At 40.7% G+C, this 140,123-nt stretch overlaps 1 long non-coding RNA gene and 3 pseudogenes across 1 annotated transcript; all 4 read right to left on the bottom strand.

Annotated features, from left to right (window-relative positions):
• Positions 1-21,021: 21,021 nt before the first annotated feature.
• On the bottom strand, positions 21,022-80,150 carry LOC102723769 (uncharacterized). The gene is made up of 3 exons (NR_110761.1): positions 80,089-80,150; positions 67,337-67,390; positions 21,022-22,285 (listed from the first exon to the last, which is right to left on the bottom strand). It is a non-coding gene; the product is annotated as an uncharacterized LOC102723769 (long non-coding RNA).
• Positions 80,151-86,731: 6,581 nt separating this feature from the next.
• On the bottom strand, positions 86,732-111,259 carry LOC101928041 (putative ankyrin repeat domain-containing protein 20A2; annotated as a pseudogene).
• Positions 121,134-122,190, bottom strand: MTCO1P33 (MT-CO1 pseudogene 33; annotated as a pseudogene).
• Positions 122,504-123,094, bottom strand: MTCO3P33 (MT-CO3 pseudogene 33; annotated as a pseudogene).

Raw genomic sequence — 140,123 nt, 5'->3', positions numbered from 1 at the left:
GATCACCTGCCTTGGCTTCCCAAAGTGTTGGGATTACAGGCATGAGCCACGGTGCCCAGCCATTTCTTCCAGGTTTTTCAATTTATTGGAATATAGTCGGTCATAATAGTTTCTAATGATTCTTTGAATTTCCACAGTATCAGTTATAGTGTCTCCTTTTTAATCTCTGGTTTTATGTATTTGAATCTTCTCTCTTTTTTCTTAGTCTGGTTAAGTGTTTGTTGATTTTGTTGGTCTTTTAAAAATATTAACTTTTCATTTCATTGATATTTTATATTTTTAAATTTCAATTTCATTTATTTCTGCTCCGATCTTTGCTATGTTTCCTTCTACTAATTTTGGTTTTGGTTTGCTCTTGCTTTTCTAATTATTTAAGATGCATTATTAGGTTGTTTATTTGAAGCTTTTCTACTTTTTTTGATGTAGGTGCTTTTTTCTATAAACTTACCTCTTAGTACTGTAGTACTGTTTTTATTGTATCCCATAGGTTTTTTTTTTTTTTTTTTTGAGACGGAGTCTCACTCTGTTGCCCAGGCTGGAGTGCAGTGACGCGATCTCGGCTCACTGCAAACTCCGCCTCCCAGGTTCACGCCATTCTCCTGCCTCAGCCTCCCGAGTAGCTGGGACTACAGGCGCCCGCCTTCACGCCCGGCCAATTTTTGTTTTTTGTATTTTTAGTAGAGACGGGGTTTCACCGTGTTAGCCAGGATGGACTCAATCTCCTGACCCTATGATCCGCCAGCCTCGGCCTCCCAAAGTGCTGGGATTACAGGCATGAGCCACTGCCCCCGGCCTGTACCCTAGGTTTTGGTTTGACTTTAAACTTTTTCTTTTCTCGAAAACTCAGTGTCATCGTACTGGCTTCTTGTGCTTTGGGCAGTGAGACCCTTTTACTTGATAACAGTGGTAGCTGGGACAAGTTGGCAATGTAAATAAATAAACAGCATCTAGATTGGAAAGGAAGAAGTACAGTTATCTTTATGTACAGATGACATGATCTTGCATTTAGAAAATCGTAAGAAATTTACTAAAAAGTGTTAGGACTCATGAACAAATTAAAGAATGTAACACTATATAAGATTGGTATACAAAAATAAATGTATTTCTTTACCAAGAAATCAAGAATCCAAAAATGGAATTACAAAAATAAATCTTGTTACAATAGAATTAAAGCTGGGGAAGCTTAAACTTGAACACTAAAAACTACAATACATGGTTAGCGTTGGAAACACCCAGATACCATCCCTGAGCCTTCTCTCCTTGACTCTGAGGGCTTTACCTTCACGGGGTGAGGAAAGGGGTTGCATTCTTGGCTTTTACATTATATTAGGTGGGTTCGGGTTGAGGTATCTGCAATTCAAATGAGTATTACAATCTCTACTTTTATGGATAAGAGACTAAGGCCCACCAAGAGAGGGAATGACAGTCCATATCCTGGAAGGCGAATTGTCAAGCACTGATTTCCGCTATTTAACCCCTGCCAATCATCAAGTATTTAAAGGATCCCCAGATACCATACCAATAGGTGTTCAAGAGAGAGGCCTGTAATCTAGGCGTCTGAGAAAACAAGGCTAGAGATTCCAATATTAGAGACAACAGGGCTCTGGGAAGATTAAGGTTGAGTTTTCTGGATCTGCAGAATAGAGTCACTGAGAACCAATTGCAAGATCAGAGGAGATGAAAGAACAAGTCAGGGCATGCTTAGGAAAAGAGAATACCAGGGATAGGTTTTAGGCAAGAGTCACACTGAGGAAGGGCAGGTTCTTGGCATCGCTCAGGAAGAAATCCAAAAGCAAGCCTGTGGTGGAAGAAAGCAGCTCTACGGAGGCATTGACGGTGTTACAGCCCTGCGTCCACTCCGGCAGGACAGGGAGCCCTCCGTGGGTTGTGCTCCCAGAGCAGCAGCCTAGGGGTGGCTTGTAGTCATTTTTATAATTCACTTTTAATGGCATGCTAATTAAGGGGCGGGTTATTCAGAAATAGCTAGAAATGGGCAGTAACTTCCATCTGTTTCCATGGCAAGGGGTGGGGACTTCTCGTGATTCCATGGCATTGGCAAACTGTCATGGCACTGGTGGGAGCGTCTTCCGGTGATCTGAGGCGTGAGGTGCTTTCGCTGCCCCTCCCAGGTTCCTGCGTGCCTCTTACCTGAAAGCCCATCACACCCCCATCTGCCCACCTACAAACGTCACTGCCCTTTCACCCCACCCCCGTTTCACACGCACTCCCACATCAACCCTGAGCATTCAAGCCTGCGTTTCCCTGTTAGGAACCTCGGTGGTAGCCGGAGCTCTGAGAAACCCCTAGGCAGAACTCCTTGCCTAGTTTGTGGCAGAAATCAGGGAAGGAAAGGCAAATTTCAGGTCTTTCTCACAATAAATAAATAAAGATAGCTAGATATGATTGATGGATGGATGGATGAAACGTGGGAGTCTACGGGCAAATATTTATCAGACACTGGAAGTGTAAGTTGTCACAAAGATTATGGAGTGCACCTGTCTTATGACCCTGTTATTTTATCCCAGTATATGCACTAGAGCATATTTTCTAACAGTGTAAATTGAAGGCTCACAAATTAGTTTAGTGAGAGAAAAGATAACGGATTGGAAGAGAATTACCATATTCATTAGTTGTGTTTTTAAATTTTTAAAGTAAAAAAGAGACATGATTTTTTTCATGCTTTCGAATGCATCTATAAAAAATAGACTTGAGGGCTGGCTCACGCTTGTAATCCCAGCACCTTGGGAGAACTAGGAGGGTGGATAACGAGGTCAGGAGTTGGAGACCAGCCTGACCAACATGGTGAAAACCCATCTCTACTAAAAATACAAAAATTAGGCGAGTGTGGTGGCGCGCGCCTGTAATCCCAGGTACTTAGGAGGCTGAGGGAGGAGAATCGCTTAAACCCAGGAAGCGGAGGTTGCAGTGAGCCGAGATCGCACCATTGCACTCCAGCCTGGGCGACAGAGTGAGACTCCGTCTCAAAAAGAAAAAAAAAAAAAAAAAAAAAAAAAACTTATTCATAGCATAGACCAATTGGCCTCTATTGAAATTTCTCCATTATTTTCACAATGTCCCAGGCTGTGAAACCAGGATTTAATAAAGAACCAGAATGCCACATCTGTGTCACCTGGGTAGGGACCAGTCCTGATACATTAAGTCCGGGTCTCTGGGTAACTGGACTCAACTGCTGGGCAAAACAGAATGTCCGGCGTGGGTTCCTAACGGGGGACCGCAAAGCCTCATGGGAATTGTAGTGTCACCTTCCAATGATGTTACCATCAAGGACCTTGGGAACCAGCTTTTCTCTCTGCGCGTGCGCCGCCCGGCCCACTCCGCCATTTTCCTCCGGAAGTGCGGCACCCAGAGGCGGTCCTGTAGCTGGGCCGGCTTGTGGCTTGGTTCTATGTCCCTGCGGGTCGGTGCAAGGGCGAAGAGGAACCCGTGGGCCTCAGGGGATCCCGGGGGGCCGGACCAGTGTCCCCTCGTTGTGGGAGCAGACGCGTGGGCGCATTGCGGGCGGGCAGGGCCTGAAGTGCAGGTGCCGGCCGTGGACCCTGGCGGGGGCTGGGAGAACAGGCGTGGGGTCCCGGCAGTGAAGCGGATTCTAGAGGCGCAGGAGCAGGTAGGAGAGGCCGGTGGCCCTGGGCCGGGAGTCTGCAGGCCGCGCTCCTGTCCTGCCGCTGAGGGACCCGGTTACCAACCCGCATGACGCTCAGTTTGCCCATCTGTCCCAGTGCTAACACACAGTTCTCGGGAGACGTTCCCCATTCCCAGAGGAGTAGTGTGAAATGCGTGCGCCTCTAGTCTTAAACTTGGCGTTTGTATTAGTTGGGTTTCCTAGTGTCTCTTTAGCAAGTGAAGTTTCTGGTTCCCTCCTTCACTGTGTGACCTGCCTAGTCCTCCTGGGTCGCATTTACAGAAGTTTATACGAGACCTAGTTTCCAGGGAAGAACTCACTGATTCCGCGAGGGAGATGGCGTAATGGATGATGGTCGTCAGCCTTAAGGGTACTTCAGTCTTAACTGTGTGTTACAAAGTTTGAAAGGGAGGGTTCCCTATGAATAAGAAGCACACTTGAAAGAACAGCCATCTGGTCTAACCTCTCTCTGGTGCTTCAGAGGAGGAAAAAAGGTCACAGGTGAAGATCCCAGTTTTCCTTGCTCAGGAAATATTAATTCTACTCCCTAGAATGCACAAGATTTGCAAAGACTAGGTGATAGTAGAAGGTTTGGACGAACTTTCAGAAGGTTGAGGTGAATTCAGCTGAGAAGAACAGGCAAGGACTTAGGAAATATTCCTTATTTGAAGGGGCCTGAAAGTGTGGTCTGGGGTACAGCAGTGACCTGTCATACTTGAGAGGATTAAAATACTCTCCAAACACAGTCCCATTCCTTCAACCTTAGCTCGTTTTTTCCAGCGTCTGAGATATATTAAACCTAGTCCATCCCCAAATTTAGCATTAGATTGCGAAGTTCTATTGATTGTATTTGATTTGTAATTTAAGATTTTCTCCCCCTACGTAATTTTGTTAAAAACACAGAAGTGAATTCTGTTCACTTAGGTGTAACAGTTAATACTTGCTATTTAAGGAACTAATTAAACCTTACTGGCTTATAAAAAACAACCACCATTTTATTTGTTTGAAGTTCTGTGGATCTGCATTTTGGTGTGGTGCGTTCAGCTGGGTAGTTGATATATGTGTGTTGCCTGGATCACAAAAAGGCCTTAGTCACCTGGTGCCTTGACTGAGCCTGGTTGGTTTAAGATAGTTTCCTTCACAATCTGGTGGTTTGTGGTGACTCTTGGCTAGGCCCTGTGTCTCCAACAGGGTAGCTCCAGACCTCTTCACAATTTCCCCCAAAAAGGGAAGAACCAATGGATATTTGCATCACATTTTCCATTGTCCATTCACTGGACAAGTCAGATGGAAAAGCCCAATTTATTGTCAGAGCATAATATGAGGGCTTGGATAGAAGGAAAGGTGTTATTGGGAAACATGAGTAGAATGGTGTACTGCAGGAAATACATATTATGTACATTTTTAAAAACGTAATTGTAGGCCAAAATTGCTGGTTTGCAAGATGCACTTTCCATGATGTTCAGGTATAGAAAAGCAAGATGTACTGTCATGGGAACACTCTTATGAAGTTGTTTGTGGAATCTACATATTAATAGGAAAATAGCTAATATAGCCCAGTATATTTCTATAACATTTATTTTAGTGAACTTATAATGTTTCTTTGTATTAAATTATTAGATTATATCTTTAGATAATATTGTTACTAAATTAGTAGGTAATATATATTTTTATTCAAAAATAAATTGTGCATCTAATGTCTACCAATTAATGTACTTGTAGATGTATCTTATCTTAACTTGAGTCTTTGCTGCCCCTAATGAGGCGTGAAGGACTCTTCTCCCCTGGGGAAGTTTGTCTTTTTCAGGAGGGAGGAGGGCTTTCCCAGGTAATGTGTCTAGAGTGTTGGGCAGAAGAATCTGGGACCACACCACACCAGTTCTCTCCTTAATCCACGTCATTTGCCTTCTATCCCAGCTATGTTTCCAGTGTCCCCTGGGTGTTTCCAAGAGCAACAAGAAACGAATAAATCTCTGGTGAGTTGTTTATTTGTTCTTCACTTTGTTTTACACTGTATTTTCTGAGTTTATGGGTGTCTGTGAATTAAAAAGGAAAAGTAGAAATAAGTAAAACTCAGGTTGAAGGAAATATACATAAATAAGATAAAGCTGACCTGTAGATATAGGCAGGTTGTAAGAGCTTAGAGTTGTCTAAGTTGAGTGCAAATTTTCCTCTGATCTTTCTGATGCTGAGACAAAAAAGGCAGTCATGTTTGTTACGTGATTAGAATGGAACCCGAGAAGAGAGCATGCTGTGTTCTTGTGAGACAGGAAAGCTTGCGTGCACCAAGTCTGAACCACCACCTTCATTGGTGACATAGATTATGTGCTGGAACATATTTCACACCGGCCTGGCAGTAAACACTTGTAGTGTTGTGCAGTGGAAACGGTCATCTTCCGCTAAAGCACGGCGTGTTGTGCAGTGGAAATGGTCATCTGCCGCTAAAGCACAGCTTCCATCGTAATGTATGCTCCTTGCTCAAAGATTGTGGTCCCAAACAGCCTTTGGGAGGTCCTCCTTGATTCATGGATGAAACCCGGAACATCTTGAGGACTGAGTTAACCATAGGTCCTTAAATAACTCTCCACACTTTTTCTTAGTTTGTCTCATGCAGGATGTGCAGCAGCCTGTTCAAAGTCATATTTTCTGGGAAATCTTTCCAGTGTTTATTTGCACTTTAGCCCACTCTGTGTAGCCTTATTTCTTCTAAACTCACCATTAACCTGAATAATAGTCAAATTTAGGGGGACTGTATTTGCCTTACTCGAGTCTTCTACCATAGTTGAAACTGTCGTACCCGAGTGAGTTAGAGAGAAATGCCACGCATTGAGACGAATTCAGGAGTCCTTTACTAGCCAGCGACTGAGACATGGCTAACGCACGAAATTATCTAGGCCCCAAAGAAGGGACAAGATTTTCTTTTATACTTTGGTTTAGAGAGGGGAGGGGGGATTCTAGCTGCAGCAACTTTACAGAAGAAAAAAACAGACAAAAAACTTAGAAAGACAGATGGTTACAGGAAAACAAACTGTTCCTGGTGTAGGGGCTTTAAATTCACCACAAAGTGATAGGTGAGGGGGCTCTGGGCATTATCTGCCTGACAAATGTGGGGGCTTTATGTACTATCTCTAAGTAAATTGCTGGGAACGGGGGACATCTCTTGTCTCAGCACTTTATCAGTTAATTGCACGCTTTGATATGTTGAAAATCAGCTTGCACAAATTAAAGTCCTTGAGGAAAGGGGGTGGGTAAGGAGCCCTTGATGTCTTGTTAATGAAGGAGCCAAATGGAGTTTGTCTGGTTTTCTCAGCTAAGGGAGAGTCTATTAATATTAAAAACAAGGTTAGCTGTCTAAGGAAGAGTCTATTCATGTTAATACAAGGTTGGGTATTACAAAACGTCTGTTCATGATCTGGAAATTCTTCTGTGTTAGTTCTGTTAAAAGAAAAACTTTAAAGGAGTTTAATTTAGCAATAAACGGTTCATGAGTCGGACAGTCCCCAGAATCACAGCAGATTCACAGAGACTCCAGTGCAGTCATGTGGTGGAAGAAGATTTATAGACAAAAGGGAAGTGGCATACCGAAATCGGAAGTGAGGTACAGAAACAACTCAGCGTTTGCCTTGTTTGAACACATTTTGAACATTTGGCAGTGCTTGAGTGGTTGAAGTTTGGCCATTGGGATTGGTCAAGATGTAGCTGTTGTTCCAGGTGCGTACTCTTAAGTTAGTTCTTCATTCTTGTATACCTATTAAGGTAGGTTGCAGTTCATCCACAAGGACTCATATATAGAATTATGGAGTCCTTCTCAGGCCATACTTAGTTCACTTTAACAATGCCTTCCCTTTGGTTATTTTCTCAATTTTGAGAGATTGGCCAAAACTTCAGTCACTGGTGTCACTATTACCGTTGCAAATGTACTTACTTGGTTTAGAAACCCACTGGGAAATAGACCAGTGAGATTTGAAAAGGTGGAACAAGGACTTGAGTAGAAGGTATCTTCTTATGCTGGAACATCCTGTTTACAGGAGAAAAACAAAACCTGGTTTGTTCTAGGATTTATGTGTTTCCCTAAAGTCTTAGTTTGATTATGTTACATTTAGCATGAGTGACTCCATTTTGGTTTGGTTTGGTTTGGTCTGTTGGGACCTATTGCATGAGCTTAGTTCAAAACAATGGCCTCCCATAATTTTGCTTAAAAAATTCCTCCTTTTTGCTGGGTGTGGTGGCTCACACCTGTAATCCCAGCACTTTGGGAGGCTGAGGTGGGCAGATCATGAGGTCAGGAGATTGAGACCATCCTTGCTAATACGGTGAAACCCCATCTCTACTAAAAATACAAAAAATTAGCCAAGTGTGGTGGCAGGTGCCTGTATTCCCAGCTACTCAGGAGGCTGAGGCAGGAGAATGGCCTGAACCCGGGAGGCAGAGCTTGCAGTGAGCCGAGATCATGCCACTGCACTCCACTCTGGGGGACAGACCAAAACTCTGTCTTAGAAAAAAAAAGTCCTCCTTTTCAGTCAAGTTCTCACTTAGTTGAGAGTGTGACCAAAATGTAGGGCCTTAGCATCACTCTTAGTTACCATTGTTTTGGGTTCCAGTTTTAGCATGTCATTCCCATTGTTTTGGGTTTCTGGTTTAGCACATCACTCCCATTGTTTTGGGTTCCGGTTTTAGCACGTCATTCCCATTGTTTTGGGTTTCTGGTTTAGCACTTCACTCCCATTGTTTTGGGTTCTGGTTTTAGCACGTCACTCCCATTGTTTTGGGTTCCGGTTTAGCACGTCACTCCCATTGTTTTGGGTTCCTGTTTAGCACGTCATTCCCATTGTTTTGGGTTCCGGTTGCAGCACATCACTCCCATTGTTTTGGGTATCTGGTTTTAGCATGTCACTCCCATTGTTTTGTGTATCTGGTTTTAGCACCTCACTCCCATTGTTTTGGGTTTCCAGGTTTTAGCACGTCACTCCTATTGTTTTGGGTTTCTGGTTTATCATGTCACTCTCATTGTTTTGGGTTTCTGGTTTTAGTACATCACTCTCATTGTTTTGGGTTTCTGGTTTAGCAGGACGCTCCCATTGTTTTGGGTTTCTGGTTTTACAAGTCACTCCCATTGTTTTGGGTTTCTGGTTTAGCAGGACGCTCCCATTGTTTTGGGTTTCTGGTTTTACACGTCACTCCCATTGTTTTGGGTTTCTGGTTTAGCACGTCACTCCCATTGTTTTCGGTTTCTGGTTTAGCAGGACTCTCCCATTGTTTTGGGTTTCTGGTTTAGCAGGTCACTACCATTGTTTTGGGTTCCAGTTTAAGCACATCACTCCCATTGTTTTGGATTCCGGTTTTAGCATGTCACTCCCATTATTTTGGGTTCCGGTTTTAGCACATCACTCCCATTGTTTTGGATTTCTGGTTTAGCAGATCACTCCCACTGTTTTGGGTTCCGGTTTAAGCACATCACTACCATTGTTTTCGTTTCCAGTTTTAGCATGTCACTCCCATTGTTTTGGGTTCCAGTTTTAGCAAGTCACTCCCATTGTTTTAGGTTTCTGGTTTAGCAGGTCACTCCCATTGTTTTCGGTTCCGGTTTAAGCACATCACTCCCGTTGTTTTGGGTTCTGGTTTTAGCACCTCACTCCCATTGTTTGGGTTTCTGGTTTTGCAGGTCACTCCCATTGTTTTGGGTTCCAGTTTAAGCACATCACTCCCATTGTTTTCGTTTCCGGTTTTAGCACGTCACTTCCATTGTTTTGGGTTCCAGTTTTAGCAAGTCACTCCCATTGTTTTGGGTTTCTGGTTTAGCATGTCACTCCCATTGTTTTGGGTTTCTGGTTTAGCATGTCACTCATAGGTTACGGTGTCCTTATGGTTGCACATTTTTTTTTAATCTCTTGTCATTCCAGTTGAAGAGATACCATTTGACATTTTAGAGATGGCTGCATGTAAACTCTTAAAACATTTGAGTAAGTACAGTGCACCAGGGAGACTCTTATGACTATTGGGATAACACCAAGAATTTGGTATATGCTCCTTACTCAGGGTCCCCATAAATCAAACCACCTAAAATCAAATAGATTAAAGAATGAATTAGATAAAGAGTTTCCTTGCTTAACTAAGTGGTTTTTTTGTTAATTCCCTACAACCAAATCTTTATAATACCCCATGTTTTCTCCACATGCTGTAAGTGTTAGCAGCTGCACAGATACTTAAGATAAGAGTCTCATGATAGTAGAGAAGTCTTGATCTGTGATCTTGGGAAAAGCTGTTCACATTAAGGATGTCATCTTCTTCTGGGGGGAACGGTCCTTGTTAGCTTTACCTTAAGGGTTCCAATGGGCATATGGTTCTGAGTGTGGAGGGACCCTTCTGAGTTGTGAGACTATCAACCCAAAGTTTAAGTTTTTAAAGTTTTGCTGTCATGTGGATGGCGAGGGCAGTCCTTCTCTGATGTTCTCAGAAGATCCAGTCATCAGATTCTAGATTTTGAAGGGTTTGACTGTCCTCAGTGAACCATAAAAGGCTTTCTTTACCTGGTGAAAATACACTTCAGGGTAATAATCTACTGTTTTAACTTCAACTCTCTCGCATGGAAGAGCTTTTATACAATCAGAAAACATGCACTGAAAATGAAAACTGAATGAAATCCCTTTATAAAATGTTTAAATGGCCCATCAGATAACCAAATGTACCTGAAGTTTTGATTGTTTTCCTAGGAATATAGGTTTCACAAACCAAACATTGGTTATAAACTATTTTAGCAGTTTAGAAATCACCACACCAATATATTTAATTGGATCGTTTTCTCTTTCCGTGATGAGTTATGGAATGCAGAACTTTTAATAACAAAAGTTTTTAGGACTTAAGAAGGATAAGGTGGCCATCCTGGTTCTTCATAGGTCTGTGCTTAATTAACATCAGACTTACATCCTCTTGAATACCAGCTGTTTCTCCAAATTAGGTGCAAGGCACTGGTAACTGATGAGTAGTTATAGGTAATTTGATTTAGAACATGGAATTTATTTAAATTATATATCTAAACAATTTCAATATTGGTGATTTAGCATGCAAATGTGACAAAATATTTCCTTGGTATACAATTTTTGTTTTACTTGGGTTAGCAGTTTTACAAACCAGTTGGTCTTTTTATTAAATTTTTGATATATTTTTTTTTGAGACAGAGTCTCACTCTGTTACCTAGGTTGGAGTGCAGTGGCACAATCTTGGCTCACTGCAACCTCCGCCTCCTGGGCTCAAGCAATTCTCTTGCCTCAGCCTCCCGAGTAGCTGGGATTACAGGCACATACCACCACACCCAGCTAATTTTTGTATTTTTAGTAGAGGTGGGGTTTCACCTTTGGCCAGGCTGGTCTCAAACTCCTGACCTCAAGTGATCCACCGGCCTTGGACTCCTAAAGTGCTGGGATTGCCGACATGAGCCGCTGCACCCAGCCTAACTGTTGAGAATTCTTAGCCAGTCCAATTCTTGGGGTATCGGGGAACTTATGGGGAATTTTTACCCATGATATTAAAGTTATTAGAAATCTGTGTTCACGAGTGTTTTTCAGGGTCCTTTTCATTCTTTCATGAATCTTCTAAGAGACACCATATTCTAGAATTTTGCATGCTTGTGAAGTTTTTAGAAACTGCATCACCATTAAGCAATTAACTGTGAAATGACTTTAGTTATAGTTAAAGACAATTGACAAGGAAATATGGTTATTTCTGTGGTCTACAATAACTTAATAACCATAATTAGGGTGGATGTGGTGGCTCATGCCTGTAATCCCAGCACTTTGGGAGGTCGAGGTGGAAGGATCATGAGGTCAGGAGATCGTGACCATCCTGGCTAACACGGTGAAATCCATCTTTACTAAAAATACAAAAATTAGCCTGGCATGGTGGTGGGTGCCTGTAGTCCCAGCTACTCGGGAGGCTGAGGCAGGAGAATGGCATGAACCCGGGAGGCGGAAGTTTCAGTGAGCCGAGATTGTGCCACTGTACTCCAGCCTGGGTGACAGAGCAAGACTCCATCTCAGAAAAAAAAAATACAAGAATTTTAGAAATCCTATACAATTTTAGAATGGATTGATGACATACACTAAATATAACCTGAGGAAGGTTCCACATTATTTTTTATTTTGACAGTGCTACCCATGTGACTTAACATGTTAAATAGTCCTGTTTACCTCTCTTTTGGGTTCTTCGGGGGTATCTGTAGTATCCCAAAGTTAGAGGTCAGAAAAGACAATTTTGAAGTTGAAATTTGATTTTGGGAAGCCTATTAAATATATTAAAGGTTTAAACACTTGATGTTATGAAATAGAATTCCACGTCACCGTAAGTCATTCATTTACCTAAAATCATGACTTAAAAAATTTTTATTTTTTTTATTCTTATTTTTTAGTATACTTTTAGTTTTAGGGTACATGTGCACATTGTGCAGGTTAGTTACATATGTATACATGTGCCATGCTGGTGCGCTGCACCCACTAACTCGTCATCTAGCATTAGGTATATCTCCCAATGCTATCCCTCCCCCCTCCCCCCACACCACAACAGTCCCGAGAGTGTGATATTCCCCTTCCTGTGTCCATGTGATCTCATTGTTCAATTCCCACCTATGAGTGAGAATATGCGGTGTTTGGTTTTACGTTCTTGTGATAGTTTACTGAGAATGATGATTTCCAATTTCATCCATGTCCCTACAAAGGACATGAACTCATCATTTTTTATGGCTGCATAGTATTCCATGGTGTATATGTGCCACATTTTCTTAATCCAGTCTATCATTGTTGGACATTTGGGTTGGTTCCAAGTCTTTGCTATTGTGAATAATGCTGCAATAAACATACGTGTGCATGTGTCTTTATAGCAGCATGATTTATAGTCCATTGGGTATATACCCAGTAATGGGATGGCTGGGTCAAATGGCATTTCCAGTTCCAGATCCCTGAGGAATCGCCACACTGACTTCCACAATGATTGAACTAGTTTACAGTCCCACCAACAGTGTAAAACTGTTCCTATTTCTCCACTTCCTCTCCAGCACCTGTTGTTTTCTGACTTTTTAATGATTGCCATTCTAACTGGTGTGAGATGGTATCACATTGCGGTTTTGATTTGCATTTCTCTGATGGCCAGTGATGATGAGCAATTTTTCATGTGTTTTTTGGCTGCATAAATGTCTTCTTTTGAGAAGTGTCTGTTCATGTCCTTCACCCACTTTTTGATGGGGTTTTTTTTTCTTGTAAATTTGTTTGAGTTCATTGTAGATTCTGGATATTAGCCCTTTGTCAGATGAGTAGGTTGCGAAAATTTTCTGCCGTTTTTTAGGTTGCCTGTTCACTCTGATGGTAGTTTCTTTTGCTGTGAAGAAGCTCTTGAGTTTAATTAGATCCCATTTGTCAATTTTGGCATTTGTTGCCATTGCTTTTGGTGTTTTAGACATGAAGTCCTTGCCCATGCCTATGTCCTGAATGGTAATGCCTAGGTTTTCTTCTAGGGTTTTTATGGTTTTAGGTCTAACGTTTAAGTCTTTAATCCATCTTGAATTGATTTTTGTATAAGGTGTAAGGAAGGGATCCAGTTTCAGCTTTTTACATATGGCTAGCCAGTTTTCCCAGCACCATTTATTAAATAGGGAATTCTTGTCCCATTTCTTGTTTTTCTCAGGTTTGTCAAAGATCAGATAGTTGTAGATATGTGGCATTATCTCTGAGGGCTCTCTTCTGTTCCATTGATCTATATCTCTGTTTAGGTACCAGTACCATGCTGTTTTGGTTACTGTAGCCTTGTAGTATAGTTTGAAGTCAGGTAGTGTGATGCCTCCAGCTTTGTTCTTTTGGCTTACGATTGACTTGGCAATGCAGGCTCTTTTTTGGTTCCATATGAACTTTAAAGTAGTTTTTTCCAATTGTGTGAAGAAAGTCATTGGTAGCTTGATGGGGATGGCATTGAATCTGTAAATTACTTTGGGCAGTATGGCCATTTTCAAGATATTGATTCTTCCTACCCATGAGCATGGAATGTTCTTCCATTTGTTTTTATCCTTTTTTATTTCATTGAGCAGTGGTTTGTAGTTCTCCTTGAAGAGGTCCTTCTCATCCCTTGTAAGTTGGATTCCTAGGTATTTTATTCTCTTTGAAGCAATTGTGAATGGGAGTTAACTCATGATTGGCTCTCTGTTTGTCTGTTGTTGGTGTATAAGAATGCTTGTGATTTTTGTACATTGATTTTGTATCCTGAGACATTGCTGAAGTTGCTTATCAGCTTAAGGAGATTTTGGGCTGAGACAATGGGGTTTTCTAGATATACAATCATGTCATCTGCAAACAGGGACAATTTGACTTCCTTTTTTCCTAATTGAATGCCATTTATTTCCTTCTCCTGCCTAACTGCCCTGGCCAGAACTTCCAACACTATGTTGAATAGGAGTGGTGAGAGAGGCCATCCCTGTCTTGTGCCAGTTTTCAAAGGGAATGCTTCCAGTTTTTGCCCATTCAGTATGATATTGGTTGTGGGTTTGTCATAGATAGCTCTTATTATTTTGAAATACGTCCCATCAATACCTAATTTATTGAGAGTTTTTAGCATGAAGCATTGTTGAATTTTGTCAAAGGCCTTTTCTGCATCTATTGAGATAATCATGTGGTTTTTGTCTTTGGCTCTGTTTATATGCTGGATTACATTTATTGATTTGTGTATATTGAACCAGCCTTACATCCCAGGGATGAAGCCCACTTGATCATGGTGCATAAGCTTTTTGATGTGTTGCTGGATTCGTTTTGCCAGTATTTTACTGAGGATTTTTGCATCAATGTTCATGAAGGATATTGGTCTAAAATTCCTTTTTTGGTTGTGTCTCTGCCTGGCTTTGGTGTCAGAATGATGCTGGCCTCATAAAATGAGTTAGGGAGGATTCCCTCTTTTTCTGTTGATTGGAATAGTTTCAGAAGGAATGGTACCAGTTCTTCCTTGTACCTCTGGTAGAATTCGGCTGTGAATCCATCTGGTCCTGGACTCTTTTTGGTTGGTAAGCTATTGATTATTGCCACAATTTCGGCTCCTGTTATTGGTCTATTCAGAGATTCAACTTCTTCCTGGTTTAGTCTTGGGAGAGTGTATGTGTCGAGGAATTTATCCATTTCTTCTAGATTTTCTAGTTTATTTGCGTAGAGGTGTTTGTAGTATTCTCTGATGGTAGTTAGTATTTCTCTGGGATTGGTGGTGATATCCCCTTTATCATTTTTATTGCGTCTATTTGATTCTTCTCTCTTTTTTTCTTTATTAGTCTTGCTAGAGGTCTATCAATTTTGCTGATCCTTTCAAAAAACCAGCTCCTGGATTCATTAATTTTTTGAAGGGATTTTGTATCTCTATTTCCTTCAGTTCTGCTCTGATTTTAGTTATTTCTTGCCTTCTGCTAGCTTTTGAATGTGTTTGCTCTTGCTTTTCTAGTTCTTTCAATTGTGATGTTAGGGTGTCAATTTTGGATCTTTCCTGTTTTCCCTTGTGGGCATTTAGTGCTATAAATTTCCCTCTACACAGTGCTTTGAATGCATCCCAGAGATTCTGGTATGTTGTGTCTTTGTTCTCGTTGGTTTCAAAGAACATCTTTATTTCTGCCTTCATTTCCTTATGTACCCAGTAGTCATTCAGGAGCAGGTTGTTCAGTTTCCATGTAGTTGAGCAGTTTTGAGTGAGATTCTTAATCCTGAGCTCTAGTTTGATTGCACTGTGGTCTGAGAGATAGTTTCTTATAATTTCTGTTCTTTTACATTTGCTGAGGAGAACTTTACTTCCAAGTATGTGGTCAATTTTGGAATAGGTGTGGTGTGGTGCTGAAAACATGTATATTCTGTTGATTTGGGGTAGAGAGTTCTGTAGATGTCTGTTAGGTCCGCTTGGTGCAGAGCTGAGTTCAATTCCTGGGTATGCTTGTTGACTTCCTGTCTTGTTGATCTGTCTAATGTTGACAGTGGAGTGTTAAAGTCTCCCATTATTAATGCGTGGGAGTCTAAGTCTCTTTGTAGGTCACTCAGGACTTGCTTTATGAATCTGGGTGCTCCTGTATTGGTTGCATATATATTTAGGATAGTTAGCTCTTCTTGTTGAATTGATCCCTTTACCATTATGTAATGGCCTTTGTCTCTTTTGATCTTTGTTGGTTTAAAGTCTGTTTTATCAGAGACTAGGATTACAACCCCTGCCTTTTTTTGTTTTCCATTTGCTTGGTAGATCTTCCTCCATCCTTTTATTTTGAACCTATGTGTGTCTCTGCACGTGAGATGAGTTTCCTGAATACAGCACACTGATGGTTCTTGACTCTTTATCCAATTTGCCAGTCTGTGTCTTTTAATTGGAGCATTTAGTCCATTTACATTTAAAGTTAATAATGTTATGTGTGAATTTGATCCTGTCATTATGATGTTAGCTGGTTATTTTGCTCGTTAGTTAATGCAGTTTCTTCCTAGTCTCGACGGTGTTTACATTTTGACATGATTTTGCAGCGGCTGGTACCGGTTGTTCCTTTCCATGTTTAGTGCTTCCTTCAGGAGCTCTTGTAAGGCAGGCCTGGTGGTGACAAAATCTCTCAGCATTTGCTTGTCTGTAAAGTATTTTATTTCTCCTTCACTTATGAAGCTTAGTTTGGCTGGATATGAAATTCTGGGTTGAAAATTCTTTCCTTTAAGATTGTTGAATATTGGCCCCCACTCTCTTCTGGCTTGTAGGGTTTCTGCCGAGAGATCCGCTGTTAGTCTGATGGGCTTCCCTTTGAGGGTAACCCGACCTTTCTCTCTGAATGCCCTGAACAATTTTTCCTTCATTTCAACTTTGGTGAATCTGACAATTATGTGTCTTGGAGTTGCTCTTCTCGAGGAGTATCTTTGTGTCATTCTCTGTATTTTCTGAATCTGAATGTTGGCCTGCCTTGCTAGATTGAGGAAGTTCTCCTGGATAATATCCAGCAGTGTTTTCCAACTTGGTTCCATTCTCCCTATCACTTTCAGGTACACCAATCAGATGTAGATTTGGTCTTTTCACATAGTCCCATATTTCTTGGAGGCTTTGCTCATTTATTTTTATTCTTTTTTATCTAAACTTCCCTTCTCACTTCATTTCATTCATTTCATCTTCCATTGCTGATACCCTTTCTTCCAGTTGATCACATCAGCTCCTGAGGCTTCTGCATTCTTCACGTAGTTCTTGAGCCTTCGTTTTCAGCTCCATCAGCTCCTTTAAGAACTTCTCTCTATTGGTTATTCTAGTTAAACATTCTTCTAAATTTTTTTCAAAGTTTTCAACTTTGCCTTTCGTTTGAATGTCCTCCCGTAGCTCAGAGTAATTTGATCGTCTGAAGCCTTCTTCTCTCAGCTCGTCAAAGTCATTCTCCATCCAGCTTTGTTCCGTTGCTGGTGAGGAACTGCATTCCTTTGGAGGAGGAGAGGCGCTCTGCTTTTTAGAGTTTCCAGTTTTTCTGTTCTGTTTTTTCCCCATCTTTGTGGTTTTATCTACTTTTTGTCTTTGATGATGGTGATGTACACATGGGTTTTTGGTGTGGATGTCCTTTCTGTTTGTTAGTTTTCCTTCTAACAGACAGTACCCTCAGCTTCAGGTCTGTTGGAGTTTTCTAGAGGCCCATTCCCGACCCTGTTTGCCTGGGTATCAGCAGTGGTGTCTGCAAAACCGCGGATTTTCGTGATCCGCGAATGCTGCTGTCTGATCGTTCCTCTGGAAATTTTGTCTCAGAGGAGTACCTGGTCGTGTGAGGTGTCAGTCTGCCCCTGCTAGGGGGCACCTCCCAGTTAGGCTGCTCGGGGGTCAGGGGTCAGGGACCAACTTGAGGAGGCAGTCTGCCCATTCTCAGATCTCCAGCTGCATGCTGGGAGAACCACTGCTCTCCTCAAAGCTGTCAGACAGGGACATTTAAGTCTGCAGAGGTTACTGCTGTCTTTTTGTTTGTCTGTGTCCTGCCCCCAGAGGTGGAGCCTACAGAGGCAGGCAGGCCTCCTTGAGCTGTGGTGGGCTCCACCCAGTTCGAGCTTCCAGGCTGCTTTGTTTACCTAAGAGAGCCTGGGCAATGGCCGGTTCCCCTCCCCCAGCCTCGCTGCTGCCTTGCAGTTTGATCTCAGACTGCTGTGTTAACAATCAGCGAGACTCCGTGGGCGTAGGACCCTCCGAGCCAGGTACAGGATATAATCTCATGGTGTGCCGTTTCCTAAGCCCGTCAGAAAAGCTCAGTATTAGGGTGGCAGTGGCCCGATTTTCCAGGTGCCATCTGTCACCCCTTTCCTTGACCAGGAAAGGGAACTAACTCCCTGACCCCTTGCACTTCCCGAGTGAGGCAGTGCCTCGCCCTGCTTCGGCTAGTGCACAGTGCACTTCACCCACTGTCCTGCACCCACTGTCTGGCACTCCCTAGTGAGATGAACCCAGTACCTCAAATGGAAATGCAGAAATCACCCATCTTCTGCATCGCTCATGCTGGGAGCTGTAGACCGGAGCTGTTCCTATTCGGCCATCTTGGCTCCTCCTCCCATTATTTTTTAATATTTTCTGAAAGTCTTCTTTAAAGAGAGAAAGCCAAATGTCACCCACTTTTTCATAAAACCTTACAGGCAAATCTATTATTCTTTTCTTTTTTGAGATGGATTTTCCCTCTTGTTGCCCAGGCTGGAGTGCAATGGTGCGATCTCGGTTTACTGCAACCCCCTGCCTCCCAGGTTCAAGCGATTCTCCCGCCCCAGCCTCCTGAGTAGCTGGGATTAGAGGCATGCCCCACCATGCCCAGCTAATTTTGTGTTTTTAGTAGAGACGGGTTTTTCCTTGTTGGTCAGGCTGGCCTTGAACTCCTGACCTCATGTGATCCACCTGCCTCGGCCTCCCCAAGTGTTGGGATTACAGCCATGAGCCACTGCCCCAGGCCATTTTTTTTTAAATATAGCGTCTTGCTCTGTCACCCTCCTCACCACATTATAGCTCTGGGGGCCAAGCTGCATCACAATGGAAATCATGGAGCCACAGGAAGAATCCACTCAGCTTTGCAAGATGCTGCCCAAGGGGTTGCTTGGAGTAACCAAATTAACATTTTTCATTCTGCTCAGAGCAAAATATATGTGACAAAACATAGACACGAGCCACTTTGCTTAACACCCAGTGTCAAACTGGTAAGACTCAAACTTGCTCCCAGATAGGCCGTGCCATCTCTAAATCTTTTTAGAAGCTTCTGCATGTTAATAGGCATCCCTAGATGAGACTAATTTGGGAGCCCTCATTTTTAAATGCACTTCAGGGCATTATTCATTTGGAATGTTCCACTATAAGTTATCTTTAGTAAGATTTTGCCATTTCTGTAAGACTTTGCTGCTTCCCAGGCCTAATGAATTAGCCAGAAAGAACTTAGTTTTCCAGAAATTAAGGATCCTATTTTTACCTAATATATTGGCTTTACTCCCAGGTTCCCTTGATTGACTTAGCCAATTATTTTTTTTCCTACCTAAGCGTGTGAGGAAAATGAAACAAAGGGGCAGAACACAAAAATCCCCGTGAATTTCCAAAAGCCAAATTTTACAATCCTCCAATATTATCATTTACTACCACTTTCTTTCTGACCCATTCAGATGTAGGAGGCCTCTAACTGGAACTGGATTCAAGCCAGTTAATTACTAGATCACATCTGATCCTGGACCCAGTCCCATTTCTGTCATAACTTCTAAAACATCCAGCCAGTCATGGCTGGATAGCAGTTTGGAACAGAAATTTGCTCAGAGAAACTCAGCTCAAAACACAAATCCATGGAGCTCTGAAATCCGAGAGAGAATTTACCACGATCCCCAGATGCTCTGAGAGGTCAAAGGGCACAAGTGTTACAGAATCCTGAGGCATCACTTTTCTGCCTGAAACCTCTGGCTGGTGGCACCTTTACCTGTGTTTTGCTCGGGCCCACTGTGTTCGTTCTGTCCACTCGGCTCATGCTAGTGGTCTGGATCCCACACCTGCCAAGGGTGAGCTGGGTACAGAGCAGTGAAGGGTGTGTGAGCAAGTGAGCATGGGATCTGGCCACTGCACACAGCCAAGCATGCCAGCTGCAGTGGGGTGGGCAGCTCCAGGCACCGGCACAGGTGCCAGCTCCCTGTGAGGCTGCAGCTGGACCAGGCTGACTGCAAACAGCTTCCACTGTGGGTATCAGGGAATGCAGTGGTGCCTGGAATCTTGGAGATGCAGGAACTGCAGAGCCCCAAATAAGGTGTCACAGCCCTGGCTTGGGGAGCTCCTAGGTCTGGGCTCCCTGAAGGGCCACAGCTCTTCTCTCCTTCTCTCTTCTCTTCTTCTTGCCTGCAATTTGGCAAGCAAGGGGTGCGTTTCAGCCCTGTTTATGTTACACCTCTTTCAGCCCTGCTAGTTGGCAGGTCCCGAGTTCTTGTCCTGAGTCCAGGAAGAATGAGGTATGTGGGCAAGTAGAAGGTGAGCAAGGTGAAGAGGTGCTTTATTGAGCAACAGTACAGCTCAGAGGAGACGTGCAGTGGGTAGCTCCTTTCTGCAGGCAGGTCATCCCAACGTCTGTTCAGCTCTCAGCAGCTGAGAGAGATGCATGGTGGTTAGCTATGCCCACAGTGCCCAGGCTTTTCGAGCAGAGGAGTGCCTTCAGGCCAGTGCTGAGCCACTCTTAGCCCCACCTCAACGTCCCTACTGTGCTCATCAGTTCCCAAAGTGTAGAGGGGGCCGAGGTGGCAGGGGGCTGGCATGTCAGCACTGCCCTGAGCTTGCACAAACTGGGCTGGGTTGCGACTGTGCCTGGGTTCAACCTCAACTTGGATCCGAAGTTGGAGTGGGCTCTGGGAGTGGAGAGATGCCAGGTGGTGGGAGCAGGTATGACTGGGCCTGCAGGGGCAGGGGGGCTTGCTGGGCCTCTGAGAGTGCAAAGATGCCTGGGTTTGCTGTCATGGGTGGATGGCTGCAGCTGTGCCTGGGAGGGTGGGGCTCCTTCCTGCCAATTTAGAAGGGCTGGGTCTCCCACCTGTTCCTGGCTCCCACTAACTTTGAGGAGTGCACAGCCCCAGCCACTCCTCCCCACTGCAGCCAGTGTCTCCGTAGCAACTGCTCCACATGGGCCACTGCTGCCATCATAGAGCGGTCCTTGCAGGTGCCTTTCTTGTACCTCAGCACTCCTGGGGGTCATTAGAAGCCCTAGCAACACTGCTCACCACACTATAGCTCCGGAGGCCCTAGCAGTCCTGCTCCCACAGATCCCACTTCTGACACCATCTATTAAAAGAAAATCTTCAGCTGAATTAAATTTAAAGGAACTTAATTGAGCAATGAATGATTCACGAATCAGGCAGCCCCGAGAATCACAGCAGATTCGGTGAGACTCCAGCACAGCTACATGGTGGAAGATTTATAGGTAATAAAGGGAACATGATGTACAGAAATCTGAAGTGAGGAGTAAGGTCCAGAAGCAACTGGGTCCGTTACAGTTCTCAGCAGTGAGGTCCAGAAACAACTGGACTGGTTACGGTGCTCAGCATTTGCCTTATTTGAACACAGCTGAACACTCAGCAGTGTGTGAGTGGCAGAAGTTTGGCTGTTGGGATTGGCCAGGACTCAGCTATAGTTACAGGTGCATACTCCAAAGTTAGGTTATCAGTCTTTCTACCTATTAAGTTAGGTTGCAGTTTGTCCACAGGGACTCAAATCTAGAAGTACAGAGTCCTTCCCAGGCCATATTTAGTTCACTGTAACAGTTCCTATTATGACCTCACTGACAGTTCTTTTTCTCTGAATTTTCCTTTCTTCTCAACAGCTTGTCCAAATGTTCCATTGGTCCCTGTTCATCCCACCCTGAAGCTCTCCTTGACTGATTCTGCCCTTTGTGGTTTGCAGTCCTGTTTCTCTACAGCTTGGACCCCTTCAGTCTTTCCATCATAGGTTTAAATCTCTGTTGAATTCTTCTTTGTAGCTACGCAAAAGTTACCTTAAGCTCAAAAAATTCAAAGTGAAAGCCACATCCTCCTCTCTTCCCTTATGTGTATGGTATTACTACCATGCAGCCAGTGACCCAAAATGGGATTTCTTCTGGGCTTTTCTTGCTTAGATTCAGGCTCATCTGGCTTCAAGCCTTGTTACTTTTGTTTCCTTGTTCTTTTATTTTTAATTTTTTTTCTTTTGAGACAGAGTTTCGCTCTTGTTGCCCAGGCTAGAGCGCAGTGGTGTGATCCTGGCTCACTGCAGCCTCCACCTCCCGGGTTCAAGCAATTCTCCTGCCTCAGCTCCTGAGTAGCTGGTATTACAGGCATTTGCCACCACGCCTGGCTAATTTTGTATTTTCAGTAGAGATGGGGTTTCTCTGTTTTGATCAGGGTGGTCTCGAGCTCCCGACCTCAGGTGATCCGCCCGCCTCGGCCTCCCAAAGTGCTGGGATTACAGGCATGAGCCACCGTGCCTGGCCTGCTTGTTGTTTTCATCTCATCCTGATTTCTGAATACAGGAGAGGAGCTGAGTTGGTGTTCACTAACAAGCACAGAAGCTTTGTTACATTTACAGTGTCATTCTTGGCAAAACCTGAATGGTATGTTTGTGGGGTGATGAGGTTCAGTCCCCTGTGACCTGTGCATCTGGCCAACACTGTGGTGACATCCTTAGGAATCCCTGGGGAGAGACAAAGCATTCAGGAGTTAGTGGGTCACTTTTGACAAGGGCCAATAAAGAAATATGCAAAGACAAAAAACAAGAAGAACATTGTCATATTTTATACCTTTTGTTTATATAAATTTATGTCAATGATTCTAGCTTAATGTTAATATGCAATGTATACAATATGCTAACATATACAATATATGTTTATAGTTTAAACATTTCTGTCATGTTTTCAGATTCTTTAAAGATTATATTACACTTCCTATTTCAGATAGCTGTTTAAAATGAGTAAGGAAAAACGGATGTGTGCATCAGTTCTAACTGTTTATGGACTAAAACTAGTTGATTTCTTGGTTAAGAACAAAAAGTGACAACCTAATTAACTGAAAATTTTAAGTAGGCAATTATGGTTTTAGCTTTAATGTAAAATATTAACTATGCTCCATTCTTGCATTTTTAACCTAATACTCAATATAAATCGCCACATGCCATGTTTCAGATCAAGGTTCTACTTGTGATCTCTCATGAGTTTTTCAAGGTTTTAATTATCTGAGATATAACAATGTACCCGTAACCTTACTGGCTTAAACCAGGAATTTATTCTTTTTACATGTCACAATTTTCTGGGTCAAGACACTGGACAGGGTGGTGTTGGTTGGTTGCTTCATGATGTCCCTGGTCTCATCTGGAAGGACTCTAGTGGCTGGGGACATGGAGCAGGCACCCAGCCCTCTCTTTGTGGCCAGCACGGACTTCCTCCCAGTCTGGCAGCGTCAGGTAGTCAGGTTTGTCTGGCTTCTCCCAAGGTGTGTGTCCAAGAGGCCCAGGCAGAATCTGTAAGGCCTCTCATGATCACCCCTCAGAAGTCCCAGAGCATCTCTCCTGCCACACTGTCCAGTCGTGCTCATCACTGAGACCAGCCATGATTCAAGGGGGGAAGGTGATTAGATTCCACCTCTTGATGAGAAGCATAGTAGGAACCTGCAGCAGTCTTTAATAAACCACAGCGTGTCTTCTGGCCACAAACTATTAACGTTTCTCCCACATGCAAATTATGCTTTGCCCCTCTCAAGAGCCCCAGAATGGTTTTACTTATGGCACTGGCTAGTAGCCCAACTGAATCCTGAATCAGGTTGTGGTGGCCTGTCACCTGCACCCACACACACTCAGCCGCAGTGAGGACTGAATCAGGTTGTGGTGGCCTGTCATCTGCCCCCCCCCAAACACAGCCACAGTGGGGACTGAATCAAGTTGTGGTGGCCTGTCATCTGACCCCCCACACACAGCCACAGTGGGGACTGAATCAAGTTGTGGTGGCCTGTCATCTGACCCCCCACACACAGCCACAGTGGGGACTGAATCAGGTTGTTGTGAGCTATCATCTGAGCCCACAAACTCAGCCGCAGTGAGGGGACTGCTGTGAAAACAGTCGACATTTCCCTTTAGAAGCTTTGGTGGGAGGCAAGAGGGAAGTGCTGCCCTGCAGGCCTCGTCTAAGAGTTGGTCATTCCCATGGGGGGCCTGTTACAGTTCTGTGATTAGTGCCCAGTCCTGGTCCCTGAGAACGGCACCCAGTCCTGGTCCCTGAGAATGGTGTTTGTGTCCTTTTACTCCTCCCTCTGGGCTTTTGTCATTCTCCATGTTCTTTTTCCTTCGGTGCCTGGGTTGCCGTTGACCAACTTTCCCTGCCTTTTTCTTAGGGTCAATAGGGTATTCAATGGCTTCTTTTTCATTTTTTTTTCCTTTTCTTTTCTTTTCTTTTTTTTTTTACTTTGGCCTTTTGAGACAAGAAATTATTTCTTTATATTTTCTCTAAATTCTGTTTGAAAACTGAACCTTCTTCTTTAGATCATGTCCCTCTCCTGTCATATTTATTCAATGACAGTTAGGGTAGGCTGGTAGCACTTTCCATGTTCTTCCCAGATGTCTCCTTAGGCAGATCCCTGAGATGGTGCAGTGCCTTTTCAGTTTCCATGTTGTGGCCGTAGTTTTCCCACAGTCCCTCAGCACGTAACTCTCACGCCTTTTCTCCAGTTTCCAATGACATTTTCTCACCGTCCTTCAGGCCCTGACCAAGAGTCTTGATGCCCTTCCAGGTTGCATGAATGGTCTCCTTGAGGCCCAGTTACAGGTCAGCCTCACAGTCGTGTCACATATTGTAGCTTCTGATTACCACAGCAGCTCATTTCCAGCTGCCATATTCTGTTCCAGTTATCTATTCTGAAGTAAAACAACTCATTATTACTTGTTTTTTGGCTTAGAGAGTCTTGGTGGCCAGCTCATCTCACACACAGTTGCAGCCAAGTTGGATTGTGTGAAAGCACAGTGGGGTGGTGTGCAGGGTGGCTCTTTAGTGGTTGGGAGTGGATGTTGCTGAAGGCTCACTAGTTGTTGGGAGTCGGTGTTGCTGGAGGCTCAGTGGGGGATGTCAATGTGTGTAGCTAGTCATGGACTGGCCTTGTGGTTTCCATCATGAGGTCTCAGGGGAGTGGGATTTCCTGCCTAGTGACTGGCTTTCTCCTGGATAAGTGTTCTGTTTTCTCAGCCTGGCTTCTGAAGTCCCCAAATACCACCTTTGTCACCTTCTGTTGGCCAAATAAGTCACTAGTCTGGTCAAGGTTTAAGGGGAATTGGTTCTCACAGAGAGAGGAGCAGGAAAGAATTTGTCACCTTTAGTCTACCAGAAATGAGATTTTTATAACAAGTTTATTCCAAATACATTCCAGTTCCCCTTGTGAATACTTTTTTGACTCACAGGGTATTTCAAAGTTTATTACTTGGTTTTTAGACATTTGAGGCTTTTCTGGATATCAATTTGTTGTTGGTTTCTAATTTAATTTCAAGTGTTCAGACAACATACTTTGTATACTATTTCAGGCTTGAACCTTTTCTCAATCGATTGACATACAGTCTATCTTGGCACTGCCAAGTACCATTTGGGTCAGGATTTTGTCATTTAGATCCGTATTTTCCTATATTTTCATCTGGTTGTTCCATCAGTTACTGAGAGAGCAGTATTAATTCACCAGCTATAATTTTGGATTGTCAATTTCCTGCTTTTGTTCTATTGTTTTTGATTCACATACTTTGAGGCTCTGTGTGTGTTTGTGTAGTTTGTGTGCACTTTGAGGCACAATTTATAATTGTAACATCATCCTCTCTGATTCTTTTATTTTTATTAAATTACCCTGTTTATTTCTGGTGATATATTTTGTTCTGAAGCCTCTTTCATCTAGTGTTAACATCTCTGTTGAAGCTTTTTATGATTAGTGTCTGGATAGCATGTTTTTATGTTTAGTGTCTGCATAGCATATTTTTTCTCATACTTTGTGTCTTTGTGTTTAAATTGTGTCTCTGTGGATGCCATATTGTTGGGTCTTGCCTTCCTCTCAGGTCTGGCAGTCTCTGTCTTAAGTAGAGTATTTGTCCAGTTACATTGTAACTAATCATTGCTAAGGTTGGATTTAGGTCTGCCATTTTTCTAGTTATTTTCTATTTGTTTGTTTATTTTTTTTTAAGACAGGGTCTTGTTCTGTCACCCAGACTGTAGTGCAATGGTGCAATCTTGGCTCACTGCAACCTCTGCCTCCCAGGCCCAACCAATCCTCACTTGAGCCCCCTGAGTAGCTGGGACTACAGGTGCATGGCACCACACCTGGCTAATTTTTATATTTTTTGTAGAGATAGGGTTTTGCCATGTTGCACAGGCTGGTCTTGAACTCCTGAGCTCAAGCAATCTACCCACCTTGGCCTCCCAAAGTGTTCAGATTACAGGCATGAGCCACCATGCCTGGCCTTCGTCTGTCTTTTGATCTTCTATATATTCTTTCCTATCTTCTTTTGGGTTAAATATTTCTAAATATTCCAGTTTGATTAATCTTTTGGCTTTTTGAAATTTTTTTATAGGCTGGGCATGTTGGCTTATGCTCGTAATCTCAGCTCTGTGGGAGTCCAAGGGAGGTGGATTGCTTGAACCCAGGAGTTTGAGACCAGCCTGGGCAACATGACAAAACCCTCTCTACAAAAAAATCCAAACCAAAATTTAGCCTGACATCTTGGTGTGCACCTGTACTTCTAACTATTTGGGAGGCTGAGGTGGGAGGGTTGCTTGAGCCTGGGAGGTTGAGGCTGCAATGAGCTGTGATCATGCCATTCCACTCCTGCCAGCGCAACAGAGTAAGACCGTGTGTCAAAAAAGATCATTTTTATAAATAATTTATAATTTCGAATTTTGGTAACAAACACATACCTTAAAATTTACCATCATAACCGGTTGTAAGTATACAGTTTTGTAGAGTTAAGAATATTTACATTGTTGTGCAGCAGATTTCTAGATTTTTTTTTATCTTGGAAAACTCTATACCCATTCAACAACTATTAATTTCCCCTTCCTTCCACCTCCTGGCAAGTACTATTCTACTTTGTGTTTCTAAAAATTTGGCTTATATACCTAGGGTTATATAATATTTGTTTTTTAAGTAGGTTCCATGTTATGTGCAGAAGTGTCAGGATTTTCTTCCTTTCTATGGCTGAATAATATTTCTTCATATATATATATTTTCTCTCTCTATATATATATGTATATCCTTTTGTTTATCCATCTATTCCTGGATAGACGTTTTGGTTTCTTCCACCTAGTGGCTGTGTAATGCTCCTGTGAACATAGGTGTGCACATATCTGTTTGAGGTCCTGCTACTAGTTATTCTGTCTCTGTAGAAGTTGGATGGCTGGATCATATGGTCATTTTATTTTATTTTTTTGAGGAGCCAGTTCATATTTCCACCAACAGTGTTCAAGTGTTTCAGTTTCACCTGCACTTGTTACTTTCTTTTGGGTTTGAAGTGATGTCCCATTGTGGTTTCTATTTGCATTTCTGTAATGATTAGTGATGTTACACATCTTCTCATATATCTCATGTATCTGTTGGCTATTTGTATATCATGTTTGCATCTTTGGATGAATGCTCTTTGTCCATTTTTTAATCACTTTATTTTGTTGTGTTGTAGTGGGGTTTTTTGGTCATGATCATTCATTTATCTCACAGTTCATTCTTGTTACTTGGGCCAGGGTCATGATCATTCATTATCTCTCAGTTCATCCTCATTACGTTGGGCAAACAGTCATGCTGCAGGGTATAGATTATGTTATTCTGTTACTTTCAGGTAGAATTGGGGTCTAGGTTCTAATTGTTTCTAAGTTTAGATTCTGAATGAGAATCAGCAGAGGTAGACCACTGCTGCTGAGGCCTGGGGATTGCTGGGAAAAAGGCAGGAAACAGATACGCACCTGACCATGGAGGGTTTATGTTTCACGGCTCCCATCTGGGTACCCAAAGAACCTACATGTAGCTCGTCTGTGGAGAGCCTACATTGCCCACTCAAAGCAATTGAGGATGGAACAGTCTTGGGGCTGGAGCTCATTATTTGGGATGATAACCACATCTGCACAGAGAGGACCTGATAAGATGTTGTCCTTCCATGTATATCTGGGAATCCTGTGTAGGGTCTCTCTGTAAGGACAGGGGCAGTGTTGGCTCCTTGGCCTCTAGTTAGCTTCACAAGTAGTCTAGTAAAGGTTTTGCAAACTTGTCACCATCTGTGGACATTCTGGCCAGCTCTTGTTTTCACCCTACTGACTTCTTCAGACACTAGGCTTTTGCTTTAGACCATTCATGGTTTTCTTCCTCTTCAAATCAGTAATCAATAAATCGTCTTCAAGTCAATAAATTTCCACTCCTTTAGGAAACCCTGATCTTCTGGTCACACCAAGGTTTAATTAACTGGTTTGATTGTCTTTCTGTTTTCTTGGATTTTTTTTCCTTCTTCCTGGGGGTTTCTAGTAATTCTAGTTTGATGTCTCACTTTCTCCATTTTTTATTTCTTAGTTTTCTTCTGTGATTATTTTCACTGCAGCTGCAGGGCCTAATCCTGGGTTGGCAGAGAACTAGCACTTACTCTGCCCTAATTGGAATCCAGGAGAGATAGGAGGTTCCCTAGTGTGAAAATGTGTTTGCTCCTCTCTGCTTCTGGTAGTCTCTCTGTAGGAGTTCTTTACATATTCTGAATGTTCACTTCTTATGAGATACATGATGAGCAACTATAGGTTGAATGTCTCTGATCCAAAAATCTGAAATCCCAAATGCTCCAAAGTCTGAAACTTTTTGAGTGCCAACATGACACTCAAAGGAAATACTTATTGGAGCATCTCAGACTCAGGTGTTTGAATTTGAGATCCTCAACCAGTAAGAATAATCCAAATATTACAAAATCTGAAACACATCCCAAGCATTTCAAATAAGGGACACTCAACTGGTATTTTTTTTAATTTTACAGTTTGCCTTTTACCCTGTTGGTTGTGACCTTTCAGGTACAGAAGTTTTTAGGTTTGATATATTTTTGCTTTTACTGCCTGAGCTTTTAATGTCATATCCTAAAAATTATTGACAAATTCATCGTCATAAAGCATTTTCCAAATTTGTTTTCCCTAGGAGTTTGATAGTTCTAGTTTTACATTTAGGTTTATAATTCACTTTGAATTGATTTTAACGTGGTGTAAGGTAAGAGTCCAACTTCATTGTTTTGCATGTAGTTATACAATTTTCCCAACACCATTTGTTGAAGAAAGTGTGCTTTGCCATTGAGTGGTCTTGGCATCCTTGTGGAAGATCATCGGACCATATATGCCAGGGTTGGTTTCTGAGGTCTCTGTTGTGTTGGTCCATAAGTGTGTCAAGAGTGTCTTTATGCCATGACCACATTTTTTTTTTGGCTTATTGCAGTTTTATAATTGCTTTGAGACCTTTAATTTTGTTCTGTTTCAAGATTGATTTGCCTATTCATGGGCCCTGGAGATTCCATATGAGTTTTAAGATAGGTTTTTCTGTTTATCAAAAATGTCATTGGAATCTTTATGAGGATTGTATTGAATCTAGGTCACTTCGAGTAGTGTTGACATCATTCCAAGATGAAATCATCTAATCTGCAAACCCAGCTTTTCTTTTCATTTATTTGTGTTTAATTTCTTTTAACAGTGTTTTGTAGTTTTCTGTGTTCAAATCTTTTGCCCTATTGGTTAAGCTTATTTCTAATTTTTATAATGCTGTTGTAAATATAATTCTTTTTTTTTTTTTTTTTTTTTTTGAGATGGAGTCTTGCTCTGTCTCCCAGGCTGGAGTGCAGTGGCACTATCTCAGGTCACTGCAACCTGCACCTTCCTTATTCAAGCGATTCTCCAACCTCAGCCTCTCAAGGACTTGGGATCACAGGTGCCCGCCACCATGCCCAGCTAACTTTTTGGTATTTTTAGTAGAGACAGTGTTTCTACATGTTGACCAGGCTAGTCTTGAACTTGTGACCTCAGGTGATCTGCCCGCCTCGGCCTCCCAAACTGCTGGGATTGCAGGCATGAACCACCGCACCCAGCCAAATGTCATTCTTTTTAAAAATTTCTTTTCTTTTGTTTTCTCTTTCTTTTCTTTTCTTTTCTTTTATTTTCTTTTCTTTCTCTCTCTTTCTTTCCTTTCTTTCTTTTTTTTGAGACGGTGTCTCACTCTGTTTCCTAAGCTGGAGCACAGTGGCACAATCTCAGCTGACTGCAACCTCCACCTTCCAAGTTCAAGCAATTCTCCTGCCTCAGCCTCCCAGGTAGCTGGGACTACAGGTGTCTGCCACTATGCCCAGCTAATTTTTGTATTTTTAACAGAGATAGAGTTTTACTATTTATATTAGAGATGGGGTTGACCCAGCTGGTCACGAACTCCTGACCTCAGGTGGTCCACCCGCCTTGGCCTCCCAAAGTGCTGGGATTACAACTGTGAGCCACTGCACCTGGCCTCTTTTTAAAATTTTATTTGCAGATTGTTCATTGTTAGTTTATAGAAATGCAACTGACTTGTGTGTGTTACTGTATCCTGAAACTTTGTTGAATTTCATTATTCTACCAGTATTTTGTGGAATTTCAGGATTTTTACACATTACATCATGTTGTCTGTGAACAAAATTTTGTACTTTTTCCTTTCCAATTTGCATGCTTTTTATTACTTTCTCTTGCCTAATTATTCTGAGTAGAAATTCCAGTACTGTGGTGAATAGAAGTGGCAGGAAGAGATGTTGCTATCTTATTCCTGATCCTAGAGGAAAAGATTTTAGTTTTTCACCATTCAGTATGATGTTAGCTGTGAGCTTTTCATGTATAATCTTTATTTACTGAGGAGTTTCCTTATATTACTAATTCTTTGAGTGTTTTTATTACAAAAGGTGTTCATCTGGCTCTGGAACCAGATAAATGTTGACCTGATAGAATGGATTGGAATGTCCCCTTCTGGTTTTTGTACATTTTTGGAATATTTTGCAAAGGACTGGCATTAATTCTTCTTGAAATGTTTGGTAAAATTCTCCAGTGAAGTTATCTGGACCTGGAATTTTCTTTTTTGGGGGGTTTTTGATTACTGGTTGAATCTTCTTACTAGTTACAGGTCTCTTTGGATTTTTTATTTCTCCATGATGCAGTATGGTGGTTTGTGTTTCTAGGAATTTATAAATTTATTCTAGGTTGTCCAGTTTTGTGGCATATGGTTGCTCACATTTGTCTCTTGTAATCTTTTTCATTTCTGTGGAATCTGTTGTACTGTCACCTCTTTTATTTATGATTTTAGTATTTGAGATTTCTCTTTTTTTCTTAATATAGCTGTGAGTTTTAAAATTTTTATTGATCTTTAAAAAAACAAACTCAGTGTTTTTTTTTTCCTTTTTTTCTGATCTTATTCTGCTTATCTCTATTCTAATCTGTTACTTTCTTCCTTTTGCTTGGTTTGTCATTAGTTTTTTTTTTTTTTCCCCTTTAGGTGTAATGTTAGGTTATTGATTTGAGATCTTTCTTCTTTTTAATTTAAGCACCTGCAACTATAAGCTTCCCTTTAGCATGGCTTTGAGATCTTTCTTCTTTTTAATTTAAGCATCTGCAGCTGTAAGCTTCCCTTTACCATGGGTTTGAGATCTTTCTTCTTTTTAATTTAAGCATCTGCAGCTGTAAGCTTCCCTTTACCATGGGTTTGAGATCTTTCTTCTTTTTAATTTAAGCATCTGCAGCTGTAAGCTTCCCTTTAGCACTGCCTTTGTTGCCTCCTCCTGAGTTTGGGTATGTCATGGTTTTGTTTTCATTTGCTTAAACATTTTTTTGTCCTATTGTAATATAATTGTGTTGTTTTTAATAGAGGTAATTAATGAAACACATAATGAATTGTGCTTCTGTTTTTATAATATTTTAAGCATTCTTAACTCAGAAATGTAAATTTTAGAAAAAAATTCCAGGCCAGGCACACTGGCTCACACCTGTAGTCCCAGCACTTGAGGAGGCCGAGGCGGGAGGATCATCTGAGGTCAGGAGTTGGACACCAGCCTGGCCAACATGGTGAAACCCTGTCTTTACTAAAAATAGAAAAAAAATTTATAAAAGCTAGCTGGGTGTCATGGCGGGTGCCTGTAATCCCAGCTACTCTGGAGGCTGAGGCAGGAGAATCACTTGAATCTGGGAAGCGGAGGTGGCAGTGAGCTGAGATTGCACCACTGCACTCCAGCCTGGGTGGCAGAATGAGTCCATCTCAAAAAAAAAAAAGAAAAAAGAAAAAATTTCAGACATATTTATTTGTATTTCAATTTAGAAACTATGATCTCCTAAGTGTATTGACACAGCAACCTGATGTAAAGATAAAGAATAATAAGCATATAACAAAACGAAAACTTGCAAATACCTGTTTTTTATTAATTTTTAATTATATATATTTAAAAATTGCCAGATGCAGTGGCTTACACCTGTAATCCCAGCACTTTGGGAGGCTGAGGTGGGCAGATCACATGAGGTCAGGAGTTTGAGACCAGCCTGGCCAACATGGTGAAACCTCATCTCTATTAAAAATCAAAAAATTAGCCAGGCGTGATAGCATACATCTGTAATTCCAGCTACTCAGGAGACTGAGGCAGCAGAATTGCTTGAACATGGGAGGCAGAGGTTGCAGTGAGCCAAGATAGTGCCACTGCACTCCAGCATGGGTGACAGAGTGAGGCTCTGTCTCAAAAAAATAAAAATTGTCTGGGCACGGTGGCTCACACCTGTAATCGCAGCACTTTGGGAAGCTGAGGCAGGCAGATCACGTCAGGAGATCGAGACCATCCGGGCTAACACAGTGAAACGCCATCTCTACTAAAAATACAAAAAATTAGCTGGGCGTGGTGTCGGGTGCCTGTAGTTCCAGCTACTCCGGAAGTTGAGGCAGGAGAATGGTGTGAACCTGGGAGGTGGAGCTTGCAGTGAGCTGAGATTGCACCACTGGACTCCAGCCTGGGTGACAGAGCAAGACTCTGTCTTAAAAAAAAAATAAAATAAAACTAAAGTGTGGTTGACATACAAAAATTACACATATTTAATATATACCTTTGTGTGTGTGTGTGTGTGTGTGTTACGGAGGTTTTACTCTTGTTGCCCAGGCTGGAGTGCAGTGACATGATCTCAGCTAACTGCAACCTCCGCCTCCCGGGTTCAAGCAATTCTCCTGCCTCAGCCTCCTGAATAGCTGGGATCGCAGGCGTGCACCCCTACACCCGGCTAATTTTTGTATTTTTTTAGTACAGGCAGGGTTTCATCATGTTGGCCAGGCTGGTCTCGAACTCCTGACCTCAGATGATCCACCTGCCTCGGTCTCCCAAAGTGCTGGGATTACAGGCGTGTGACACCGAATATATACATCTTAATGAGTTTAGAGATAAGTATTTGCCCCAGGACTCATCACAACAAATAATGCCGTAAACTTGACCATCACTCCCCATATATTTCTCATTCTCACCCTTTTTAAAAAATGAGACCGGGAGTGGTGGCTCACGCCTGTAATCCCAGCATTTTGCGAGGCCGAGGCAGGTGGATCACGAGGTCAGGAGATCAAGACCATCCTGGCTAACACAGTGAAACCCCGTTTCTACTAAAAATACAGAAAATTAGCTGGGCGTGATGGCGGGCACCTGTAGTCCCAGCTACTTGGGAGACTGAGGCAGGATAATGGTGCGAACTCGGGAGGCAGAGCTTGCAGTGAGCTGAGATCGTTCCACTGCACTCCAGCCTGGGCAACAGAGTGAGACTCCGTCTCAAAAAAAAAAAAAAAAATGAGATGACCATTTCACCTAAAATATACCCTCTTAAGTTTTATTTTAAGTGTACAATACAGGACGGCCATGCATCAGAGATATATGTGGGTTTGGTTCCAGACCACTGCAATAAAGTGAGTTATACAATTTCTTTTGGTTTTCCAGTGCATGTAAAAGTATGTTTATACTGTGCTGTATAAAGTGTGCAATAGCATATGTCTACAAAGTGTTCACACTTTAATTTACAAATACTTTATTGTTAACAAGTGCTAACAGTCATCTGAGCCTTCAGAAAGCTGCAATCTTTTCTTGTGTGCGTGACAGGGTTTTACTCTGTGGCTCAGGCTGGAGTAATTGCAGCCTCAACCTCATGCTCAATCAAACCCCCACCTCAGACTCCTGACTAGCTGGAACTACAGATGCATGCCACCGTGTCCAGCTAATTTTTGTATTTTTTTTTTTTTTTTGTAGAGATGGGGTTTTGCCATGTTGCCTTGACTTCCTGGGCTCAAGCAATCTACCCACCTTGGCCTCCCAAGGTGTTGGGATGACAGGTGTGAGCCACTGCACCTGGCCAAGTTTCAGTCTTCTTGCTGATGGAGGGTCTTGCCTTAATGTAAGGTGGTGGTTGCTGAGCGTTGGGGTGGCTGTGGCAATTTCTTAAAATAAGACACCATTGAAGTTTGCTGTGTCAATTGACTCTCCCTTTCACAAAAGAATTATCTGTAGCATACGATGTTGTTTGATAGCTTTTTACCCACAGTAGAACTTTCAAAATTCGATTCAATCCTGTCAAACCTTCGTACAGCTGTACCAACTAAGTTTATGTATTATTGTAAATCATTGGGTTCAATTCTGTCAAGCCCTCCTTCTGCTGTACCAACTAAGTTTATTCTAAATCTGTTGTCATCTCAACATTGTTTACACTGTCTTCACCACGAGTAGATTTCATCTCAAGAAACCACTTTCTTTGCTCATCCGTGGAAGCAACTCATCCACTCACGTTTTCTCCAGAGGCTTCTGCAGTCTCGCCAGATCTTCAGGCTCTGTCTCTGATTCTAGTGCTCTTGTTATTTCCACCATATCTGCAGTTACCTCCTCCACAGAAGTCGTGAACCCCTGTGTCATCTGTGAGGGTTGGAATAATCTTCCCAACTTCTCTCTCTCTCTTTTTTTTTTTTTTTTTTGAGATGAAGTCTTGCCTGGGCTGGAGTGCAGTGATGCGATCTCAGCTCACTGCAACCTCCATCTCCCAGGTTCAAGCAATTCTGCCTCAGCCTCCCAAGTGTTTGGGATTACGGTCACCCCGACCAGGCCCAGCTAATTTTTTTGTGTTTTTAGTACAGACAGGATTTCACTATGTTGGCCAGGCTGGTATCAAATTCCTGACCTCGTGATCCACGTTCCTTGGCCTCCCAACATGCTGGGATTACAAGTGTGAGCCACCACGCCTGGCCCCAACTTCTCTTAATGTTGCTATTTTGATCTTATTTTTTAAATCATGAATGTTCTCAATGGCATCTAAAATGGTGAATCCTTTCCAGTAGGTTTTCAATTATTTTGCCCAGATCCATCAAAGGAATCACTTTCTAGAGAAGCTATAGCTTTATGAAATATATTTTTTAAGTGATAAGACTTGAAAGTTCAAATTATTCTTTGATCCAAGGGCACCAGAATGAATGTTGGTTTAGTAGGCATGAAAACAATATTCTGCTCTTTATACATCTCTGTAAAAGCCCTTGAGTACCAGGGGCATTGTCAGTGAGCGGTAATACTTTGAAAGGAATCTTATTTCTTGAGCAGTAGGTGTCAACAGTGGGCTTAAGATATTCAGTAAACCGTATTTGTAAACCGATAGTCTGTCATCCAGGCTTTGTTCCCATTTGTAGAGTACAGACAGAGCTGTGTTTTATCATAATTCTTCAGGGCCCTTGGATTTTCAGAATAGTAAATCATCATTGGTTTCAAGTTAACATCACCAACTGCATTAGCCCTTAACAAAAGAGTCAGCATGTCCTTTGAAGCCTTAAAGCCAGGCATCAACTCCTCTCTAGCTGGGAACATCCTAGATGGCATCTCCTTCTAGTAGAAGGCTGTTTTGTCTCCATTGCAAATCTATTTAGTGTAGCCATCTTAATCAGTTATCTTCTAGATAGCTTTCTGCAGCTTTTCCATCAGTACTTGCTGCTTTATCTTGCGCTTTTATGTTATGGAGATGACTTTTTTCCTTAAACCTCAAGAAACAAGCTCTTCTAGCTTCAGACTTTCCTTCTGCAGCTGCCTCACCACTCTAAGTCTTCATAGAATTGAAGAGAGGCCAGGTGCAGTGGCTGTCACACCTGTAATCCTAGCACTTTGCGAGGCCGAGGCAGGCAGATCACCTGAGGTCGGGAGTTCGACGCCAGTCTGACCAACGTGGAGAGACCCCATCTCTACTAAAAATACAAAAAATTAGCCAGGTGTGGTGGTGCATGCCTGTAATCCCAGCTACTCGGGATGCTGAGGCAGGAGAATGGCTTGAACTTGGGAGGCAGAGGTTGCGATGAGCCAAGATCATGCCATTGCACTCCAGCTTGGGCAAGAAGAATGAAACTCTGTCTCAAAAATAAAGAAAAAAAAGTAAAAGGAGAGTTAGGCTTAAGCTTAATGGAATGTTTTTTGTTTTTTTTTCATCTTCTATCTAGACCAATTAAACTTTCTTCATAACAGCAGCAAGGTTGTTTAGCTTTTTATCATTCATGTGTTCACTGGAGCAGTACTTTAAATTTCTTTCCAGAACACTTCGTTTGCATTCACAACTTGGCTAAGTGTTTGTTGCATGAGGTCTAGCTACTGGCCTGTCTTGCTTACAGCATGCCTTCCTCACTAAGCTTAATTATTTCTTCCTTTTGGTTTAAAGTGACAGACATGCAACTCTTCTTTCATGAACATATAGAGGCTATTGTAGGGTTATTAATTGGCCACATTTTAATATTAATAAAAAGAAGCCTGAGAAAAAGAGAAAGAGAAATGGCCCATTGGTTGGGCAGTCAGAACAAACGCATGTCAATTGTTTGCTGTCTTATCCTGGTGTGATTTGTGGTTCCCAAAACAATGACAACAGTAGCATTAAAGATCACTGATTACAGATCACCACAACAGATTCAATAATAAAAATCTCAAAATACTGTGAGAATGACCGAAATGTGACACAGAGACGTGAAGTGAGCACGTGCTGTAGGAACAATGGTGCCAGTCAGACCTGCTTATTGCAGGGTGGCCACAAACCTTCAATATGTAAAACACATGGTCACAAAACACAATAAAGCAAAGTGCAGTGAAACAAGATGTGTCTGTCTTTTGATAGACTGTGACAATCTCTACCTTTGAATTGGTACATTCATACCATTAACATTCAAAGTGATTATTGATATCATTGGATTAATATCTACTATATTTGTTACTGTTTTCTATTCATTCTCCTCAGTCTTCATTCTTTTGTCTACCACTCTTTTTCTCCCTTTCGCAGTTTTCATTGATGATTTTAGATGACTACATTTTCCCTGTCTTTCTTAGCATGTACTTCTCTTTTTAAAACCTTTTTTAACTAGTTGCCACAGAATTTGCAATATACATTTACAACCAATGCAAGTCCACTTTCAAATTACACTATCCAACTATCCCACAAATAAGACTACCTGCTTAACAAACAAAACACCTAATTCCTCAGTAACATTTACAACAAATTCAAGTCCACTTTCAAATAACACTATCCCACTATCCCACAAATAAGACTACCTGCTTAACAAAGAACACACCTAATTCCTCAATATACATTTACAACCAATTCAAGTCCACTTTCAGATAACACTATCCCACTTCACGCGTGACTACCTGCTTAACAAAGAAAACATCTGATTCCTCCCTCCCATCCTTCCATTCCATTCCTTGTATTATTGTTCCTTATTTCACTTGTGTATAAGCATGCATAATCTATCTGTGTGTATTTATTATTATCTACAAACTTATTGGTCAGATCAATTATGAATAAATACATGTTTTTATTGTACCACAATGCCTCCCTCCCATCCTTCCATTCCATTCCTTGTATTAATGTTACTCATTTCAATTGTGTATAAGCATACATAATCTATCTGTGTGTATTTGTTATTGTCTATGAACTTCTTGGTCAGATCAATTAAGAATAAATACACAGGTTTTTATTGTACCACAATTCTTTCTTTAATGCTCTTTTTAAAAAAATGTTGATCCAGGTTTCAGTTACATATCTTTTGTTTCCCTAAAGAATTTCATTTAACATTTCTTGCAAGACAGGTCTCCTGGCAACAAGTTTCTTGAATTTTTATTTTTCTGAGGAAGGCCTTAATTCTCCTTCACTTTTGAAGGGTGTTTTCAGTGGGTACAGAAACTTAGGTTGGTGGGTTTTTTTTCTGTCAACCTTTTGAATTTTTCATTTCACTGTCTTCTTACTTTCACAGTTTCTGCAATGTTGAATGCAGTTCTTATCTTTGTGTCTCTGTAGGTAAGGTGTTTTCTGCCCCACCTCTGGTTTCTTTCAGAGTTTTCCTTTATCTTTTATTTCATATAGTTTGAAAATTATATGTCCAAGTGTATGTTGTTGGCATTTATTCTGCCTGGTGTTCTCGGAGCTTCCTGGATCTTTGGTTTGGTGTCTGACATTAATACTGGAAGTTCTCAGACATGGTTGTTGCAGAACTTTCTTCTATTTCTTCTCCTCCTGGTATTCTCATTACTCTGTTTCACCTTTTGTAGTTGTCCCACAGTCTTGAATATCATCTTCTGTTCTTTTCAGTGTTTCTTTTCTTTAGTTTTTGAAGTTTCTGGTGATAAATCCTCAAGCTCAGAGATTTTTACTCAGCTGAGTCCAGTCTACTAATAAGCCATCAGAGGTATTCTTCAGTTATTTACCACGTTTTTCATCACTACATTATGTTGAAAGTTCTTACGATGTTTGTCTTTCTGACAACATTACCCATCTACACTTGAATACTGTCTACTTCATTCATTAGGCCCTTAGCATATTCTCCAGAGGTTTAAAAAAAATTCCAAAATCATATCTTTGTCTACTTCTGAAGCTTGCTCTGTTGACACAAATTATATTTTTTTTCTTTTTTTGGATTTTAGTATGCCTTGCAATTTTTTCCCTTTATTCTCATGCATGAAGCACCCACGGAAAGTGACTGCTGTTAGTATAGCTTCAGTAATGCGGTGATGAGGTGACAGGGCAGGTGATGCTCTCTTAGTCTCTTTAGGCTACTATAACAAAATACTTCAGACTGAGTAATTCATAAACAACAGAGATTATTGCTCACAGATCTGGAGGCTGGAAAGTCCAAGACTAAAGGGCCAGGATATTTGGTGTTTGTTGAAGGTCAAACATTCAGACACTCACAACGACTATAGCGACAGCAGCAGTCTTCAGGAATCCTATGTGAGGGACAAACACTCAGAAGCCAGCTGGAGTGTTCTAGAATCCTATGTGAGGGCCAAACATTCAGACCCCAGCAGTAGTGTTGTGGAATCCTATGTGAGGGACAAACTTTCAAACCCTTGTAACAGTGTTCTGGAATGCTATGTGAGGGACAAACATTCAGACCATGGGAGCAGTGTTCTGGAATTCTATGTGAAGGACAAACATTAAGACTCTCATAGCAGTGTCCTGGAATCATATGTGAGGGACAACCATTCAGACACCAGCAGAAGTGTTCTGGAATCCTAGGTGTGGGAAAAACATTCAGAACCTAGTAGCAGTGTTCTGGAATCCTATGTGAGGGACATACATTCAGACCACGGCAGCAGTGTTCTGGAATGGTATGTGAAGGACAAACATTCAGACCCTTGTAGCAGTGTTCTGGAAATCTATGGGAGGGACAAACATTCAGACCACAGCAGCAGTGTTCTGGAATCCTATATGATGGACCAACATGCAGACCCTTGCAACAGTGTTCTGGAATACTAGGTGAGGGAAAAATATTCACACCCTTGTAGCAGTGTTCTGGAATTCTATGTGACTGACAAACATTCAGACTCCAGCAGCAGTGTTCTGTAATCCTATGTGAGGGACAAACATTCAGACCCCAAGAGCAGTGTTCTGAAATCCTATGTTAAGGGAAACATTGAGACCCCAGCATGAATGTTCTGGAATCCTATGTGAGGGACAAACATTCAGACCACAGCAGGAGTGTTCTGGAATCCTATATGAGGTATAAGCATTCAGACCCTCATAGCAGCGTTCTGGAATCCTATGTGAGGGAGAAGCATTCAGAGCACAGCAGGAGTGCTCTGAAATCCTATGTTAGGGACAAACATTCAGAACCTTGTAACATTGTGCTGGGAACCTATGTGAGGGACAGACATTTAGACCCTCGCAGCAGTGTTCTGGAATCCCATGTGAGGGTCAAACATTCAGATCCTCGCAGTAGTGTTCTGGAATTCTATGTGAGTGACAAACATTCAGACTCCAGCAGCAGTGTTCTGTATTCCTATGTGAAGGACAAACATTCAGAATCCAGGAGCAGTGTTTTGAAATCATATGTTAAGGGCAAACATACAGACCCTAGCATCAATATTCTAGAATCATATGTGAGGGACATACATTCAGACCCTCGCAGCAGTGTTCTGGAATCCTAGATGGGGGACAAACATTCAGACCCCAGCAGCAGGCTTCTGGAATCCTATGTGGGAGACAAACATTCAGACAATGGCAGCAGTGTTCTGGAATCCTATGTGAGGGACAAACACTCAGAGCCTTGTAGCAGTGTTCTGGAATCCTATGTGAGTGAGAGTGCCTGGAGCCTACCCAACCTGACGCCCCCACAGCCCTCACAGGGTCTGACCTCCCAGCATGCACCTGCCTCTCCCTGAACCCCAACTGCCCACCCTGCCTGTTCCCTGGCCTCCTCCATCCTGTGCAGCCCATAGACTGTGACCATCTCTCCAGCCACTCTGGCTCTTCCTTTACCTTTGTCCTGTCAGAATCTCTGAGCAGGATCTCCCAAGTCCATCCAAATACGTGCTTTGTCCACTTCTGACTAGGCCCTTGGGCATCACTGGGCTATCCCAGCTGTCCACAGGGCCTTCAATAATGCACTTTGCACCTGGCTTATCCAAGCAGTGCTCAGCAGCCCACATTGACCAGGTCCCTGCTGACCAGACCCTGCACATCAGGTCCTCCCTGATGACACCCTCACTGATTAGACCCTCATGACCAGGCCCCACTAACAAGGCCCCCACTGCCAGGCACACAATGACAAGGACTCCACCGACCAGGACCTTACTGACAAGGCCTCACTGACAAGGCCTCACGGACCAAGTCCTTACTGACAAGTCCTCACTGACTAGGTCATTATTGACAAGGCCTCACTGATCAGGTTCCACTGATCATGACCTCATTCCCTGGCCCCAAAGATGAGGCCCCACTGACCAGGCCTCCAGGGAACAGGTTGCCACCGATCAGGCCCCTAATAACGAGGCCTTATGTCACCAGATGCCCCTGACTGGGACCCTAGTGAGTAGACCCCACTGAACCAGCACCAAATGCTGAGATCCCCGCTGACCAGGTCACCCTGTAGACCGGTGCTACAAAAGTCACCACTGACCAAGTCCTCTCTGACCAGGACACTACAGATTAGGTCCCACCGACAAGGCTGCCCTGACCAGGGCCCCACTGACAAGGGCCTCACTGATGAGGACACGCCCACCAGGGTCTGCTGACTAGGTCCCATGTGCCCAGTCCTCCACTGAATAGCACCCCTTGACCTGGTCACCAGTGCCCCAGCCCATGCTGACCAGGCCAGCACTAAGCCCCAGCTGACCAGGTCTCCACTGATCAAGCCCCACAGCCCAGGTTTGCACTGACCAGACACCAAACAACTGGCAGCCAATAGGTCCCCACTCACCAAAACTCCCACTACTAGACCCCACTAATGAGACCCTCTCTAAGCAGACCCCTGCTGACCACGATCCCACTAAATAGTCCTCACTGACCTAGGTCCACTGACCAGGCCCACACTGATCAGGCCCCTCCTAACCACACCGGAAATCCAAGCGGCAATGACATGTTTCATATGGCAAAAGTTGGAACAAGACAGAGAGAGGAAAGAGGTTCCACAGCCTTTTAAACTACTAGATCTCATGAGAACTCACTCACTATCAGGAGGATGGCATTAAGGGCTTGGTGCTTTGCCATTTGTGAAGGATCCACTCCCACACCTTTATGATTAAAGCTTTTTCCACCTAGGCCCCGACTCTAACATTAGGGAGTGTACTTTCACATGAGTTTTGGAAGGGGCATAGAGAAAAACCGTATTATTCTGTCCCTGACCCCACAAATCTCATGTCCTTCTCACATTGCAAGATACAGTCATGCCTTGCCAGCAGTCTCCCAAAGTCTTAACTCATTTCAGCATTAACTCAAAGTTACAAAATGCAAAGTCTCATCTGGGTCAAGGCTACATTCTCTTTTGCCTACGAGTCTCTGAAATAAAAAGCAAGTTCACTGCGTCTAAGGTACAATGATGGTACAGGCATTGTGTAAGCTTTCCATATCCAAAAGAGAGACATTTTCCAGAAAGCTTCTTATTTTTATCTGAAGCCCCCTCAGCCTGGCCTTCACTGTCCATGTTTTTGTCAGCATTCTTGTCACAGCCATTTAACCAGTCTCTAAGATGATCCAAAAATGTTCTCATCTGTCTGTCTTCTTTGGAGCCCTCCAAACTCTTCCAACCTCTACCCATTACCCAGTTCCGAAGTTGCTTCCACATTTTCAGGTATCTTTATAGCAATGCTCCAGTCCTCATTTGCCATTTTTGGTAAGATTTATTTTGAAAAAGAGGTTTAATTGGCTCATGGTTCTGCAGAGTGGACAGGAAGCTTAGTGCTTCTGCTTCTGGGGGGGCTCAGAAATCTTTCAATCATTGTGCAAGGTAATGAAAGAGTGAATTGTCTCACATGGCAAGAGGAAATCACGGAGAGTAGGGAGTGATATAGAGTTTTCAGTGGCCAGATCTCACGAGAAGCCACTCATGATTGTGAGGACAGTACCAAGGGGATGGTGCTGAACCACTCATGAGAAATTTGCCTTCATGATTCAGTCACCTTATACCAGGATCCACCTCCAACATTAGGAAGCATAACTCAACATGAGATTTGGTGGGGATACATATTCGAATTGCCTCATCAGTCTTTGAGTATAAAGACATCCATAGCAGGCTTTATCCAGCCAGCTTCTTTGGGATTCTTTATAGGGTTTCAGATCTATAGGATATCCACTAAAATATTCCTACTTCAAAAGGCAATAAAGTAAGTGGTATTATCATTCTTCAAAAAGTTATAATGGTAGTGTAGGCATTCATAGTATGATTTAGTTCATTTGCTACTGTTTCTATTCTATCACCATATTAACACTTTCCTACACAATTCTATATTCAGCTGGGTTTCAGTTGAGCACAAAGTCATCCTTGTACTACCACCGATAGCTGGCACCAGCTCTTTGATACTGTTATCATTCTGCTGTAGAAAGTACCCGTGAACTGGAAAAAGTCCACAATCGAATAGCTAGTCATTCAACACTATCAAATTTTAGGTGACTCTTTGAAAAAATAGTATCTCTTGTTGCAAGAAATGCTCCATCTGTGATTTCAAGTCTCTCACTTGAGTGAATTGGATGGAAGTGGTAAATTTCAGCCAAAGTGGCCAAAGAAATCCTGTTCCTGTGATAATGACGCCATCAGCCTCTGCACCTCTGTCTTCCCTTCTGCCACATGTTGTCTGTTCTCCGTGACTTTGGTAAGAGCTTCCTTGTGTATGTGGATGATGTCCAGGATGTTTGTCTTGTGTCCCTGAGACAGCACTAACAGGTCCATGGCTGGGTCCAGGTCCTTCCTGGACTGACTGGCAAGGAAGTTACTGATGTTCTTGAAGGCATCTCTGGTGAAGTGGATGGCCTAGTCAAGTTCCAAGGCCTGGCTGAGGCTGAAGAAAAACTGGCCACCTTCTGATGCTCTTTCTAAAAGCCTGTCACTGTCATCTGCTTGCTTGTCAACTCATTGGCTGTGAGGTTGAACTGAGTGGCGTGTGTCCATCTTCTTGGGGAACCATTTGAAGCCATCAATCTTGCTCTCCCACCCCTAAAGGTTGATGGTCACCACCTGGGGGTGTGCTGAGGGTCAGAAAGAAGCCAGCGCTCACTATCTCATCCTTCTCAGCCTTCCTCTTGCACTCTCTCCAGGCTGTCTCTTCAGTGGTGGTGGGATATATCAGAAAGTGATGGAAGATGTGGCACTGTGCCCACACCCAGAAGCTGGCCATGTGGTTGGCTCATCCACCAGAATGGATGCTCTGGGTGCTCTTTGAGCCAGCTTGGCCTCGCCTAGCATGCACAGGCTCCAGGTACCGACATGTTGCTCTGAGTGAGCTTGTACTGCTTTGGACCAAATTCTGTCAGGCCAGGGCCACAAAAGGCCGAGTCCCACGGGTGGTAATCCTGGCTGCTTTCTGCACTTCCACATAAAGACCTCCTGAAGATGGCCTGTGGTCTACCTCTTTGCAACCAAGAAGCCCGCAGTGCCATATGAATCCTCAGGCATGGACTGGAGCCCCTGAGGAAGCACACACCCTGCTCCTGAGCCTGCTGCTCATTTTCTCTGTGTGGCTCCATTTGTGTCACAGTTGTTGCACAGACTTGTGCATGCTGGGCAAGGCCAAGCTGGCTCAAAAAGCAACCAGCCACCTCTGCAAGGTTGTGCCAGGAGCCGGTGGACCGGCCACCAACCTCACTCACTGCTGGTCAGGTTACATCAGTTATTCTACCCTAGAGGTAGGGCCACAGTGCCATATGCTTTTCCTCAGGCCTCTGCTCTATCAGTCATCAGACGGCAACCACTCAGGCTGTGGGAACCTGGCCATCCCTCCTTCCTTGAGTAGCTGAGGTTGCTGGCTTGTCCGCCTACTACAGGCACAGCCTTGCAGATGTGGCCAGTTGCTCTGAGCCAGCTTGGCCTTGCCTGGCATGCATAGGCCCCAGGTACTGACACTCTGCTCCGAGTCAGCTTGTCCTGCCTTGGGTCAAATTCTAAGTCTGGCCAGGTCCACAGAAGGCCCAGTCCCCTGGGTGCTAATCTTGGCTGCTTTCTGCACTTGAACATAAAGTCCTCCTCAAGACAGCCTGTGTTCTGCCTCTTGAAGACCAAGAAGCCTACAGTGCCATACGAGCCCTGAGGCATGGACTGGAGCCACAAAGGCAGTGCACGCCCCATTCCTGAGTCTGCTGATCATTTCCTCTATATGGCTCCATTTGTAGCACACTTGTTGCAGTGAGGCTTGTGCATGCCAGGCAAGGCCAAGCTGGCTCAAAGAGCAAGCAGCCACCTCTGCAAGGATGTGCCAGGAGCAGATGGACCAGCCGCCAATCTCACTCACTGCCAGACGTGGTACATCAGTTTTTCTACCCTAAAGGTGGGGCCAAGAGGCAGACCACAGGCCATCTTGAGGAGGACTTTATGTTCAAGTGCAGAAAGCAGGCAGGATTACCACCCTGGGTACTCGCCCTTCTGTGGCCTGCAGTGCCATATGAGCCATGAGGCATGGACTAGTGCCATCTGCTTTATACAAAAATTAACTTAAGATTGATTAAAGAGTTAAATATGCCACCTGCTTTTCCTCAGGCCTCTGCTCCATCAGGCATCAGGTGGCAGCTACTCATGCTGTTGGAACCTCGCCATCCGGGCTTCCTTGAGTGGGTGAGGTTGCTGGCTTGTCTGCCTGCTACAGGCACAGCCTTGCAGAGGTGGCTGGTTGCTCTGAGCCAGCTTGGCCTTGCCTGGCATGCATAGGCCCCAGGTACTGACACTCTTCTCTGAGTCAGCTTGTCCTGCCTTGGGCCAAATTCTAAGTCTGGAGAGGACCACAGAAGGCAGAGTCCCCTGGATGGTAATCCTGACTACTTTCTGCACTTGAACATAAAGTCCTCCTCAAGACAGCCTGTGGTCTGCAGCTAGGCAACCAAGAAACCCGCAGTGCCATAGGAACCCTGAGGCATTGACTGGAGCCCCAAAGGCAGGGCACACCCTGCTTCTGAGCCTGCTGCTCGTTTCGTCTATGTGGCTCTGTTTGTTGCACAGTTATTACACTGAGGCTTGTGCATGCTGGGCAAACTCCAAGCCACTTAGAATTTGGTCCAAGGCAGAACAAGTTCACTGGGAGCAGCGTGTCAGTACCTGGGGCCTGTGCATGCCAGGCAAGGCCAAGCTGCCTTAAAGAGCAAACAGCCTCCTCTGCAAGGGTGTGCCAGGAGCCAGTGGACCCACCACCAACCTCACTCACTACTGGTCAGGGTACATCAGTTCTTCTACCCTAGAGGTAGGGCCCAACTGACATCTGCTTTTCCTCAGGCCTCTGCTTGATCAGCCATCAGGCGGTGGCCACTCATGCTGTGGGAACCTGGCCATCCCTGCTTCCTTGTGTAGCTGAGGTTGCTGGCTGCTCCACCTCCTCCAGAAGCACCCTTGCAGTGGTAGCTGGTTGCTCTTTGAGCCAGCTTAGCCTTGCCTAGCATGTACAGGCCCCAGCTACTGACACACTACTCCGAGTGAGCTGGTCCTGCTTTGAGCCAAATTCTAAGTCTGGCCGGGGCCACAGAAGGCCGAGTCCCCTGGGTGGTAAACCTGGCTGCTTTCTGCCCTTGAACATAAAGTCCTCCTCGGCTGGTCTATGATCTACCTCTTGGCAACCAAGAATCCTGCAGTCCCATACAAGCCCTGAGGCATGGACTGGAGCCCCAAAGGCAGTGCACACCCTGCTTCTGAGCTTGCTGCTCATTTCCTCTGTGTGGCTCCATTTTTAGCACAGTTGTTGCATTGAGGCTTGTGTATGCCGGGCAAGGCCAAGCTGGCTCAAAAAGCAACCAGCCGCGTTTGCAAGGGTGTGCCTGAAGTGGTTGGACTAGCCATCAACGTTGCCCACTCAAGGAAGCAGGGAATGCATGTTTGTACCATGCATTTCACTACAGGTCATTTCCCCTGAGTTTGGTGGCCTAGGTTTTCTTCTAGATTTTTTGTGGTTTTAGGTCTTACTTCTAACTCTTTCATCCATCTTACTTAATTTTTGTTTAAGGTTTATGGGTGTGGCCCAGTTTCAGTTTTCTGCATTTGGCTAGCCAGTTTTCCCAACACCATTTATTAAATAGGGTATCCTTTCCCATTGCTTGTTTTTGTCAGGTTTGTCAAAGATCAGATGCTTTTAGATGTGTGGTGTCATTTCTGAGGCCTCTGTTCTGTTCCATTGGTCTATAGATCTGATTTGGTACCAGCCCCATGCTGTTTTGGTTACTGTAGCCTTGTAGAATAATTTGAAGTCAGGTACTGTGATGCCTCTAGCTTTGCTGTTTTTGCTTAGGATTTTCTTGGCTATATGGGCTCTTTTTTGGTTCCATATGAAATTTAAAGTAGTTTTTCTAATTCTGTGAAGAAAGTAATGGTAGCTTGATGGGGACAGCAATGAGTCTATAAATTACTTTGGGTGGTATAGCACTCAGGCACAGAAATGTCCTTGTGTTAGGCAATACCATTCAAGACATAGCCATGGGCAGAGTCTTCATCACTAGAACACCAAAAGCAATGGCTACAAAAACCAAAATTTACAAATGGGATCTAACTAAACTTAAGAGTATCTGCAGTGCAAAAGAAACTATTATCAGCGTGAACAGGCAACCCACAGAATGGGAGAACATTGTTGCAATCTATCCATCTGACAAAGGGCTAATATGCAGAATCTACAAAGAACAAATTTACAAGAAAAAAAAAACCATCAAAAAGGGAGCAAAGGGTATGAACAGACACTTACCAAAGAAGACATTTATACAGCCAACGAACATGTGAAGCAAAGCACATCATCACTGGTCATTAGAGAAATGGAAATCAAAACCACAATGAGATACAATCTCACACCACTTAGAATGGTCATCGTTAAAAAATCAGGAAAGAACAGATGCTAGAGAGGATGTGGAGAAATAGGAAAGCTTTTACACAGTTGGTGGGAATATAAATTACTTCAACCGTTGTGGAAGACAGTGTGACAATTCCTCAAGGATCTACAACCAGAAATATCATTTGACCCAGCAATCCCATTACTGGGTATATACCCCCAAAATTATAAATCATTCTAATATAAAGACACATGCACCTGTCTGTTTATTGCGGCACTGTTCACAACAGCAAAGACTTGGAACCAACCCAAATGCCCACCAATGATAGACTGGATAAAGAAAATGTGGCATATATACACCACAAAATACTATGCAGCCATAAAAAGGGATGAATTCACGTCATTTGCTGGGACATGAATGAAGCTGGAAACCATCATTTTCAGCTAACTAACAGAAGAACAGAAAACCAAACACCACATGTTCTCACTCATAACTGGGAGTTGAACAATGGGAACACATGGACACAGGAAGGGGAACATCACACACCAGGGCCTGTCAGGGTGGGGGGCTAGGAGAGGGATGGCATTAGGAGAAATAACTAATGTAGATCATGGGTTGATGGATGCAGCAAGCCACCATGGCATGTGTATACCTATGTAACAAACCTGCATGTTCTGCACATGTACCCCAGAACTTAAAGTATAATTAAAAAAAAAGAAATTTGCTTTTAATTAAGCTTTTAATCATAGAACTTGTGAAGAAAATCCTTTTGAATCTTTTATTACCACATCATAGCTGGGACAAACTGCTGACGCTTTAAAAGTAACACAAATATCAAACAGAAAGAACTAGACTTAGGAACCAAACTCAGGTTTCTGTAGTGAACAGGGCAGAATCTTCACATTGGGTCATCACCACTACTCCTTCAGTTTAGCCTTGGCTAGCAAAAGGGTGGCCTTGTTATGTAGATGAGACCACTTATGTAAAAAAAAAAAGTTTTAAAAAATAATTTCTGCTAACTGGAATGTTTTTTGTTGTTGTTTATTTGTTTGTTTGTTTGTTTGCAGCCATAGGAGTTTTAGCCAATTCAGAGGCCTTGCTGCCCACAATTTGGAAAATTCCTTTGGATTTGACCAAGTCAGGAAGAGACGGGAGAAAAGTGAAACAACAACAATAAAGCCCCAAGCATAAACAAACAAAAAGAGTTAAGCAAAACAACAAATGCACAATTCATATGATTACTGAGTGTTCTAATGGTAAGGAGAAACTAAAAGCAGAAATTAAAAGCAGCTGGTGAGTAATCTTAAATTTTAATCATTAAGGAAAAATTTTAAGACAAAACTCTAATTCAGCTACTTACCTGGAAACAAGGCTCAGGCTGGTGATCGTTCTCTGCCATCTTAGAAGCTGGAAACAACTTACACTCACCTTCCCTGTCAGAAGCAAGCTGAAACTCAGGAAAGGAGGTGCCTGCTCTCCATCACCACAGAAGCAGGAAAACTTGCCTTCCTTGTTGGAAATGAGTAAAACTTCAGAAAAGGAGTTGTACAGCAAAATCAAACTTAGATCTCAACCAGATTTTGGGAGATCAGGGACTCTTTGCAGGGGAGAAGCTCCACAACCTCAGCAAATTATCCTGTTGGTTTGGGCAATAAAGATAGCCCAGGTTGGTATCAATCAATAATGAGATTTATCAAAGGTCAGGACCACCTTTGTAATGTCCTTCTCTGTCTTTTTTTATCTTTATTGGTATATACGTTTTGTCGAAACTGGGAGTGTAACACCTGATTTCTTCTGTTTTCCATTGGCTTGAAAGATTTTTCACCATTCCTTCATTTTGAGCCTATGTATGGCACTGAATGTGAGATGGGTTTCTTGGAGACGGCATACTCAAATGGGTCTTGGTTCTTTATCCAGCTTGCCCCCCTGTGTCTTTCAATCGGAGCATTTAGCCCATTTCCATTTAAGGTTAGTAATGGTATGTGTGGATTAGATCCTGTCGTCATGCTGTCAGCTAGTTATTTTGCAGACTTGTGTATGTGGTTGGTTTTTAGCATTACTGGTCTGTGTACTTTGGTGCATTTTTGTAGTGGCTGGTGATGGTCTTTTCTTTCCATATTTAGTGCTTCATTCAGGAGCTCTTGTAAGGTAGATCTGGTGATAATGAATTCTCTCAGCATTTGCTTGTCTGAAAAGGATCTTGTTTCTCCTTCACTTATGATGCTTAATTTTGCTGGACATGAAATTCTGGGTTGAAATTTCTTTTTCTTTTAACCATTTATAATAACACCATGTTATTATATGGTATATCTGTCTCTGCCATACTACATGAAATTTCTTTTCTTTAAGAAGTTGAATATCTTTTCTGGCTTGTAGGGTTTCAGCTGAGAAGTCTGCTAAGTCTGATGGAATTTCCTTTGCAGGTGACGTTGCCTTTCTCCCTGGCTGCCTTTAACATTGTTTCTTTCATTTTGACCTTGGAGAATCTGATGATTATATGTCTTGGGGATGATCTTCTCGTGGCTTATCTTACTGAGGTTCTCTGGATTTCCTGAATTGGAATGTTGGCCTGTCTGGATAGGTTTGGGATATTCTCATGAATGATATTCTGAAGTATGTTTTCCAAGTTGGTTCCATTCTCCTCATCTCTTTCACGTACACTAATCAGTCATAGATTTGGTCGTTTATATAATCTCATATTTCTTGGATGTTTTGTTCATTCATTTTCCTTCTTTTTTCCCCCATTCTTATCTGCCTGTTTTATTTCAGAAACCAGTTTTCAAGCTCTGGGATTCTTTCCTCTGCTTGGTCTATTCTGCTGGGTGCTCTTGAACATGAGATGGAGCTGGTGTGACCTCAGCCCTCCTTAGTCTGCTTGCCTCTCCCAGGACCCCAGCCTGGCCACACCTGCTTACAGGGCAATCTCGGATGCCCACAGCATAGCTTCCATGCTAGTGGACTGTACCTGATCAGTGGAGAGCTGCAGCAAGGTGGCCCCAACAGCCACGCACCAGCCTGCACATTACCTCTCCATACTGCAGCCCTTTATATGGAAACTTCCTACATCACTTTGCTGTGTGTGTTTCCACATGTGGGTTTTGCTGTACTTGCCCTGACAGCACAGGAGAGTGCAGGACAGCACAGGGGACTGCCCAGCAGGGATCAGGTCTCAGAGGAGAACTCTCTCAAAAGTGAACCCCCGGCACAGCATAGCTGCTTTACACAAACATGGCCAGGCTTCTGTTTTAAACAAGTCCCCTTTTTGAAGAGGGGAACTCTGGGACCTGATCTCTGCTGGGCAATCTTGAACATGAGATGGGGCTGATCTGAACTTAGCATTCCTAAAGTGCTGGGATAAAGTATCTCACAAGGGCACGTGGAGCCTAGAGAGATAGCTGTCCCTGCCCTCTGGGCTCCACATCACCTGACTTGCTGCTCCACCACTCTGCTTGTCTCCTGGGTGCTCCATCCCATAGAGATGTGAGTTAGCAATCACTTAGCGTAATCAGCCCAGGATGGAGGGTCTGTGTTGTGAGGCCAAGCCAGTGTTCCCTCTCTGGTGATGAGCAGTGGGGGGTGTGTGGTACCCGTGGGAGATGGACTGGCTTGTTCATTGGGTCAACCGCAGCTTATTGGAGGTGTCAATATGGCACTTAGGGTCTTTGCTCCCTTGATATTCTGAGGGTAGAAAGGGCAGTTTCACTGCAGAGGCAATGGCAGAGAGAATTTCGTTTGCTCCTGGAAGCTCTGTCCAGGGAATTGCTGAGTTGCTGCTGGCTAGATAGCTCTGATGGTGGACTGGCTGGAGACCCAGGTCAGTAGGACCTGCCCATCAAGTAGACTGTCTGGCCACTTTTCTGTCAGGCTGCTGTGGTATGCTGGGGGTCCCCTCCAGTCCCTAATTGCCTTATATTTTCCAGGGAAGATGATAGCCTGCCCCTTCCTCTGGGAGCTCTGTGCCACTGAGGTACGAACTCGTTGCCAGTATGAACACACCTATAAGATGTGACTGGAGACAAGTTGAGAAGTCTTATCTAGTCAGGAGGAACAAAAACAGGCACTGACTTAAAAAAAAAAAGTCTGGGCACGTTTTTCTAGAGCAGCTGTGCTATGCCGTGTGTTCACTTCCACTCCTGGTTGCCTCAGACACTCTGAAGCCCTAATGCTGAAATGGCTGAGTTGCCCCAACAGCAAAGACAACAGTCTGGTCCTCCCCCTGGGAGCTCTGACTCAGGGAGGCCTGAAACCTCTGTCGGCCAGAGAACAGCAGTGAAGGCAGCTGGAGACCCTGGTTGAAAGGCTTCACCTGCTGATTAGAAATGTGGTCAGGGACTGACTTAAACAAGAGTCTGGCCACGTTTTTGTAGTGTGGCCGTGCTGCGCTGAGGTTCCTCTTCCACCCCTTGTCACCTTGGGCTTTCCAAAGCCCGCAAACCAGAATGGCTAGTCACCCAAACAGCAAAGGTGGTGGCCTGCCCCTCTCTCTGGGAGCTCTGTCCCATGAACACTTCAAATTTCTATTGGCCAAGGAATGCTGGTGGTGGTAGCTGGAGGCCCCATTTGGGAGGTCCTGTACAGTGATGTGCAACAGGGTCAGGGGCCTGCTTACAGAACCATTCTGGCCATGATTTGGTAAAGCAGCTAGCTGTGCTGTGGGATCTCTTCTGCCCCTTGTTGGTTTATACTCTCCAAAGCCCTCATGCTGGAATGACTAAGTTGCCTGAACAGGAAAGATGGCGGCCTGCCCCATCTATTCTCTCAGAGTTCATCTTGTTTGATGGAGCTTAATTTTTAGCCTGTTAATTTTACTGTCTACATTAGACTTGTTCGGAAAGAATCTGCTATATTTTAGGTTAGATATATGAGAATTCATTGTTTTCTGTAAATAAACCTGTTCGTGTCTTGTTCTCTGGAAAGAAATCTCTTTCAACTATCTGACTTTGGTCACAGTCATGTAGAGCAGTAGCCAGTCTATAATGACATAATTGAATTTCCATTTCCAGTGTTTTGTTTTTGTGTCTTACATTGTACAGTTCAGAAATGAGCATTTTATTCCCAATTGTCAAAATGTTAAGCTGTCCACTGTACTGAAATACTGTTTTTGTTAATGCTTCGTCATTCAATTTTTTTTAAGGTGAACACTTTTATCCAACTTTTCTCAAGTCAGAGTACAGGTAAGCCCTGGCTGCCTTGAGCCACTCTCAGGGAGACCAAAACCCTTCATACATTCCAAGTTGGGGTACAAAAAAGTGGGGCCATGAAGGCTAGTCATTCAAAATAAAACAAAATTTGAAAGTATTAAGACAAAGATTTAAAAAATTTTGCATTACGTAATTTACACAAAAGCAATGCTATCGCCTACCATGTGTGAACTCGGGAGAGGACTGGGCCATTCTCCTTAGAGAGAAGTAGGGTGGCTTTTAGGAGGGCAAGGGGCTTCCTGAAACAATGCATCTCACAATATTTGGAATGACTATTGAAAAGAAGAACATTGTACAATCAAAGTCCTTGGCGACATTGTAGAACTAGCGGGTGCTGACCCCTGAGCCACAACCACAGTTCTGGGTTTGGGGTTTGGTAAAACCACCCCAAGGACAGAGTTCTGGGGCCGGGTTTTGGAGGAACCAAGGCGCCTCCCAGGGATGGTGTGTCACTCCTGCTTGCCATGAAATGTGCACACAGGCTGTCCCCCTGCCCATCCCATCCTGCTGGACAGGATGGAGGAAGTGAGGGAACAGGCAGGGTGGACAGCTGGAATTCAGGGAGAGGCAGGTGCATGCTGGGAGGTCAGGACCTGTGAGGGCTGTGGGGGCATCAGGTGGAGTGGGCTCCAGGTGCACCCTCAGTGCACAGGGCAGGTCTCAGGCCAGGCTCCCTGGACCCCGGCTGGGTGATGTGGTCACTCCCTGGGGGACTGCTGTCAGACCCTGGCCACCCTCCCTGGGCAGCACCGTCCCATCCCAGAACTGGACTTTCTGAGTCCTAAAACAGGACAGTGCTGCCCAGGCCTGACAGACTGGGAGGACCTGTGAAGTCCTCCATCCCTAGACCAGCCTCCCAACAGCAGGGACAGTCTCCTACCTTTACCTTCAGGTAAAGGTACTGATACATCTCATTCTAAGGCAACCAAGTCAGAGCTGAGGACCTGTGCCAGGCTGGGAGCCAGTCCTTTCCCTAAATGGGCCTTAAGGAAGCCTCATCCCTGTCCCAGTGCACTGCAAGTTTCAGCCCAGGAGACACATAGGGAAGTGAGGAAGGGGCCTCCCCACTGGCTGACCCTGGAAAAGTGGGACCTGGGAGAAGAGGGAGTGCAGGGCTGGCAGGGGATGCTCCAGGCCCATGGAGAGCTCAGGCTGCACCAAGGGGCTGCCCCTCCTGGGCTGGAGGCTGTGCCCTCTACAGTATCTGAGGAAGTCCAGTCCTGAGATAGGACAGTGCTACCCAGGGTGGGTGGCCAGCACCTGACAACAGTCTCCCAGCAAGTGACCACATCACCCGGCCAAGGTCCAGGGAGCCTGGGCAAAGACCTGCCCAGTGCGCTGAGGGTGCACCTGGAGCCCACACCACCTGACGCCCCCACAACCCTCATAGGGTCTGACCTCCCAGCATGCACCTGCCTCTCCCTGAAACCAAGCTGCCCACCCTGCCTGTTCCCTGGCCTCCTCCATCTTGTGCAGACCATAGACTGTGACTATCTCTCCGACCACTCTGGCCCTTCCTTTACCTTTGTCCTGTCAGAATCTCTGAGCAAGATCTCCCAGGTCCATCGAAACACCTGCTTAGCACAGGTGCTAAACCCTGCAAAACCACAGGTGCAAAACCACAGGTGCACTGCCTTAGTAGAGGTTTTCCATGAGCCTCTGCCTCTGTGGCAGGCTACTCCCTTCCTGCTACACACCACCCTACAGCCAGCCTACTCCTCCCCACCTTACCCACCTGTTTTTACTTCCAACCCCACCCCTCTCCCATCCATGAATAAGTCACCTCTCACCAGGCCCCACCTGCAACATTCGGGATTACAATTACATGTGAGTTTAGGTAGGGACACACAGCTAAACCATATTATTCTGACCCTGATCCCCCAAATATCCTATCCTTCTCACAGAGTAAAATATAATCATGCCTTTTCAAAAGTTGCCAAAATCTTAAGTCATTTCAGCATTAACTCGAATGTAAAAAGTTCCACGTCTCACCTGAGAAAAGGCTACAGTCCCTTTTGCCTATAAGTCCCTGAATTTAAAAGGGAGTTCTTTTCTTTCAAGGTACAATGATGGTACAGGCATTGGGTAAGTTTTCTCAATCCAAAGGGTAGGGGTTTGCCAGGAAAATAACACAAATGGAATTACAGGGCCAATGCAAGTCCAAAACCCAGGAGACCAGTATCCATTAAATCTCACAGCTCCAAAACCGTCACGAGAACTCACCATCATGAGGAAAAGATTAAGGAGATGCTGTTTAACTATTTGTGAGGGATCATCCCCCCACCCCCACTTTTCACTCCTCACCGCCAGCATAATCCACCCATCCTCCCCAATCTCCACCTTCCAACACCCAGTGCCCTCCATGATTAAATCACCTTCCACCTGGTCCCAATTTTAACATTTCTGATTACAATTCCACATGAGTTTCCATAGCGACACACAGCCGAATCTTATTATTCTGTCCCTGCCTCCCCAAATCTCATGTCCTTCTCACTTTGCAAAATACAGTGATGCCTTACTTACAATTCCCCAAGCCACTATGCTTTTTTTTTACAGCCTGCAGAACCATCAGCCGATTAAACCCCTTTTTGTTATGATCATACAGAAAATTAGTACTGTGAAGTGAAGCTATGAAATGCCTTCAATGACTTTTCCCCATCGTCTTGGCTAAGACCTCCAAAGTCTTAACTCATTCCAGCATTTACTTCAATGTCTGAAGCCCAAAGTCTCATCTGAGACAAAGAGGCAGTCCCTTCTGTTCCTGAGCCTCTGAAATACAAAGCAAGTTAACTATTTCCAAGGTATGATTGTCCAGGCATTGAGTAAGAATTCCCACCCTAAAGGAAGATTTTTGCCAGAGAGAACAATGAAACACAAACGGGACTTACAGATCCCAGGAAAATCCAAAACCCAGCAGGCCAGTTACTCAAACTTACAGCTCCAAAGTCATCCTTTTTTAATCCTTGTCCCACATCCAGGGCACAAGGGCATGAGGGCTGGACTCCCAAGGCCTTGGGCAGATCTGCACCTGTGGCTTTGCAGTTTTCAGTCCCCACAGCTGCCCTCATGGGCTGTGCTGGTGTTAAGTGCTTGTAGTTTTTACCCACAGAGTGTACAAAGCTCTTGGTGTGTCTATGAATCTGGGGTCTGCATATGGTGGCCTCCAGTGTGGGGGCTCCAACCCCATATTTTCCTTCTGCACTGCCCTAGTAGAGGTTTCCCAGGAGGCTCTGCTTTTTTGGCAGCCTTCTGTCTGGACACTCAGGCATTTTCATACATCTTCCAAAATCTATATGAAGGCTCTGAAGCCTCTGGGCTAGTGCTCTATGGACTTGCTGGCTTAAGACTGTGTGGAAGCCGTGAAGCCTTATAGCTTGTACCCTCTGAAGCAGTGATGCAATCTGTACCTGTTCATCTTTCAGCCAAGGTCGGAGCAGGAGCTGTGGCTGCTGGGATGCAGGCAGCTGTGTCCTGAGGCTGCACACAGCAGCAGGGCCATGGGGCTGGCCCCGGAAACCATTCTTCTCTCCTAGGCCCCAGGGTCTGTGACACCAAGGGCTGCTGCAACCATCTCTGAAATGCCTCCAAGGCTTTTCCCCCCCATTGTCTTGGCTATTAGCACTGGCCTCCATTTTATGCAAATTTCTGGAGCCTTCATGAATTTTCCCCCTGAAAATCAGCTTTTCTTTTTGACCACTTGGCCAGGCTGCAAATGGTTCTAAACTTTTGAGCTCTGCTTGTCATTTAAATATAAGTTCCAACTTGAGGTCATTTCCTCAGTCACACATAACCTCGGTCACACAAGAACACGGGCTGTTTGATGCAGACAGGATCCCCCTTGTGCTATGCTGCCTAGAAGTTCATTCCTCCAGATATGCACTAAATCATCACCCTCAAGTTCAAATTTTCACAGATCTCGAGGGCAAGGTCGCCCTGCAGCCATGTTCTTTGCTACAGCAAAACAAAAGTAACCTTGGCTCCTGTTCCCAGTAATTTCCTCATTTTCATCTGAGACCTTGTAAGCCTGGCCTTCACTGTCCATCCTTCTGCCAGCCTTTTAATCACAACTATTCAACAAGTGCCTACGATGGTCCAAAATTTCTTTCATCTTCCTGTCTTCTTTCAAGCTCTCCAACCTCTGGCTGTTACCCACTTCTGAACCTGCTTTACATTTTCAGCTATCTTTGTTGCAGCCTGACAATGTAGAAGAAAAAGAAGTCCATTTTCAGGGGGAAACTTCAAGAAGGCTTCAGATATTTGCATTAAAAAGAAGTCCAGTGCTAATAGCCAAGACGATGGGGAAATGTCATTGAAGATATTTCATAGCTCCACTTCACAGTACTTTATTTTCTGTATGATCATAATGAAAAGGGGTTTAATTGGCTCATGGTTCTGCAGGCTGTAAAGAAAGCATAGTGGCTTCTGCTTCTGGGAGGACTCAGGAAGACTCCCAATCATACCAATAGGAAAACAGCAATGAAATATTTCATACGGCAGGAGTAGGAGCAAGGCTGAGAGAGGAAAGAGGTGCCACACTGTTATATAACCAGATCTCATGAGAACTCACTATCACTAGGTCAGCATCAAGAAGATGGTGCTTAACCATTGGTGAAGGATCCACCCCCCAACACAGCTCCACCTCCTAGTGTTCCAGACAGAAGCTTGCTGCAGAGGCAGAGGCTCTTGGGAATCCTGTACTATGGCAGTGCAGAAGGAAAATAAGGGCTTTGACTGACTATGCAGGAGGCCACTATCCTCGAGACCCCAGATTCATAGACCTACCAACAGTTCACACCCTCAGTATGGAAAAGTGATAGGCTCTCAACACCTGCCCAGCCCGTGAGAGCAGCCATGGAGGCTAAAGCCTGCAAAGCCACAGGTGCACTGCCCTGGTAGAAGTTTTCCATGAGCCTCGGCCTCGGCAGCAGGCTACTCCCCCTTCCTACTATCCATCACCCTCCCACCGCCCTACAGCCAGCCTATTCTTCCCCACCCTACCCACCCCTTTTTTCTTCCACCCCTACCCCTCCCATCCATGATTAAATAATCTCCCACCAGGCCCCATCTCCAAAATTTGGGATTACAGTTCCACATGAGTTTTTCCAGGGGCACACAGCCAAATCATATTATGCTGACCTTGACCCCCCAAATATCATATCCTTTTCACAGAATGAAATACAATCATGCCTTTTCAAAGGTTTCCAAAAGGCTTAACTCCTTCCTGCATTAACTCAAATGTAAAAAGTTCCAAGTCTCATCTGAGACAAGGCTACAGTCTCTTCTGCCTATGAGTCCCTGAAGTTAAAAGGGTGTTTGTTTCTTTCAAGGTACAATGATGGTACAGGTACTGGGTAAACTTTCTCAATCCAAAGGGAAGAAATTTCCAAGAAAAATAACACAAATGGGACCACAGGCCCAATGGACATCCAAAATCCAGTATGTCAGTTTTCATTCAATCTCACAGCTCCAAAATCATGAAGAGAACTCACTATCAGAAGGACAGCATTAAGGAGATGATGTTTAACCATTTGTGAAGGATTCACCCCCACCCCTGCCTTTCACCCCCAACCCCACCACAATCTCCTCCAACCCTCCCCACCCCCGATTCCCTCCAACCCTCTCCACCCCAGAATCCCCCCCACCCTCCCGGTGCCCCCAACCATCCAACCTCCACTCTCCACCATGATTAAATCACCTTCCATCAGCCCCCACCTTTAACATTTTGCATTAACATTCCACATGAGCTTTTGTAGAGACAGAGAGCCAAAACCTATTATTCTGTCTCTGGTCCCCCAAACTTCATGTCTTTCTCACATTGCAAAATGTAATGATGCCTTCCCTAGAGTCTCTCAAATCTTAACTCATTCCAGCATTTACTCAAATGCACAAAGCCCAGAGTCTTATCTGAGACAAGTCTACAGTCCCTCCTGCCCATGAGCCAGTGAATTATAAAGCAAGTTTACTACTTCCAAGGTACAATGATTGTACTGGCAGTGGGTGACTCATAGGATACATAAGTGTCCAAAACCCAGCAGGACAGTCACTTAATGCTACAGCTCCAAAATCACCATTTTTGAATCCTTGTCCCATATCCATGGCACAGGGCTGTGAGGGCTGAGCTCCCAAGGCCTTGGGCAGATCTGCACCTGTGGCTTTGCAGCGTTCAGCCTCCGCGGCTGTCTCTCATGGACAGGGCTGTTGTTGAGTGCCCATAGCTTTTCCACACTGAGGGTGCAAGCTGTTTATGGGTCTATGAATCTGGGGTTTAGAGAATGACGCCTCCCTGTGTGGGGGCTTCAACCCTATAGGTCCCTTCTTTGCTCCTCTAGTAGAGGTTCCCCATGAAGCTCTGACTCTTGGAAAAGCTTCTTCCTGAACATCCAGGATTTTCTGTGCATCTTCTGGAGTCTAGACGGGAGTTCCCAAGCCTCTAATCTCTTTCTCTGTGCACCTACTGGCTTAACACTATATGGAAACCATCAAGACTTTGAGCCACCTCTGAAGCAATGACCCAAGTTTACCTGTGCATCTTTCAGCCATGGCTGGTGCTGGAGCTGCACGGATGCCGGCAGCAGTGTCCTGCGGTTGAGCACAGCAGCAGAGCCATGGGACTGGCCTAGGAAACCATTCTTTTCTCCTAGGCCCCAGGGCCTGTGACAGCAAAGGCTGCTGCAGACATCTCTAAAATGCTTTCAAGGCCGGTTTCCCACTGTCTTGGCTTTTTGCACTGGGTTTCCTTTTATACAAATACCCTAAGCCTTCTTGAATTTTCCCCCGCAAAATCGGCTTTTCTTTTTGACCACTTAGCCAGGCTCCAAATTTTCCAAACTTTAGATCTCCACTTGAAGTTCCAACTTGAAGTCACTTCTTAGGTCACCCATAAGAACACAAGCTGTTTAATGTAGGCAGGACACCTCTTGTGCTATGCTGCCTAGATGTTCATTTCACCAGATACATCCTAAATCATCACCCCCAAGTTCATAGTTTCACAGATCTCCAGGGCAGGGTCCCCATGCAGCCAGCTTCTTTGCTAAGGCCAATCAAATGTAATCTTGTCTCTTGTTCATAGGAAATTCCTCATTTTCATCTGAGAACTTTTAGGTCTGGACTTCAGTGTTTACACTTTTGTCAGCCTTCCTATCACAAGTATTTAACAATTCTCTATAGTGGTCCAATATTTTCCTCATCTTGCTGTCTTCTAAGCTTTCCCAACTCTTCTGACCTCTGTCTTTTACCCACTTCTGAACCTGGTTCTACATTGTCAGCTATCTTTATCACAGCCTGGCAATGTGGTAAAACAGAAAAGTCCATTTTCAGGAGGAAAGTTCATGAAGGATTCAGATATTTGCATGAAAAGAAGCTGAGTGCTGGTTGCCAAGACAAAGGGGAAAGGGCCTTGAAGGCATTTCATGGCTCCACTTCATAGTACTAATTTTCTGCATGATCATAAAGAAAAGAGGTTTAATTGGCTCACGGTCCAGCAGGCTGTAAAAGAAGCACAGTGGCTTCTGCTTCTGGGAGGATCAGATCAGGAAGCCTTCCAATCATACCAGAAGGCCAAGGGGCAATGAGATGTTTCAAATGGCAGGGGTAGAAGAAATACTGAGAGAGGAAAGAGGTGCCACCCCCTGTTATATAACCAGATCTCATAAGAACACACTATCATGAAGACAGCATCAAGAAGATGTTGCCTAACCATCGGTGAAGGATCTGCCTCCCACCCCCAACTCCCACTGTTTCCAGGCAGAAGCCTGCTGCAGATGAAGCGTTCTTGGGAAACCTCTACTAGGGCAGTGCAGAAGGAAAATATGGACTTGGAGCCCCCATGCAGGGGGCCACCACCCTCCAGACCCCAGATACATAGACCCACCAACAGCTTGCACCCTCCGTGTGGAAAAGCTACAGGCACTCAACACTAGTCCAGTCCATGAGAGCAGCCATTGGGGCTCAAACCTGCAAAGCCACAGGTGCGCTTCCCTAGTAGGGATTTTCCATGAGACTCTGCCTCTGCAGCAGGCTACTACCCCTTCCTACTACCCACCACCCTCCCACCACCGTACAGCCAGTCTACTCCCTCCCACCCTATCCACCCCTTTTTCCCTTCCACCCTACCCACCCCTTTTTCCCTTCCACATACACCCCCACCCATCCATGATTAAATCACTCCCTCCCACTCCCTGTCATAATCTAATCCCTCCAAACCCTTCCAATCTTTGTTTGCTACCCACTACTGAGTCTGCTTCTACTTTTTCAGAAATCTGTATAGCAGGTTGGCTATGATGCAATAACAAAAATCCCATTTAAGGGGAAACATTCAGGAAGATTTCAGAAATTTGTATATAAAGAAGCCCTGTGCTAATAGCCAAAACAAAGGGAAAAAGGCCTTGAAGGCATTTCACAGCTCCTCTCTGCAGTTCTACTTTTCTGTATTATTGTAAATAAAAGAGGTGTAATTGACTCATGGTTCTGCAAGCTGTGAAGGAAGTATAGTGTCTTCTGTTTCTGGGAGGAATCAGGAAGCCTCCTCATTATATCAGAAAGCCAAGGGACAATGAGATGTCTCCTAAAGCAGGAGCAGGAGGATGAGATCTGTTAAACAACCAGATCTCATGGGAACTCACTCATTGTCAGGAGGATAGCATCAAGGTGATGGTTCTTTATCATTCGTGAAGTATCTACCTGCACCATTTTATGACTAAATCTTTTTCCACCTAGACCTTGCCTGTAACATTACAAAATATAATTCCACATGAGTTTTGGTAGGGACATAGACAAAAACCATATTATTCTGTCCTTGACCCGATGAATCTCATGTCCTTCTCACATTGCAAAATACAAACATGTCTTGCCAGCAGTCTCCCAAAGTCTTAACTTATTTCAGGATTAACTCAAAGTTATAAAGTCTAAAGTCTCATCTGGGTCAAGGCTACAGTCTCTTTTGCCTATGAGTCTCTGAAATAAAAAGCAGGCATTGTGTAAGCTTTCCATATCCAAAAGGAAGACATTTTCCAGAAAGCTTCTTATTTCTCTCTGAGACCTCCTCAGCCTGGCCTTCACTGTCCATGTTTCTGTCAGGATTTTTGTCACAACCATTGAACCAGACTCTAAGATGGTCCAAAAGTTTTCTCATCTGTCTTCTTTTGAGCCCTCCAAACTCTTCCAACCTCCGTCCATTACCTGGTTCCAAAGCTGCTTCCACATTTCCAAGTATCTTTAAAGCAACGCTCCAGTCCTCATTTGCCATTTTCTGTATGATTTATTTTGAAAAAGAGGTTTAATTGGCTCATGGTTCTAAGCACAGTGCTTCTGCTTCTAGGCCTCAGAAATCTTTCAATAATCATGGAAGGCAAAGAAAGAATCAATTGTCTCACATGGCAAGGGGAAAACACGGAGAGTGGGGAGGTGATATAGAGATTTCAGTGACTACATCTCATGAGAAGTCACTCATTATTGTGAGGATGGTACAAGGGGTGGGTGCTGAACCATTCATGAGAAATTTGCCTTCATAATTCAATCACCTTATACCAGGATCCACCTTCCACATTAGGAAATATAATTCAACATGAGATTCGGTGGGGACACATATTCAAATTGCATCATCAATCTTTGAATATAAAGACATCTACAGCAGGCTTTATCCAGCCAACTTCTTTGAGACTCTTTATAGAGTTTGAAGTCTAGAGCATATACACTAAAATATTCATACTTCAAAAAGCAATAAAGTGGTATTATCATTTTTCCAAAAGTTACAGCAGTAGTTTAGGCATTCATAGTATGATTTAGTTCACGATTGCTACTGTTTCTATTCTATCACCATATTAACTGTTTCCTATACAATTCTGTATTCAGCTGGATTTCAGTTGAGCACAAAACCATCCTTGTACTAGCTCTTTGCTAGTGTTATTATTCTGCTGTAGAAAGTATCCTTGAACTGGAAACCGTCCACGATCGAGTATCGAGGCATTCAACACTATCAATTCCTGGGTGACTTTTTGAAAAAGTAGTATCTCTTGTTGCAAGAAATGCTGCATCTGTGAGTCCATATCTCTCACTGGAATTGGATGGAAGTGGTGAATTTCAGCCAAAGTGGCCAAAGAAATCCTGTTCCTGTGATTCTGACGTCATCAGCCTCTGCACCTCTGTCTTCCCTTCTGCCACATGTTGCCTGCTCTCCATGACTTTGGTAAGAGCTTCCTTGTGTATGTGGATGATGTCCAGGATGTTGGTCTGGTGTCCCTGAGACAGCACTAACAGGTCTATGGCTGGGTCCAGGTCCTTCCTGGACTGACTGGCAAAGAGCTCACTGACAGAGTGGGAGGCATCTATACTGAAGTGGATGGCCTGGTCCAGCTCCAAGGCCTGGCTGAGGCTGAAGAAGAACTGTCAGGCTTCTGATGCTCTTTCTCAAATCCTGCCACCACTCATTGGCTGTGAAGTTGAGCTGAGTGCCCTGTTGTCCATCTTCTTGGTGAAGCACTTGAAGCTGTCAATCTTGCTCTTCCACTCCTAAAATTGAGTGTCACACTGGGGGTGGGCTCAGGGCCAGGAAGAATCTGGCACTCACCATCTCATCCTTCTCAGCCTTCCTCTTGCCCTGTCTCCAGGCTATCTCTTCAGTGCTGGTGGGGCACATCAGGAAGTGACAAAAAATGTGGCACTGCACCTGCATCCAGAAGCTGGCTGTGTGGTTCATCTACAAGATTGGGCCCTTTCTACACATGAACATAGATCCACTTCACCATAGATGCCTTCCTCACTGTCAGTGAGCTCTTTGCCCATCAACCCAGGCAGGATCTGGACCCAGTCATGGACCTGTTAGTGCTGTCTCAGGAACACCAGGCCAACATTCTGGACATCATCCACATACACAAGGAAGCTCTTACCAGAGTCCTCCTCAAGATGGCCTGTGGTCTGCCTCTTGGCACCCGAGAAGCCCACAGTGCTGTAGAAGCCCCGATGCTTGGACTGGAGACCCAAAGGCGGCACACACCCCAGTTCTGAGCCTGCTGCTCATTTCCTCTATGTGGCTCCATTTGCAGCACATTTGTTGCACTGAGGCCTGTGCATGCCAGGCAAAGCCAAGCTGGCTCAAAGAGCAACCACCCACCTCTGCAAGGGTGTGCCAGGAGCCAGTGGACCAGCCACCAACGTCACTCCCTGCCAGTCAGGGCAAATCAGTTTTTCTGCCCTGGAGGTGGAGCCCCAGTGCCATCTGCTTTTCCTCAGTCCTCCACTCCATCAGCTGTCAGGTGGTGGTCACTCAGACTGTGGGAAACTGGCCATCCCTGTTTCCTTGAGTGGGTGAGGTTGGTGACTGCTCCACCTGCTCCTGGCACACCCTTGCAGAGGTGGCTGGTTGCTCTTTGAGCCAGCTTGGCCTTGCCTGGCATGCACAGGCCCCAGGTACTGAGAAGCTGCTCCGAGTAAGTTTGTCTTGGGCCAAATTCTAAGTCTGGCCAGGGCCACAGAAGGCCGAGTCCCCTGGGTGGTAATCCTGGCTGCTGCAGGGGGGCCCATGGTGCCCCTCCCCTCCCAAGGCTCAGGATGAGGTCCGACTGGGACAGGATGCTTTAGGTATGGGACTTGTGCCCCAGGAGGGGACCTCTGTCACACACGTTGGGTGAGAATATGTATGGCATGCTGTTGGCTGCCAGGGCTGTTGGGATGCACGTTCACCCTTCCCTTCAGGGACCTCAAAGTGACCAGCTTCCCCTTTATGAATGACTTCCCAAGGCCCAGGAGCCATTTGGGGCTGCAGAGCAGCTGGCTGCAAGCTGCCCTGGCTTCTTCCATGTTGTGCTGGTCACTACCTACCAAGGGGGGTCAGATGCAGGCACAATGTAGGACGATTGTCTCTGGACGTGTGTCTTGGTTATCATGGAGCTAGACTGGGCCTGGTGACAGGGCCCTGATGGGGTTGTCCTGTGTGGTCACGGAGGTGATCAGAAAAGATGCAGAATGGAATTGCTGCGAGGATGAATGAGATGACTGTCAGCACATAACAGGCAGCTGGTGAGTGTTCAGGGATTACCCTCGGTAGCTGCCCAGAGGCCAAAACCATCCACCTGATAGTGACTTTTCCCAAGCCAGGAGGAAGAGAAAAGAGCAGGTCCCACTCACCTGAATCTGATCAGTGAGCTGTGTTGAGATGTGCCTCTCATCTAGAAAATGGTCCTTCACGCAGAGCTACTCACAGACACTGCTGTGTGTCTCTAACTGCTCCACAACACAGAGGCGATGGGGACTCAGCAACAGTGACATTGTGGGGTGACACAACCCACCACCATGGGAGTCTGCTTGGGTCAACAGGGCCCAGAGTCAGAGTCCTCTATCCCCTGAACTGACATGTGTGTATGCAATGTATTTGTGTATGCATGTGTGCCTGTGTGTGTGTGTGTGTGTGTGTATGTGTGTGTTTGTCTTGCTTCTCTGGACAGGCCTAGCTTCTCCACTCATGGGTGCACCCAGGTCCTCATCACTGTCACCTTAGAGCATTAGAGACTCTATAGGTGCTCCCCAATCTCTACCCTCCCCACCCATGGTGGTCCTGGGGATGCAGACAGAGGAGGGGCACTGCATAATGCTGAGAGGGCTGGCACCCTCTCTAGGTGGAACACAGGTCATTTGTAAAGTTGTAGGTCTGCCAAGCAGTATTGGATTCAACACATCTTCTCACCTTCTCTTTCCAGCCACCCTCCAGGGTGCCCCAACTCACTTTCCCTGCAGATGGAGGCAAGGAGGCTCCACAGACAACCCCCCTGCCTGAGGTCACATAGTGGCCAGCAGGCCAGGTACTGACCAACTGCCCCTGACCAGGTTCCCAGTGATGAGTGATGAGGCCCCTAATGACCACTCCTCCATTGACCAGGTCCCACTGATCAAGTCCCCACTGACCATGTCTTCCTAACCAGGCCCACACTTAATAGGCTTCATGGGCCAGACCCCACTGACCAATTTTCCACTGACCTGGTCCCCATTGACAAGACCGGGTTCCCACTGACAAGACCACAATTTACCAGGTTGCTGCTCACCCGACCCCCCACTGAACAATTCTCCATGAACGAGTACCCAGCTGACCGAGCCCCCTCTGACCAGGCCCTCACTGACCAGGCTCCAAGCCACTAAGGCCTCACACTGACCAGGCCCATGATATATCGTGTATGCCCCACCAACCAGTTTTTCATTGTTTATGTTCCAACAGATCAGGCCCCACTAATAAGGCCACCACTGACTAGGTTCCCCCACTGACCAGGCTTCCAATGGCTAGGTCACCAGGTCCCCACTGATGAGGCCTTTACTGAGGAGGCCGCCACTAACCAGGCCCCTGCTGATCATGTCCCAAATGACTAGGTCCTGATGACCAGGTCATCTCTGACCATGGTCCACTGACCAGGCCCCGGAGCAACGGGGCTCAAAGTCTCATTACAATGTCCCCCTCAGCTCATAGACCCTCCCTCCCTGCATGTGTGCCCAGAGGTCAGGCCCTGGGGTTTTTTTTGGGACATGGCCTTTCCTCCAAGACACAGGGAGAGACAGTTGGCCTCAGGCTCCAGGTTCCCAGCTCCACACTCACCCCAAAGGCCCTCTGGGCCCGTCTCAAAGGAGAAAGTGAGGTGGCCTGACACTGCCTGGACACACCATCTACCCTATTCCTGAGTGTCAGAGTGTGAGGAAGGGAGGGACATTTAGCAGATAAGGCACGCTGTGCTGTTGGGTCTCTCAGGGCCCTTCCCACAGAGCCCCGATCTAAAGACACAACACAGAGGCTACCGGAAGACTAATCCAGAACCTCTGAGACAGCCAGGGACCCCATGAGGACTCTCCCCAGACAGCCAGAAGGCCCTTTGCTAGTTTCTTGGCACCTCAGTGGATGTGGCAGTGGTTCTTCTGTTGGGGACCAGTGAGTACACACTGGGGAGGGCTCACCTGTGCTTCCTCAGTGTCTCCACCTCTGCTTCTAAAAAAAATGACTCATTCCAGAGCTGGCGCAGAGAAAATACAAGCTGAGCTTAGAACATCTTCTGCCAGAAAGTAAAAAAGTGCCGACAGAGTAATGGAGACAAATCAAAGAGACATAAAGTCAGCTTGGAATGTCTACTACTGGCCTAATCTTGGGGAATTGGAGCATCAGAATCATGAGCTTTCCTTCTCCCTTATTTATTGGTTTTATTTCTCCATGTAGAACAAAGAAGAGAATAAGAAAATAATCATCTGGTAACCATCATAGTAATAATTGTTCAAACACAAGTCATCCACGAAATGCTAAATCTAGTGGGTTCTGAGGAATAACCAGATATTTACAGAGCCTCAAAGTATCTCCATACCAAATACGGTTGAACTACAGAAAGAAAATTGTAACATTAGCATGGACAAACCTGGCAGGTACTCCTTAAGTCTCCTAAGTAATAAAAACTGTAAAATGCAAATAAGCCTTCGATGACCTTTACTAACCTTTACTAAAGTATCAATGATGACTTGGTTATTTAAACAGCTGACATTTGGGCAATTTGAGTATGTCAAACTCAATAATACTTGTTTTCATTTGCAAGATCCACTTAAAACTTAAGGAGGCCAAAAAACATCATTTAAAATACCCTATAAATTATAATCATACATATGATACAAAAATATCCTACTTCAGTAAATATTGGAATTTTATATATTTTATGAGAAACAATTAAAATGTGTAAATAGCCCAGTAATAAAGTTTTATAATCTTTTAAATCATCATACAATTTTTCCTTAAGACTTTATGGTTAAATATTCTCTTCATTAGATGTGGCTTACCCGTGGATTCCAGAGAAGAAAGTAGATGGGAGCAAGTGTCCAGTACAGCAACAGCTGGAAAGAAAAATAAAGAATTTTGTTCTTTACCTAAAACACTTCAGTTAACTAAGTGTGAGTTTAAAAACTAAAGACTTGAGAACTTTATCAGAGTTAATAAGAATGAGAAATATGTATGTACATTTACAATACAAAATTACTATTTAATAATTTACACATGGCATTAATTCTAATTGTGTTTAAATATCAGAGCTTTTTCAGTCTTCATTCATGTAATCAACAGCCACATGCTAAGGTACTCGAACCAGCACTGGAATTACAAGATGAAGATGGCATGGTCCACCTCTCAACAGTCATAAGCTATAATCTAAAAAACAGACAGGCAGGCAATGTCCATATAGAGTCATAGATACCATGACAGGTATACAGCAGGGCACTACTGGAACACAGAGAAGGGACATCTATCCACTTTTATGTCAATATCATGGGCTTTCTGGTGGAGGAGATAACATAGGTTGATACCTGAAGGACAAGGAAAAGCTTCCCAGATAGAGGAAAGAGGCAAAGGCAAAGAGCCTGAGGTGAGGAAGAGCCCTGCAGAGTTCCACTCCATCCAGTTTGGTGCTAGAGCAAAGGGCAGAGTGCAGTAAGTGGTGAGAAACAAGGCTGAGTAACTTGACAAGAATTACATTGACATGGGTGTTTTTATTTCATGGTGAAAAATTTGGAACTTTTCCTGAGAACAAGTGTAAGCCAATGACACAGTTAATTAGAGGAGATTTAAAATGTCACCTGTTAAGTGAGTGCTTATGAAGGGTTATTGCTCAGCTAAGTATTTCTGAATGAGTCTTAGGTCTGTTGGCCTTCAATCTCTACCAAAACCCTGAGAACTTGATGATGCTTTTGTTTTCTGAGAATCGTTTCAGTGTGCTGGCTGACAGTTCCATGAGGATGGCAAAACTTAAGAAAGTGTAGAACCAGTGAAAAAGAGATGCACAGACTTCTTGGGAACTGTTTAAGCTTTGGAACATGATGAATTTATGGTGCATAAGTACAGTCTTCTCTGTGAAAGTTTTTGTTTTCACATCTTTCATTAGAGGTGTGTAAGAAAAAAAATATTGATGTAGTATCTACTAACCCAAGAATGAAAAGGAATGCCATTTGCTATTTACACTTTATTTCTAAAATAAACCTAAATTTAATTAATAAATTTTGTCAACGTACTTCTCTTTGTTTCTCTAATTATTTATTCTACACAGTCCGGCCCCATCTAAAATAAGTAAAAATAATAATAATGTCTAAATTAAACAAGAAACATTATCATGAAAATCATGTATCACTTACAAAATGTGGCCTTTAGTATTTTTAGTGACTAGACATAACTTGAAGTTTGCTTAAATAGAAAAATAATCACATAAATAAAATAAAATTTCTACTTATTTTAAGTTTAGATAACAGAGGATGTATATGTGTAATGCTGTTTAGAGTAATCTGACAAAAATGCAGTTAATATTGATCTATTGCATATACATGATTTTAGAAAGGTAGTGTTTTATTAGTACAAAGGTTAAACAATGTCCAGGCATGGTGGCTCATACCTGTAATCCCAGCACTTGGGGAGGCCAAAGCAAGCAGATCACAAGGTCAGGAGATCGTGACCATCCTGGCCAACATGGGGAAACCCCATCTCTACTAAAAATACAAAAATTAGCTGGGCGTGGTGATGTGCACCTGTAGTCCCAGCTACTTGGGATACTAAGGCAGGAGAATTGCTTGAAGCCAGGAGGTGGAGGTTGCAGTGAGCCAAGACTGCATCACTGCACTCCAGCCTGGTGACAGAGTGAGACCCTGTCTCCCAAAAAAAAAAAAAAAAAAGATTAAGTAATTAAAGCCATCTTTTGCAATGAATGCATTGCTTTGAAATTCTTAGAAAACTCTGCCCTTTATAAAAGTTTAATCCATTTTTTACTTCAATAAATTTTATCTTAAAAAGAAATTTCTGTTCTCTACTTATAGTAAACTTTTCTTTTTTTTTCTAGTTTGTATTCTAAATTAACGTGGTACCTCTGTAAGTTTCTTCCAAAGGCATATCGATGGATACCGAGGTTTGCAGGTTGTGAGCATAGGACCCAAGAAGTAGTTTTTCAACCCTGGCCCACTCTGTCCCTCCCTGTTCTTACTTCCCAGTGTCTATTATTCCCACCTTTATGACAATGTGTACCCAATATGTAGTTCCCACATGAGTGAAAACATGAGATATTTGGTTTCTGTTTCTGCGTTGGTTTGCTTAGGAGAGTGGATTCCAGCTGTATTCATGTTGCTGCAAATGACGTGATTTTGTTCTTTTCATGGCTGCATAGTATTCCATGGTATATATGGAATTTTCCAATCTACCTTGGATTTTCAATCTACCTTGGATGTACCTGGATTGACTCCACGTCTTTGCTATTGTGAATAGTGCTGCAATGAACATACATGTGTATACATCTTTTTGTTACAATGATTTATTGTCCTTTCGGTATACCCCTAGTATAGTAATGGGGTTGCTGCATCCAACAGTCATTCTTAGTTCTTAATTTCCAAACTGCTCTCCATAGTAGCTGAATTAATTTACATTGCCACAAACGGTTTGTGTTCCCTTTTCTCCACAGCCTATCCCAACATCCTTTTTTAAGTTTTTATTTATTATTTGTTTTTAACAAAAGTCATTGTGACTGGTGTGAAATGGTATCTCACTGATGTTTTGTTTGGCATTTTTCTGATGATTAGCAATGGTAAGCATTTCTTAATGTTTGTTGGCCACTTACGTGTGTTATTTTGAGAACTGTCTGTTCATGTCCTTTGCCCATTTTTAATGGTCTTATTTATTTTTGGCTTGTTGATTTGTTTAGGTCTCTTATGGATTCTGGATAATAGGCGTTTGCTATATCCATACTTTGTGAATATTTTCTTCCATTCTTTTAGGCTGTCTGTTTAATCCCGTGATAGTTTCTCATGCTGTGCAGAAGCTATTTAGCTAAATTAGATCACACTTGTCAATTTTTGTTATTCTTGCAATTGCTTTTGAGGACTTAGCCATAAATTAATTGACAAATATGATATCCAGAAGAGTATTTCCTAGGTTTTCTTCCAGGATTTTTATAGTCAGAAGATGTACTCTTATGTAAGGAAAGCACAAACCTTTTTTTTGTTTTGTTTTGAGACAGAGTCTCCATCACCAAGGCTATAGTGCAGTGGTATGATCTTGGCTTACTGCAACCTCTGTCTCCTGGGTTCAAGTGATTCTCCTGCCTCAGCCTCCTGAGTATCTGAGATTACACATGCCTGCCAACACACCTTGCTAATTTTTGTATTTTTACTAGAGACAGGGTTCATCATGTTGGCCAGGCTGGTCTCAAACTCCTGACGTCAGGTGATTCACCTGCCTCGGCCTCCCCAAATTTTGGGATTACAAGTGTGAGCCACCATGCCTGGCCAAGCACAAAGCTTTTAACATAAAAATGGAAATGAACATTTTAGTGTTTTGTTTAATTCATAAAATGCAATTATTTTGGATTCTACTAAATAATAAACATCCATATGTGGCAAAGTGTTTGGATGCCAATCATTCATTTGTGATTATGGGTGGGAAGAATTGAGATGGTGCAAATAAACTTTTTAAAAATTTTTTTTTATTTTCAAGATGGAGTCTTGCCCTGTCACCCAGGCTGGAGTGCAGTGGTGCAATCTCAGCTCCTGCAACCTCCGTCTCCCAGGTTCAAGCAATTCTCTGCCTCAGCCTTCCTAGTAGCTGGGATTACAGGTGCCCACCACCACACCAGGCTAATTTTTTTTTTTTTGTACTTTTAGTAGAGATGGGGTTTCACCATCTTGGCCAGGATGGTCTTGAACTCCTGACCTCGTGATACACCTGCCTCAGCCTCCCAAAGTGCTGGGATTACAGGAATGAGCCATCACACCTGGCTGGTGCAAAGAAACTTTAAAAGTGGCATGGGCCGGGTGCGGTGGCTCATGCCTGTAATCCCAGCACTTTGAGAGGCTCAGACAGGCAGATCACAAGGTCAGGAGTTCAAGAAGAGCCTGGCCAATATGGTGAAACCCTGTCTCTACTAAAAATGCAAACATTAGCTGGGTGTAATGGTGGGTGCTTGTAGTCTCAGCTACTCAGGAGGCTGAGGCAGGAGAATCACTTGAACCCGGGAGGTGGAGGTTGCAGTGAGTGGAGATGGCACCAAGACACTCCAGCCTGGATGACAGAGTGAGACACTGCCTCAAAAAAAAGAAAAAAAAAATGTGGTATGAACCACAGCTAAACTACAATCAATTAGAGAGTAAGCCAAAACATCTCAAAGTATATCATCAGTTATCAGGCAATAACATGCAATTTCTAAAACCTAACTTAAATGCAGCTTTTAAAGACATTTCAAACGTGTCAGTTTAGTCACATTTATTGAATAAAGTTAGCAAATGGATATCTCTTGAAAATGAGAGCTCCAGGGAATTAAAAAATGTAAAGTTCCCATTTCCTTTCTGTGTTAACACAGCTAATTATGATCTTTACTTCACATGCAAAAGTCAACAGAACAACTCAGTATTTCACCAAATTATAAACAAGAATTACGCTAGAGAAATGAAACCCTAAAGAGAAACGGTCATATAACTAACCTCAGTCAAGTAGTTCTGGCAGTTATTTGAAGTCTGAGGTTTGAAGTAGGAATTCTTATGGGCATTTGGGGAATATATTTTCTGTTGAGTCCTATACTAGTAAGATTTTCAACACAAGGTGACTCTTGACCTTGCCTTCTAGGAAGAGTGCTGAGAAAATATTTCACCTGCTCTTTCTCCATAAAGAGCTGATACTGATCATTGCTATTTTCTTATTCGATCTGTAAAGATAGCAAAGACAAATGTTTAATATTTCATTTTTCCTTAAATGATTCTTAATGACTTTCAGTTTTTAAAAACTTACCCTGAGAGTAAACCAAATTACCCACTAAATAGTGTTTTCACACAGAAGATGTGTAATAGCATACCTGTTGTAAGGAATTATAATTTTAAAATCGTTCTAAAGAAGCACCATTGTTTCTAAGGTGATTTCTACTGAACAAGCAGTTCAAACAAAGTAGACAGGGAAGAGAAATGACTATCAGTGATGTATGGCTCAACAGGTAAAACTTCCTGCCTTCTAAAATGGCTCTACTTGTAAGATTCTGAAGATTCCATTAGAAATACTTGTATTTAAAGGGTAATAATGTGGGAAAATGAATATGTTGATTTGCTTGATTATAAGAACCACTTCACTAGAAATAATTATATCAAAACATCATGTTATACTCCTTAATGTAGGTTAAGAAAACTAAAATGAACGAAAAAAAATCTAGGAATACTTGTGTTTAGTAAACCAGTTTTAGATTTCACTTTTGTACATTTCACCCATTATCTAGGACCAATTAAACATTTGGCACTGAGGAATAATTCAGAGCAACAACTCCTAGGGGAGAACTAGATTGTCTGGTTGGTGATCAAAAAGAACTAAAGCATCTCTGAAGGCAATTAGTCCCCAACACTGTGACCAAGGCCCTGGAGGTGGGGCATGTTCTTTCTGCCTTCCACACACCGCTTCAGGCTGAACAAGGTGTTATTTTTTAACCTCTTTGTGAATTACACTTCTTTAAATTCCTGTGATAATTATTCCCTATTTCACAAGGGTGCCTTTCTGTAACATCTTGAATATGTTACACAAATAGTCTTTCTTGAGGCACCCTCTGGTGATAATACTAAAGATCACAATCAAAAACAATTGTGCCCAGAGTAACAGTACCACTTTGCATTTAGGTTGTGATCCACTGAAAAGTAAATTAAACACATTAATATTTCTATTTAGGGAAATTCTGACAAGTAATTTTATAACAAGATCACTTCATTAATTATAAAGCTTCAGAAATACTTAGTGAAAAAAACTAACAGATCAGGTTAATTACATGAGACTTTTCAGGAAAAAAAGCCATACAAAAGCAAAAAAAAAATGAGAGGAGAGACAAAAACTATCTTTGACTAACATTTTAAAGGTAAAATTATTTACTCACATTATTTTTCAAAATTACATTGTCAAATTAGCATTCACTTCCTTCTAATCTCCTGAAGCCATCTCACTAAAAATTATGCTTTTGAAACAAATTAATGAGCTTAATTCATTTTCTATGAGTGTATGTTTTGACTTACTTAGTTAATTTTTTTGACATGGAACTATTAGCTTTCAATGCTGCTGCAAAGGCTTCCTTATATTCTTCTAACTCAGTTGTAACCTCTTCATAAGCAGTTTTCATTTTGTAGAATTTACATTCCACATCTTTAAGTGTGAGTTCCTTCTTATTTAGTGAAGCTGTATTATATCCTTGTTTAACTGCTCTAATTGTTTTTTATGTTGTGCTTGTTCCTAAAACAAAGGAAAAGAATACACTTTTAAAACAATTATAACCTAATTATTATGTTTGTTGCCTTTCATTTTGAGTCAGTGATTCAAAGAGTATTTTTGAATATGTTAAAAAAGAGGATGAAGTTTAAAATATTTCAGCAATATCAAAACTAATAACTGAATTCAGAATTAAGTCTGATTTGTAAAAATTTGAAATCATAATTATGCTAGTATTAATGTAATCTGGTCATATAAAAAGTAATAGAATCCATTCATAGTTTTAAAAAGTGATCAATGAACACTGTAGCTTAAGACCAATTCATAATTATCACATAATTTCTAAATCACAATTTTTTCCTATGCCAACTGGTCTTAATCATCAAATGACTCCATAATGAGAATCATTACTCTGAAAGATTGATTTTGTTATAATAATAATGGAAATTTAAATATTTAAAAGAAAAAACAGATACCATTTTTTTTCTAGAACTCTACAAAGCAGATTGCTACAAGAGAGGCAGAGGAAACACTATATATATATATATATATATATATATATATATATATATATATATATATATATAATATATATCTCCAAAATATAATTTGCAGTGAAATAAATGAAAGCACATTACAAGTAAACTTATCTGATTTAAACAACTCACCTGTAAATGGATTTCTTCTAATTTTTCTACTGCCTGCATTGCCCTTTCATCTAGCTCTGATTTATATTCTTGTAGTTTACTAAGTTCTACCATACTGTTTTCCATATGTGTCTTAAGATTTAATATTTCTTCTTCCAACATCTTTTTATCCTCCTCAAGTTTTTCACATTCCTGTTGTACTTTTTTCATAGATAATAACTCCTGTTGAAAAACTTGATTCTCTTTAGCCAAATTGACACATTTTGAAGATACAGCTTCCTTCTCCGCCATAAGATCATCAAACTGCATGAATAAAATAGTATAGCTTGATAATTAAGTAGGCTGAGAATAATCGAATACAAAACCAATAGCAAATTTTGAAATGCATTTATTTGCAATAAAATGTTATCTGTAATGCAGCAGATTCTTCAAATGTGAACCCTTAAATTACTCAGAATTTTAAGAACAAAGTTAAAGCTACCATGAGTCATAAAAATATATTCTTTACTATCATCATCTTTGCCACAGAATTTTTGTACTTCATTTTACTTTTATTTTTCTGATAATTCATTTTTGTTCCTCCTTAAATGGCACAAAGTTATCTCCTAGTAAAAAGTGTCTAACCCCCTTCCTTCATTATCATTCCCCACAGTATGTCAAAAAAAGTTTCAGAGATATCATATTGAGTTATTTAGGCCAAAGTCAATAAATGGGTCTAGGAATAAGACTTTGAAAATGATATTACACTCTATATTAGGTATGGTGGCTCATGCCTGTAATCCTAGCACTTTAAAAAGCTGTGGCAGAAAGATCACTTGAGGCCAGGAATTTGAGATCAGCCAGAGCAACATAGTGAGACCCCCATCTCTACAAAAAAAAAATTTTTTTAATTACCCGGGCATGGTGGCTCATGCCTGTAGACCCAGCTAGTTGGGATACTGAGGCAAAAGGATGGCTTGTACCCAGAGTTCAGGGCTGCAGTGAATTATTATCACTGCACTTCTGCCTGGATGACAGACAAAGACCCTATCTCAAAAAACAACACAAAATAATGAAATCTATGATTAAGGATTCTGATGCTATAAGCTTTTCCTTAAACTGCAAATGTTTCATGCTAATTTGAATTGCATTTTAAGAAGTAATGATTCTTGGGGTAAAGACCATAGAATACGGCACCCAGAAATAAATCCACATATTTCCAGCCAACTGATTTTGGACGAACATGCCAAGAACATACGCTGGGGAAAGGACAGCCTCTTCAAATGAATGACACTGGGAAAACTAAATATCCATATGGAGAAGAATGATATTAGCTTCCTATGTAACACCATATAACAACATAAACTCAGAATCGATTGAAGACTGAAATGTAAGGCCCAAAATTATCAAACTACTCTAAGTAAATATAGGGAAAATGCTTGAGGACATTAGTCTGCACAAAGATTTTTATGGGTAAGACATCAGAAGCATAGGCAAACAACAAATCATAGACAAAAGACACTACATTAAGCTAAAGAGCTTCTGTCCAGCACACAACTGAGTGAAGAGAAAACCTGTAGAATAGGAGAAAATATTGTCAAGCTATTCACCTAATAAGGGACTAATATACAAAATATACAAAAAAACTCAAACAACTTCACAGTAAAAAAAATCTGAGTTTAAAATTGGGCAAAATATCTAACTATACTTTTTTTAGAAAAAGAAATACAAATAGCCAATAAGTAAATTTTAAAATGCTCAGTATCACTAATCCTCAGGGAAATACAAATCAAATCTACAATGTGATATAATCTTGCTTCAATTTGAATAAATTGCTGTCATTGAAAAGACAAAAAAAATAACAAATGCTGGTGAGGCTCCAGAGAACAGTAAACTCTTACATGCTGTTGGTGGGAAGGTAAATTAGTGCAGCCACTATAGAGAACAACAGGAGGTTTTCTCAAAAAAACTAATAATGGGACTGCCGAGGGATCCAGCAACCCCACTACCGGGTATTCAGGCAATAGAAAAGAAAACAATAGATCAAAAGGATATCTGTCCTCATATGTTTACTGTAGCACTATCCACAACAGCTTGTGTATGGAATCAACCTACATGTCCATCACCAAATGAATGGACGAAAAACTGTGGCACACAAACACAGTGGAATACTATTCACCGTATAAAGGAATTAAATCCTGTTATTCGTGGCCAAGTGGATCAGTCTGACGGATGTTATGTTAAGTGCAGACACAGAAAGATAAATACTGCACATTCTTACTCATGTAAGGGAGCTAAAGGAAAATTGAAGGCTGGGAAATATGGCTGATGCCTGTAATTTCCTAGCTCTTTGTAAGACCAAGGCAAGAGAATCATTTGAGGCCAAAGTTCCAGAGCTCCCTGGGCAACATAGGGAGATATCTCTACAAAGTCAAAAATCAGACATGTGCAATGGTGCATGCCCATAATGCCAGCTGCTCAGGAGGCTGAGGTGTGAGGATCAGATGGGCCCAAGAGTTTGAAGCTGCAGTGAACTATGATCAAACCACTGTCTCCAGTCTGGGTGACTACAGTTGCCCAGAGCCCAGACTACACTAGCAAGACCCAGTCTCTTAACAAAAAAAAGCTCACAGAAGTAGGGGAGGGGAGGCTGGTTAATGTATACAGAATTACAGTTAGATAAGAGGAGTGAGTTCTGGTGTTCTGTGGCATTGTAGGGTGAATATGGTTAACTATGACTTATTGTATATTTTTAAAAAGCCAGAAAATTTTCAATGTTCACAATTCAACGAAATGAAAAATGGTTGAAGTAGTAAATGTGCTAGTTAGCTTGATCATTACACACTATATACGTGTATAAAAATATCACTCTATAGCCCATAATTATGTATATATGTGTCAATTAAAACAAAAGAGAAGGTACATTCATCCCATTTAAAAAACAGAATATGGGTCAGCCTTACTGACTTCCTTCTAATGAGTTGAATGTAGTGAAAGGGATACCATGTGGCTTCCCTATCTCAGACTGTTTTCCCTTGGAACCCAGCCCCAATTGTGAGAGCCATCAGGCCACAAAGAGAGCCTGAAAGTGCCTGTGTCAGTGTTCATGCTGCCTGTCCCAACCAAGTTTACAGCCGATGGCCAGCATCAACCATCAAAGAAGTGGGTGACCAAAGCTTCAGAGGATTCCATTTCCCCAACTGATCAGCTGTTCCTAAGGAAGCTGAAGAGAGCAGAGACAAGCTGTCCTGGCCAAGTTTTTCCCAAACCACAGGTTCATGAACAAAATAAATGTTTTTCCTTCAAGCCACAAGACTCTGGGTAATTGTTAGGAAAATAAGTTTTAAAAAGAGACAACAGGAAACATAACTTATGCAGCAGAAAAGAGTCTCCTTTAAAGCAGGATCTAATAAATGTTGATATTTATTTAATGATGTCAAACATTATTGAGAAGCAGTAGATAACCAGGAGAGAGACATAAGCTGCTGAGGAGGAATTTTCCTAAAACTCCTTCAATTATGAACTCTGATAACAAGGCAAGGGTGTCTTCTTACAATTTCCCCTCAAGTTAAGAAGTAAGACTGGGAAGCAAGAAGATGTATGATTTGAAAAACAACTAGAAATACTGGGTGACATAGGCAAAATCAGACATTTACCTGATTTCAATTAACTAAAATTCTAAAAGAAGAAGTTTTGAGTATTTATTAATCAACCTAGTATTCAATTTTCATTTTCTTTTCTAAATGAGGAAATAAGGAGAATATTATGGAATGATTTTTATTCTTCACAGAAGTAAAATAAGCATAGTGTGTTTTGAGTGTTAAGACACAAATGCAATTTCTCCTTTACCTTACTCCAAGCTTGTTTGTATGGAGAAGTTAAGATCATCCCATCTCTATGTTATGCCACAATGCTTCTCTGTAGCACACAACTTGGCTCTGAAATTTTGAAAGTCAAAATACTAATCTACTATGTGTCTCTGATAAATTGCCTGAACGTTACCTGATTTTGAAGTGCTGCACTCCTAAGACTTTTTCTTGGAATGAGTTAAACGTTTTATTCCAAGAATCCTCTACTGAGCTAGAAAGCAGAGCTGTGCATCTCTGTTTCAGTAAAAGGAGGTCAATACAGGGAACTGTGGTTTCTGAGAATGCAAGATCTGCACTAAGAAAAGGATTAGCCACAGTGCTACCCAAGAGAACCAGCTACCAGGAGGAAAGAGGGTCTGTAAACTGCAAGATGATGACTTCACTTGATTTCCACTGAGGAAAGCTGGTGGCTCAGACTTAAACTTCTCCTTCCTAGATGGTAAACATCTATGGAAGGTTCTATGAATTATAATGAGTTAGTAAAACATAATGCACTGAATATTAGACTATGTCAGCAGATCCTGTAACCAAAACTTACTGAAAATATAACTATAGTGGGAGGCAATGGAAAAGAGACTAAAGGCTTGAATGGAGAAAAAAAGAAATTAAGTGTGTCTTGTAAGCCTGGTGTCTGATCATGTCTTAGAGGAAGTAAGGTATAAGCTGACCAGAGACTCCTTTGTGACACAAAAGGTGAAGTTACAGACATTCCACTAAATTTAATTTTTATTATGACATAAGACAACTGGTAATATGCAACATGATTGAAAAAAACTTCTCATTCAATTCGATTGGGCCTTGACATAAGAATAGACATAAACAAGCTAAGAATTGACAATCTAAAAATAAGCCTGCACTTTTACAGTCAATTGATTTTATACAAGCTTAACAAAAGAACAAAATGGGAAAAGAATAGTCTTTTCAACAAATGGTGCTGGGACAACTGGGTATCCATAAGCAAAAAATAAATAAAGTTCGACCAAATATCTTATTTAATAATTAACTCAAAATAAAATAGTTAACTGTAAAAGCTAAAACTATAAAACTGTCAGAAGAAAACACTGGCATAAATCTTTGTGACAGCATTTGCCAGTGTTTTCTTAGCTATGACTCCAAAGTAAAAATGGATTCAATAGACTTCAAAATTGAAAACTGCTGTGCCTCAGAAGACAGTATGAAGAAGTGAAAAGGTAAGACGCCAAGTAGAAGAAAGTATTTGAAAAGCGTGTATCTGATAAGTGACTTACATATATAGGAAATATAAATAACTCTTGTAATTAATAAATAACAAGATAAGCCAATTTTAAAAAATGGGCAAAGATTTTGAATAGATATATCTGCAAAGAAGATATAAAGATGGATAAGCACATTAATAGATGCTTAATGTAATTAGTCATTAGGAAAATGTAAATCAAAACCACATGTGGTATCACTTCACACCACAGGATAAAATCTTTGTTCAAGAAAAAAGAGTGTTAGGAAAAATGTAAAGAAATTAAAACCCTTATCTAATGCTGCTGGGAATGTAAAGTGATGCAGCCACTTTGGAAAACAAACTGGCAGCTCCTTAAAGGGTTAAGCATGAAGTTACCATATGACACAGAAATTCCAGTCATAAGTATATACTCCAGAAAAATAAAAACATACACAAGCACAAAAACTCATACATAAATGTTTACAGCAGCATTATTAATAGTAGTCAAAAGGTGGAAAGAACCAGAAAGTCTGTCACCTTTGGGTGGGAGAGAACCCAAAGGTCCATCACCTGGCGAATGGATAAACAAAATGTTTGATGTATCCATACAATGGAATATTACTCAGCAATAAGAAGAAATTAAGTACAGATACCGTATTAGGAGGAGACAGCAAAATGCCTAGGCAGATACGGAAGGGTCCCTGGAGAATCTCCAACCAGCCCCACAAGTGTTTACACCAGATGTTATGTGCAGATAAGGGAACCTGGACTTGTCTTGCCTGGACATGCCCACAGCAGACCGGAGGCCCACATGCAGTGGGGGGATGGGGTGGAGTCACCAGGAATTCACGCCTTATGCAGAGGAGGAGCCTGGCCGCTTCAGCTCATGTGATCCTGGTATTCAATTGTGAGGTGGAAACCTCTTTGCAGGACCCCTCTCTTTGCTGAGAGCTGTCCTTTCACATAATAAATTCTGCCCTCCTCAATGTGTCTGCATGCTTAATTTTTCCTGGTCACGAGAGAAGAACCCAGATGTAGCTGAACTAAGGAGCAAAAACCCGGCATCAATACCTGCTACAGCACAGATGCAGCATGAAAAATTATGCTAAGTGAAATAAGCCAGTCCCAGCAGACCACTTGCTTTTTATTTCAGAGGCTTATAGGCAAATCTATACAAAGAAGGTGGGTGGTTCCCTAGGGCTGAGGGAGGAAGGGAAAACTAGTGAAGATGGCTAAATGCTGTGGGGTTTGTTTTTAGGGTGATGAAAATGTTCTAAAATTAATTGTAATGATGACGGCATAACTCTCTGAAAATACTAAAGTTAATGAATTCTATACTTTAAATGAGTGAATTGCATGGTGTGTTCATTATTTCTCAATAAACCTGTTACCCCCCACCCCAAATTAATTTGGTACTAGAGATCTGGAGATAGGTACTGCTTGGTTTCAAATCACTGGCCAGGGTTCAAGGTCTAAAGGAATCAACAACATGTCCTTTTTATAGAAAAAGAGATTTATATTTTACAAGCTATCCTTTTCATTAGTATCAAGTCTGTAAAATTAAATGAAAAATCTTTCTTTCACTGCTTAAAGCACTGACAGATTTATATAGAGGAATAAGACCTTGTTTTCTTTGGCCCCAATTTCTATCTAAAGGGTCTGGGAAACACACCCTTCAAACTATCAAATCTCATCAGATGGGTTTTATTAACACTTATAATGTGGCTTCCTTTCTAATCTGATTCTGGTGCAGCATCACAGAGAGAAGAAGCTGAAGGAAATCAAAATATTTTACCCTCAAATATATTTTTGATGTATTTTGAAATAGCTGCTGCAGGGCCAAGAGATTGAAATGGCCCTCATTAAGGTAGCCCACCTTCTAGGTCTTCCCAGATCTGGGGAAGATTAACTAAGAGCCTGAGGCATTTAAGTTTGAAAAGATATATTTACCCTCTATTTTCTCAACATATTTTGGCAGAATTTGGATTTTTCCATTATCAATATTTTCCAAAATGCATGATTTTTAATACCAAAACTGATTTAAAATTACCCTACGTTGGAATATAAATTATTCTATTATAAAGATACATGCATTTGCATGTTCACTGCAGCACTATTCACAATAGTAAAGACATGGAATCAACCCAGATGGACATTATCAGTGATAATGGGATAAAGAAAATATGGTATATATACACCATGGAATACTATGGAGCCATAAAAATGAATGAGATCATGCTCTTTGCAGGGATATGGATGAACCCGAAGCTGATATCTTCAGCAAACGAATGCAGGAAGAAAAAACCAAACACTGCATCTTCTCACTTATAAGTGGGAGCTGAACGATAAGAACACATGGACTCGGGGAGGGGAACAACAAACACTGGGGCCTGTTGGGGTCAGGAGGGAGAGCATCAAGATCAATAACTAATGCCCACAGGGCTTAATATCTAGGTGATGGATTGATAGGTGCAGCAAACCATCATGGAACACGTTTACCTATATAAGAAACTTGTTGGCCAGACTAGTCTTGAACTCCTGACCTCATGATCTTCCTGCCTTGGCCTCCCAAAGTGCTGGGATTACAGGTGTGGCCACCATGCCTGGTGGCTATTTCTCTTTTTAAATTCTCTCAGGACTCCTAAAATCTCAAAACTTTGACCTAGATTCCCTAATCTACATTTCCAGCTCTGACCATTTTCTTGAGGTCTCTTCCTTCTAGTACACATATTATAGAAAATATTCTCAACCACATGCTCATACATTGCTAATTGGTGCAGATTACTTTTGTAGATAGTGAATGTTGTCTATTTTATGTTGGTTCTCAATAATGTTACTTTGAGTATACTGTTATTTTCTAATCTCAAAGGGGGACTATCTCACTGTTATGATACTAACCAGTATACTTTGTCCTTTTTTTCTTGCTTTCTTCTTTTTCGGACCAGTATGCTTTGTCCCTTTTTTGTTTTTCTTTTTTTCTTTTTTTTGAGATGGAGTCACACTGTGTCATCAAGGCTGGAGTGCAGTGGCACCATCTCGGCTTACTGCAACTTCCACCTCCTGGGTTCAAGTGATTCTCCTGCCTCGGCCTCCCAAGTAGCTGGGACTACAGGTGTACACAACCACACCTGGCTAATTTTTGTATTTTCAGTAGAGACAGGGTTTCACTATGTTGGTCAGGCTGTTTTTGAACTGCTGACCTCAGGTAATCCACGCACCTCAGCCTCCCAATGTGTTGGGATTACAGACGTGAGCCATGGCACCCAGCCCTCTTTTTCTTTTATGATGAAAACTTTCCCATGAGAATCATATTATCAATTGTTTGCCTTTGTTTTCTTTTAAAGAAATTCCTTTTCCATAGAGATATGGCATGATGAAAGTCTTGTTCTAAAGTTTCTTTTGGGGGACACTTAACTATGTCATTGGGAAGCTTCAGTAAGTAGAAATCTCCCTTCTTCTCACTCAAGATCCTTCATCTCAAAATGGTGTCCACCAAATGTCTTAATCCAGGTAGTCGCTTGTTTAGAAATTCATGAAATAAGAACCTTCTCGAGAAGTTGGAGGCTATTGATTGAGATGGTTTAACACTGCCCCTTATTATATGTTTTACTCCCAAGGTAGACATCAAAGTGGCTAATAATTCTATGACTGATGTCTAACTCACTTCTATGGGAATCTATACAAAACGTTTTATTTATGAGACAGAGTCTCTCTCTGTTACCCAGCCTGGAGCACAGTGGCTTGATCACTGTTCACTACAGCCTCAATATTCCAAGCTTAAACGACCCTCCTACCACAGCCTCCCAATGTAGCTGGGACTACAGGCGTGCACCACCATGCCTCAGATAAGTGTTTAATTTTTTTTTTTTTTTTGAGACAGGGTCTCACTATATTGCTCTGGCTGGTCTCAAACTCATGGGCTCAAACGATCCTCCTGCTTCAGCCTTCCAAAACCAGGTGTTTAACTGGGGACTAACACGAAACACTTAGAAGACTACGTGGAACATAGTGAGCTACATAAAATATTTGCTATTAGCATAATAATTTTATTGTATATCTTAACAAAATTGTGTATTTTAGGCAGGTGGCATGCCAATGGAAGTACTCTCCTATAGCTGCACTGAATCATTCTTACCACTGAGAGTTGCAGCAAATGGGGGACATAATTTATAACTTACTTTTCTCTCTGTATGACTCATTAGGCAATGACTATGTATGTACTACAATGTAAACAGCACCTCCTGGATTGAATAGTACATAACTGACATGACCAGCAGAGACAGGCTAAAGACACTGAGCTGAAAACCCTGGACTCTATTGCTAAATCAAGGCTCCTGAATCCGTTCCCTCTAAGCAACTGTTGCTGTGGTGCTGCCTTCACAAGCACTCTGCTGAGCACTCAGATTGAGGTGCTGTGCTATCCGTCATCGGACAAGCTGCACCCAGAACTGTTCAGCTGACAAACTGGTAGCAGTCCAGAAATACAGTTCTGCTGCATAGTGAAAAAGGCCAATTTAGATTCTTTTTCATAGAGAGAAAAACATAAATATGTGATTTAACAAGTCTCCTGTATTAAACTAATTGGTTTAGATTTGATATATAATTGTTAAAAACACACTTAGAATATAAACCTTACTGTGCCAAGGTCTCAAAGAAGAAATAATTGGTATGGTATAAAGTATTGAATTGTATGCTACAAACTTCTAAGCTAAAATACTTTCAATGTATGCAAGGATAGGTGGCATACATATTATATATTATTCCCCCATTAAGCAAATTTATAATGAGAGAAAATTATCTTCCATAAAAAAAGCCATGTAAAATTAAGAACTAAGTTTTTCTGCACAGACTAGACAATGATTGCTAACACATAAGGTCAATGAGAGAACACTCAGAGAAAGCTTCATGAAAACAATAAATTGTCTGCCACGTCTGAGTGAATGTGGCTAGATGAACAGAAACTGAGAAGGTAGAAAGAATAGCATGAGCAAGACGAGTGCTGAAATCTGCCCAATTAACTCTGAGGATAAAGTCCAATGGCAGAGAAATAAAAACCTGTGTCCACATAATAACCTGTAAGTGAATGTTCACAGCAGCATTTTTCATAAGAGCTAAAAAGTGGAAACTAACCTAAAGGTCCATCAACTGATGAATGAATGGAAAACCAGTATAGCCATGGAATAGAACATCATTTAACTATAAGAAGAAATAAACTACCAATGTGTGCTAAAACATTACGCTAAGTGAATTCTGAAAACATTATGCTAAGTGAAAAAGCCAGTCACAGAGGACTACGTATTGTATAACTCTATGTATATGAAATAAGCAGAACAGGCAAACATATGGAGACAAAAGTAGATAGATGGTGGTTGCCTACAGCAGAGGTAGGTGGAGGGACATGGAGGAAGGCTGCAGTCATGCCTAGGAGATGTGGGGTTGCTTTTCAGGGTGATGAAAATGCTGTGAATATACTAATAGATACTCAGTTGTACATTTTAAATGGTTGAACTCTCTCAAATGTGAATGATATCTCAGTGAAACTGTTTTTAAAATCCAAAGGCAGGATCAAGATAATTTTCTCAACTCTCAATTTTTGATGTACATGTTATCTCAAATTTAATTATTTCCACAGTTTTATAGTATATTTTAAATAAAAGATAAAGAAAATGCCTAACTTTTCAAATAGTTTGTAAATTAACCTAAAACATACACTTTTAAAAGAATAGTATAATGGCCTTTCTGTACAAGTTATCCTAGAATCTGTGAAATAAATAGACACAGATTCTGTGTCCACTCACAAAAGTGAAGAAATAAGACAATTTTCTGGAACATTCCATGAAACATTCTTCTCTGATTTAATCTGGCCTGTCTCATCAGAGCAATACAAAAATTACTTAAAAATACTGTTTTAACAGGACAAAAGTCAGTTTTCTATGAGGAATGATGTATAATTCTCAACTTTTCCAAGGGTACATATTGTAAGAGAAAAGGTATGCAATGGTTTTTCAAAATGGTAGAATGAAAGTCACTATATAAAAAAATAAGTACATTATAGAGATAGTAAAATGGAAATAATTCATTGTAATGAAAATAAAAAATCTAGCTTCTGCCATAATTAGTATCCTAAAACATGTTATTTAATTCAACTAGCTACAGAATAACCGTTGACATGCTAAGTTCCATACATACTTGACTTTCCACTTGAAATAATTTCTTCTTTGGGACCTGTGTCTCATCCAAATTAATGTGATAATGTGATATACCTTCCAATGGAGACTCTAACATAGTTAATTTTTTTAGGCTGTCAGCCGCTTCTTGTTGAAGTTGTCTCACAACCACCTGAGAAAATATTTTGGTACTGATTTTATAAATTGCCTTATTATTAAATTATGTTAATAATATTTAACTCTAACATACCTACTTTGAAAATTATCACCACACATATCAATTCACCTTCTTTTAATCACATGTACACATTTTTATTTATTACTGAATTCAGTGAGGGATGCACAATATATTCTCTTCCTGCCAAGTTGGTATTCTCTTACTTACATAACAGATTCATCCCACCATTCAATCATCTTAGAAGCTCAACTCAACCTCAAAGTTCCTGACATATTCAATCACCTGTTCAAATCCTTCCAACAGATTCCTATCTCAGAATAAAGGTAAAATTCCAATGGCCTTTGAGGTCCTAGGTAAACAGGTCTCTACCTCTCTCTCTGACTTCAAAGCTCCTACAACTCCCTCCTGTAATTACTCCATTCCCACTGTACGTGAAGCCTGCCACCCCTCAGTCTGAAAATAGGGATCTAATGCCTTACTCATAAATCACAGGCAGCTACAAGTATCTTTGTACTGAACAAAATTATATTCCAATGATAGTCATTGAGCCTTGAAATAAAAATTAGGAGCTAATTATTAATATAAATATTCAAAGTAAACTATAAATACCAGTGGGAAGACTAAACCAAATATAGTTTTGCTAAATATTACCACATGTATCCTAAATTATGATTTTATAACAAGTAGGTGCCTTTGAAACATTACATAGTCATAAAAATATGTAATTTGACATATTTTCAGATTTGTTAAATTAATATGATTAATAACAAAGATATACCAACTAAAATACATAAAAAGCTACTTAAAGCAAGGTATTACAAGACACAGCAATACACTTCAGTTCATCTGGGAAATCTAGAATTAAGTGTCAAAGAAAATCAATTAAATTTTAATTTGAAAATACTCATTTCAGGTGTAAACATTTCCGTTTATACTTACATTATGGTCTTAACATGTGGCAACATAAAGTCATTAAAATTATTATTTCAGCAGCACAGAACTATCTACCTTAAAATATGACTCTGTCCCTAATAAAATTTCATAGGTGACACAATGTCTTTTCTCAAAGTAAATCATCTCTCACCTCTACCTTTTATTTCCTAGAAATGAGGCACGTTTCTAAGCTGGTAGAGTAAACACGGTTTTCCTTTTTTTTATTAAAACAGCTTTGTTGAAATATAATTTACATACTATAGAATGTATCTGTTTTAACTTAAAGTTAAAAGATTTTTTAGTCCATTTACTGAGTTGTGCAGCCATCTCTACAATCCAACTTTACAGCATTTCCATCACTGCAAGATCCCTCACGCCCATTAGCAGTCACTACCAGCTTTCAGCCCCAGCCCTTTGCAAACAGTAGTCTACTTTTTGTCCCTATACGTTTATCTTTTCTGGATGCTTCATGTAAATGGAATTATACAGTATGGTAAACACACCTTTTATCCATTGATTTTTATATTCAACTAAGTTCAACATGTATCCAGAACCAAATGTTTAAATTTTCTTTCTAAAAGTTTGAAAATATTTATCTTCCTTGATACTTACTACTCTTTCTGCTTTCTCTCTCTCATATTGAAAGAGACTTTCTTTTAAATGATCACATTCATTCATTAGTTTCTTATTTTTCTCTTCTAGCATGAGGTCTTTCTTTCCACTCTCAATAAAGCCTCTTTGGATATTAGTTACTATCTCTTTATGATCCTCTTTCTGATGAACATCATCTAGTTGCTGTTCAATGCACGGATTTTCATGTTGGAGTTGACATATCCGCTCTTCTACACAGCTCCACTTTCCAGTGGAATTATTCACTTTAGCTTCTGCATTTTCATACATCTCTTTCATTTCCTTTATTTGCTGCTGTGTTTGTCTTAGGTCGTTTGGAGAGTTTCTAAAGCCAATGACTTTTTTCTGAGAGTATCTCTTTTCTTATGGAACTTATCTTTTAAGGTATTGAATTTAATTTGCGTTTTAGAAAGTTGTTCAGTAAGAAATTCATTCTTATCTTCTACTTCGGAAATATCAGAACTCATTTTTACTTGTACGGAAACGTCTTGTGTTCACTCTAATGCAAGTTTTAGGTTTCTTTCTGTTTTCACACTTTCACTGTGTTTACTTATAGCAGCAGTCAGTGTAGACTGATGATTCAATTTCAGCTTCCAGTCTTTTGTTGCTTTCTTCTTCCTTCAACAGTTCGGAATTGAGCCTTGTATTCTCAGCTTTGAGATCATTAAGCTCTTGTTGATACCGGAATGCTGTTTTTGTTATCAATTCCTCATTGAGTTTTATATAGTTTTCAAGGGCAGCATTTGTTTTTTTAACAATTTTAACGTCCTTAAGATATTTATTTTCTTTTTCCAGGTTGTCATTTTTCATTGTGCATATTTCCTGTCTGAGTATAGCAATATCTGTCTTCAAAATGCAATTTTCATCCATCAGATCTTTCATTTCTTCGTGATTATGAAAATCCTAAATAAAACAAAAGAAAGTTTTAGCTAGTATGCAATAAAATAACATAACATGATTACCTCTGAAGTTAAAGAATAACCTGCACATCCATATACAAAAAGGTTACTGTAAGTGGATATCCAACCGGAGAAAAAGTTGAAGCAAAACTTTGAACCTTATAGAGCATAAGTTCCAAAAAGTTCAGAAATTTATTTAAAGTCAATGAATTTATAAAAGTAAACACACACACACACACACGCACACTAGAGAATTTTTAAGAATTTCAGAATTGGAAAAGCCTTTCCCTGAATTACAACAAACTCAGAAGCATAAATTAAAGCATTAACAAATTTGACTAAATTAAAATATATCAAAAAATTGCATTTACACTTTGATATCTAACCCATACACCACCCTATAGTAAGAACCTTATTTCACACGTATTTGGACAGATAAAATTTCCCAGAGTTACTACAGTTCTGTTTCACTGATAACATTCTATTTCAATTTGACTCTTTTAACACTTTTATAGTCAGTTGTAAGAATTACATTTACTAAATCATAAATCTAGACATTATACTAGTCACTCCTATATACATTCATTGATGAACTCCTCTAGTTACCACAATTTTGAAAAAGAAATGTTAAAAATATAAGCAAGCTACAGGATTTTCCCCAGGACTTCTGACTCTACTTCTAGTTCTCTGACAGATCACAGTTACTTCTGTGGTGTAAATGTATCAATACGAAAGAAAACTTTTATTTCAAAACACCAATGGTAAATAAGATAAAATTTATAGAGCTCTTCTTAGAATATCATGAGATTATTTGTGATTGCAATAATTTGTTTCCTCTTTATAGTATTAGGTACAGTAATCAATATGAAATAGCGGGAAGTACAAGGGACAATTTTACTGGGAAAAAAATCTTTATCAATAGGTTATCACTAAGTATATATTATGGCATATTATTGTTTTCAAAAGCTCTTTGTAATAAAATAATATCCTATGTGGATGCCAAGATTTATAATAAATATTAATAATTGTACCTGTAAGTGTCATCATTCATTTTTTGAAAATGAGATAACATTTCTGGTTTGTTTTATACCAAAATATTATATATTAAATCAAGAGGATATTATAAGTAACATTGATAAAATAAAGTTTAAAATATAGAATTTTTACCAAAGATTGATTTATCTGATTTGGAGTATTTCTTGTAGTCTTCAGTTTCATCTCTAGTGATTGAACAGTTGGTTCAAGTTGTTTTGCTTCAACTTCTTTCTTATATTGTTTCTCTTTCCTTTCTAATTCTTCTCTATTTTTTTGTACAGCATATTAACATTTGTTTTTTCTTCACTTTCTTGTCTTAAGATGCATCTGCAGATAAAGACATTTATCTTAAAATTCATTTTGTTGGAAAACAAAGAGATCATCCTGTGATCTACCTCTGCAGATGCTCTTTATCATCCTAATAAAATTTCTATGTTCTGGATTATTTTTCCTTTGTAGTTCTCAGATATTTAATTTCTCACTTCAACATCTTCAAACGAATGTATATACTTGAAAAGTAGTAAGGAAAGAATATTCTGCTAAAGTTTTTGTTACTAGTCACTCTAGTATGTATTATAAAAAAGGATACTGGAAATAATTCAGTATAGTTAGAAGTTCAAAATTACCTTTTCAAATCACACAGTCATAATTACTCCCCGATTAGAAAAGATCATTTACAATCAACTAAATTTTTAAAGTTACTATTTATTGACAAGCGTATAAGTTCACTAGAAATAAATTTTCATCTCTATGAAATATTGTAGGTGTCTCTCCAAATGATTTACAGAGTAAGATGTCTCTCACACAAACTACATCTGCAGATGATTGTCATCTAAAACTAGGCTAAAGAGTCTAACATCTGTCACCCCATACTTTTTATAATTCTTTCTTAATACTTCCAATTCACCTTCTTATTACATATATTTTATATATTTATTAAGCTATTGTTCATTATGTGTAATATATAATTAATGCCCTTAATAAGTGTGTGTATGTTTACACAAGTTATGTTTTCCTGTGAAATCTAGTCCCAGAGGTGGAGTTGTTGAGTTAAAGGGATGTCAGGTTATTTGAAATTTTGATACACAGCACTAAGTTACCCTTCAGAAATAATTTACCAATTTCATATACCAACAGTGTATGAGAATGCCTTTTTCCTCACATTTTCAATGGTAGTAATTACTTTTTCAATATCAGCATGACTTTACAAAATATATCTTATTTTATGTTAATTTGCATTTTTCTGATTACCAGGCAGGGCTAAATATCCCTGGTAAAACTATAAAACTTGTTAATCATAGGGAACATTAGTCCAATTTTGAATTAGTTTATAGCACAATGACAATTATCTGCTGAGAAATACTGCTATAGGTGGCCAGGCACGATGGCTCACACCTGTAAACCCAGCACTTTGGGAGGCCGAGGTGGGCAGAACACCGGAGGTCAGGAGTTCGAGACAAGCCTGGATAACATGGTGAAACCTCATTTCTACTAAAAATACAAAAAATTAGTTGGGCATGGTGGCACATGTCTGTAATCTCAGCTACTAGGGAGGCTGAGTCAGGAGAATCACTTGAACCCAGTATGCATAGGTTGCAGTGAGGTGAGAACACACCATTGCACTCCAGCTTGGGCAACAAGAGAGAAACTCCATCTCAGAAAAACAAACAAACAAACAAACAAACAAAAACACACTGCTATAGGCTTACTTACCTATCATGCTCTTCCTTCAGTTTCTTGGGAAATTGCCGAGGATACGTTTTCCCAACCTTTCTTTGTTTGGTTAATCTGTCAGCAGCAGCAGAAGATGTACTATGACATACATTTTCTGATAGTTGTATTTTTTTCACTTTTGTTTGTATTATTTCCTTCTTTGACCTTTAGTAAAAGTAATATGAATAATAATTATTATTTTATTCAATAAAAAAACTTTTTCCCTGATTTTTTCACTTGATTCAGGTTAACTATCACCATTTTAATGATAAAAGTATTTTGTGCTTACTTTAATTTTATCATTATACATAATAATTATAAGACACTTATCATTTTATCATTGAAATTTTTGTCAAGTCTGCTCATTTCTGTTTGAGTGAATGGAATAATTTTCCAAAATTTCAAAAAGGACTCTTCTCCATTTTGTGCTTTTATTCGCATCCACTCTTTGCTATCTGATATAAATGTTTATGCTATCTGACTGGCAGAAACAGAGAAATAAAAAGACACAGGCATAACATATATCTCCTGTCATTGCCACCTGGATTTTACATGAAATAGCCAGATTAAGAGGATGTGACCTTGTAGGCCTTCAGGAAGAGTAAAGAAGTTTTCCCTTTTCTGCACTGAGCTATTCTTTTCCCCACTGCCTTTTATCTCTTTTTTTTTTTTTTTTTTTTTTTGGATCCTGGGATATCAAAAAAGTGAAAGTTCTCCCTGAACTATGGGAACCAATGTTTGCCACAACACAAGAAGCAGAGTGAAACTGCTGAGTTTCTAATGCAGAATTCTGGAAAACGAGATGCTTCCCAGATTTCACATTCAATTACCACAAACGTTTATAGGTGGAAAACATACGGTACAGCTAACTACTTTAGCCCCATTATCTACTGAAAATAGGAGTCAAACCAACCAAGACATATGAAATGTTTCATCCAGAGCTCTTGAGGTGGCATTCCCTAGCATTTCATGGCACCAAATAACATGATACAATTCCATATTGCTCAATTACATAAATTACCAGATAAATTTATCAAATTAGTCAGATATATTAAAAGTCTAACTTGAGCAAAGCAATTTAACACCTCAGAGGGTGGAAAAAGGCGTGGAAAAAGGCCTCATCTGCTTTTACTTTGAAAGAAGAAAATCTCTAGATTTTTGTCTATCTTTAGAACACAATGTACAGAACTCAACTTTCTACTAAAGAGTCAAAGGCTAAATTTTTAGCTAAGAAATTATGCTTCTTTCTTACATGATAAAAATCATACATGCCAAAACTTACCATACTTTATTAAACAACATAATGTAAGGTCTGATTCAACAGAAATATTGGAGTGGTGATTTTTTAAAATATGTGGAAGTATATATTTGTTTTCAAAATATTGGAAATAACCATGATGGAACTATAAATTCAAACAGTTTAAGCTAAGCAGATAAACTGGCGTGCATGAAAACACATTAAACAGACTCATTTGGCTGGGAATATTCATTGCAACTCTCAAGGCTAGACGTGTTTTTGTGGCTCATCTCAGTCATTGCTTCCCTCCCATTGTATTCCCATTCTATCATTAAATAAATGTAATTCATCTCTAAATGAATACAGAAAAAAGAATCTAGAATCTAAAGCTTATTTCTTTAGCAATTTCTTTATGTTGATCTGGTTCAGAAGGTCACATGGTATATGGCTGAATTAGTTTCCCAGCTCATATGCCACTTGGAAGACTGAGAGTGAGACTTAGGTTGATTAATGAAGAAACATTATGAGAACATTCTCCAGAACCGTTGTTTAGATAGCAGGACTAATCTACTTTGACACATAATTACACATTTAGAAAACCCTGCTGTAACTGTACACATGAGATTTTCTTGAATAGAAAATTTGACTAAATCAAATAATTGACAAAGAGAAAAAAGAAGCAGCAAGTGAACCTCTGTCTTTTTGAAGTTGGACTTTCTCTTTCTCCAAAGCCAGGAACTCTACTTGTAACATGCCTACCTTATTCTTTTTACTATTATTATACTTTAAGTTCTGGTACATGTGCACATTGTGCAGGTTTGTTACATATGTATACATGTGCTATGTTAGTGACCTCGGAATATCTTGCTGTAAGTCTTCTAGCTATATTTTTGATGTTCTCTCACTATGTGGCAAAGAATAACCCGCATTTTATAATTCAAGATTCATGGTTTTGTAGTTACTAACACTGGGATTGTCATACAGCGGCTTCTGGAATAAGCACTGTGTTGGTTTTCTGTTTTTATAAGTATCTGTAGCAGCAGAAATACTGTGACTTTCTATCTGAATCATATGCTTCATTTCTTTGGGGTGGGTAAACCACAAATCAAAAAGACTTTCTGGATCTCTAGACTGAGACCAATGCCTAATTTCCAATTAGTGGTATTTGGATTTATATATTTTTCCATTTGCATGTCAAACTCTTAATCATCTTTCATTTCAATCATAATTACTGGGTTCCTTACTTTTTCAGTTTCTATATCATAACAAAAATTTCCATCATCTGTGTTAGAAACAAGCTGTGTGTCTGGTTTGTTATCATTTTTATAGTCTGATTTATTTTAATTTAAATGAAGCCTAGAAGATGACTGGTAAGTGTATTTCAGGGACCTGGAGTGTGAATGGAATAAAAAGACATTTGACATGGGCTTCCTCTGTTCAGGCGCTGCCTGGACTGCCACAGAGCTAGACCCTCCTGATACATTTTTCTCCTCACAATCAGGGACATGATTCATCAGACTAGAGGGCACTCCTTTTTTGTTCATCCCTCTTTAGAGTTACCATGTAGGAGCTCTTCCTCAGGGCAAGCAGTAATTTTGGAGTTTTCAGAACTTTTACCAATATTCAGCTTGAACTTGTTTGTAATGAATTTTAAAGAAAGTCATGAATATATAGATTGATTCCCTTTATCACTGTTCTTACCCAGTTCTGGTTCTTGAGACTTTTTTTGGTGGGGGGCAGGTGCAAAATGGAAAACAAATTTGCTTGTTTTGTTTCTCAGATGTCTTTTCTGTCAGAGTGCATGTTGTAAAATTAGCTTTAATCAAGTATAAACAAAGAAATATTAGAAAATAATTAAAATTTAACTGTGAAACTTAATCTATGTGTTGCTACTCTTAAATTATGGGATTGTAACTAAAAAGTGAAAAATAATTTGCCTTGGCTTAACATAGGACAGAAACATGAACCAGCAAGCTGAACTCTCAGTGTCTGTTTGGACTAAACTTAATGCATTTGTGTAAAATCTACCAGAAATGAATTCAAAGATGATAGGTAGTATTATAAAAGCTTCCTCTCTTACAAAGACTTTACCTCAGCATACCAGAAAGAGTGAGCCCCTACAGTGCATGTTTATTTCTGAAGATTAACTAGAGCACTAGGCAAACACTAAATTATTAAGAGCTAAACTGAACACCAATAAGAAAGAGAAGCAAAATTTTAAATTCTAATTCAAATGATATACTATGATAGTGTTATGTATCTAGATAGAATTTCTGCTTATATCCACTTCTAATATATTTTAAGTTCCAGTAGTGATAGGGTTTGGATTTTTTAAATTTTGGTAATGCTTACTATGTATTTATGTTGAAATAAAGTTATTGTTCACACCCTGACACCAAAGGTCCCATTCTGCAAGGTAGGATTCTCTTAATAGGCAACTGCATTGACTTTTATGACCCCATTCACTCCCTGAACACAGACACAGAAGTCAACTGGTGACCATAAAACAGAATAAATCTTTAACCTCGGCACTGGTGACCAGCAATATAAAACTGCAACATTTGAAGCACTGGCAATGATGACTCCTTTAACACTAGTTTAACTCAGTGGCCATTGTTGTTAAACTGTTCATAATTTCTATTCCTCAGCAATATGACCCAATACTTCATGTTACCTTGTGTATTATGAGTAAGGTTATATAAATAAAACAGCAAGATAATTCTGAAAATTTCTTGCCTCAATTCCAAGGATAAAGACAGCTATGAGTTACTAGAGATACTAAGAATTACTAGAATAACTAATAGTTACTTAGAGATAGTAAGAATATCTTAAGTTTCATAACTGGTTAAGATGTTTTAAAAATTAAATATAAAATTATGATCTATTGGATTCTAAAGGTATAGTCTGAAAGGTCATGTCATTTGTACTATGCTTTGTTACTAAAGCAAAAAAAAACCTAATATTAAACAAGAACTTAAATTTTCATATACCTGTGATTGCTTCTTTTCACTTCTTTCACACCTTTCTTGCTCTTCCTCTAAAGCCACTGGTAAGGTTTGTTCTGTTGACAAATTCATTGATTTAGTTCAAATGAACTAAGAAGAGTTAGATAAAGACTATAATCTTTATAAAAATAAATAGAGAATAACATTTCTTTGTATTTTATATTTTGAGAGTTTGAATGAAACAATGTTTACTGAAATATTTACTTCTGTAAGAAATACTTCTAATTATCCAAAACTTCAACAAACCACTTGGGGAGACACCAGATATCACCAGATTCAAGCCATGCAAAATCTCAGGGTCACTCACAAATTGTTCCACCCAACATAAGTCAACAAAACTGTTGGAAACAAAACAGAAATTTGAAATACAGTCAAAATATACAATGCAATGCTTTGCTATACTTCATAACAGTATCTTTTTAACAAGACTCTAATTGAGTTGGCAGTTACTAATAATTTGCAAGATTATTGTTCTTTATACCTCAATTAGTGTGCACCCCATTTTTTACATCACAAATGTTTTCCCCTGCTATTCTGAAAAATTTATTTTCATCTTTTAAGACTCAGAAAGTAGGCTGGGCATAATAGCTCACATCTGTAATCCCAGCACTTTGGAAGGCCAAAATGGGAGAATTGCTCAAGGCCAAGAGTTTAAGACCAGCCTGGGAACCATAGGTAACCTTGACTCTACAAAAAATTAGACAGGTATGGTGATATGTTCCTGTTGTCCCCGCTACTCAAGAAGCTTAGATGAGAAGATCCCTCGAGCCTAGGAGTCTGAGGTTTCAGTGAGTCTCAATCATGCCATTGCACTCCAATCCTGGGTGATAGAGTAAGAACTTGTCTCCAAAAAGAGGAAAAGAAAAAGGCTCAGAATGCTATGTGAAATCTTCCTTGATTCTAGCTATCTTTCTCCACACACACAGGTGTCTGCTTCGTTGGGATCCCTTAGTACCTTGTCAATTTTTCTAGTGTCACTTTACCACCTGACCTGCACATCATGTCTTCACATGTTGACCCCCTTTGCTGCTAGACTGTAGAGGACAATCTTTTGAATCATCTTTGTATAAACAGTCTTAATTTTGCTAAATAATTACTTATTGAGTTCCTGCTAAGTGTTAGGCACTGGGGAATAAGGAAGGAAAATAGAAGCTGTCAGGGATGGCTTTCCTAAAGATCATCCATGAGCTGAGACTTAGAGAGTGAGGTTAGCCAGATTAAGCGAGGCAGAGGGCAGGAAAGGGTGAGCACATGCCAGGCAGCAACAAGAGAGGAAGAGAAGCCTCCAAGAGAGTATGTATTTCTCTGCAGAAGAGGAATGGTGAGGGGGCCATTACCAGCAGCTCAGTAATTCCAGAGAAAAAGGCAGATGGGGAAAGGGATACAGATGGAGATTTGGGCAGAAATCAGTTTCCTTTTCTTTTCTTTTTTGGGACAAGGTTATACTCTGTCTCCCAGACTGGAGGGCAGTGACATGATCTCAGCTCACTGCAACCCGGCCTCCCAGGTTCAAGTAATTCTCCTGCCTCAGCCTCCTGAGTGGCTGAAATTACAGGTGCGTGCCACTACCACCTGCTAATTTTTGTATTTTATTAGAGATGGGGTTTCACCTTGTCGGCCAGGCGGGTCTTGAACTCCTGACCTCAAATGATCCACTTGCCTCAGCCTCCCAAAGTGCTGGGATCACAGACATGAGCCACCGTGCCCAACCCAGAAGTCAGTTTCTGAAATCCTTATATAAACCTTTAAGATGCTTGGACATTAGGTATTCAGGAGTGGTTCACGGATCTATTTGCATTAGGGATAATTCACTCTAAATACTGTGAGGAGCATAAAATTCTGAGGTATATAAATCAATGAACAAAGATAAAATATAAGGCAATGTTGCAAAGATGATGCAGGCCTGAGGAGATGTTTTCAGAAATATTTAGGATATAGGTATCAGTGGCCATTATAAGAATGAATTTCTATTGAATAAATAAATGTATATATCTGGGTCCCTGGAGAAATACACTCTGCTCATTACTTTACAAATTTTATCAAATGAGAAGTAAAATAATATACATAAACTCTTTCAGTTACTTGTATTTACTTTACCCTTTTTCTGTTTAAGTTTTACTGTGCCAAGGAAATGCATTTGGGTTTTGTGGTGGTTGTTGTGGTTGTGGTTGTGGTTGTTTTTGTTTTTTGAGATGGAATTTCACTCTTCCTGCCCAGTCTGAAGTGCAGTGGTGTGATCTCAGCTCATGGCAACCTCTGCCTCCTGGGTTCAAGCGATTCTCCTGCCTCAGCCTCCCAAGTAGCTGGAATTACAGGCATGTGCCACCATGAACAGCTAATTTTGTGTTTTTAGTAGAGATGGGTTTCTCCATGTTAGTCAGGCTGGTCTCAAACTCCCAACCTCAGGTTATCTGCCCGCATCAGCCTCCCAAAGTGCTGGGATTACAGGCACTAGCCACCGCACCCAGCAACATATGGGGATTTTGTTTCAAAAGTTCTGTTTCCTGGATCTACCAAGCTCATGAGAAAATAGAGCAAACAAGTCATTTGCATAGGTAAGAAACTTTGGATTTATAGCTTGTCCTCACTACTCTAGAAGATTATCATCATGTTTTGCAAAGCAAAATGTTAAACACAGACATAAGGGGAAAAAGAAATTAAAACTATAGGGGTGGGTGAAAAAATATTGCATAATTTATTACTGTTGACCTCATCATATGACTGATTAAGGGCCCTGAATTTAACTTGGATGTGAAGTAGACCTCATATTAGCTGCAGTTAATCAGTAGACCAGGCGTCATAGCAGAATTAAATTTGATGCTCCTGTGTTATCTTTAAATGACACAGCTTTTCTGAAAACCCTTACTCATAGTGCATGATTATCCATTAAGAAAAGGTGATGGAATATGTGAATACAGCTGAGGAGACACCACAAGGCAGATGCTCAGTGGTTCCCATTAATATTGGGAAAATCAACCCTATAAAACAGAAAGCCATAGACATTATTTAATATTTGGTTTTGGGAGGTATTTTTAGTGACACTGCATACAGTTGTACCTAATAATTGCTAAATTAGAGACGTAAAAGTAAAACAAAGTCACATTGTGTTTGAGTAGGAAATCTATAGACATCTAGCTGGTTTTCCCATCCAGCCACAAAATTCTAAATATAATCATGGTACCTGCACTCAAATTTATGTTAAATACCAACCTCAATGAAATCACTCTTTCTTCTCATTCTCTTTGTTATTTATATGTTGCTTTCCTTAAGGGAAGAATAAAAATGCCTTGCTAAGAACCATTCTGTTTGGTTGTAGGCTGCATAAGGGGAGTAAACACAAAGTACATTTGACCACAAAATGACTTTTTAAAAGTCAGAACTATGGTAGCATGAAGCCAAACGAGGTAATCTAGAATAAAATTTTCTATGATTCTTTCCCTTCTTTGCTCTCTTTCTACTCTAATAACTGCGATTCACACAGGTAATGAAGAGTGTAATTCCTTGATAGAAACACAGCTCCAAGATTAATCCTTTCTTTAACTATGAAGTTCGCGTGTCCAAAATCTGTGGTAGTTGCTGTCTGATTTTTGATCACTGATGGTGATACAGATATTTATCATCAACTCACAACTTCCCAAATCTTTGAAAAGTCTTACTATTGATGGTTCAACTAGTAGAAACATGATGTAAAATATCTGAAAATAAAGTTTTTATTTATTAGAATGTAAATAATAATACAAATTGTAACAAGGTGTAAAAGTTCTTTCTTCACTGAAGCAGTACCATGTTGTCCTCTACCCCACAAATGCACTACTCCCCCGTGGTCTAATGTATTTTAAAAGTCTTGTAATTGCTATTAACTCAGACAAGTTTACTTAACTTGTTCTAAGCTTCTGGTATTTACTACAGTTTACTTTCAATCACTCAACCATCTCTGTTATATGTGTTGTTTTCCATGAGAAATTTGTTTATTAGTAATTAAGATTCTTCAGGGATAAGAAAGTATTTGAATAACTAAGTTTGTGCATAAACACATTAAGGTCAAATACCCATGACATTATTGTGTGTTTCTGTGTACTAGAGACAAAAACTTCAAAAAAAATTTTAATGAATATACGTTAAATTAAAAACTGCTTTCATTAAACTGAGATAATCTTCCCTCAATGCATGAATACCTTCAGAATTCACATAGACCAACGAATTGTATAAAATATAATAGCCTTAAAAATCGTATTTGTAGCTGGCACAGTGGCTCCCACCTGTAATCCCAGCACATTGGCAAGCCGAGGTGGGCAGATCACCTGAGGTCAGGAGTTCAAGAGCAGCCTGGCCAACCTGGTGAAACCCCATCTCTACTTAAAATAGAAAAATTAGCAGGGTATGGTAGCACGTGCATGTAGTATCAGCTACTCGAGGGGCTGAGGCAGGAGAATTGCTTGAACCCGAGAGGCAGAGGTGGTAATGAGCCAAGACTGAGCCACTGCACTCCAGCCTTGGTGACAGAGCAAGACTCTGTCTCAAAAACACAAACAAACAAACAAAAAACCTAATTGTTCCCATATAAGTCTATGTTCATACAACATCTGAAGAGTACACAACACCGTGAGACAGGACAGACATATATTTTAAAAGTTATATTCCTGGTTTCTGTAAAAATAAAATAGTCGAATTTAAGCTTTCAAGACAAGTCAACCAAAAGAGCAAAAAATGCAAAAGTGAAACTCAAAAGGTCATTTCCCTATCAAGGGCTTATGATCACTGGACATTCACAAACTATACTGTTCAAAACATTAGATCTGAATTTTGATCCGAGTATCCCTTTAGTAGCAGTTTCATTCAAGGATGTCCAAGAGGTAAAATAAGACAATATCATTTGCTATTTCCAGTTTTCTTTTCTGAGAACAGCCCAGCATTCTTCTTCAGAGAAATGAATTGTCCTAACTTCATAGGCTAAAGGCTCATGAGTCATAGTTCTAAGGGCATTAATAAAATATGGTGGTGCATGCTTGTATTCTGAACTTTTCAGGTTTAAACTCTCATATAGTAAATGCTAATAGATACAAACCGATTAAAGAAAAGCCCTCTTAATCTGACATTATTTTTCTTTTTATTTCTTCATTTATCAGCAACAGGAGAGTCTAACTAAATGTGGTAAAGTGGTATGAGGGAATACAATGAACAGTGTAAAATGAATTAAACCAGAGATAATCACACCAATGTGGGTACAAGTGGAAAATATAATAAAAAACACACCAAAGAAAGTGGCAGAAAGGTATATAAAGTATATAACCACTCACATACCATTTTAGGACACAAAAATTCTGCATATTATTTCTGAGCATCACAATGTAGTTAAAGATTTCAAAAGGGCATTGAAATGAAAAACAACCAACTTATGATGTTGGTAGCCTCTATGCAATCATGTTTTAAAAACTTTAACACCAAAAAGGCTCAAAATCACCATTTTAAAGGACTGTGTCTACCAGTCATAAATGAATCATTACTTTCGTCATTTGTAATAGTCAAAGATGCCACAAGCGTACACATACACACATCTATATATACACCTACACACACAGTCTTGCTCATTAGAACATCTGATAGGCTTCAGATCATCAGTGTAATAACACTAGCAGCAAGCCTCTGAAGTTAAAACAGAAACTAACACTTTAATAAGTAAAGCTTTCCTCTAGGTAAAGATCAGAACTCCAACTAGCACTTAACTCACTGGAAATATCTTAAGAGTCTCAAAATTCACTGCTTTGAATCCCTGACAAGTATAAAAATTTTATACTGAAAACTTCATGCTATTCAAAACATTAAAACAGAAACATCTGACTTAAAGCTTACATTTTTAAAATCTTTTTTATGCTTCTAAATTTGTTTTTATTCAAATATGGATACCAACAATAACATTTATGTCAATGCCTTCTGTTCAATATTGAACAAATAGAATTAGGAATAAGAATAATATGAGTACATCCAATCATTGAATGTACTTTATTTCCAGTATTCCATTAAATGTACCTGCTCTCAATGTCTGTACATTCTTTCTTTGTACTGCTCCTTTCACAGCAGGATCTTCCACTTCAGTGCTAGGCTGAATGGGTTTTAAAAGAAAACGATTCATAAATCACATATATTTTATACAACATAGAGTTAGTGATTCAAAAATATACATAATTAATTACCTTCAAGGAAGGATGTTTTGCAGGAGGCCCTACAAAACAAAGGGGATATGTCATCAATTATATGTAAGTATGACAGGGCCAACCAAACATTCATGCAGTGTTACTGTTGGGCTGAATTCTCAGGCCTGGCTATAAAAATAATTACTTAAGGCTATAAAAATAATTACTTCTTGGCTTCTTCTTTTCATTGCCTAGGACAGCAACATGACAGAAACACAATGAGGAAAATAGGAATATAGGATTCCCAAAATGCACAGTTTACATTTCAGTAGTGAGATTATGTTTCAAATGCCTATACTTAAAATAGAAAAGCATTGATATAACCGTGAACACGTGGACTGATGAGGAGAAAAGGGACCATTAAACAGAGGGTCAAATCAAACCTGAGAGAATCAATGCAACTTAATCATATCTTATTCACTCATGTCAGTGAAACTTCTCTCCCTGAGGCCTGACAGTTATCAAGTGAAATGAGCTGCTGTGGTTTACCCCAACTCTAGCACTCCCTCCTGTCTCCAGTACTCTCCACAGCAATAACCTCTTTTGTGAGACTGGGCATATGCTGAAGCAACTGGAAGTGAGTTGTCTCAAGTTTACTTGGCTTTAACTCCCAAGACCCCAGCAAATGTCTTTCTTTCCTCCTTTTGTGTCCTTTCACCATCCCTCTTCCTTTGAAAAAATGATTATCAGAACTGTCATCCTGATGCTTCCCTTCCTAACTGCTTTTTATGGATGATTGTGACCACTTTTTTCATCTGTATTCAGCAGTAGTATACACCTGTAATCTCACTTTTTTCATCTCATTTTCCTTCCCCTGTGGCTAGAATCATGCTCAGAAATAAAAGGAAATTAAAGCTTTCCCTGGATTCTGTTATTTTTTAAATTGCTCTCCAGTGGTTCTTTTTCCAGATTTCTCTAAAGGAAGGCTATTCCCTTGCTATTCAGAGCTGTGTCCAAGGACCAGCACAAACATCACCTGAGTGCTCATGAGAAATGCAGACTCCAATACCTGCTGAGTCAGAATGTGCACTTTCCAGAATCTCCTCAACGAATTCATGACAATTTGAATGCCCTGTTCTACACTGGTGTGCTTCCATATTGGTTTACCCTAATTGGCCTTTTTGGCCTAGCCTCAACTTCTTTCCTATTATGTCCCTGAATTTAATACTACGTTATAAGCCATAATGTTTCTAATGAACTTTTAATCAGGCAAAGCTTCTCTAATTAATTTCTTCCCAATAAATCACCCAACACTATTCTTTTCAATTATGTTAATATGATACTATCCTATGAAGTTACAACATTTTCTATAAAAACAAATTATAGCCATACATGGCTGACCATTTACGGTGATGTTCATCTATGGTAGATAAAACACAGGTCTGCATGGTAAAGTACCTCAATCCTTAATGCCTCCCCAGTAGCGACAATGACAGCAAGAGAAGGAAAATGTTACTGTAATTATATGACACATTTTGGTACTGGAAGCTCACTTTATCTTCCTTCCTATTTCTAACACCCTGTTCTTCCTTCTTCTACAGATCAATTTGACTTTACTACCCTCCATTACGTACATCTACTTTTTTTATTTATTCCATGTACACTCTGCCCTCCTCATTCTTTCTTTCTCTTTTATTCATTTCCTCTTCCCTCTCTCCTGACTTGCCTCAGGTCTTAAGAGTATGTTAAAATGGAACTCATAACTCAGCTCCTTTAGTGGTACTTCCAATAGAATCAACTGCTGACCCTTGGTTAGAGACACCACTTATCACCATTTCATTTCTCTTTTACTTATGATACAGTTAATAGGACATTTTCTTTAGCTATTAAACTCTATTAGTGCTCATATTTTAAAAGAAACATTCCATCAATGCCTTTTTTTTTTTTTGAGATGGAGTCTCACTCTGTCACCCAGGCTGGAGTGCAGTGGCACGATCTCCGCTCACTGCAAGCTCCACCTCCCAGGTTCACACCATCCTCCTGCCTCAGCCTCCCGAGTTGCTGGGACTACAGGCACCCACCACCATGCCCGGCTAATTTTTTGTGTTTTTAGTAGAGATGGGGTTTCACCATGTTAGCCAGGATGGTCTTGATCTCCTGACCTCATTACCCGCCCACCTCAGGCTCCCAAAGTGCTGGAATTACAGGCGTGAGCCACCGCGCCTGGTCTCCATCAAATGACTTTTTAAATAAAATACGGTTCTCACCTTTTCCTTTTCCATTGACTATTCTGTTTCCTTTTTCATGAGAAGGTCCACGTAAAGGCTCTGACACTTTCTCCGGGACATACTGCTAAGGTAATAGCAAGAATTAGTTTCCATTTAAAATTAAAATGAGTTGCATCAAGAGTTTCTTATCAATCTCTTTTTATGAAACTGGGTCTCACTCTGTCAACCCAGGGCTAGAATGCAGGGGCCTGATTATGGCTCACTGTGGTCTCAAACTCCTGACCTCAAGCAATCTTCCCACCTCAACTTCCTGAATAACTGGAACTACAGGTGCATACCATCATGTCATGCTAATGTTTTTATTGTTATCTTTGTAGAGACAAGGCCTCATTATACCTCCCAGGCTGGTCTCAAGCTCCTGGGCTCAAGCAAATCTTCCACTTCTGCCTCCCAAAATGTTGAGATAAGCAGTTTGCACCACCACACCCATCCCTAATCAATTTCTTTAAATCAATCTCAATGTTGCCCAGGCATGGTGGCTCACACCTGTAATCTCAGCCCTTTGCAAGGCCAAGGTGGGTGGATTGCTTGAGTTCAGGAGTTGGAGACCAGCCTGGGCAACATAATGAGAACACATCTCTACTCAAAAAATACCAAAAGGAGTCAGGCATGATGGTGTGTGCCTGTAGTCCCAGCTGCTTGGGAAGCTGATGTGGGAGGATCACTTGAGCCTGAGAGGTGGATACAGCAGTGAGCCAAGATCATGCAACTACGCTGCAGCATGGACAACAGAGCAAGACCCTGCCTCCCCAAAAATTTCAATTTAAAATGTGAGAACAAAGAGAGATACAAACAAAAAACAAGCCTAATTAGTCAATGAAATATGAGCTTAAGCCAAGAAAGAAAATGAAAAACATGAAGTACAATAAAGTACTTGAGGAAATAGATCTATAACAGAGCCTTCGGTCTTTCATAACTCTGATAATACTAATTAATATTTATGCTGCAATTAGTTTTTTGTAAGTACTTCTGTGATAGTGTTTCTTACTATAAGACATTCAATTAGCTAAATATGGTCATCTGCCATTACCTGAAAGAACATTATTATAACAGAGAGAGAAAACTGGAACTTTCCATCAACTTTCCACCCAGAAAAAGAATTGGTCACCAGAATTCTAAAGAGTAATGTATGGCAGACACATGAAAAAATGCTCATCATCACTGGCCATCAGAGAAATGCAAATCGAAACCACTATGAGATATCATTTCACACCAGTTAGAATGGCAATCATTAAAAAGTCAGGAAACAACAGGTGCTGGAGAGGATGTGGAGAAATAGGAACACTTTTACACTGTTGGTGGGACTGTAAACTAGTTCAACCATTGTGGAAGACAGTGTGGAGATTCCTCAAGGATCAAGAATTAGAAATACCATTTGATCCAGCCATCCCATTACTGGATATATATGCAAAGGATTATAAATCATGCTGCTATAAAGACACATGCACATGTATGTTTATTGTGGCACTATTCACAATAGCAAAGACTTGGAACCAACCCATATGCCCATCAATGATAGACTGGATTAAGAAAATGTGGCACTTACACACCATGGAATACTATGCAGCATAAAAAATGATGAGTTCATGTCCTTTGTAGGGACATGGATGAAGCTGGAAACCATCATTCTGAGCAAACTGTTGCAAGGACAGAAAACCAAACACCACATGTTCTCACTCATAGGTGGGAACTGAACAATGAGAAGACTTGGACACAGGATGGGGAACATCACACACCAGGGCCTGTCATGGGGTGGGGGGAGAGGGGAGGAATAGCATTAGGAGATATACCTAATATAAATGACGAGTTAATGGGTGCAGCACACCAACATGGCACATGTATACATATTTAACAAACCTGCACGTTGTGCACATGTACCCTAGAACTTAAAGTATAATAATAATAATAAAGAGTAATGTATGGCTTGAAACGGTATATTTAATGGAACATGAGTTGGGTCTAATAAAAAGCTTAAGAAATGTTAATCTAAAATCTCAATGTTAAGATTCCAGTTGAATGATACTAGAAAATATATTGTAACCCTCTTTGCTACCGATGACCTATTTCTCTTTTATTTCCTTTTTAATTATGGCATAATTTCTCAACATAACATGTCAAAACTTATACACCCTTAAATATTAAAAAATAATACAATGTAAGCAATATTTTAAATACAATATTTAATGATTAGATACATTAGGTTTATTATATTACTTATAACATTCCATTATATAAAAATTCATTTGTTTATTTATTCAGATTAAACAACTATTAAGGCTGAATGTCTCATGTCTGTAACCGCAGCACTTTGAGAGGCTGAGGCGAGCAGAACACTTGAGCCCAACAGTTAAAGAAGAGCCTGGGCAACAAGGCAAAACCCTATCTCTACAAAACTCAGCCCAGCATGGTGACACAGGTTTATGGTGACATAGCTCTATTGTTTCAACTACTTGGATGGCTGAGGTGTGAGGATCACCTGAGCCTAGGAAATGGAGATCGGAGTGAGCCAAGATCTCACCAGTGCCCTCCAGCCTGGGTGACAGAGTGAAACCCCATCTCAAAAAACAACAAGTAAAATGCTTCTTACATGGAAGACTGTATTCTAGGTACTCCAGGATACACACAAATATGTTTACTGACCTCCAGTAGCTTATGGTATGCAGGAGCTTCCAGTGATCATTTAAAAAACTAAATAGAAAACCTTCTGACATTCAAACTTTCAGAATATGATATAAGGACTTTGAGCGGTTATTTTATTTTATTTTATTTTTTAAGATGTAGTCTTGCTCTGTCAACCAGCCTACAGTGCAATGGTGCGATCTTGGCTCACTGCAATCTTTGCCTCCTGGGTTCAAGCGATTCTCCTGCCTTGGTCTCCTGAGCAACTGGGATTACAGGCATGCACTATCATGCCTGGATAATTTTTGTGCTTTTTTTTTTTTATTTAGAGACAGGGTTTCACCATGTTGGCCAGGCTGATCTGGAACTCCTGACCTCAGGTGATCTACCCACCTCGGCCTCCAAAAGTGCTGGGATTACAGGTGTGAGCCACCACGCCTGGCCAAGTAAATATTTTAAATAAACTACAATGACAAAATTATGATGATAAAGACTTACCATATTGGTATTAAGAGTCTCTGCTTCTAGAACTGGTTATTTGCAGGAAAATACATGTTATTCAATTAGATGAAGTGTTTTATATAAACTCTTCATGGACAACTAATAAATCACATAAAAACCCCTTTGCAATACAAATCTTGAGAACATAAATTTAAATTTCTACATTTCCACAATTTATATTTTTAAATCAGATACAATGTTGCCCAGGCTGTTCTCAAGCTCCTGTGTTCAAGCAATCTTACTGTCTCAAACTCCCAAGTAGCAGGGACTACAGGTGTACACCACCAAACTCAGCTATTTTTCTATAATTTGTAATACTTTTTTAGTCTCACTACAGAACCAATAATATAAGTAGAGAAACAATCTCTCCTAAAAACTATATGACACCAAAATGATAAGTTTCCAAGAACAAAACCTATATGCTATGTGCTGAACATTTCTGCCACTAAAAATTACCAGGAGGATTCCATGATTACTGCAAACAATTTGATCCACTGAAGATTTATACAGGAATAAATATTAAGAAAGTCACACTTGTGTGATTTAAAAGTCAAAGTATTAGTATTTATCCAAATGAAGTTTAACCAAATTTCATATTTCCTCTATTGGAGAAAGCATTTCCTAATGTGATTTTCCTGTGACTACTTATTTTCCAGTTCATTTATTTTTCAGCTCCCACCCTGTCACAGTACTTACCAATCTTTATTAGTTACCAAAGTTAAACACATTTTTTGAATCAACTAGCCATGGGTATGTTTTTCTCTGACCAGCTTTCCATTACCACCATAAAACAATGATAGGTAAACCACTGCTAAATTTGAAAAGTAAATGCTATGCAAAACTACACTCAGAGTGAGAAGATTAATTTTACAAGAGACCACTTTACCTTAGTAGCAACACTCAAGACTTCATCATCCAATGTAGGCAATGAATCCACACACAGTTCATGCAAAATGCTTGAGAGCAAAAATACACAATGAAAATGAGCAAGTTGATTTCTTTACAATTTTTTTAACTGCCAGTTTATATCCAGCTTCCCCCTCAAAAAAAGGAAAACATAATCTGGGGAAAGGTCAGTGATCTATATATTAAATTATGATTCTTGATATAATTAAAATATGTCCTCTGTTCTAAAAATAGATTTTAGTTACCTATTTCTGCCTCCACCTGTCTAAATCTATAAAATATTCAATGAAAACTAACCTTGAGGTTTATAACAAATAGTGACAGTCAATATATTGGCAGAGCCTGACAATAATGTGCCCTCACAAATTATCTGTCCTGAAGCTGAACTTAAAATTCAATTAATGGATGACATAAATTTTGTTCCCTAAACTGGAATAAAACTGATGACCTAAAACAAGGTAGAAAGATCCACTGTCTCTTTTCCATGATCTGTCTCTGGATAAAAGACTAATCTACATCACTTCAAAATGGTAGTCTTGATTCCTCAGCCTGGATCCAACTTAGGAAGGTCCTATTGCTTTCCTTTACCCTAAATTGGTACAGGAAAGCCCCCACAATATTTGAAATGTATGAAAGCTAAATGTACAGAAGTCAAATAGCAAAGGTGTATGTTCTTATTGAGAATACTTTTCCCAGAAAGATTAAAATATTAACAATTATAAAATCCCATTATTTTCACTCTATAGGTCCTACCTTATTCAGGTCCACATAAACTAGCAAGCCCTTAAAAATTTTCATAGGCACTCAGACACCCAAGGAGAGAGACTGCGAGAAAAGAAACAGAGTCATGATAGTTGTACCTCTATTTCCCTAAGTACTATCTAAGTATATTTCTTACTATGGACACCCACTTCCAGATTCTACTTCTGCAGGGTTCCACAGAAGTCTCCAATCTTCAAATCTTCAGTGTATGAAAGCACAGATTCCTGAAAGAATGGTCTCAAATGACCAGGAGTAGGAGCTCTGTATATCCCTGCTCCTGAAAAACAAGCTAACTGGAGTCTCCATCACCTGCCACCAGCTATACACACTACCAACTACCCAACTGAACTCCATGACTGATTTGCCAGCTAATCATGCCCCTGACCCAGCCCACATGGACATGGGAAGGACATCAGTGAACTGTGAAAAGAGGCAGAGGTGAGGAGACACCTGCCCTGTGCCACACATCTATGTAGTTCAGCAATTTCCAGCCCCTTAGTACTCCAGGGGCTCTAAGCCACCCCTTTGTAAGTCAGGATGGAAGTAGATGACACCACATTTCTATCTGCTGTAGACATTCTTCCCAGTGTCTCAAAATGTTTTGGCATCTTTCAGTAAAAATCTTCAAGTTTGTCAGTCCTTGATTTAAAAAAAAAAAAAAAGCAGCAAAATTTTTAGAGCTCCCTTGAACCTTCTATTTTAATGTGTCTTTGTAGATAATTCCCAACATCTTGTGTCCTTCATTTTATAATTTATCTTTATCAAACTTGTCATAAACCCCAATACTTTGATCTCTTGTAGAAGAGTCCGTACTCCTATCCAATCCAGTGTTGTTTATCTTCAAACTTGGACTTCCCCTGCTCATTCCATTCTTATCTACTTCCATTGGGTTCACCAGCTAATTCCATTCTCATTCTATCCACAGGCTTACTCCCGTTTGTATTATTAAAACACACGCCAATAGGACATAAAAAGAAGCAAGAGTACTGGGCTTTACCATGAGTTCAAATCTCATTTCTGCCAATTCCTATGTCTAAAAAAAAAAGCTTCCTAATCTCTTTGAGCCTCACATTCTCTATCTAGAGAATCACTTGACCAGAATGTTCAATGCAGATAAAAATACTAGAAGGTATTTTAATTCATTCCAAGATTCCTTAAAATTCTGTAATTCTATGTCCTCTTGATTCTGTCTATAGAAAAACTTGGAATACATAGGCAGCAGAGTTTGAAAAAATAATAGAACAAAAGAAACACCCAGAAAAACAGAGAAGAAAGTTTTAAAAAATGAAGACAAGATTATATAAAAGTCATGGAAAAAGCAACAAGACTAAAAAATGTATTATGGAAGTAAGCAGAAATACTTGCCTAAATGGAAAACCAAACTGGGAAGTCAAATAATTTGTCTCTAAGACTTGCCTAAACTTGCTTTGGTAAAACTTACAGTCCTATGGCCAAAGCTAAGTCAGATCTGCCCTAGAGCCTTTGAAGGTAAAAATAAGATACTGGTTACCACTGAAATCGTCAAATTTATTAGGACTAACCACATTCTAACAATAAACTTAAATGAGAGTTCAAGGTATTTAAACTCTCATTAATTTAGAAGTTAATCAAATTAATGAATCCGATTGATCTGATTCAGACCTATACTTTGATCCAAGAGCTGTACAGATATCTATCAATCTATGCTGAGGAGCAAGAGAAAGGATTTGGAAGGCAGGCAGGCTGATGGTCAAACTGTAGGCCAGCTACTTTGTTAACTATGGGATCATGAGGCAATTAATCAGCTCTAATCCATAGTTGTTTATTTAACAGTAGGTTATAGGAACACAGAAGTTATGATGGCTTTATGAGATGATAAGTGCATAGAACATATTAGGATGTCTAGCCCAGAATACAACACTCAACAGATATTAGTTTCTTCCATCTATATTTTCTTAGTTAACATAATTTTTTAAATCTATGAAATCTTACCTGACTGCAGATTCATCAGAAATTCCAACATCTATTAAAGAAAAAGGTAAAATGCATTTTAAATCAATAATAAATGTACAGAATATTAAAATCATAAGAATGCACAGTGATGCATGCCTCTAATCCAAACTACTTGGGAGGATGAGGCAGGAGGATCACTTGAGGAGCCCAGAAGTTTGAGACCAGCTTGGGAAACATAGTAAGACTCTACCTTCATAAAAAAATTGTGCACACTTGTGTGTATGCTTTAGATCCTGTTTTTTGTTGTTGTTGTTGTTGTTGTTGTTTTGGTTTGGTTTGGTTTTTTAAAGCATAAGACTGACGCTTTGTTACAAAGCATTCCTTTGGGAGCATGCCTGGGATCTTATTAGAATTAACATTCATTAAACGTATTGGTAGGTAATTAATGCAGTAAGAACTCTTCCCTCTGTGTTTATTAGATGCAAAGAAGAATAAATTTATTAAAATTTGGTATCTACAAGTGAACTGCAGTATACAAGTCATCCTAGCCAAAGCCTATGAGATTGAGTAAAAATGGTATTGTTAGCAGAACAGGTGTGATGAGTCAACAGTGTCAAAGAGCATGATTTCTGGACCAAAATATGAGGGGCCATTACAACAGAGTATACACTAGTACCCCTTATCCACTATATGCGCAGAAAGACATACTTGACACGTTTTTCTCTGCTGTCACACCACAGCAACAAACATCAACAAAGAAGGCTTCTGTGACCAAATGTGTGGAGAGTTTTTCCCCACCAACAAACAAGCAATCATTCCTGCTGATGACACAATTCAATTCTCACACCCTATCTACAGATAACATCAGATTTAATTTAATTTATAAATTAAACTTTGTCATAGATATGCATGTATAGGGAAAAACAGCTTGTGATTCAGTACTATTCATGGTTTCATGCATACACTGGGGGTCTTGGAATGTATCTCCCACAGTTAAGGTGTAGTTACTGCACTTATTTTGTTATAACACAACACAGCCTCTCTAGCTCTTCAGTTCAAACTGTTTAGTTTAGAATAAAACATGCTATCGCCAGAAACCAAAAAAACATAGGAATCAGACCAGAAACAGGAATCCTTGCAAAGACTTTCCAGCCACCAGTGGAGAAGATCTCAAGAGAGATCAGTGTGTTACTCTGGCTAATACTCTTCTGGGTAAGGTGCTGGGTGGTTTCCTTAGTTGTAGCTATTTGCTCTGGCCTACGTATAACAAGGCCCAAATTCACCTGCCATTTTACCTCCCACAGAAAGAACCACTGGAAAGATCACTCCTTTAAGAGCTTATCCACATTCAGAGGGAAGCTGAATAAACACTGGGGAGGCATGGCAGGCTGCCATGCAATATTATCTGATGTGAAAAAATATATAGAAAGAAAACTATCAATGCCCTTTTTCTACCAGAATGTTCTAATGCTTGCCCATCTCCCTAGTAGGAGAAAAAATTTTTTTCACCTCGCATAAAGCAAAACTCCCTTGTCATCTCTCATGACAGAATCTAGTTGTAGGTGAGTCATGTCATCATAATACAGGCTGTTGTCAACCTCATCCCTCAAAGGAAGTTCCTCATAAGTGAGGAACTTATGTATTTACCTAATAGCATTCACTGCCTGGTCTTATTTCCAACCGAAGGTAAGTATGAAAGACTTTGTGATTCCAGTTTTATAAAGCACAACCCTTTGCACTTGTCCCCTTCCATTGCTAAAGAGTCTATCTGGACCCACCTCACAGAGCAAGATGCTCCAGGTTGTGCTGTGTAGTACGGCGTGGTGTCCTTTTCCTCAACCCTTTCTATTATGTGCCACATATCTATACAAATCATGTTTTCTAAGTATGTAAATCATATCTCATCAGAATACATCATTCTTTACAATGATAAAGAAGCAAAAGAAAAACAAAAGGACAAAGAACATCTTAAATGACTACATTCAACTGCCATGGAGCTTTAATTTTTTAACTACTCAAAAAGATATCCACTCTTCTTATTCCAACTATATGACTCTTCTGAAAAAAGTAAAACTATGAAGACAGAGTAAACATCAATGGTTGTCACGAGTTGCTAGGGAGAAAGGGAGAGATGAACAGGCATAGCACAGAGAATTTTTAGGGCGGTGAAACTGTTCTGTCGATAATATTACAGTAATAGATACATGTCATGTCATTATACATTTGTCCAAATTCACAGAATGTACAGCATCTAGAGTGAGGCCTGATGTAAACTATGAACTTCAAATGATTATAATGTGTCAATGTAAGTTCATCAGTTGTAACAAATGGACCACTCTCTGGTGGAAAATACTAATAATGGGGGAGGCTATGCGTGTGTGGGAGGCATGGGATATATGAGAAATCTCTGTACCTTCCTCTCAATTTTGCTGTGAACCTAAAACTACTCTAAGAAATAAGGTTATTGATTTAAAAAAAAATATTCAGCTGGGCTCAGTGGCTCATGCCTGTAATCTCAGCACTTTGGGAGGCAAAGGTGGGTGGATCACCTGAGGTCAGGAGTTCAAGACCAGCCTGGCCAACATGGCAAAACCTCATCTCTAATAAAAATACAAAAATTAGCTGGGCATGGTAGCTGGCACCTGTAATTTCAGCTACCTGGGAGGCTGAGGCAGGAGAATCGCTTGAGCCTAGAAAGCAGAGGTTGCAGTTAACCAAGATCGCACCACTGCACTGCAGCCTGGGAGACAGAGTGAGATTCTGTCTCAAAAAACAAAAAAGATATTCACTGTCTATGCATCCCAGGATCTCCAGAACAACAATTAAAATAAATAAATAAAAAAGATGGCTGGGGGCAGTGGCTCATGTCTGTAATCCCAGCACTTTGAGAGGCTGAGGTGGGTGGATCACCTGAGGTCAGGAGTTCGAGACCAGCCTGACTAACATGGTAAAACCTCATCTCTACTGAATATAAAAAATTAGCCGGGCATGATGGTGCATGCCTGTAGTTCCAGGTACCTGGGAGGCTGAGGCAGGAGAATCATTTGAACCTGGGATGTGGAGGTTGCAATGATCCAAGATTGTGTCATTGCACTGCAGCCTGGTCAACAAGAGCAAAACTCTGTCTCAAAAAAAAAATAAGTAAATAAAATTAAAAATAAAGATAGTCACTGAACCTGTTACTATGATATATTTAAGCAAGACACGGTGACCCTAAAAATTAGAGATCATTGAAGACCAAAGTAACAACATGTGGTCATTATTTCTCAAATTGAAGTATATAAAATATATAAAATAAATAAATTTAATTGCATGCTTAGGTAAGAAAATATTGATAAAAATGATTGAATATTTTATCTTATTTCATAATTCTAAGCAGGGCTTTAGCACAATATGAAAACTAGATTATTCATGTAATCCAAATAAAAGACAATTTTTATTCTAATTTTAACTCAGAAATTATTTTGCTTATTTAACAATTTTACTGAAAGGTAAATGAGATAAATAGGACAGATTATAATTACCTAACATTGCTATGGTAACTTATGTACAAATAGCTGTTCGTCATCGAAAGTCAAAAAAGTAACCAGCGCTGCAACTTAAGATGGATCATACAACAGAAATTAGTACCAAGTTACCTTATCTTATAATATTATGTTATTAAAATGAAATTTTAAAACAACACCAAAAATTAAGGTGGGGCTATACAAAGTGTGCAGAAAAGATTTCATGTAACAGGCAAGAGACTGCCATCCTTAGAAAGGCCTGCATGCAAGGCTGGCCCTTGGGTGGTGTTTAGGAAATTGGAATTGGGAGGGTTTCCACCATTCCCTGAGAAGAGTGGCTCACTGTGTCTAAAGTTTTTATAGAAACCGCCAATGGGTGAAATCCAAAGCAGCAGCTGGTGTATCCATTAACATTCTCAAAACAGGATGCATCTGGACCCCTGTGTGCAATCTTCATAGCACACAGACACTAAACAGAAAGGCAGTCATTGCTGCCAAACAGGACCCAAATGCCACACACAGTGCAATGAAGCTATAAGCTCCCTATGGAGAGAAAAGTAGACAAATCAAAAATATTCAATATCCAATCCAAGTCCACATTAAATCTTGATTCCAGAAACGTGCATTAACCACTTCAAAGACTAAAATTTAAACCATCTTTTCTATAGCGATTTCCCATTTGGTTGGCAGGCATACAGGAGTAGAGAATGATTTAATTTACTTACAAGTATTCAGAAAAGATAGTGACCTCTACATTCAACCAGCTACAGCAGCTTAGCACACAGCCAAAGCCTGCATCTCTCCCACCTTAAGATTTAGTGGTTGGCTAGAGTTAGCAGCATCCAGGCCACATCTATCTCTGCATTCTAAGTTTGCTTCCAAGATAAAGATACAAATGCAGGCTGGCTCCAACCTAGCCAGAGATCCCAGCCCCACTCTCTGCATCCCAAAATCCCTCAAAGACTCAAGAGACTTTCCAGATTTCTACAGTCTCCTCACAGGTTCCCTTGACAGTTAAATGCCCTCTCTTTACCTCAACTAGCTGCAGGTAGAATATAATGGGTACAACAGAAAATCACTGTAAGTGTAATATGAAGATACACAGCCCTTTTAAGCATTTCATTATATTACATCTAGCTTACTTCTAAGTGATTTATTCAGATGTGACTGAAGAAAGTCTAAAGGGAAAAAAAGCAATTTAATTTGATAAATTAAATTCTCAATTATAACCAAATTATTTGGCTATAACAAATTAAACATTTTAAGCAGACAGAAGATGCAAACATTTTAAGTTGACAGAAGATATAAAATGTTCACTATCAAAATGTCGCAACTGATAAAAATGTTCTCAAATATTTCTGTCTCAAACTTGCATTGTTCATTAAGGAAGCAAAATAGGTGGGACATACACAGCAACAACATCCCTCAAAAAACACCTTGGCTCCTTCCTATAAGCCAGGCAGCAAATACATCATCCTTACATATGTTAATTACCTTCCAATTTCAAATTCTCAACTGTGAAATAAAGGGCCATTTTATTTGGCTGCTTCCAGTTCAATATGACTGTTTTTATTAAAACATCTCTAACTTGAAAAATATTTGGTGTTTTCTAAAAAACTGCAAATTGCCACAAATGGCCAGATAATTTGGAATAAACACCCTACAGAAAAAAATATATATTCAAGTTGCATAAGTCACTTTGAGCAATCCTTTGAGGATATTTCATTTATATCTAAATGAACCACAGGTTTAGCTGGCTTTTCTGGAAAACCAGAAGCAAATAATGTATGATTATAATGAAAACCATCTCAAGCAATTTTGAAATTAAGTACCACATGTCTTATGCTGTCCCTTCCATGCACTTGACAAAACAGCCTATAACAAATTGTTTACTTTGAGATTTAGCAGGAAAATTCCATGAGGTTTAAATGAGATGACTACTAATAAGCCATCTACCTTTGACTCTATTCCAATTAAAAATGGGTTAGGAAGGTGCTTTGAAAATCAAGTGTGTTCTTCAGGGAATCATTTACCTAAGTCTTCTTAACACTGCTTAGTGAATTTTAAGCCTGATATAGTAAATACACGCTAACCACTAAATTGAAGGGGAAAGAGGGAGAACAAAGAGACACGTAAAGTACACTTACTTTTTCTAGTAGGAAAAAGCCAATTAAAACTATCACCTATTAGTTTTATTGGAATCAGTCTTACAGGAGGTCAAACTTCCTACTGTTGCTACCTATTCTCAATATTTTTCTTATTTCTTCCTAAACTTCTAGAGCCGTGCTGTCCAATAAATATGTGAGCCACATATGTAATTTTAAATGTACTAGTAAGCCCCATTAAAAGGTGAAATTAATTTTAAATATACTTAACTCAGTATGTCCCAAATAGTAATCATAGTAATAATTTTAACATGTAATCAATATAAAAAATTATCAAGCAGATATTCTACGCTGTTCTTCCCACTCCAATGACAAAATCCAGTATATTTAACACAACACATCTCAATTAGGACTAGCCAGGATTTCAAGTGCTCAACAGTTACAGGTGGCTAGCGCCTACTGAATTGGACACTACAGTTTCAGTGCATTGAATTTCTATCCCACTTAGCGCTGATTAAAACTTCACCCTCTCACCTGATAATTATACTAAGATCTCAGAAAGTAACCCACTACAGGCAGTTTCAAGCCCTAATTTACCTCTAATTACTCTTACAGCAATGCAATGAATCATGATTTAAAATTTAAAAAAAAAATTGCTGTTAAATTATTAGTCAAGCGCCCAGGGCAATGGACAGTAAAGAAATAATGTAGGCCATGGGCCGAGATGACAAAACGGTCCTTTTATTTAAAGCTATAACAATAATCTGAAGCCAGCCCTGTAAAATAGACATCCATTGAAAAAGGCATGCTAGTTCTTTTGCTTTTTTGTGTACTTGGCCTCCTGTGTCCCTAAACAGACCTCTTCTCAGCAGGGTTTGCTCAGCAAGTCACTTGTTGAGTCTTGCGGTCAACAGAGGGGGTAGGGAATGGCAGGGGCTGGCATAGGAGTGAGGGGGAGGAGGCAAGGTGAGGGGGGCCAGGTGAGGAGGGGGGCACTTGAAGGGGAGTTCAAGACCAGCCTGGGCAACATGGTGAGACCACCGCCCCTCACCGCCGCAATCTCTGGTCTCACTCTGGTCTCACACACATGCACAAATTAAATTTAATTTAAAAATTAAAAAATTGTTTTAAAATAAGTGAAATATTTACATGGATTATGTATACATTCATTTTGTAGAACTATAGATCCCATGTAACTGGGAACTCTTTACTCTTCTAACACAACATTTATTTAGCCACAAATAAAAGACCAGTGATGTAGCTTGTACACAAAAAAGTAAGAAAACACTGGTTAGGCTGCGGCAGGGGTAAGGGGAAGAGATCTACAAAATTAAAATTTTATTGGGAAGGATCACTAATTAGAATCAGAACAATTACTGCTTTAAAGTAGTTAAGAACAGAGCACAAGGAACCCAGAGAAGAAGCAGATATGATTCAGAGCAGAGCTTACAGAGCAGATGCTATCTGAGCCGAGACTGATAGAATAACATTAATAAGGGCATTCACGGCCATTTATTATCACTTAACTACAATGCATTTGGTATAAGTTATTTCTACTCTTCATATCAACCATGGAAAATAATACTTATTCTCCTCTTTTGAAGTTAAAGAAGTGATAAGTGGTCTAAGAAGATAAATTAACATACCAACACCATATAGCTCAAGTTCAGTGACTCAAGAGGGCCTGCGTCTCCCCAAGAGGTTGCTCAGCAGGCAGATGAGGTAGAGAGCCCTTCCAAGAAGTGACAGTGAGATGTGAAAGGTCTCAGTGTGTCTCTGAGAACAACAGAAACCAGTATGTAGGCCAAGTGGGAAAAGCCACGGAAGAGGCAGGGATTTCCTCTTAAGATAGCAAGAATAAACAGAGCAGGACTGAGGGAAGCCATGGAAAACGGGCAGAATACCATGCATTTAGTGAGAAAAAAACAACTTTTACTTTAGAAAGGGGGAAAGAATGGTGGTGGTCTAGGTAAGCCTAGAAGCAGAGGAAAGGGCAATGGAGAAAAAATAAACAAAATGTATGAGTCAGGGTTCTCCAGAGGGACAGAACCAACAAGATACACGTATATGTATAAGGGAGTTTACGAGAGAGAATTGGTTCACACGGTTAGAAGGCAGTCCCACAATAGGCTGTCTGCCAGGTAGGGAAAGAGAGAAGCTAGTAGTGGCTCAGTCCAAGTCCAAAAGCCTCAAAACCAGGAAAGCCCGCAGTGCAGTCTTCAGTATGAGGCCGAGGGCCTGAGAGCCTCGGGGAAGCCGCTGGTGAAAGTCCCAGAGTCCAAAGGCGTAAGAACCTGGAGTCTCATGTCCGAGGGCAGGAAGAAGGGAAGCAAGTGTCCTGCACGGGAAGAAGAAAAAAAGAGAGCCAGAAGCTTCAGCTAGCAAGGTTATCCCATCTTCCTCCGCCTGCTTTATTCTATACAGTGCAGCGTGTGTACACTACTTCTGTGATATTGTTCCTAATATCCATGGGAAGAAAGAGTGATGTTTCTCCCAATAGCGTATGGGGGTGTACATCCCCTGTGATATTATTCCTAGTATGCAGGGGCAGGGGAAGGATGACATTACTCCCAATATCGCAGAGGGTGTACTCCCTGCCTTGGGTTATTGTTCCTAATATTTAGGGGATAGTGGGTGATATTACTCTCAATATCACAGGGGGTGTGCACCCCCGGTGGTATTCTTCCTAATATCCGGGGTGGGGGGAGAGGTTGATATTACTGTCAATGTCACAGGGGGTGTACATCCTCCCGTGTTATTGTTCCTAATATCTGGGGGGGGAGAGGATATTACTGTCACTATCACAGGGGGTGTAGACCCCTTCAGTGATATTGTTACTAATATCTGGGGGGGAGAGGATGATATTACTGTCAATATTGCAGGGGGTGTACACCCCCTATGGTATTGTTCCTAATATCCGGGGGGGGGAGAGGAAATTACTGTCAATATCACAGTGGGTGTACACCTCTTCTGTGATATTGTTCCTAATATCCAGGGGGGAGAGGATATTACTGTCAATATCGCAGGGAGTGTACAACCCTTCTGTGATATTGCTCCTAATATCCGGGGGTGGGAGAGGATATTACTGTCAACATCGCAGGGGGTGTACACCCCTTCTGTGATATTGTTCCTAATATCCAGGTGGGGAGAGGATCATATCACTTTCAATATCGCCAAGTGTGTACATCCCCATTGTGATATTGTTCCTATATTTAGGGGATAGTGGATTACATTACTGTCAATATCGCAGGGGGTGTGCACCCCCCCATGGTATTGTTCCTAATGTCCAGCAAGGGAGAAAACACTACTACTTCCAATATGGCAGGGGGTGTACACGTCCTATGCGATACTGTTCCTATATCCACGGGGGAAAAGGATATTGGGAACAATATTACAAACAATATCACAGGGGGGTGTACATGTCCTGAGATATGAGGAGTAATATCACCCTCTCCCCCTCTAGATATTACAAACTGTATCACAGAGGGGTGTAAACCCCCTGCGATGTGGAAAGTAATATCATCCTCTCCCCCACTGGATATTACAAATAATATCACAGACGGTGTACATGTGAGGTGTTTATGATATTGGGAGTAATATCATATCCCCCAGTGGATATTATGAACAATATCACAGAGGGGTGTATACACACTCTGCCTTATAGGGAGTAATATACTCCTCTCCCACCCTGGATATTACAAAAAATATCACAGAGGGTGTACACACAGGGTGTTTATGGTATTGGAAGTAGTATTATCTCCCCCGTGGATATTACTAATAATATCACAGGGGTGTGTACATCCCCTGTGATACAGGGAGTAATATCATCCTTTCCCAGCCTGGATATTACAAACAATATGGCAGGGGGCAGTACACCCTGGCGATATGTGTAGTAACATCATCTCCTCCCCACGTGGATATTATGAACAATATTCTAGGGGGTTGTACACCCCCTGCAATATGGGGAGTAGCATCATCCTCTCCCCCACTAGATATTATAAACAATATCACAAGGGGGTGTACACTTCCTGCGATAAAAGGAGAAATATAGTTCTTTCCCCCCAGAGATATTATGAACAATATCACAGGGAATTGTTCTCCCATGCTATATGGGGAGTAACATCTTCATCTTCCCCCTGGATATTACGAAAAATAATGCAGGGGAATGTAAATCCCCTGCGATATGGGGAGTAAAATCATTCTCTCTGGCCAGGAGCGGTGGCTCACACCTGTAATCCCAGCACTTTGGGAAGCCAAGGCGGGCAGATCACGAGGTCAGGAGATCGAGACCATCCTGGCTAACATGGTGAAACCCCGTCTCTACTAAAAATACAAAAAATTAGCCGGGCGCGGTGGCGGGCGCCTGTAGTCCCAGCTACTAGGGAGGCTGAGGCAGGAGAATGGTGTGAACCTGGGAGGCGTTGCTTGCAGTGTGCCAAGATCAGGCCACTGCACTCCAACCCGGGCGACAGAGCAAGGCTCTGTCTCAAAAAAAAAAAAAAAAATCAAATCATTCTCTCCCTCCCTGGATATTATGGACAATATCACAGGGGGGTGTAGAATGAATTTCTAGAATATATTTGAGGAGGGTGACGGGCGGTGTGTGCATGCTTCATGGCCTTATTCAATTAAACACTCTGCTCTCAATTTATTGCTAAATCCTCCTTGAGCCCTTAGATTTCATAACGGTTGTCGCGACATTTTTCTGGATGTAGAAAACGTTCCCATTTCTTGCCACCTCATGGGCTACACCTTGACCTAAAGTTTTTATGTAGATACTTGTGCTTACTCTGCGGCCTTTCCAGCGTTTGCTGAAGATGGAGGTATTTAGGCTGGGTAAGAGGTGGTGAGGTAAATTGCGGTTTATCGATTATAGAACAGGCTCCTTTAGAGGGCTATAAAGCACCGCCAAGTCCTTTGAGTTTTAAGCTGTTGCTTGTAGTGTTCTGGCCAACAGTTTTGTTGATCTAACTATTCGAGTTTAGAGTTAAGCATAGCGGGGTATCTACTCCCAGTTTGGATCTTAGCTATTTTGTCTTCAGAATATTAAAGGCACCTTCGTAGTTATTTCAGCTGGGGTGTTTTTACAACTTTTTTACAACTTATTTAGAAACTTTCAGGTTTCTAAATATATGAATGAACCATAATATAAGCCTCAGCCAATACAATGCTGGTTAGGCCTCCTACTGTAAAAAGGAAAATAAATCCCCGGGCTCACAGCATTGCGGGGGATCATTTGATATTACCGCCGTGAAGTGTAGCTAGCTAGTCAGCTAAAAACTTTGACGCTAGTAGGAATAGCAATAATTATAATAGCAGAGGTGAAGCAGGCTCATGTATCCACATCTATCCCTACCGTAAATATACGGTGGGCCCATACAATAAACTGTAAGGATCCAACTGATCCTATAGCTCACACTAGGCCCATATACCTGAATGGTTCTTTTTTTTCCAGAATAGTATGTTACGACGTGGGAAATTATCCCAAAGCCCAGTGGGATGAGGATGTAGACTTCAGGGTGACCAAAGAATCTGAATAAATGCTGAAATAAGACAGGATCACCTCCTCCAGCCAGGTAGAAAAAAATAGTATTAAGATTGCAGTCAGTTAACAATATAGTGATGCTGGCGGCTAGGACTCGGAGACAAAGGAGTAGAAGAACTGCTGTAATTAGGACTAATCAGATGAAGAGGGGTGTGTGATATTGGGACATGGCTGGGGGTTTTATATTAACAATTGTGGTAATAAAGTTAATAGCCCCTGAAGTAGAAGAAACACCTGTCAAGTGGAGTGAAAAGATAGTGAAATCTACAGAGGCGCCTGCATGTGTTAGGTTTCCTGCTAAGGGAGGAGAGACTGTTCAGCCGGTTCCAGTGCCGGCTTCTACTATAGTGGATGCAAGTAATAATAGGAAGGAGGGTGGGAGGAGTCAGAAGCTCATATTATTTATGCAGAGAAATGCTATATCGGGGGCGCCAATTATCGGGGGACTAATCAGTTGCCAAGACCTCCAATTATAGTATTACTATAAAGAAAATTATGACAAATGCATACGCTATAACAATGACATAAATTTGATCATCTAGTAGAGTTCAGCTCGAATAAGGCTTAAAGCTGTACTGACTATCCCTGCTCATGTGCCAAATAATAAATATAATGTCCCGATATCTTTATGGTTGGTTGAGAATAGTCAACTGTCAGCCAACATAAATGAAGTGAGAAAAAAGGGTAAAATGACTGAGTAGGGCATTAGACTGTACATCTAAAAACAGAGGTCAACGCCTGTTTTTACCAGTCCCAAGGTGATTTTCATGTTGAATTGTAAATTCAAAGAAGCAGCTTCAATCCTGCTTCTCTCACCCTTTTTCCCCCAGCGGCTGGAGAAGTAGATTCAAACCAGTTGACTAGGGAGTTTAGCTGTTAAGTTTTCATGGGTTTAAGTCTCATCAATTTAGTAAGGACTTAGCTTACTTAAAGTGATTGATCTGTATTCAATTGACCAAGGGTGTTCCATATCTGAGAAAGTACATTTCAGGGTCACCATACAACAACTGTTCAAAAAGGCCTCCAATATGGGACAGTCCTATTTATTATCTCAGAAATATTCCTCTTCGCTGGATTCTTTTGAGCATTCTACCATTCTAGCCTAGCCCCTACTCCAGAATTAAGAGGGCATTGACCCCCAACAGGTATTTCTCCCCTTGACACCCTGGAAGTACCTCTCCTGAATCCATCTGTATTACTTGCATCAGGAGTTTCAATTACTTGAGCCCATCACAGCCTAACAAAAAATAATCAAAAACATACAATCCAAGCACTACCTGTTACAATTATATTAGATATTTACTTCACCCTCCTACAAGTCTCAGAATACTTCAAAGCTCCCTTTGCTATTTCTGATGGTATTTATGGCTCAACATTTTTTATAGCTACAGGCTTTCACAGAATTCACGTCATTATTGGGTCAACATTCCTCAGTCTGCCTTCTCCGCCAATTAAAATACCACTTTACATCTAGTCATCACTTTGCCTTTGAATCCGCTGCCTGATATCGACACTTTGTAGATGTAGTATGACTATTCTTGTATGTTTCTACTTATTGATGAGGATCTTACTCTTTTAGTATAAATAGTACCATGATTTCCAAAGTTTTGATAGCATCCGAAAAACAGTAATTCACCTAACATTAACCCTAGTAATCAACACCCTATTTGCCCTGTTACTAATAATTATTACATTTTGGCTCCCACAACTTAATATATATATGTAGAGAGAGAGAAAAAAATATATATATATGTATAAAATAAATATATATAGAAAAATCTAGCCCTTATGAATGCAGATTTGACCCTCTATCCTCTGCCCACATTCCCTTCTCCATAAAATTCTTTCTAGTAGCCATCACATTTCCCCTATTTGAGTTAGAACTCGCCCTACTACTACCCTTACTGTGAGCCCTTCAAACAATCTGATACTAATAATCCCTGCGATATGTGTAGTGACTTCATACTTCACCCCCCCGGATATTACGGCCAATATCAGAGTGGAGTGTGCACCCCCTGCAATATGGGGAGTGATATCATCCTCCCCCCACTGGATGTTATGGACAATATCGCAGGAGGTTTACTTTCTCTGGGTTATGGGGAAAAATATCCTCCTGTTCCCGCCTGGATGTTAGACATATTTAGAGGGGGTTGTCCACCCCCTGTGATATGGGGAGTAGTAATATCCTCTCCTGTCCTGGATGTTATGGACAATATATAGGGAGATGTACAATCCCTTCGATATGGGGAGTAATATCATCCTCTTTCCCCTAAACGTTATGAACAGTATCACAGGGGGGTGTACACCCCCTGCAATATCTGGAGTAGTATCATCCCCTTCTTCCCTAAATGTTACAGAGACTATCACAGGGGTGTGTACACCTTCTGAAACATGGGAATAATATTCTCTTCCCCTCTGGATGTTATTATGGACAACATTACAGCCGTGTGCACCCTCTATGATATGCAGAGTAATATCATCCTCTCCCCCCCAGATGTAAGTGACAATACCACAAACGGGTTTACATCCCCCGTGATATGGGGAGTAATATCATCCTCTTTCCCACTGGATATTAACAATATCACTTGGGGATGTACAACCCCTGTGATATTCGGAATAATATCTTCTAATCCACTGAAAATTATAAACAATATCACCAGTGTACACTCCCTGTGATATTGGAAGGAATATCATCCTCTAATCCCCTAAAAATTATGAACAGTATCACAGGGGAGTGTATACTTCCTACTATATTGGGAGTAATATCATCCTGTCGTCTTCTAAATATTATGAACAATATTACAGGGGATGTAACACTCCCTGCGATATGTGGAGTAATATCATCCTCTCCTTCCCTAAATATTGTGAACAATATCACAGGAGGTTGTACACAATCTGCGATATTGTTTGTAGTATCCAGTGGGAAAGAGGATGCTATTACTCCCCATATCACAGGGGGTGTACACCCCCACTGTGATATATTCAATAACATCCAGAAGTAATATTACTGACAAAATTGCAGGGGGTGTAAACCCCACCTGTGATACCGTTCCTAATATCCCGGGGAAGACAGGATGATATTATTCCCAATATTGCAGGGGGTGTACACCCACCCTATGATATTGTTATTAATACCCAGGAGGGGAGACAATGGTATTACTCACAGTATCAAAGAGGTTGTACAGCCCCCCTGTGATAGTTTTTAATATCCAGGGGGTGTATACCACCCTTGTGATATTGTTTCTAATATGTAGGGGGAAGGACAATGATATTACTGTCCGTATCACAGGGGGTGTACAACAAGCCCCCCGGGATATCATTCCTAATATCCATGGGAAGAAAGAATATTATAATATCACAGAAGTTGTACACCCCCTCTGTGATATTGTTCCTAATATCAAAGACAGAAGGGTATGATGTTCTTCCCAAAATCACAGGAAGTGTATACACACCCTGTGCTATTTTTCCTAATATCGAGAGTGAGAGACAATGATACTTCCAATATCGTAAGGAGTGTACACTCTCCCCGTGATACCAGGTGGGGAAATGTTGATATTACTCCAAATGTCACAGTGGGTGTACACACGTTTTGCGATATTGTTCCTAATATCAAGTGGGGAGGAGGATTGTATTACTCCCACCATATTACTCCCCACACCCCATTATACTGTCCTTAATATCCAGATTTGGAGAGGATGATATTACTCCCAAAATCTCAGGAGGTGTAGACCCCTTCTGTGATACTGTTTCTTATATCCAGGGGAAGAGTAGATGATAGTACTCCCAACAGTGCAGGGTGTTACACGCCACCCCCCATGATATTGTCTCTAATATCAAGTTGGGGAGAGGGTGATATTGCTCCAAATAGTGTAAAGGGTGTACACCAGCACTGTGATATTATTCCTAGTATCCACAGAAGGAGAGAATGGTATTATTTTTAATATCACAGAGGGTGCACACCCCCCTTGTGATACTGCTCCTAACATCCAAGGGGTAGAGGATGAAATTACTCCCAATATCACAGTGGGTATACACCTCCCCGTGGTATTGTTCCTAATATCCAGGGGGTATAGGATGATAGTACTATAAATATTGCAAGGGTTGTACACCCCTTCTGCTATTGTTACTAATATCCGTTGGGGGAGTCGATGATATTACTTCCAATATCACAGGGCATGTACACCCCCCTTGTGATATTGTTCCTAATATCCTGGGAGGAGACTACGATATTACTGGCAATATCGCAGGGTGTGTGCATTCCCGTGATATTGTTCCTAATGTCTAGCAAGGGAGAAAATATTACTCCCAATATGGCGGGGGTGTACACTTCCCATGCGATATCGTTCCTAATATCCATGGGGGAAAAGGATGATATTACTCTAAATGGCGCAGGAGGTGTAAGCTGCCCCTGTGATATTGTTCTCAATATCCATGGGGGGAGAGAATGATATTACTCCCAATATCACAAGTGGTGTACAACCCTCCTGTTATATTATTCCTAATATCCAGGTTGGGAGAGAATAATATTACAGGTAAAATAGCAGGGGGTGTACACTCTGCCTGTGATATTGTTCCTAATATTCCGGGGAAGAGTGGACAATATTACTCTCAATATCGCAGGATGTGTACACCCCCTTTGTGATATTGTTCCTAATATCCATAGGGGGAGAGGGTGATACCACTCCCAATAGTGCAGAAAGGTACAGCCCCGCTGTGATATCCTTCCTAATATCCAGAGGGGACAGGATGATATTACTCCCAATATCACAGAGGGCATACACCCCCTCCCCATGATATTGTTCATAATACCCAGGGGGTAGAGGATGATATTACTCCCAATATCGCAGTGGGTGTACACCCACCCTGTGATATTGTTCCTAATATCCATGTGGAAAGGGTATAAAGTTACTCCCAATATCACAGGGGTTGTACAACCCCCTTGTGATATTGTTCCTTATATTCGGGGGAGAGACAATGATATAGCCGTCCATATTGCAGGTGGTGTACAATCCCCTGGGAATTTGTTCCTAATATTCAGTGGGGAAGATGATATTAATTAAAATGTCACGGGGGGTATACAACCCCTTTGTGATATTATTCCTAATATCCAGGGAAAGAAAGAATATTATTCCCAATATAGCAGGGGATGTACACCCCTCTCTGATACTCTTTCTAATATCCCTTTGGGGAGTCTATAATATTACTGGCAATATCATAAGGAGTGTATACCCCCAGTTATATTTTTCCTTATGTCCAGCAAGGGAGAAAATATTAATCCCAATATGGAACAGGGTGTACACACCCATGAGGTATTGTTCCTAATATCCAGGGAGGGAAAGGATGATATTACTCCCAATGTTGCAGTGGTGTATAACCCCCCGTGATATTGTTCCTAATATCTAGGTGGGGAAAGTACAGTATTACTCCCAATATAGCAGGGGTTGTACACCACCTTTGTGATATTGTTCTACATATCCATGGGGAAAGAAAATGATAGTACTCCACAATATCACAGGTGGTGTACAACCCCTTGTGATACTGTTTCTAATATCCATGTTGGGGGAGGATATTACTCCCAATATTGCACGTGTTGCACAGACCCCCTTTGATATTGCTTGTACTATGCAGGGTGTGGGGGGAGAGGATGATATTGGGAGTAATATCACCCTCTCTCCCCGGATATTAAAAGCAATATTCAGGGTGGTCGACACTTCCTGCAATATTGAGTATAATATCCTCTCCCAACCTGCATATTAGGAACAATATCACAGGGGCATGTACACTCCCTTCCTTTCACCATATACAAAAATGAACTCAAGATGGATGAAGGACTTATGTAAGACCCAAAACTATATAAACCCTAGAAGAAAACTTAGGAAATATCATTCTGGACATAGACGCAGGCAAATATTTCATGATGAAGGTTCCAAAAGCAATTGCAACAAGAAGAATTGACGAGTGGGACCTAATGAAACTAAAGAGCTTCAGCACAGCAAAAGAAACTATCAACAGAGAACACCCTACAGAACAGAAGAAAATATTTTCAAATTACATATCTGAAAAAGGTCTAATACTTAGCATGTATAAAGAATCAATAAGCAAAAAACAAACCCACTACAAATAGGCAAAGAACATGAGCCCCCACATTCACCATCCTCAAGTCCATGTGCAACTTCTTTCTGGATGCTGGACAAGGACTTGTGTACCAAGAGGGCACTGAACGGGTTAACACTTAAGCTGTCTGTGGATTCTTTTTTCAAAAGACAAAGTATGTATGGCAAACAACCATATGAAAAAATACTCAACATCACTAATCATCAGAAAATCAGAACCATGAGATACCATATCACACCGGTCAGAATGGCTATTATTAAAAAATCAAAACATAACAGACGGTGCCGAGTTTGTGGAAAAAAGGGAATGCTTATACACTGCTGGTGGTGATATAGAAAGGAGACAGGGAAATACTGGGTAGAAGAGAGTGGTTCCCTGGCAAAGCCGTGCCCACAAGCCTGGAAACCCATGGCCCTAAATGGGAACAGGCATTCCTGCTTTTGCACCCAAAATTGTCTTTCAGCTCACCATGCACCCCCTGTCCTGTACCCATATATGACCCAGACCCCAGGCTCCAGAAGCAGACAAGCAGATGAGGAGATGAACAGAAGAGCAGAATTGCAGAATGATGTGGCAGAAAAAAGAGAAGGAGCATCTGAATGCCAAGAGGAGTTTGGCTGGCAGTGGTTGGAGAGATCAGCCTCTGGATGGCAAAGCTCCCGGGGAAGATCATCTTCCCATTCCATCCCCTTTCCAGCTCCCCATCCATCCCATTGAGTGCCACCTCCACCACTCAATAAAACCCCCACATTCACCATCCTCAAGTCTGTGTGCAACTTAATTCTTTCTGGATGCTGGACAAGGAACTGGGTACCAAGAGGGCACTGAACAGGTTAACACTTAAGCTGTCTGTGGATGGCAAAGCTAAAAGAGTGCACTGTAACACATGCCCACTTGTGCTGTGGGAGTCGCAGGAACCCACCCCTAGACAGTACCATGGCCACTTGCCCTGCCTATTGCACCTGCCTGTCTGCATGCTCCCCTGCCCAGTAAGGGGTTTGACAGCACACACGGTGGCCAGACAAGCCACACCCCTGTTGCACATTCTGCCAAGGGGAGTCAGGGAAGTCTCCAGTTTCATCAGGAATGTAAATTTGTTCAGCCATTGTGGAAGGCAGTTTGGAGATTTCTGAAATAACTTAAAACAGAACTACCATTCAACCCAGCAATCCCATTATTGGGTATATACCCAAAGGAATATAAATCATTCTGTCATAGACATATGCATGCATATTTTCATTATAACACTATTCACAATAGCAAAGACACGGAATCAACTTAGATGCCTGTTAACAGAAGACTGGATTAAAAAAATGCAGCGTACATACACCATGGAATACTACACACCTATAAAATAGGATGAAATAATGTCTTTTGCAGCAACATGAATGGAGCTGGATACCATTATTCTAAGTGAATTAATGCAGGAACAGAAAACCAAACAAACACTGCATGTTCTCACTTATAAGTGGGGGCTAAACATTGAGTCCACATGGACATAGAGAAGGGAACAATAGACACAAGGTCTACTGTGGGTAGAGGGTGGGGGGGAGAGTGAGGATCAAAAAACTCCCTATTAGATACTACGTTCACTACCTGGATGACTACTTAATCTGTACACCAAATCCCATTGACACACATTTTACCCATATAATAAACCTGCACATGTACCCGCTGAACCTAAAATAAATGTTGGAAGGAAATAAAGTTACAACCAACTCTTGTACTATTGTGAGGAAACAATCATATGTGTTGACAAAAAATCAGCTACTAATAGATTTATAATAGTATATATGTAGCAGAAAAATATCAGATATAATTTATATACCCAAAAGTATGACTTAAAAACAGCATGACAATCTTTAAGATGCAATATTGTGCAACTACTAGAAGCACATTTTCAGAGATTATTTATTAACATATGATAATGACTACATTGAGTGGTTTTTAGAAGCATGAATTGAAACCATGTATAAGCATGACTTTATTGAACTTATATATAACATTACACACACATTTACATAATTATAAAATAAGTATGCTCATGTTCATAATATGTATTTATTTATATTCATATGTAAGGCCAATAGGAAGTAATCTCTGTATCTGAGTTATTATTTCATAAATAATTTATGCTTGTTCTGTGAAAATAAAAACACTGCTATGGATCTTCCAAGTATCCTGAAAGGATACCATTTATAATTAAACAATAACAATTTTAGAAATAATTATTTTAAATAAGGCTATGATAAATCTGGTTTCATTGCACACTTTAACTTTGGAACATTTCATGAAGCGTCCCTTGATCACGACTCTCATATTCAGGAGTTTTTTGAGATCAAAATGGGACAATCAGTATGAATCTATTTTTTAGACATGCAAATTGATAACTTTAAATAGCAGTAGCGATATAATCAGAGTGCACAGTTGCTCTGGGACAAAACTTGGAAATGAGCATATTTTTAGATTCTTAATGTTTTACACACTTTAGCATTCCACAGCACCATTACATACTCATTTTTCTACTAGAATACCTTGGTAAAAATTCACAGTAGAGATCAGGCTTGTCCTTCATACATTAACTAATCAAGTAGGAAAGTGCAAATGAGAACACAGTGCCAAACATAGGCACCACATGGAAACAAGCATGGGACTGCCAGGAAGCCATTTTTGTAGCTTTGTAGCCCAATTATATTTTTCCTAATGTATTGCACACAAAACTTGGGGGAAAAAAAGAGGCAGAGAGAAAACAGGTTATATCAGCCCTATCTCACAATCCACAGGTTCATCCTATTAGAGGAGTAACTATGTAAAACAAATTTTATCTGTTGAATGTCCTATTTAGTTAATCGCAAAACTGTACGAGAACACACTTGTGACTTATTTAGCAGCTTGTTTGTTCGCTTTCCACTGGCTTCACAAATGTCCTTTGGAAATAGAATGTACATTTGGAACCTTGTACACCTTTTCTTTCTCCAGTACCCTCTTGTCACTTCCATCACTAAGGTGACAGAAGCAACTAGGGGCAATGCATTTGTAGCACACCTGGGTCAGAGGTATCCTCCAGGGGAAGGATCAGACCTGCTTGAAAGCATGTCGTTGGAATTGGGAGGCTTCTAGTAGCTATAACATAAGCACTGATGTTTACTGTTCCCTGCCCTCCACTTAGATCACTCTGGGAAAAGTTTTTTTTTAAAAAATCAATTGTATTGAAACATAATTTACATAAAATAAATACTATTTTAAAGTGCACAGTTTGCTGAGTTTTGCCAGATGTAACCATCCAGGTGAATAAAATTGATTAAACTGATCTTTCAAATAATAAATTAACTTTGCAATCTTGCTAGAAATTTAATTTGTTCACAGTTTATTATCCATTCTATGTACTGCTACATTCAATTGGTTATTATGTTTTAAGGACTTTTGAGTCTATGTTTATGAGGGATAAACATCAAAGTTGTATAATGCCTTTGTCTTGATTTGGAATCGGCAATACTGGGTTCATAAAATAAGATAGGAAATGTCCCTTTAAATTTTCTTTTTTTTTTTTTTTTTTTTTTTTGAGACGGAGATTCACTCTTGTTGCCCAGGCTGGAGTGCAATGGCACAATTTCGGCTCTCCACAATCTCTGCCTCCCAGATTCAAGCTATTCTCCTGCCTCTGTCTCCCGAGGAGCTGGGATTACAGGTAAGCACCACCATGCCCTGCTAATTATGTACTTTTAGTAGAGACGGGGGTTTCTCCATGCTGGTCAGGTTGGTCTCAAACTCCTGACCCCAGGTGATCTGTCCGTCTTGGCCTCCCAAAGTGCTGGGATTACATGTGTGAGCCACTGTGCCCGGCCCTTAAATTCTATTTCTTAAAAAGAGTCCATTCAAGATTGATATTATAGATACTCCTCAACTTACAATTGTCTTATGTCTGAATGAACTCATCCTAAATTGAAAATATTGTAAGTCTAAAACGCATTTAATATATTTAACCTACTGAATATCATGACTTAGACTCGCCTACCCTAAACTTGCTCAGAACACTTACATTATCCTACAATTGGGCAAAATCATCTACCACAAGGCCCATTTTAAAATATTCAGTATCTCATGAAATTTATTGAAAACTATACTGATAGTGAAAAACTGGTCATATTGATGCTCATCATTAATGTACACAGATGAAAGCACCATTATCAAGTCAGAAGAGCACAAGTCAAACCACTGTAAGTTGAGGACTCTCTGTACTTTCTTAAATGTTTGATAGAATTCACCTAAGAAAGCATGTAGCCTGTAATTATAGAAATATTTTTAAATTAAAAAAAAATCTTCAATACTTAGAGAAGCTATTACTTTTTCTATTTCATTTTGCATCAGTTTTAAGAATTAGTTTTACAAATAATTTCCCATGTTATTTTAATTGTCAAATGTATTGGCCTAAAGTTTTCATAATTATATTGATGTCTGTAGGTTCTGTAGTTACATCCTCTATTTAATTCCCATTATCTACATTATGTAGCTTCTCTAATTTTTTTCGAGATAAATCTTGCTAGCCATTGTTTATTAAAAATTTTTTTTTCAAATAACCAATTTGTGGGTATATTAATTAGCTCCACCTTTTGTTATTTGCTATGTTGTTGGTTTACATTTTTATCTTTATCATCTTCCTTCTTCTTAATTTGGATATACTTTGCTCATTTTTTAGCCTCTTAAAAAAGAACCTAAAGGTCATTGATTGAAGCCTTTTATTTTCAATATATTACATCTATAAATGTACCTTTAAGAAACGATTTATCTGCATCCCACATTTTATTAAGTTCTTAAAAATTTTTCTTTCACTTTAAACTATTTTTTTTGTGTGTGAAACTTTTCTTGGCCAATGGGTTTTTCTGAAGTATTTTGTTTAATGTTCAAATGTTGGGGTGTTATTGTACATATCCTACTGTTGTCCATCTCTGGTTCATGATACAATGCATGTTCTCCATTGCACTTAGATAACATGCCTCCATGTCTCTGGAGAATTCCTCAGTCTTTCTAAAATGCTTTTGATGAATACTGGCAGTTATTTTGTAGAATGTCCCTCCTCAATTTCAGTTAGTCTGATGTTTTCTCACGGTTAGGACTAAAGTTATACATTTTGTCTAAGAATACCATAGAATTGATGTTTTGTCCTACTCAGTGCATCATATAAGAAGTTACATGAAGTTCATTTATCTTATTATTAGTAATGTTAACTTTGATCACTTGGGTAAGTTGACATCTCCACTTTGAAGTTATTATTCTATAATTATCTTGTGGGAAGATACTTTCATATTATGCAAATATGTTCTTTCCCAACATATATTCACCACTAATCTTAGCATCCCTCCAAGGTTCTTTCTTGCAACAATTATTACTATGATATTTGCAAAGTGATGATTCTTATATTTAATGTCTCCTACATTTAATGAAATCTTACTGTAATAAAATACTACCCATTCTCAATCTTTGGTTTATTATTTATGTCAATATGGATTTTTTTTTTTTGAGTTGGAGTCTGTTTTGTCATCCAGGCTGGTGTGCAATGGTGCGATTTCCACTCACTGCACTTCCACCTTCCGGGATTCAAGCCATTCTCCTGCCTCAGCCTCCAGAGTAGCTGGGACTACAGACATGTGCCACCATGCCCGGCTAATTTTTGTATTTTTAGTGAAGGCAGGGATTCACCACATTGGTCAGGCTGGTCTCGAACTCCTGACCTCAAGTGACCTGCCCGCCTCTGCCTCCCAAAGTGCTGGGAATACAGGCATGAGCCACCGCACCCGGCCTGGATTAATTGAAAATTTTCTTCTGTAGATTGTAATATATTACTATTGTTATCTATTTTATTGCCCCAATTTTCTCAAATTGGGCTATGGAAGTTTATTCAAAGTGGATCTGTTTCCCTTTCACATCTTCTCCATTTTGTGAGCATTTCCTTACTTCCTAACATGACAAAATATTTCAAACTAATCTTGTATTTTCCCTGCCCAATCCTGATATCAAATATGTCCCCAAGGAGCCTTGGTTCCTTTAATTGGAGAATGGTGTTCTCATTGTTACTGGGATGATGTTGTTTCTAGGCCCTTTTGTTAGAGGAGCTAGAAAATATATGTATGTATACTCACACATTTATACACATCTGTACTTATTTATACAATTATCCATCTGTACGTATACTAAAAACAATGATTTCATGAAGCTTTTGATCCCAATCCAACACTAGATAAAGACTATATAGGCCCATTTATTTGCAAATCAGCACATAAACATAGAAGAATTATTAACAATATAAGCTGTAGCTTATGCTAAATGTTGGTTGGAACAGACAATAAGTTATGGAGAACTTCAGAGGACACTAAGGTTGGATGGGATTTTGGAAGTTGTGCAGGTCAATGCCACTCCATCTATTGGCTGAGATTCACTAGGTTAATACATGAACAACAACAAAAATAACCTAGATCGGAAGTTAAAGATCATTTTATTGACTATCTGCCGTGTCTGTGCCATTGCAGTGTACTAGGTGCACTTACGAGTCCTCTACTTACAAACTGCTTTTCACAAAATAAGAAACTCCAGGCAAAGGTTCAGACATACGATGTTTGTTTTTAAAATCTTTCTACAGCCTTGGATCCTTTTTCCTTTCCTTCCTTTTACCCTTTTTAAAATGTGTTATGAGTTTTATCTTAGACTAACATCATCTGTAATGTTGCTATACGCCAGTATTCAGTTGCTGTGTTTGATGAATCATAAAATGGTGTAAAACTTCAATTAGTGTACTTTTTAAATAAAGTATCTATGAATGCATCCAGCAAAATGTTTATGATTTGAGTATTCACAAAATATTACTTTTCTCTGGATCTAACAATAATGTGAAAACCCAAAATGAATATAAAATATTAGCTAATAATAGATTTCAAAGTATTCTACAAGTATGAAAAATATATGATATTGTTACTTTCATATATGTAAAACATTAATCATTTTTGTCAACATAAACATCATCTTTACATCTAAACTTGTATTAATTCAATTAAGAGTTAATATAGTATCCTAAAGTCATCAAATATTCAAAAATAGGATGTATTCTGACTTGGAATATACATAAAATTAACTATTTTCAGCTGAGCAGAGTGGCTCATGCCTGTAATTCCAGCACTTTGGGAGGCTGAGGTCGGCAGATTGCTTGAGATCAGGAGTTTCAGACCAGCCTGGCCAACATGGTGAAACCCTGTCTCTACCAAAAATACAAGTTAGCCAGGCATGGTGGAACCTGCCTGTAATCCCAACTACTCTGAAGGCTGAGGCAGGAGAATCACTTGAACCCAGGAGGCAGAGGATGCAGTGAGCCAAGATTGCGCCACTGCACTCCAGCCTGGGTGACAGAGTGAGGCTCCATATCAAAATAATAATAATAATAATAGTAATAATAATAATAATTATGTTCTGTGAGTCCAAAGATAAAATAGCATTACAGAATACCTAATAATCCTGAGTTTGGTTTTCTTGGTTTTATTTTTTCATTTAGTTTTGTTCACTTTGACCAGTGGGCTGGTGGTTCTTAGGTGCACCAAGGTTTTCATTTTTCAGTTCAAGATTTTAAAACCTTAATGTGGTAATTTCTCTAATTTTTTTGACAGTTACGTCCCAGGTTGCAAGTTAAAATAAAATTCCCATTTTACTAAAGTCCTTGGTTTATTAATGATTTTATAATGACTTAATATATAATTTAATGAGTAATGAAGGGTACTACATTTCAGAAATCAACACTGAAGAACTTATTCATGGAACCAAACACCACCTGTTTCTCAAACACCTATTAAAATAAAAATACATATAAATAATTTTTTAAAATAAACACTAAAAATAAAGTGAAAATGAAAAAATATATATCCAGGTTAAAAAAAAAACTACTTCAGTTAAACAATAAATACCTTTTGAGGGGACTCAACTCTACTACAAAATTATTCGTTGTTTATTATAATCAATAATACAGGTAAAAGAATAAGTTTTTAAAAATGGAAAAATTGTAAAAAATAAAACGATATTAACAAATATTGGTATACTGGTGAAGGCCGGGCTCAGTGGCTGCTTTCCAAAGTGGTTACACCAGTCGGGCATGGTGGCACACACCTGTAATCTCAGCACTTCCGGAAGCTGAAGCAGGCAGATCACTTGAGCTCAGGAGTTTGACACAAACCTGGGCTACATGACAACACCCCATTTCTACCAAAAACTGTAAAAATCAGCTGCACATGATAGCATGCACCTGTAAGCCCCAGCTACTTAGGAGGCTGAGGTGAGAGGATCACTTGTGCCTGGAAGGTCACAGCTGCACTGGCCATGTTCATGTCACTGCACTCCAGCCTGGGCAACAGAGCAAGATTTTGTCTCAAAAAAAAAAGTTGGTGACAATTGGAATAATTGGAACTCACATACATTACTGGTGGGAACATAAAATGGTGTAATCAATTTGGGTGTTTTCTTGGCATTTGATTTTTTTAAAAAATCAAGACATTGTTTCCCTATGTTGCCCAGGGTTGTCCTGAACTCCCAAGCTAAGAAAATCCTCCAAACTCAGTGTCTCAAATACCTGAGATTAAAGGTGTGAGCCACTGTGCCTGACCAGTGTAACCACTTTGAAAAACAACGTGACAGTTTCTCAAAGACTAAATGTATAGTAATCACATAATGTGACAATTTCACTCCTGAGTGTAAATCCAAGAGAAATAAAAATATATGTTCACACTAAAACTTATGTACGAGTGTTCATAGCAGCCTGACTCATGATGGTGAATACGCAAAAACAACACAAATGTCCATCAACTAATGAATGGATAAACATAAACTATTACTCAGCTACAAAAGGAAAGAAATCCTGGTACACACTATAACATGAAAGAAATTTGAAAATATTCTGCTAAGAGAAAAAAAGCAAATTACAAAAGATCACACATTGTACAATTCTATTTCTATAAAAGGTCCAGATTAGGCAAAACTACAATGACAGAAAATAAATCAGTGGTTGCCTATGAACATAGGGTATGTAGGAGGTAGTGGCTAAGAGGTGAGGGTTTCTCACTCATAAGTGGGTAACTTACAAGTGGGTAATCACTTCTAAGAAAGACTGTGGTGATGAATGCACAGCTCCTTGAATATTCTAAAAACCACTCAATTGTATACTTTCTTTTTTTCTTTAGTTATTTAAAGACAGGGTCTCCTTTTGTCACCCATGCTGTAGTGCAGTGGTGCCATCTGGTCTCACTGCAACCTATGGCTTCTGGGCTCAAGTGATCTTCCAGTCTCATGTCCCCAAGTAGTTGGGACTACAGGCATGAGCCACCACACCCAGCTAATTTTTGTATTTTTGCTAGAGATGCTGTTTTGCCATGTTGCCCAGGCTAGTCGCAAACTCCTGAACACAAGCGATCCACCTGCCTCAGCTGCCCAAAGTCTTAGCGTTATAGGAATTAGCCACTGCACCTGGCCTGAATTGCGTACTTTGATAAATGAATTGCATGATACGTTAATCATATTTCAATAACGCTATTATTTTAAAAATGGCTGGGCATGGCGTGGTGACTCACGCCTCTGATCTCAGCACACTGGGAGGCCAAGGTGGGTGGATTGCCTGATTTCAGGAGTTTGAGACCAGTCTGGCCAACATACTGAAACTCTGTCTCTACTAAAAATACAAAAATATTAGCTGAGAGTGGTGACATGGGTCTGTAATTCCAGCTAGTCGCGAGGCTGAGGCAGGGGAGTTGCTTGAACCAGGGAGGTGGAGGTTGCAGTCAGCTGAGATCACACCACTGCATTCCAGCCTGCATGACAGAGTGAGAGTCCGTCTCCAAAAGAAAGAAAGAAAAAGAAAATGGGCATTGAACACAGGTGGCTCCCACCTACATATAATCCAAACACTTTGGGAAGCTGAGGCAGAATGATCACTTGAGGCCAGGAGTCTGACAACATCCTGAGCAACACAGCAAGATCCCATCTGTACAATAAAAAATAAAGAAGTTAGCTGGGCATAGGGGCAAATGTATGTAGTCCCAGCTACTTGGGAGGCTGAGGTGGGAGGACTGTTTGAGTCCGGGGTTTCAGGCTGCAGTGAACCATGATCATGCCACCGCACTGCAGCCTGGGTGACAGAACAAAACCCTGTCTCTAGAAAGAAAAAAAAAAAGAAATCCAAGTTTTTATCACCTTCTGAGAGTAATCAACATTCAGGAGGAACAGAGAAGAACAAAATACCACTGAATGGTTGAGGGTGGGTTGCTGGTTAGGTTCAGTGGCCAGCTGAGTAGTATCTGAAAAATTCATTAGTAAATTATGGCACTAGGGGTGAGTCATGCAGTCGAAGGATGAATACTAAATCCAGTACAAACACCCATGGTCTTTCTTTACGTGAATTCCAGTGAAAAATTTCTAAGTGCCTAAAATAGCAAGTGGTCTGAAATGATGGCAGCAGTTTATTAAAGACTGAAAAAAGAGGCCAGGCACGGTGGCTCACACCTGTAATCCCAGCACTTTAGGAGACCAAGGCCAGTGGATCACAAGGTCAGGAGTTCAAGACCAGCCTGTCCAACATGCTGAAACCCCGTATCTACAGAAAATACAAAGCTTAGCCGGGCATAGTGACATGTGCCTGTAGTCCCAGCTACTTCAGAGGCTGAGGCAAAAGAAATGCTTGAACCCGGGAGGCAGAAGTTGCTGTGAATTGAGATTGTGCCACTGCACTCGAGCCTGGTGACAGAGGAAGATGCTGTCTCAAAAAAAAAAAAAAAAAAAGAATTGGCATCTTCAAGAACCACAAGAGAGTTCCACGCTGAAGAAGCTCTGACTCTGCATTTGCTGAACTACTGATTTGAGTTAGCCAATATAACACTATCTTAGATAAAGTGTACAAACAACTCAATTTCATCTCCTCATTAATAACTGATTGGTCTAGTATCAATTCTGATTTTTAAAAAACTAATTAGAAAAAGAATTAATTATAGAACCAATAAGAGGTTTGAATAGTTACAAGCTATTCAAAAGAGAATTCAAAAAACCACTCAGGTATGAGGCCATAAAGTATGATGAAATAAATTTCCTTAATATATTTTAAAATAAACTGATTAGACAGGCAACAACACCTGGGCACGGGTCTCCTCATCTCCAGCAACACAAACCCAATCACGCAGCTATGGGGTTGCAAAGGCTGCATAGTGACAAACAGACTGCTCTGAGCTGAGATTTCTTTACTTGTATCTGTATTCTGAGACCGGGTCTCACTCTGTCACTCTGGCTGCAATGCAGGGGTGCACTCATAGCTAACTGCAGCCGTGACCTCCTGGGCTCTGGGGATCCTCCTGCCTCACCCTCACCATAGCTACAGCTACAGATGAACACCAAAACACCCAGCTAATTTTTTTTTTTTTTTGTAGAAAGAGGAGCCTTGCTATGTTGCCCAAGCTGGCCTCAAACTCCCGCCCTCAAGAGATCTGCCCACCTCAACAACCTAAGTAACAGGTTCTACAGGAAAATACCACTATGCCGGGATAATTATATTTTATTAATTTTTATTTGCATAGACAGGAGGTCTTGCTGTGTTGCCCAGGGTGGTCTCAAACTCCTGGACTCAAACCATTCTCCCATCTCTGTCTCCCAAAGTGCTGAAGCTACAGGCATAAGCCACTGCACCTGGCCCGACTTAAGATTTCTGTAATCTAGCATCCCATACTTCATATAATTGGGAAAAGCAGTAGTGGTTTTTTTTTTAATTACTTAGTATTTCAACAAGAATCAACCATCTCTCACCATTGCCAGGGCCCTGGTCAGAACCACTATCATCTCCCACCTGGAGGTTGCCACAGCATGGCCTCCCTGCTTCTACCCAAATCTTCCCACAATCTTTCTCAACTCAGCTGCCATGGGATGCTTTTAAATCAGTAGACAGTTCGTGTCACCTCTCTGCTCAGAACCCTTCTGCTTCTCCCATCTCAGACAGAATAAAAACCAAAGCCCCAGCAATAGCCTCCCAGGGCTTACACAATCTGTACTGATCTGAGTCCAACAACTCCCTGGCCTCCTTCCCTACTTCTCTCCCTCTCTCTACTCCACAGACCTCTTTCCTGAGCTTCAGACACACCACGGAGTTCCCTCTTAGCATCTTTATTCTGTTGTTTCTGCCTACAATGCTCTTCCCTCAGTACCTTAGCCAGCTCCTTCCCCTCCTTCAAGTCTTTGCTCAATTTTCACTTAGGAGGCCAACCCTGACCACTCTATTTAATATTGCTATCTGTCCCTATTCCTGCCATGCTCACTCATTTCTTTTTTCTTTTTTTTTCTAAGATATAATCTCGCTGTGTCACTCAGACTGGGGTGCCATGGCACGATCACAACGCACTGAGACCTGGAGCACCTAGGTCAAGAAATTGTCCTGCCTCAGGGCCTCTAGTAGCTAAGACTACAAGTGCATGCCACCACAC

The sequence above is a fragment of the Homo sapiens genome, chromosome 22 (assembly GCF_000001405.40).
Source record: "Homo sapiens chromosome 22, GRCh38.p14 Primary Assembly".
Lineage (NCBI taxonomy): Eukaryota > Metazoa > Chordata > Mammalia > Primates > Hominidae > Homo > Homo sapiens.
The sequence above is the reverse complement of the archived record's forward strand: the minus strand, read 5'-3'. Positions and strand labels throughout refer to the sequence as shown.